Raw genomic sequence first — 144179 nt, 5'->3', positions numbered from 1 at the left:
TGAGGGTTGCCCAGGATAATCTTGTTTGAAATAGAGCCCTCCAGGGAGTGGGTCACAGGCTGGGGTTTACCCGAAATCCCCACCACCCCTCGGCTGGCCTGATTCTATTCCCAGGCTCTCCAACTGTGACTACATGGTGTTTCACATTACTTGGCTTTAGGAACAAAGCATGATCCCTTTGGGAGGATCACGGAGGGCAGCACGGTGAGGTGGCCTTTGGACTCAGACCAGCCTGAGTGCAAGTTCCGGTCACGTCCCTTTCTACGTGATCTCAGGCGAGCTGCTTAGCCGGTCTGGGCCGCCCTTTCCCCATCTCCAAAGTGAAGACGGTGACCACTCTTGGGTGGTTGGGAGGGTCAGTGGGTAGGAGGCCTGGGAACCACTCAGCACAGAGCGGGGCACACAGCAGTCGCAGCCATGGGGACCGTCCTATCGGGAGACGCGGAAGGAAGTGGCTGCACTTAGAGCAGGTTCATGGCTCTTTTTTTTCTTTTTTTTTTTAAGTACTAACAGATTATTTTTTATATTTATTTATGGCTGTGTTGGGTCTTCGTTTCTGTGCGAGGGCTTTCTCTGTTGCAGCAAGTGGGGGCCACTCTTCATCGCGGTGCGCGGGCCTCTTACTGTCGCGGCCTCTCTTGTTGTGGAGCACAGGCTCCAGACGCGCAGGCTCAGTAATCGTGGCTCACGGGCCCAGTTGCTCCGCGGCATGTGGGATCTTCCCAGACCAGGGCTCGAACCCGTGTACTCTGCATTGGCAGGCAGATTCTCAACCACTGCACCACCAGGGAAGCCCCCATGGTTCTTTTTTTTATGTTTTTTTTTAGTTGAAGTCGAGTTGATTTACAATGTTGTGCTAATTTCTGCTGTACAGCAAAGTGACTCAGTTATACACATATATACATTATTATTACTATTATTTTTTAGTTTGGGGTTTAGTAGATGCAAACTATTACATTTAGAACGGATAAACAACAATGTCTACTGTACAGCACAGGGAACTATATCCAATCTCCTGGGATAAACCATAATAGAAAAGAATATATATTTTAAAAAAAGTTCATGGTTCTTGTAGCCCTCAATTGCTCAGCCCACAGAGGACTCAGAACAATGCAGCTCAGATAAAACCATTCCCATCTCTCCATGAAAAAAGCAAACACTGCTTCTCTCCTTGATCATTCCCTGGAATACCTACAGTGTGCCCACCCCCCGTGTCCCGAGCTGGATGTGAGGAGACATCGAAAAGACAGCAAAGATGTATTTCCTGGCTTCAAGGAGCTTTCCATCTAAGTATTTCGTAAAAGGAAAATATTTGGATCGTGTGAATAAGGGGTTAATGGCGGATCTCTCTGCCTTTATGCTGTTGCTACTTCGCAGCAGTAAATTCTCATCTGAACTGCACTTGACCCTGTGCACACAATCATGTTATTCATATTCTTATAAACAGAGGGTACAGTATGTATAATTTCCTAGATTTCTGGGAGGAGATGTATCATAACTAAACTCCAACTTTTCCTTTGGAGAACCAGTCCCATTTGTTTCTGGTTAGCTTCAAAGCAGAAACTAAGTTTTTCCTTTTATGTGTCAGTAACTTGAGTGAAATTTGTCACTTGTTTTTATGAAAAATTCTTTGCCCTTGCCTTCGTTTCTTTAAAAAAACAAACAAACAAACAAAAAACCACCCACAACAACTCACACTTCCTCCACGATACAAGGCACTTGAAATGCAGTGACAGAAGGCTGATGTCATTTCTAGTCATGGAAACTAACAGGAGTCCCACGGAATGGCCTGACCCCGTCTGTCCGACGAGAGTCTATTTTCAAGTGTCTACTGTGGAAGCAAGACCACTGGTGACATCTTGTTCCAATTTAAGCAAGGTTGAGCTGTGGGCCAGCGCCTTCAAATCATAACCAGCCCAGAAATTACCTCCTACCAAAAAACCACAAGGGTTAGACTCTGTAAGAATCAGTCCTAGAAAAGTTGGAACTCTCCAATCCGAGCATATTTCTGAAGCCATCCAGTCAAGAACAGCGTTTTCCTTTTCTTTAGCTGGGAGATGTCTTGTTTGTCCTGGGATGAATTACCAGCGTGGCTGGGGGTGATGAAGAGTAGCTTTATTTTGCCTTAAAACAAACTGACTACTCTTTCACCACTTTGCTGTGAGCCAGAGCTATTTAGAAGATGCTCAACCTATTTTTACCTTTCTATAGACCTATTTAATAGAGATACCATGTCATTAGCAAATTCTCAAAAAACATGAGCTGACACACCGTCTCAGAAATGACTCAAAGTCAACAGGATGTCTCTCTAGGAGCACGGCTCTCCCAGGGGAAAACTTCCGCTGGCCTGCATTTTCCATCCCAGGCATGCCTCAGTTCACCCAGAGGACCACGAACACTGTGACATTTTAGGTAGGTTCCCTGTCTGCATCCCAAACCCCAAACATTATTATACACACCGTGGCTTTGAACTCTTGGTTTATTTAATGCCTTTAAGTTCAAGTGACCAACGAGAAAGGAAAGAAATAGGAGTGGCCCTGAGACGATTCAAATAGGCGGGTGCGCCCAGGATAAATGAGCAGTCAGTTCAAATCTAGGATCCAGGGGCATAACACATGTGTCACCATGGAGATGATGAAAGGGACTGAGGAGGGAGAGAGAGCGCTGAGGGCGGGGGTCAGCAGTGGCCACCTGGACCGCTCTTGCAACAGAGATGGGCGATATTGGTCATAGGCAACCATCTGGCTGTACAGACCAGCTGAGATGGTCACTGGTGTTACGACCTGAATTGTGTCCTGCTCCCACCCAAAGAAATTCATATGTTGAAGTTCTAACCCCCAGTACTTATGAATGAGACTGTGTTTGGAGGTAGGACCTTTAAAGACATATTTAAGTTAAAGTGAGGTCATTGACAGGTGTCCTTCTAAAAAGAGATTAGGACACAGACACATGCACAGAGGGGAGACCATGTGAGGACACACACAGAAGATGGCCATCTGTAAGCCAAGGAGGGAGGCCTGGAACCGATTTTTCCCTCACAGCCTCAGAAAGAACCAACCCTGCCCGCACCTTGATCTTAGACGTCCAGCCTCCAGAACTGGGAGACAATAAATTTCTGTTGTTTCAGACACCCAGCCTGGTATTTTGTTCCAGAAAGAACAGCAGCCCTAGCAAACAAATACAACTATCGACTAGGATCTGTAAAATCAAATTATTCTGGAATTTCTGCCAAACTTCATATATTTTCAAAATTTTCTCAAATTAAGCAAATTCAGAAAAGCCTTTCTTTGGGATTTTAAAATTAGGAAAAGTAATAGCCTTTGAGAAGCGTTCAAGACCACAGTCTCGAATCTATTCCTATTTTCCTCACTCTTTCCTTGTCAAACCCTGGGTGTCTCCCACCTCTCTCTCCCCAGGTCCTTTTACATCCCTGGTCACCTGGCTTCATCCCCCCACCACCAATAGCATGTCTAAGCCACTTATTTTTTTTAAGTGTTGACAGGATGCAGAACAATGGGAATTACATCCATTACTTTTTTTTATTGAAGTGAAGTTGACTTCTAATATGGTGTTAGCTTCAGGCGTACAGCACAGTGATTCAGTTATACATACATAGATATATTTTTTCAGATAGATAGATAGGGGAATCACTGTGCTGTACGCCTGAAACTAACACCATATTGGAAATCAACTATACTTAAATTTATTTAATTAATTTATTTATCTATTTATTTTTGGCTGCGTTGGGTCTTCGTTGCTGCATGCAGTCTTTCTCTAGTTGCGGCGAGCGGGGGCTACTCTTTGTTGCGGTGCGCAGGCTTCGCATTGCGGTGGCTTCTCTTGTTGCAGAGCACGGGTTCTAGGCACGAGGGCTCAGTAGTTGTGGCACATGTCCGCGGCATGTGGGATCTTCCCGGACCAGGGCTCGAACCCGTGTCCCTTCCAAGGGCAGGCGGGTTCTTAACACTGCGCCACCAGGGAAGTCCCAACTATACTTAAATTAAAAAAAAAAAAAGATGTCCAGTGCCATATAAAACTCCACACTTCACTGAAGGCAGAACTTCTCCCTGTCCAGCTCAGCCTGCTGCAGCCTGGCCACTCACCTTGGGAAGGGAGAGTGTCCTCAGTCTTTCTCCAGCTGGTCCTTCTACTTTGCCTCCCCTGCTCTTTCGATTCCTCGGGGGACAAAGCAGGATGAGAGAGAAGGGAAGGACGAGACTGGCCCCAGTTGCCCAGTCCTATCTTGAGCCGGTCCGGGATCAACCTGGGCTTGGCAGATGTTAAAGCTCCTTCTTCCTTTCATAGAACATTACGTTAGTTCTCCAGAAACCACCCCATCCCTCCCCATTTCTGGAACATTCCCACCTCTATCTTCTTTGAGATAAAAGTGTGTCCCCTCCTCCAGCTGGCCAGTTATGCCTCCTTCCCCATGGATGCATACCCCCAGCTTCCTTTGCTAGCCTCTTCAGGCCTCTGCGTAGCCCTCTTGGGCAGTGTATTAGTTTCCTAGGGCTGCTGTAACAGAGTGCCATAGACTGGGTGGCTTAAACAACAGACATTTATTGTCACATTTCTTTCTTTTGTTTAAAATAAATTTATTTATTTATTTTTGGCTGCGTTGGGTCTTCATTGCTGTGCAGGGGCTTTCTCTAGTCGCAGCGAGCAGGGGCTATTCTTTGTCATGCAGCATAGGCTCTAGGCGGGCGGGCTTCAGTAGCTGTGGCGCACGGGCCTAGTTGCTCCACGGCCTGTGGGATCATCCCGGACCAGGGCTCGAACCCATGTCCCCTCCAAGGGCAGGCGGATTCTTAACCACTGTGTCACCGGGGAAGTCCCTATTGTCACATTTCTAAAGGCTAGAAGTCCCAGATCAAGATGGCAGCAGAGCTGGTTTCTTTTGAGGTCTCTTTTCTTGTATTATAGACTAAATTGCATCCCCCTGCCCCGCAAAATTCATAGGTTGAAGCCCTAACCCCCAATGTGACTGTATTTGGAGATGGGACCTTTAGGAAGGTAATTAGGGTTTAGAGGAGGTTATAAGGGTGGGGCTCTAATCTGGTAGGATTAGTGTCTTTGTAAGAAAAGGAAGAGACATCAGAGTGTCCCTCCCATCCCCCATCTGCCCCCCCTCACGTGAAGGAAATGCCACGTGAGGACACAGAGAGAAGGCAGACGTCTGCAAACCAGGAAGAGAGCTCTCACCAGATACCAACACTGCTGGTACCCTAATCATGGATTTCTAGTCTCCAGAACTGTGAAAAAAATAAGTGTCTGTTGTTTAAGCCTCCTAGTCTGTGGTATTTTATTATGGCAGTCCAAGCAGACGAATACACTTTTGCTTGTAGATGGCCGTCCTCTCTGTGGATCTCCACATGGTCTGTCCTCTGTACAGACACAAGTCTGTGTGCTAGTCCCTCCTCTTATAAGGACACCAGTTAGATTAGATTAGGGCCCACCCTAATGACCTCATTTTAACTTAATTACCTCTTTAAAGACCTTATGTCCAAATACAGTCCCATTCTGAGGTCCTGGGGGTTAATACTTCATTATATGAATTTAGGGGGACGCAATTCAGCCCATCACAGACAACATCTAAGAACCCACGGGAACTATCATGAGACACGGTACACATCTGCTCCATGGAACTCTTTGCCCCTGAGGGTCCAGGCCATTCCCAACCATGGTCTCACATCCTTTAGATTTTTTTAGTCATGAATCACACGTCAGTCTACCAGGTCCCTTAAGCTCCAGGAGTTAAATATCTACCTCCTTGAGGGGTCCCATTAAAGCCTCCCTTCCTTGGGCTGGAAGTGAAGGAAAGTGGGAAAGGCACGCCCATCACTTCCTCATGGGATGAGAGTAGAAATCACAGGACACTAACCACTCTCTCCAAAACCCTGTGGCCTCAAACCTCCTGGATCCTTGCTTTTTATACTCTTGGGTATATGAGGGACCAAAGGTTGCAAAACTGATTTTCTGACAACTCTTTTTCAAGTCCTACATAAGTGATTTTTACTTTGGCTTGTGGGAGTAGTTGGCATTGATTACCATGGTGCATTAGGTGAATATGAAACAGACATAGCTCAACTTTAACATCCTTGTGTACCTGTTGCTGTAGATGATAAGGGACTGAGTTTTTCACGTATAAAGTGCCCAAGTAGGGCAGCTCTAGGCCCATCAGGATGTCAGCCCAGTTCTCTGCAATTCTCTTAGCTCTGCCCTCTTCCATGCGTTGGCTTCATCCTCAGACAGGTAGGTAGCAAGGTGACTATAGCAAGCACAGACATCGTCTACAGACAGGACAGAGGCTACGAATCTTTTTACACCAGTGGCCCCTGGGAACATCTTGTCAAGTCCACGGACCAGAATCGGGATACATGTCCTCACTGAGACCAGTCAGCGGAAAGCGGAGTGTGTTTGCTATGAACATCTTAGTCTGCTCAGGATTTGTACCTCCTGAGTGTGTCCAGAGTGGAAAAGGGAGCAGCTCTACCCGCCCCCATCACCACCGCCCGGATCCAAACCCAAGGAGAGTCCATGACAGCCCACAGCAGCGCTAACCGAGTGAGATGCTTCCTGCCCTTACATCTTCTCCCTCCGCCACTTCAAACCCTGAAGCAGCCAAAAGAGTGGGGGGGAACACCAGCCAGTATTATTTTTAAGATATACAAATGGGAGTCCGGTAACCACACAAATTGAGATGGGAATTTGAAGTTGGATCACCTGCTGTCCAGCTGCCAATGGGGACCTCATCAAGGACAGTGGCTGGAGCCCAGATCGCCCCAGGTAGGAGGGAGCAGCTGAATTACTGCAACTTGCATCTGAGGCGAACTTGGATGGTGTACCAGTGAAATCGAACACGTCAGTGGGTGTGATATATCAGGTGTGTACTCAGCCTGTATATATGAATGTACATTTTTAATAGATGCTTTTCCTAGGGAAGTATAAATTGCAAAACCAACCTCAGAAGAGGGGGGGAAAGGTAACAGTCTAATTACCATAGAAAGAATTAAGACATCTATCAAGAAGCTAACGACGCCCCCCGAACACACACACACACACACACACTCACTCTGAGAAAGCTCACATGGCCTCGCAGAGGCCTAAGCCTATAAGGGCTAAATAACCCCCAAATCTATTTAAACTTTTCTAGAGCACAGAAAAATAAGAAAACATCCCAATTCTTTTTTATGAAGCTGCCATACCTTCATACAAAAACCTGTCAAAGATAGTAACAGAAGAAAACTCCAGATCAGTCACCCTTAGGAATAGCAAAGAAAAGATCGACATTGGGAAATCTATTAATATAAGCTACACAGGATATCACTACAAAACATAAGCAAATCAACTGAAAAGTATTATACAAGAAAATGAAGTATAACGTGACTAGATACATATAAACAGTGGCCAGTCAGAAAAAGAAGAAAAAAATTATATTTATAAAAGTACCATGAAATACAGAAGAAACCCATTGCCTAACTCAAGTCCACAAAGATTTACTCTTTTCTTCTAAGAGATTTATAGTTTTAGGTCTGAATTATAGATGTAAAAGGTCTTTATAAAATTTTTTTTACAAAGTAAGAGTTGAATAAATGATAAAATATATGCTGTTTTTAGATGCGAATCCTCAATTTTATTAAATAGCAATTCTCCCCAAATTAATCTATACATTTACCATAATTTTGAGGAAAAAATCAATAAGATTTCTTCAAAAAACAAGAAAAATTGAATTCTACATGATCTCCAGTTGGTTGTAATGCATTCACTTTAATGTGCTGCTGGGTTCCTTTTGGTAATACTTTAGAATTTTTGCATTGATACTGATCAAGAAATATAGAGGAAATAGTGACTAGAGGACAATGAAGTTGGATTATTATTACCAAGTTTAATTGACATCGGGGAAAAAAATAAAAAGCTGAGAATAATTAAAACTGGCCAATAAAAGTTAAGGGTGACCAGGACAATTAAACGGGGGAATGAACAGCTTTTTCAGGAACACTCCTACACTGTTGGTGGGAATGTAAACTGGTGCAGCCAGTATGAAGAATAGTATGGAGGTTCCTTAAAAAACTAAAAACAGAGTCACCGTATGATCCAGCAATCCCACTCCTGGGTATATATTGGGAAAAGATGAAAACTCTAATTAGAAAAGATACATGCACCCCAATGTTCATAATACCACCATTTACAATAGCTAAGACATGGATGCAACCTAAGTGTCATCGACAGGTGAATGGATAAAGGAGATGTGGTATATATACACAATGGACTATTACTCAGCCATACAGAAGAATGAAATGATGCCATTTGGAGCAACATGGATGGACCCAGCGATGATCATACTATGTGAAGTCAGAGAAAGATAAATATCATATGATATCACTTATATGAGGAATCTAAAAAATAATACAGATGAACTTATTTACAAAACAGAAACAGACTCACAGACATAGAAAACAAACTTATGGTTACCAAAAGGAAAGGGAGGGCGGGATAAATTAGGGGTATGGGATTAACAGATACACACCACTGCATATAAAATAGATAAACAACAAGGACCTACTGTATAGCACAAGAAACTATATTCAGTATCTTGTAATAACCTATAATGGAAATGGATCCGAAAAAAATACATATATATATATAACTGAATCACTTTGCTGTACACCTGAAACTAACACAATATTGTAAATCAACTATACTTTCAATTAAAAAAAAATACATGCAGAAAAATAAAGTTGAACTCTGACTCCACACTATACACAAAAATTAACTCAGAATGGAACATAGACTTAAACATAAGACCTAAAACTAGGTGAACTTGACCTGTGATAAGACAGACCTGCCTCTTCATTTTCTCTTATATGTAACACTCATTATCCCTGCCTCCCACATGGCTTCTCTCAAGAAACTACAGGAAAGTGTGCTCCCCCTACACATGGGAGCCAACGCAGGAAGCAAGGGATCCAGCAAAGGAAAGAGCTGAAAGGAAGCTCCACATGACATTGCAAAATGGGCCTGCAGAGTGACCAGTTCATTCTGGAGCTGGAGGATAGAGGTATCCAAGAGAGACATCTCCAGGAAAGAAAAAAAATATGGAATCAAACACCTGACATGTTTGAGTATCTTTAGAACATACTGGACTTTCACAACTGCAATAGCGGGTCGGAGCCACAGGTCCCCAGGAAACTAAGCCAATGAATAGATGACCAGATGAGACAATTAATAACATCTAAGAAACCAAAACATTTCATAAGAAAGAAAATAGACCCTGAGTTCACTCTTTGGCTGGGCTGTGAACAGTATTTAACCTGGTTCTCATGGTGCAAACACGGGATACTGATTTAACAAAAAAACCGAAGGTGTTGGGAATATAGGGAAAGACACAAGTCTGGGTGTGGGGAGGGCGATGTAAGAGAGCTAACTCCTCACTTTCTTCAGTAGGAGGCCAAAGGGTGACATCTAAAATTGGAAAGTCAAAGAGAGAAATAGGATAAACGGATTATTTTGACATATGGAAATAAACACCATGCGAAAGAACTGAAAGAAGTCACATCCCTCTGGCAAGAGGAAAGCCAAGTAGGGAAAAGCAGAGCAAAGAGCCACTGGTTCTTTCTGGTTGCAAATTGTGTAGAACTGTTGGACTTCTTAAAACTATGTGCATGTGTTACTTTAAAATAATAAATATTATTTTTTTCAAAGTAAGGGAACCCCATAAATCCTTGATTGATTGATTGATTGATTGACAGATTGGTCCAACATAAGCCAATGGATTATTTGATTTTCAATAAAAAGTGCCAGGAATAAGGAGTGGATTCGAGCTATTAAATAAACTCAAAGCTTGTCTCATCCTGAGTTAACCACAATCTCCACTGGCCCTCACCCAGCTGAGATGCAGAAATAAGCCAAATTCAGTGCCACATGTCATTGCTGAGACCCCCAAAGCTGCTGCACCAGAGCGCTGGCACTTAGTTTATTTATTTAGAGAAGTCTTGAATTCACCCAAATTCAGAAAAATGGTTTTTTTTTTTCAACTTTTATTAGGCAAATGTTCAAACATGCACAGGAGTGGAAAGAACTCCTATCTACCCATCTGCCACCTTCAACAATTACCGACATTCTATCTATTTATTTTATTTGCCCCACTCCCGCCCTGCCCCATTTATTTTGTCTGGAATATTTTAAAGCAAACCCCAGACCTTATGGCATTTTACTCGTAAACAATCCCGTATGCATCTCCAGCTGACAGGACCTTTTTATTTCTTTTTCACATAGTCACCATGCCATTATCACACCTAATAAAATTAACAATAATGCCTTGATATCATCTAGTAGGCTGACTATAATTAAAGTTTGCTGATTGCCTAAAGGGTGTGATTTTGCAGTTGTTTTGTTTGAATCAGGGTTCAAATAAGGTCCACACATTGCATTTGATTGCTATGCCTCTTAATGCTGTTTTATTCTCTAACACCTCCTCTCTGTTTGTTTTTGTTTTTTGTTTTTTCTGTCTGTCTTGGTCACTGTTTTTTGTTTTTTTTTTAATTTGTATTAGAGTATAGTTGATTTACAATGTTGCATTAGTTTCTGCTGTACAGCAAAATGTATCAGTCATACATACACATATATGCACTCTTCTTTAGATTCTTTTCCCATATAGGTCATTACAGAGTACAGAGAAGAGTTCCCTGTGCTATACAGTAGGTCCTTATTAGTTATCCATTTTATACACAGTAGTGTGTATTTGTCAATCTCAGTCTCCTAATTTATGCCCCTCCTCTGCTTTCCCCCCTGGTAACGATAAGTTTGTTTTCTACATCTGTGACTCTATTTCTGTTTTGTAAATAAGTTCATTTGTACCATTTTTTTAGATTCCACATATAAGCAATATCATATGATATTTGTCTTTCTCTGTCTGACTTAACTTCACTCCGTATGACAATCTCTAGGCCCATCCATGCTGTTGCAAATGGCATTATTCCGTTCTTTTTTATGGCTGAGTGATATTCCATTGTATATATGTGCCACAACTACTTTATCCATTCCTCTGTCGGTGGACATTTAGGTTTCTTCCATCTCTGTTTATTTTTAATGTCTCTGATGAGGAAACAAGGTCATTTATCCTGTAGAATGTCGTGCATTCCAGATCCAGCTAATTGCTGCTTTGTGCTGTTTAACTTGTTCCTCTAGCTGTTGTGTTTCCTGTAAGTTAGTTGTCTGGTCTAAATGTTTGAAGAGATTCAGGATCAATTTTTGGACAGAAATATTTGCTGAGTGATGCTGTGTGCTTATCATACCACATCACAAGGTTCAGAATTCTGGTTGCCCCACTTTGAGAACGGCCCAGACTGGTTATTAGATTCACAGAGTGTCAGCCCGAACTCTCCAGCATGAAGTTCTTCACCAACTTTTCAGCTAAAGACTTTAGTATCTGTAATATATTGTCTCCAAAGATCACCACCAGTAATTCCTCCCACCTCTGGCCCCAGAATTGTGGGAACAGGTACGTGTGTCTGTCCGGGTTCAGAATTGCTGTGGAAGAGTGACTGCCACGTGGTTCCCCTTCTTCTCTCTTTCAACCAGGGGTGCCCACTGCCGACCTGCCGTTGCATGTTGGGCATATGGAGTGGAGATAACTTATCTTCTTAGTTCATAGTTCCCAGGTCAGTAGGAGTTGCACTTGAGGACCTGGTTTAGATCACAAAATCCTAGACTTTGAGATGATGACAAAATGGACACATTCGGGGGAGACTGAGTGTATTTTGCACGTGGAAGGGATGTAAACTATTGTGGCTAAGAGGCAGACAGTGTTAAACTGTTCCCAAGGCTGGCCATGCCTCTCATCAGTGCTGGAGTCTGTTTCCTATCCCTCTGCACCTGCACTTTGTTTTTTGCTTCAACCAATAGAAGGCAGCAGAGGTGACACTGTGTCCCTTGTGGGTTTAGTCCTTAAGAGACCCGCCAGCTTTGACAGCTTCTGTCCCCACCCTCGTGGAAACCAACCACCATGTGAAGAAGCTTGGGACAGTCTGTGAATAATGAGAATCACCTGGAGGATACTCAAGGCTCCCTGGTGACAGCCCCCAATGTCAGCGGGGACATCTTGGACATTCCAGCCCTGACTGAGTTCCCAGAAGAATGTAGCTACATTAGTGACCCCAGCTGCCCCACAGGATGGTGGTTTGTCATGCATCAGCAGATAGTTGAGATCAATGACGATAGAGAGATAGATAGATAGATAGGGACATCAATCCATTGATGACTATTGCCTGGACTCATTAAGGGTTGCAAAATGGGATTTCCTAATTTCTTCTTCATTGAGTAACTGGAAATCTGCTGAAAAAGGAGACGTTTTCCCCAACAAAAATTTACTTTCCCTGAGAGGATAAATATAAGAAAGGGAGGACAAACACTTGATGCTTCCCTTTACTTTTGAATTTTCATTGTGCCCCATAATTCCAATTGACCTTTGAAGTTTGTGGGCTTTTTGCTTTTACTGTTTTCATTTTTTTTAGTATCATTATTAGCCCTTGGATATTTATAAGTTTAACCTATTTCAATCCTTTGCAGTTATTAGCCTTACTGATACTCAAATTGTCCCTTCTTTGGCCCATGGCAGCCCCCTCCAGTTGGATCTGTGTCCTCGTGACCTGACCCCATTTGTCTTGATAGCTTCCTTTCCTTCTGGCATAACAAGATGCCCCAGGTTCACCATATACATTTCCTGCCCCAGACCTGGAGTCGGCCATTTCTCCAAGGAGTTCTAGTTCCTTTAGTGGGAAGTGGAACCTATTTATTCTTAATTTACATTCCATCCCAAGAAACCTAGAAATTAGATTTCCCAGCCCCAGATGCTTACAAATATTACATTAGAAATGGGCTGCTAAATCTTGTATTCAACATCTAAAATTTATGTGATCAGGAGAAACATACTTAACCCCCTATGGGTCAGTTTTTCTCATTTGTAAAGTTAGGGTAACGATAGTACCTAACTCATTTTTGATAAGTACTGGCTGCTATTATTATTGTTGTTGTTGTTACTAATTTATCCTATTTAAGGAGAGCTTATCACTCAGGATTTTCACAGGTATTTGAACATTCTGTGCATTTAACATGTTCTTTTAATTAACTGCCACAACTTTATTTGCATATGCCTTTATTTGCATATAGATATCTGTGGACCGTATGTACAGTTCCTCTGTGTATGGTTTTACATACATCTTGTTATACCTTCTGTTTTGCTTACGTTTTTAATTCATCATGTTTCTGAGATTTATTATACATATATAAGTGGACCTAGTTCATTTCTTTCTGAGTTCCAGAAATATTTATAGGCATGTAGCTTCTTTTTTATGTTCTCCCTTTGATGTCCATTTAGGTTGATTTAGCCTTTTGCCTTTCCCAACAAAGCTATGACGAACAACTTTATATTCCTTTGTGTACCTATGTGAAGGTTTCTCGGAGATGTGTACATAGAAATAGGATGACCTACTTGGAGGATATATGTGGTCTCGATTTCATTTAACCCTGCCACATTGAGTATCTCTTGGAATGCTCTTTTGCTAGTCTAGGTTAAACTGATAAACTTCTGGTCTTAACAATTTGCCTGTTTTTCCTTTTGGGATGTCTGCCTCTTGCAGATGGTAGGAATTCCTTATTTATTCTCAATATGAATCCTCTGTCAGTTATGTACATTAAGAAGCACTGACGTATGCCATTATTAGCACAGTGTTAAGGCAGACTGCCGTGGCTCAAACACTTGGCTCCCCCAAGGTCACTAGCTTTGTGACTTTGCTCAAATTCCTTAACCCTTCTGAGGTTCAGTTTCCTCATCTATAAATTGGGATGGTAACAGTGACCTCCCTCATGGAGAACTAGGAGGACTAAATGAGTCAAAGCATGCAAACCACTTAGAACGGAATCTGCACAAAGAAAGGACTCAGTTGTCTTTTGGAAATTTTAATATGCCGACAAACATTTCAGACATATACAGACATTTTCACTAATTTTTTTTAACTCTGTTCTAATCATTTGATCCTACCCTTACACTCATTCAACTCCCCTCACGCTCCCTGATGGAATTTTATGTTCTTTGGGTCAAGAACCATGTCTTGGTAGATTTTTGTTTCCAAGTGCTTAATAAACAGCCTATCCCAAAAAAAAAAAAAAAAAAAGAAAAGAAATGGGCTGCTAGAGACATACACTCATGGCTGTGAGAGGGAAAGCTAATAGCCTATTAATAGGAGAGAAAACTGGAAAAAAATTATGAAAGGCAGACATAAGAACTCAAAAATTTCAGCAATCTGGCCCAGCTCCAAACTTGCATTCTCCAAAAGGAGATCTTCGGTGTTCCCATTTGAAGCTAATCTCGTCTTCCAGCCTTTCCTTACATTTTATTTATATCTCTATTATAATATTTATCAAGTTGTTCTTGTTTAGGTCTGTTTGTCTAGATTAGTATCCCAGACGCCCATTCGAATCACCTAAGGAGCTGTTTATTTTTAAAAATAAAATGAAAAATAAAAATATTCTAATTGAGATATCATTGGCATATAACATTGTATTAGCTTTAGGTGCTCGCCATGGTGATTTGATGTATGTATATATCGCGAAAGGATTACCAGAATAAATCTAGTTAACATCCATCACCACACATAGTTATAATTTTTTTCTTGTAAGGAGAACTTTGAAGATCTATTCTCTTAGCAACTTTCAAATATACAGGACAGGATTATTAACTGTAGTCACCACGCTGTGCGTTACATCCCCAGGACTTATTTATCTGATATCTGGAAGTTTGTACCTTTTGACCCCTTCTCCCATTTCATGCAGCCCCACACCTTCTGCCTCTGGCAATTGCCAGTCTATTCTCTGTGACTATCAGTTGGGTTTTTTTTTGTTTTTTGTTTTTAGATTCCACATATAGGTGAGCTCATACAGTTAAAAAATAAAATAATAAATAATAATAAATAAATAATAAAATAAAATTTAAAAATGTTATATGGGTCCCACACCCAGTGAGTCATATTTAACTGGTCTGGGATGGGGTCATCTATATATTCTATTTTTTTTAAATATGTTTATTTATTTATTTTTGACTTTGTTGTCTTTGTTTGTCTTCATTGCCGCGCGCGGGCTTTCTCTAGTTGCGGTGAGCCGGGGCTACTCTTCGTTGCGGTGCGCATGCTTCTTATTGTGGTGGCCTCTCATTGCGGAGCACGGGCTCTAGGCACGCGGGCTTCAGTAGTTGTGGCACGAGGGCTCAGTAGTTGTGGTGCATGGGCTTAGTTGCTCCTCGGCATGTGGGATCTTCCTGGACCAGGGCTTGAGCCCGTGTCCCCTGCACTGACAGGCAGATTCTTAACCACTGCGCCACCAGGGAAGTCCCCTCTATATACTCTTAAAACTTGCCAAATGATTCTGATAGACAGCCAGGGCTGAGAGTCACTGGTCTAGCCTGTAACCCTGGAAGGGTGGAGACCTGCTAAGTCATCCTGTATCTCCCAGTACCACGTTACCCAGAACTGCCATTCAATAAATGCTTGTTGTGAGTAGGAATCTTGAATCAAAAATGGTTAATCAGGGGGCTTCCCTGGTGGCGCAGTGGTTGAGAGTCTGCCTGCCAATACAGGGGACATGGGTTCGAGCCCTGGTCTGGGAAGATCTCACATGCCGCGGAGCAACTAGGCCCGTGAGCCACAACTACTGAGCCTGCACTCTAGAGCCTGTGCTCTGCAACAAGAGAGGCCGCGACAGTGGGAAGGCCCACGCACTGCGATGAAGAGTGGCCTCCGCTCGCCACAACTAGAGAAAGCCCTCGCACAGAAACGAAGACCCAACACAGCCAAAAATAAATAAATAAATTAATTAATTAATTTTTAAAAAAAAAGAGGTTAATCAGGGAATTCCCTGGTGGTCCAGTGGTTAGGACTCTGTCTTCCACTGCCAGGGGCCTGGGTTCAGTCCCTGGTTGGGGAAGTAAGCATCCTGCAAGCTGCATGGCGCAGCCAAAACAAAACAAAAAGATGGTTAATCATTTTCAAGATAACAAATTGGAGAATGTGTCCCATCCCATCCCCTCAAAGGACTGGACCCAGAGCCGTCTGAGAAATTTGGCTATTCAGAGCAATGTGTTCAGATGTGTTCAGATAGCTCAGGTTTTCAGTTATTTGGGAAAAAATTACTGTACTGTATCGCTGAAGCCTTTATCCCAAAACATTAAATCTCCAGTTAGAAGGGTAGTTTAGAAAGACTCCCATAGGTGTGGTGTTGGGATCCACATGTAGACAGTATAAAGTGGGAGGTGTGATAATGTGGCTTGAGGATGAAGCTACCGTGATGTGACTAATGACCAACAGTAGGTTTTCTGAGCCATGGTGATCGTCATGGTGACATGTAATCCCAGCTGCCCCTGAATGTGGCTCATTGGAACTCCTGGTGGGAAGGGAATAAATGTAACTTGTGCAACACACATTTTTGTATTCCCTCAGCACTTAGCAGTGTGTTAGACATAGGACATAATAAATAAGTGTTAAATCTTTTAGAAAGGAACTGCGCATGTGCCTTCTTGTATGAGGACTGTATCTAACCTCAGTGAGGACCACATATTTTGACTGTTCTCATTAACATGATACAGCTACAAAGGCATTGAAAATATGATCCTTTCTATTTTAGGCATAACAAAGAACTACAATTTTCTCTAAAAATAACCTAGATTGGAATTTTCTTCCACCCATGAGAGCGCTATGTTTATGAACACACAGTCCCAAGACCTGTGTCAACAACATTCTAAAACAATGCTTCACTTTGATAATCACATATAATAAGCATTTGGTTCCTTAAGCTTTCATTAGTTTTGGAAATTTTTCTTATCCTAACAAAGCGAGGATCTTTTTTTTCCCCATAGAACACAACCCGTCTGATCAACAGCAGTCCAGTCCTGGGTGCCTACAGAGGGACAAAATGTAAATTATGGAGAATAGCACCCCATGCCCTGAAACTGGCCCAGGCCAAGAGGGTACAAGACTCCAGCATAAGTTCCATACATATCAGACCTGCTCCTGAAAACAGCCCTATTTTCAACACATATATATATATATTTCCAATCCCTAGATGCAGAATAGCTTATGATAAACTCTAGAGCTAAAGTAAAGCCTTGAAATGAAATTAAGCAGCTGTGGTCTTTTAGGAGAATTTTCTGGAGCTATTCTGTGTGTGGATCAAGAACATGACCAATCTGTGGAGATGTAACTTGGTGCAGCCACTATGGAGGTTCCTCAAAAAACTAAAAATAGAGTTGCCATGTGATCCAGCAATCCCACTCCTGGGCATATATCCAGACAAAACTATAATTCAAAAAGATACATGCACCCCTATGTTCATAGCAGCACTATTTACAATAGCCAAGACTGGAAACAACTTAAATGTCCATCAACAAATGAATGGATAAAGAGATGTGGTGCATATATACAAGGTAATACTACTCAGCCATGAAAAAGAATGAAATAATGCCATTTGCAGCAACATGGATGCAACTAGGATTATCATACTAAGTGAAGTCAGAAAAAGAAAGGCAAACATTATATGATATCACTTATATGTGGAATCTAAAATATGACACAAATGAACTTATCTGTGAAACAGAAACAGACTTACAGACATAGAGAACAGATGTGTGGTTGCCACGGGGGAGGGAGGGTGGGGGAAGGATGTATTAGGAGTTTGGGATTAGCAGATGCAAACTATTATATATAGAATGGTCCTACTGTATAGCACAGGGAGCTGTATTCAATATCCTATGATAAACCATAATGGAAAAGAATATGAAAAAGAATATATATATATATATATATATGTGTGTGTGTGTATATATATATATATATATATATAACTGAGTCACTTTGTTGTACAGCAGAAATTAACACATTGTAAGTCAACTATACGTCAATAAAATAAATTAAAAAAGAAAAGAACTTGACCAATCTAGAGTCCAAGTCACATGATGCAGAATGAGCTACTTCTAAGTGGAGAACGAGGGCTTTATTTATCAGTTATCTATCCTTCAGGAATCCTCAGGAAGGTGAGCATAGATTTGCCATGTGACTCCCAGACACTCTCTTAAAAGCACGTCCTTATTCCTAGTGCCCTTCAACCAGGTGAGGTGTTTGACAGGTATAGGAGCCGTCACATTACCTGGTAGGGTGGGGCTCAGGATGCCATACCTCCTGCAGTGTACAGGACAATCCCTCACACCAAAGAACTGTCTTACCTAGTTACTGGTAGCACCTCCTCTGAGCTTAATAATTAAGTTGCTTAATTACTGAGTTGGAAATTAAGACATTAAGACCCCCACTGCTTATTTGCCTCTTCTGCTGTAGGCAGGTTGTGATCATCTATTTACTACATTATTGAACAGACAGCCAAGCCCATCTGGAAAAAGGAGAGAACAATATATTTATCCCCCAAGGAGAGGATCACCCATTGGTGGGGCCTACTCATCAGTATCTGTCTTTAGCTGAGGCCACAGTTTAGCATTTAGAGACATTTAGGGGATATAACACTTAACGCCACCTTCTACTCAGCCCATAGTCTGAATTTGAGGATGGCGATAAGAAAATCTAGAAATCAGCTTCAGCAAAACTATGCCAACAAAAAGAAAATCAAACCAAAAGCAAGTCCAGCACTAGGCAAATGTAATGGAGACAGTCTGGAAAATTATCAGATGAATAAATGACTGAATACAACGACTATTTACATGAAAAATATTTTTGGTAATGAAGGAAATTGGTCTAAATTCTCTTCTATGGTTGATAGTTACTAAATTGTTCTGCTTATGAGGCAGAAGTTCTTGGTTTTTTGGTACTTTCAGTTTGTACCTAAAAATAAAAATGAGCGCCTATAAAATCAAATGGAATTGCTGTCAAGAAGATACAACCCGAAGTGAAAGTCTTGAGATGCAGTGCTTTTGAGAGACTTGCCTCTGGTGGAATCCTACACTGTTTTCACCTGGTTCAGGCACAAATGAGGAGGAATGCCCCCAGGACAGCCTTTAGGTGGGAAACACAATCCAGAATCCCAGCTAAATTCTGGGCTTTAAGGCAGTGCCCCAAATGTAAAGAGGTGAGGTGCATTTTGACTAAAGTACTAGAAGTCTAAGAATGTTATAAAAGTCTGCCCAAAATATGTAAACAAACACATCTTCGTGTATTAATCGCATATTTGTTGAGTCCTCCTGCATACCTATGCTAGGATGCCAATAGAACTAGAGGTTTTTTCCCAGCATGCATTCTGATTCCATCGAGCTGAACAAAAGGATAAGGAATGGAGGATGGGTAGCGACAGAGCAGACTGGCAGAAAACAGGAGTGAACGGACCAAGCAGGATGCAGGTGGATTGACTGCTTCCATAATACAAATCATCCTTGGAAACAGTCTTCCAGTTCTCAGTAAAGCAGGTGGTTTAGGTATGTCCATAGGAAAGCCAGCAACATCTCCTGTTTTCTAGCACCTATGCTTTGAACAGCTTCTTGGTGCCCTAAAGGGTGTCCTTCAGCTCTTCTTGGTTGGCCTAAGAGATTCTGTGTTACAGAGAATCTCTTTCTGATTCTGTGTCTATCATAAATACAGCTGTTGAAATACTCTTCCAGGATATGTTTGAGGACATGGTGGAATTTGGATAATACTTTTCAGGACCAGGATATAAACTGCAGGCCATAATAAGATGGCTGGGATGCTCTATGAGGCAGAATCTATTATCTGTGTACAAGAGGCTGTGCCTGAAATGAATGGAGACCCAGCACAGGGTACTTCCATCTTTGGAAGTGTCTGACGTTACTAAATACTCTGTGGGTCCAGGAAGCAGCATGGAGTCCACGTGCATGTTTCCCAACAGAGTTCAGGAATCAGGAATGAAGCTGGCTCTCTGGGTCTTCCATTGTCCTGGGTAAAAATGTCACAGTTATTGTAACAAAGGGCATCATCCTAGACACAGAGCTTCCAGAAATCTCTGCAGACCATGATCACTATTTTGCAGAGTAGGGTCATAGCGGAAATGCAACTCAGAAGTTTGGGCTCTCCTTTTTCTGGATATGTTAACTGGTTATTTTGGCAGAACAAGGCCTTCCTAAATGCTGAATCCTTTGGGGGAAATAGAAGAATATTCTCAGGACTTGAAATAGTTTGGTTAAATGCCTAAAATTGGTGATGGGGGTTAAGGCTGTCTTGGATTAAAGGGGCCTCTGCCCCTTCTTACTCCCTCTTTAGAAGGGACAGAGAAAGACAGAAAGGGAGTGATTTAATGCTACAGGAGATACCATATACTTCTACTTCATGACAAGGTTCGTTTTTTTTTTTTTTTTTTACTAAAGACAAAACATCTCTCATGGCAGGATGTAGTTGCTTTCACTCTTACTGAGGCCATTTAAAAGCAAAAATATTCAAACAATTAAGCAAAGATACAGCCAAGCGGCTGTGTCTACTACTTCAGCAGTGGCATCTGGGAAGGTTTGGCTAGCAGTGAGAGGTCATCTGAGTAGGAGGTGGCCCAGCAGGTCTGCACAAGGGAAGATCTCGCTTTAACACACACACACACACACACACACACACACACTCTCTCTCTCTCTCTCTCTCTCTCTCTCTCTCTCTCTCTCTCTCTCTCTCTCGGTCTATTTCCTGTCTGCTGTCCCACTGGCCATTTACCTAAGGCAGTCTCTACACCGCAAAGTTAAGTTATCACAGACTTGTAGTTCAGACGCCTCAAGACCCAAAACAATTGGAGGAATGATCCCATCAGTTAACAGATTTCACATCCACTCCCCTCCCACACTTATCTCAAGGAAAAGACAGCAACAGATATATCTGGTTGGCAAGCCAACTGTCAACCAAGTTAGCCTCCAAAATTTTTTTTTAATTTACTGATTAATGATTCTACACATAGGCATACACAATTATCTATAGACTCTGAGAAGAGATACCCATTACATGATTGTTTTCCTGGAGGAAGGAGCCTAAGGAAAAAGTCCTCAGGTTATGTCCCTACATTCTGATGTGGCCCCTCTTGACCTGGTTTCCAGCCTATATTAGCACAGATTCGATTTGGAATTCAGATAGGTCAAGGATTAGACCTAGCTTCCAGCCTATATTCACACAGATTCGATTTGGAATTCAGACAGGTCAAGGATTAGGCTGACCTCATCCACTGTAAGCGTTAGCTGTCCTGGCTTGTCTCAGGTTCTCGAGAAGAGGGTAGTCAGGTTCCATGTTCACTGAGTTCTGGATCCATCCAAGTTTGCGTCTTGGCTGCTTAAACTTCTTTGATATTTAGAAAGGTCTCACATCCCACTGGCAAGTTCACCTTGGTCAAACCAGCTTTGAGAAGTAGGTGTAGGAGCGGAGAGAAGTTGTTCCGGAGTCCTCTTATGAAGAGCTACTGCACCACTGTGGTATTGGAGACGTCAATTCGCTGATATGGAAGAGTTACATTGGAAGAAGCTAATCCCAAGGTAGGGGTGAGCAGCTTCTTCTCTTCCTCCTGCTGATTTAAAGAGGTCTGTTATTGGAGAAACTTGAAGGGAAGAAATGTGAAGTGGGTCATGTAGCTGACACTCGTGGTACACCACGCCACATCCTTTGTCCACCTAGCTTTGGCTCATCTGTGATGAACGGGTCTGTGCATACAGCCAACATCCCACATCCAGCGCAATTTCTCAGAGCCCCTCTACTTTGCTGGCTTTGAGTTTTCTCTAAAACTATGGAAATCTTCTCCAAAATAGTTTCAGCTATTCGCAATCTATATGTATGCTGGCTTTAAGACTCCTAGGGTCAGCCTTCAAATAACTGGGAACCGAGGCCAGCGTGTAAATGGCACAGACTCCCCAACTCCTGGTGGGACAATTTTGAGTTGCATTTCACACAATTCATCAGAGGTCCCCAGTGGGATCGACCCTTCCTGTCTCACTTTCCCCACTCCCTCATTTCTGCTTCCAGGAATCACCTCCCGAATCAACTACGTGCACCCGAGCAAGTCCTTGGCTCTGGCTCTCCTTCCGGGCATCACCTTCAGGGCATCTCCAGGAGTGTGGCATTTGTTCAGGGTATCAGTTGAGACTCCTCCAGTTGAAATCGGCAGGGAATCCAACAAAATGTATATATATATATATATATATATTTTTAAATAAATTTATTTACTTATTTTCGGCTGTGTTGGGTCTTTGTTGCTGCGCACGGGCTTTCTCTAATTGCAACGAGCGGGGGCTACTCTTCATTGCAGTGCGTGGGCTTCTCATTGCGGTGGCTTCTCTTGTTGCGGGGCATGGGCTCTAGGCACGCAGGCTTCAGTAGTTGTGGCACACGGGCTTAGTTGCTCCGCAGCATGTGAGATCTTCCCGGACCAGGGCTCGAACCCGTGTCCCCTGCATTGGCAGGCGGATTCTTAACCACTGCCCCACCAGGGAAGTCCCCAAAATGTATATTTTGATAGATTGGAATGTATTGGCTCATTTACCTGAAAAATCTAAGGCTAGAGTTGATTTCAGGTACCGTGATGTAGAGATTTAAAATATGACATCAAGATACAGAATCGCTATCTTTTTGCTGTGTTCTGCTGTCCTCCGTATGTTGGCTTTATCCTCAAATAAACTCTCCCTCTGTGGTCAGAAGGGGGCTATAGCAGTTCCAGACTTTCTCTTATTTAAGCTTCAATTCCAGCTAGAAACAGCAGGAATATCTTTCCCAGAGATTCCAGAAGTCTCACTGTGTTTCTTTGGCTTTGCCTGGGTCATGTGCAGATGGGGAATTGGATGCCCCAACTCTACATGTGGATATGTAATCAAGGGAATGGGGAAGGGATGACCTCCCAGAGGGAAATCACATATGGCTGTCAGAATAAAGGTAAATGGTTGCTGAGTGGCAAAAAAACAACTGAAATCCATTACAGTCCACTCCTCTGGGCTGACCAGAATGCGCGCGTGTGCACAGCCCCACACACGCATGCACACACACACACACACCCTTCCTCCCATACTTTGTAAAGTCGCCACGTCTACTTAAAATACATTCACCACTTCTCCAAAAGAAGATCATCTAAATCTAATCCATCACCAAGCCTAGAATCTCTGGAAGATATGCAGTCTTATCAGTCAAGGCAAATTGTCATGCCTCGTAATCTGATAGTCTACAGCTAAATGATCATTTTAGCAACCCCTGACACACTCAATACTATACAAAGGTGGGGAGAGAACAAGATAACTGCCGTGAAACCACCCTTTGAGAAAGGCAAGAATTGGAAATAACTCAGTGTTCACCAATCTAAAGCACATGTCATGTCCTGGTACTGGACTTGGATCCTCGGTTAGCCCGTCGGGATAGCCCTGGGAAACCCTTCTTCACCTATGTTCTTCCATGGCCCATGCTTTCTCCCTCCTTTTTTTTATGGAAGTATAGTTAATTTACAATGTTGTGTTCGTGTCAAGTGTATATCAAAGTGATTCAGTTATACATATACATATATATATATATATTCTTTTTCAGATTCTTTTCCATTATAGGTTATTACAAGATATTGAGTATAATTCCCTGTGCTCTACAGTAGGTCCTTGTTGTTTACCTATTTTATGTATAGTAGTGTGTGTATGTGAATCCTGAACTCCTAATTTGTCTCTCCCCCCACCCCCTACTATCCCCTTGATAACCATAAGTTTGTTTTCTATGTCTGTGAGTCTATTTCTGTTTTATAAATAAGTTCATTTGTATCATTTTTTTAGATTTCACAAATAAGGGATATCATATGGTATTTGTCTTTCTCTGTCTGACTTCACTTCCTATGATAACCTCTAGGTCTGTCCATGTTGCTGCAAATGGCATTATTTCATTGTTTTTTATGGCTGAGTAATATTCCATTGTGTATATGTACCACACCTTCTTTATCCATTCCTCTGTTGATGGACACTTAGATTGCTTCCATGTGTCTTGGCTATTGTGAATAGTGCTGCTGTGAACACTGGGGTGCATGTATCTTTTTTTTTTTTTTTTTAATAAATGGTCTTATATTCATTCCTTCTTTTCATTTATTTATTTATTTTTGGCCGTGTTGGGCCTTCATTTCTGTGCGAGGGCTTTCTCTAGTTGCGGCAAGCGGGGGCCACTCTTCATCGCGGTGCGTGGGCCTCTCACTATCGCGGCCTCTCTTGTTACGGAGCACAGGCTCCAGACGCACAGGCTCAGTAGTTGTGGCTCACGGGCCCAGTTGCTCCGCAGCATGTGGGATCGTCCCAGACCAGGGCGCAAACCCGCGTCACCTGCATTGGCAGGCAGACTCTCAACCACTGTGCCACCAGGGAAGCCCGTGCATGTGTCTTTTAGAGCTTTGTCTCTCTTGGAAGATCTCCTTGCCTGTTACTGTCCGTAGTCACATCTGAGAAGGTCTTAAGAGGTAAAGCCTGACTCAAAGGCTACACCCTATCAACTCACTTCTTAGTGACATGAATTTAGGTCTGGGGAGTATCTTCAAAATTAAGCAATCACAAACTGTACTTGGACTAAGCTTGTATTTTTATTGTAAGCCCTCACTGTAGACCACAAAAAAAGGAACCAGCACACTCCGACACCTGGAACTCTTCCTACCAAATCTCCTGGTGTTACCCTTAGTTGTCCGTGGTGTGAGGGTCAGCACACAGCAGGCAAAAATGTGATCAGCATTCACTACCACTTAACAAGTACTGACACCTTTACAACCTTGGATAGAGGATTCCTTATGACTTCCACTCAACATTAACTCAGCCAATTCCCTGTTCAAGAACCTGCTACTTGCTAATTCTTGCTCCTGGTACTAATTTATCTATCGCTCATTTATTCAACAAATATTTCTTGAGTACCTATTATGTGCCAACCATTTGTTCTCAGTTCCACGGATACAGTGGTAAATCAGGCAGACAAGATGCCTGCTTACACGGAATATATAGTTAGAATTCAATCAGTTCCAAAAGGCCAAAAATCCAACCCAAATAGCGTACGCCAAAAAAAAAAAAAAAAAAAATGTAATTTATTAGCTAAGATAACTGAAAAGTTCAGGGGTAGTAGTGGCCTCAAGCATAGCTTTATGTAAATGCCAGACAGTGTTGCCAGGACCCAGTTTCTCTTCATCACACAGTTACTGGCCATAGCCTATTCTGTGTTTTGGCCTTATTTTCAGACAGTCTCTCTCTTCCTGATCACAAGATGTCTACAGAAGATCTAGACTGTATATCTTCCAGGCTTTCAGCCCAATAGGATTTCATTTTATTTACTCTGATTGAGTCATATTGGGTCCCTGGCCAGGGAACTGAGACACCCTGATTGGCCAGACTTGAGTCATATGTTCTGTACCTCAAAGAAGCCAAAACCACCAAAAGTAGATGGAATGAAAGTGGATTACGGGTGGTTCCCCAGAGCAGTACTGGGGTGTGGTTATCAGAGAAGAGTGAATGGATGCTGAATGGCAGAACCCCTCCACCAGGTCCAGAGGAGTGTGGATGTCCTGACTCATGTACACATCCGACCCAGGGTCTCCGCGAGTTGACCAGGAGTTGGTGGTGCTCCATCCAGCTGAGAAATATCTGAATCAGTGATTCCTAAGAGGCCAGGAAGTACATGAAGTTCAAGTCCCAATTCTGGAAGTTGTTGAAAGAAGGTATGGGCATTGCATATGCCAAAGAGCCCGCCAACTATCCTGAGCTTGTCTGCAGAGTCCTCTCCACTCATCACTCCCTGAGACCTGGGTGAGGTTATGTGTCCCTAAGATTCAGTTTTACAAAGGCTTGGGCTCCTCCAAATTGCTCCAGAAGATTGGAGATTGGAGGGGAGGGGAGAAGGAAGGCTGTAATTCCATATTACCCGACTTCTCAAACTTACTGCCAAGAATTACTCAAAGCTAGAGAATACCAGGATAACAAGATATGGATATGACACATCTTTTCATAAAATATATTTTGCTCAATAAAAAATAATTTAAAACATGACTTATATAATAAACAGATGTATAATGGAATAGAATGCAAAACTTACATTCATTTTTAGATCAACCATAACACTTCAAAGACATTTTCAAGCTTGCTGTGAATACTCAAAGGAAAATAACTTGCATAATGGAGAGAGAGAAAAAAACAAAACAAAACAAAAAAAACCTCTTTTCCCCAGACAGAGATTAGGAAGCATGATCCTTATCTAAGAAGTTAATCCAGCCTCTCTAAGCAGAAAATTCAGCGTACTGGCAAGGTCTTTTTAGTAGCCAAGGGAGCAGCCCCTGAGTATGGCTGAGTAATGGCCCTGTTTATTATCCCCAGCAGACTCCCTGGGAAACAATTTGAAATCCAAAGTGAACTTATTCCTTTGTGAATAAGTAGGCCTTGCAATTACAGAACCATGAGGAAAGTATTAATCTCTTTCTGCTAGGCAATCAGGAAAATAAATATGCACTTTCACAACTCACACCGGTGGCAGGGCATAAAGAAGAACAGCCTTGGAGAGTCTGCCAGGACTGTCTCATAGAAGACTCTGACACAGGATATTGTGAAGCAATGGTATCAAAGTCTATCGCCTGGGCAAGTCTGGGGGCTTGGAGTAGCAAAGACCCAGAGTCCCTAGGATGCTATTTCCAGACTGACTTACTAAGACTTTGGGAGAGTACTGCTAGGAGGAGAAAGGTGTATTCTGGGGCATAACAATCCCTGTGATTGGGTTTCCCAAACAGCAGGCAGAGAGTCGAGGTGGAGCTTGGAGGAAGGAGGCACAGGGCACAGAGGGCTGGGGGCAGGGAGGGCAGAAACTGGGTGCCTCAGAACAGAGCCCCCTGCTGGACGCTGACTACCTTGCACGCTTGTCCTTAGACCACGGGCAACGTCAGCATACGGTTTGCAAGTGTCTTCACTATATGTTGCCATTCCCTTTCGTTTTCCCCAGTCCTGCAATAAAAGTTGATCTGCCCAGATAGCAACGTGTGAAAGGCTGTAAAGAGAAGCTCCACAGAGCTACAAAGAGGGGTGTGAGGCCTGTCTTACTAGAGTAGAAACAGATGGAGAAACGAGGTGGCCGCCCAGCTCCCAATTCCCACTGTGATCATGTTGGCCCTCCCTTCTTCTTTGGGAATGTTGCTTTGCTCTAACAGGTGGTCCACATGTGAGCTGCAGGGTGCCACCCCCATGTCACATGAGTCCAAGGGGAGCTCTGGCCCAGGGTGCAAGCCAGGTCAATCAGAAATCTCACCCAGTTTTGATCAGCAGAAGCTAGAAGAAGCCCTTTCCTCTCAGAGGGAAAAGAGGGGAAGATGTGTGTGAGAGCGGCAGCCATGATTCTAACCCTAAGGAGAAAAACAATTTAGGAGAATGAAGGGATGCAGGAAGAAGGAGGGGAAAGAGGGAGCCCTCGTTCGGGGCATCCCTGCTCTTTCTACCATTTGCTTATATGAGTCAATGTATTCCACCTTTTCCTAGGCTGGTTGGTATTGGGTAATTATCTCTTAAAAGCAAAGATCCTGTTCAATCAGTGTCCTTTACACAACATGCACACATGCATGCTTACATACACACACACTCATGCACACTGCAGATAATGGGTGTCTGAGACCAATGGTGAAGTAATTAGAGCCTAAAGTAGAAAAGATGGCAACATAGCTTTAAGAAGTCAGATGAACACCTTGGGAACAGATAGGAGACATCCATCCCTCTTTCCCAAATATTAGGAAGGGAAGAGACTTTTTAAAGATGGGAAAATTGACAGCTTAGGTCTGCAGGTTCCAGAGCCAGAACTAGAATGCAAGCTTTGGGACATCTAGACTAGAACTCTTTCTACAACATCAAGTGGACTCCACAAGTTAAAAGGAATTTTGAATGGTAATAAAAATGTGTGTTTATAGTAATAATTTCTCCAAAAAATGATAACAATCATTAAAATCTACCTCAGGCTAACTTTTACATCTAAGGCTTCAGAGTAGATTTGGAGTTTTACAACATGGAATTATCATCTAAGTAAACTCTGACATTCCTGAGAAGTTGCTTAGAAGAATCACCTCTCAAATATTAAAACCAAGATACCGATCTTTTCCTGAATGTTTCCCAGGAAATCAGAGCTCAGATTCTATTACAGAAGAAAGGTAACTAAGGGAGGCTACTATGGATTGAGTTATGCCCCTCCCCAAATTTGTATGTTGAAACCGTGACCCCCAACATGATGGTATCTGGAAATGGGGCCTTTGGGAGGTAATTATGGTTAGAGGAGGTTATGAGGGTGGAGCCCTCATGATGGGATTAGTGCCCTTGTAAGAAGAGGAAGAGATCTCTGTCTCCCTCTCTCTCTCTCTCTCTCTTTCTGCAGTCTAAGGACATCCCAACAAGGCAGCCGTCTGCAAGCCAAGAAGAGAGTTCTCGTCAGGAACTGAATTGGCTGGCACTTGGATTTTGGACTTCCAGCCTCCAGAACTGCAAGGTAGAAATGTCTGTTGTTTACGCCACCAGTCTGTGGGACTTTGTTCTGGTAGCCGAGCTGACAAACACAGAGGCCAAGATCACAGCTACTGCAACCCCATGTCCCAGGTTTCCTAATTTCCCGTCTGGATTTCCAGGAGGCTATCCCATTGTCAGGTAAGGCCCCAGTCTACATGCCCCCTCTTCTTTGTTTCAGAAAGGAAACAGAAATAGATTGTCCCTGAGGGTCTGGATGTGGTAACCTAGGAAGGTCCTTATAGAACCCTGAGACACATCTGGTATAGAACCTTGAGTCCTCAGTGGCCTTCTTACTAATAATTCTTTACCTAGTTAATAACTTGAGCAGTTAGATTTTTTTTAAAATATGAAACATTGCTATAGACAAGATCCATTTTCATGGGAAAGGAAAAATCTATAAAATTAGAGCCACAACCTCCCAGTTCAGAGAGCTCCTGGTCACCGGCCTTTTCAGAACCTGTCAAAATACTACCTTATATACCAAAAGGATGTTTTTTATTCTATTGTGGAGAAGTGGGAGGTTGATTTTTTTAAAAAAGGATTAAGTACTAAAACATGAACAAATCACTTTAGTCAAAAATCTTTTTTTTAAGACATGAAATACTTAGAACGGTATGGGTAGCCTGCTCTGCTAGCTTATAGCTTGAGTCACTCTCCTGACCTTGAGTGCTCGTTTTGAAGTGCAAAAATTATTTCTGAAAATTGATTGTAAACACAAGCAACAGAGAGGTAATGAACCATGAAAGTAATTCATTAAAAGAGTTCCCACTTAGTTGCACGTTTCCTACAGTAAAACACTTTTAGAAAATTGCTCACATTATAGACTCAGATGCACTATTAGTTAAATCTTAATTTAAAAAAATTACAAGCAAGTACAGTTACCCTAAGATGCTGGCCTCAGTGCAGTGTCCCATGCCCATCCATGAGAGCTAGTTTTCTGAAAGCCTAGGGTGTGGTTTAATTTGGAGAAATGCTAAGGCAAAAATAAGATGGGAAGGGAGAAACTGTAAGTAAATATATGAATGCCATTATAATAATATTTTATACTCACAAAATGTAAGCATAACAACAACATAGGAAGTAAATAAATTACCAGTGATATTTTTTATTGTGGCAAAAAAACACATAACATGAGATCTACCCTCTTAACCAATTTTTAAGTGTACAGTACAGTATTTTTTTTTTAAGTCTTTATAGAATTTGTTACAATATTGCTTCTGTTTTATGCTTTGGTTTTTTGGCTACGAGGCATGTGGGATCTTCACTCCCCAGCCAGGGATCAAACCTGCACCCCCCAACCCCCTGCCCACATTGGAAGGCGAAGTCTTAGCCACTGGACCGCCAGAGAAGTCCCAGTACAGTATTGTTTACTACAGGCATAATAGTAGTCCAGCAGATCTGCAGAACATTTTGTTTTGCAAATCTGAAACTCTGTACCCACTGAACAGCAACTTCCCATTTCCCTCTCCCCACAGCCCCTGGAAACCACCATTCTACTTTCTGTCTCTGAATTTTATTACTTTAGGAAATCATATAAGTGGAATCACACACTATTTATCCTTTTGTAACTGGCTTATTTAACTTAGCATAATGTTCTCAAGGTTCATGCATGTTGTAGCATGTGTCAGAATTTCCTTCCTTTTTAAGGCTGAATAATATTCCAATGTGGGTATACACCAGAATTTTTTTTTATCCATTCATCTGCAGATGGACATTTACGTTGTTTCCACCTCTTGGCTATTGTGAATAATACTGCAATAAACATGGGAATGAACTATGTTTCCCAGATCCTGATTTCAATTCTTTTGGAGAAATACCCAGAAGTGGGATCACTGGATCATATGGTAGTTCTGTCTGTAACTTACCAATGATATTGTATACATATGAAATCTTCATTTATGGTTTTCTGCTCTTAAGTTTCATTTATCATGCTCTTAATCTTTCACAATCTCCCTTCTTCTGGTTTTAGTAAAATACTTGTTTTTTTTATTATAGATAATGAGCATGCAAAGTTTTTTTCCTTTTTTGTAACTAATGTTACAACATGGAATTTTTCATTCTTGCTGTGATTCTACAGACACAGAGTAACTTGGATGTTTGAGAAGATTTGTATAGCCCTTATTCCCCCTCAGCATGGGTGAGTGGGTGTTTCTTCATATCCTTTCCCGCTGCCTGGAGTTACACAATTTGACCTGCCCAGCAACCTTTCAAGGCAAATCAGGAGCTGTCAGCAGCTCTGATTAATACCTCACTCAGCTCCCCACTACCAAAGACAGGAGAATTTGTTTCAAGTCCCAATTACATGTTCCTCACCTTCCTTTCTTTCTCCCAAGTTTTAGTGGAAACTTCCTGATCTTTCATTCACTTTATCTTCCTTTTCTACTCCCAACTTCCCAATTTTGTCCTTTTCTAACTCATAAACATGAGAAACAAAGTTCTTGCAGTTGAAAAAATGGTCCGCAGTAGTAAACCCCTGTGTGATGCAATAGTGGTGAGGAAGGAATTACTCCTCTCCTCTGAAACCATATTTTAAAGAGGTCGATTGAAATGTGGAAGCAGTGGCAGCTAGGGGGCTCCACAAGCATCCGTATAGCCTACTTATTAGGGGTTAACTCTATTGTAAAGATCTCGAGAACCCATTGATAACAGAGGTGCAGAAATTGTGCAGATTATATTCACCAAAGATGGCCACAACGGTATCTCGCATCCCACACCATTTACTTTCAATTGACTTTGACATTCCTCCCACAGAGAGGTGGCGGTCCATGTTTACAACCCATAACATGGGCAGGTTCATCACTCTAGTGAAAGGGGTGTTGTGTGTGACTTTAGAGACTAGGTCATAAGAGGTGGTAAAGATTCCCCCGGTTCCCTTGGGACACTTGCTTCCGGAGGTCTGAGTGACCATGTCAACCGTCTATCGGCTCTAAGGCCACCATGCTAGAAGGAAGCCCACACTAGCCCATGCAGAGCGACCAGAGGCAGCATCTCTGAGAGTGAATAAAGAGAGATGTCTGGCCAGTCCCAGCTGTTCCAGCTTCAGCCCCTGCCTGACCTCAGCCACCTGCGAGCCTGGAGTCAGAACCACCCGGCCATCCCTTCCTGAATTCCTGACCCACAGAACCCACAAAAGATAAGCCACTGAATTTGGGGATGATTTGTCACACAGCAATAGATAACTGATACAGAATTATTTATCTTTTCTCTTTCTCCTTTTAAAATATTCTCTTACGTAGTCTTTTTCAAAATTGAGTATGGAATGGACTTTATGTTCACTCAAGTAATTTTTATTAGAAAGATACTTAGGGCCTTCCCTGGTGGCACAGTGGGTAAGAATCCGCCTGCCAGTGCAGGGGACACGGGTTCGAGCCCTGGTCTGGGAAGATCCCACATGCTGCAGGGCAACTGGGCCTGCGTGCACCACAACTACTGAGCTTGCGCTCTAGAGCCCGCGAGCCACAACTACTGAGCCCGTGCGCCACAACTACTGAAGCTCGCACGCCTAGAGCCCGTGCTCCGCAACAAGAGAAGCCACTGCAGTGAGAAGCCCGCACACCGCAACGAAGAGTAGCCCCCGCTCGCCGCAACTAGAGAAAGCCCGCACGCAGCAACAAAGACCCAATGCAGCCAAAAATAAATAAATAAATAAATAAATAATTTTATTAAAAAAAAAAAAAGGTACTTAGATATGTATTGTAAGGGTTAAAACAGCTGACCCTGGAGACAGTTCTGCTGGACTGGAAATCTAGGTGCCACTAATTAACCACAGGACCTTGGGCAACTTACTAAATAGGGTGACAACTGTGATTACTTCTGCCCTCATCTCCATGTCAGCAGGCGTCCTTCGTGTATCGACCACAGAGTTTGTGCGGAACTACACCTCCCCCAGCTCCATGGGTAGATTTTGGTGGATCTATGGAGCCAATTGTGATAATTGCATCCCCTGGCACGTAACTACCTCAAGCCTAAACCAATCAGCGCAGGATTCTCCTGGCCACAGAGATTAGTTGGAAGCAACCCAATCACAGCAAAGCCAGCAGAAGTGGTGAAAGTGATTCTTTCTCCCCAAATGCAAATGAGGAAACATGTGGCCCTGGCAGAAGAAGGCAGCCCTCTTGTGATCCTGACAGAAGCCAACCAGCAAATGAAGCTGACACACAGAAAGGGCTGAGCCAAAGTAATTACAGAGACACTGAGCCAGAGCCCTAACCAAACCATACCTGAAGCTCACGCTACCTCTGGACTTTGCAATTACGTGAGTTGACAAATCTCTATTGTTATTTTAGAAATTTTGAGGTGAGTCTTCTGTTACTTAAGCTTTACCCTTCTGTGCCTCAGTTTCCTCATATACAATATGGAGATAATAGTAGTAACTTCTTCACTGATTTGTGGGGAGCAAAGGCAATAATTCATGCAGTTTTTTGATTAGTGCCTGGCACAAAGAAACGCGCTTAATAAAGTAATATATATGTAAACATAAAGCTAGGACTAAAGTGATGCAATTTTATAGTGATGCAAGTTTATAATTTATAGTTCTTATGTAACTATAAATTAAAAACAAGTTTATAAATTAAATTTGAACAAGCAGAGGCACTGAACTTATGTGGCAGTGCTCGATCTAGGATATGCTAATACTCTCTTATAATGTCATAGAAATTAAAATAGAAAATATAAAATCTTCATCGAGAACTCATGAGTCTCCTAGAATACACATGACTCTAACAGAAACCAAAATGTCAATTCAGTACACATCCAGGACATTCCTACTGAATGAAGAAGCATAACAAATGTGATTTGAAATCGTTTCTAGGGAAATTAAACCAGTTGAGTTTTTAAATTTCTATCCAGAAATCCCCTAAATCAAAATGTCACCATTCAGAACAGAAAAAGCCTCAAAAAATGAACTTCAAAACACCGATTGATAGAAAATCCAGTTTCATGCTACATCTACCAACGGAAAAAGAGTTGTTATAATCCTTAAATAGAGTTTGTTATATTAATCAATTTAACACCATTTTCCTTAGTGAGAGAGGAAATAATACTGGCCCTTTCGATTTTTTCACAGTTTCATAATAAGCCATTACATTCAGAGTACCACCTGGCAAACACAATCCAGTTAAAGGCAGCTGAAATTCAATGACATGCCCGTGGTTCCAGAGCCAGGAGTTATTCCTGCTGACTAAATCATGTTGATTTTGTTTATTTTATTGTCTGTGTGCTATATACTAAGGCTTGAGCAGCTGGTAAATTGTGTAACTTAAGATATTTTTTATCCTATTTACAAAGCTGCATTCTACTGTGTTCTTTTCTTTCCCCCAACTATAGCTGTACTTGTTATGAGAATTCTCATGGTGAAAACTCCCAGTTAAAGACAATTGTGATATGGATTAGGCTTACATTTGATGGGAGACCAACCTCACCCATCACTCTTCTGTCAACACTGTAATGGAGAAGGAGTTATTTGATCAACCGGGAGCACTGGACGGAAAGAGATGGGGCCTGGGGTACAAGTAAGATACTGTTTTGGCAGCAGGTCCTGGCTTGAGCCAAGGCTGCATGACCAGGAAGATTCAGACCTGCACAGTTCATAGACTGGTAGCGCCTGTCCCTTGAAACTTTATTTGCAGGGGGGCTGAGACTTAGCAAAAAGCACAGAGACTTAGGCAGACAGGTAACCTGGCACTAGTCAAATCTGGGCCTCTCGGAGGTGTCTGTGACTCCCTTCTGGAGAGAGGAGAAATGTTTACAGGAATCCTTCTTTCTGGGTTTTTCTTACAGTGCAATCCACAGGACTGGATTTCATCCAGATGCATCAGGAAAATGCCTGAATTCTCTGCCTGTTTCCTGGGTGTCAGCCATGCCTGTCCCAGCTATTTGTTGCCATATAAATAAACTACCCAAAATGTAGTGGCTCAAAACCTCAATTATCACTCACAATTTTGTGAGTCAGGAATTTGGGCAGGATTCAGTTGGGCAATTCTTTTGCTCCTTGTGCTGTTGCCTGGGGTCACTAGCGGCTGTTCAGCTGGTGGCTGGTCTGGAGAGTCTACGAAGGCTTCTCTCATATGCCTGGTGTCTTGATAGAAAAATCTGGAAGTTTGGGCTCAGCTGGATCCCTCTCCCTCCCCATGGAGTCCCAGGGCCTTTCCATGTGGTCCTTCCTACAGGCTGGTGGGACTTCTTACCTGGCAGCTCAGCCCTCTAAGAGACCAGAGTGGAAGCGGCAATACTCCCAAAGCCTAGACCTGGGAGTTGCCGTGGTTCCCTATCGTACTCGGTTGTGGGAGCAGCCGCAGGGCAGCCCAGATTCAAGGAGAGGGGAAGGAGATTGTGCCTCTCAATAGAGGTCCCGAAGAAATGGCAGCCATCACAATACTCTCCCTCCGCTGAACAAGACTTGGAGCTGTATGAAGACTGAGGCACCAAGCAAATCTTAGCTCAAGGTTACCCAGGATGGAATGAAAATTGAAGTAGAGCTCATTCCTGAGAAGCCAGGGTGGTTGGCCTCGGCCAGAGCCCATGTCTATGGATCTCACTGGGATGGTCTAAACAATCAAAACTACAGTGAGGTACCACCTCACACTGGTCAGAATGGCCATCATCGAAAAGTCTACAAATAGTAAATGGAGAGGATGTGGAGAAAAGGGAACCCTCCTACACTGCTGGTGGGAATGTAAGTTGGTGCAGCCACTGTGGAGAATAGTATGGAAGTTCCTTAAAAAACTAAAAATAGAACTACCATATGATGCAGCAATCCCACTCCTAAACATATATCTGGAAAAGATGAAAACTTTAATTCAAAAAGATACATGCACCCCAATGTTCACTGTGGCACTATTTACAATAGCCAAGACATGGAAGCAGCCTAAGTGTCCATCTACAGATAAATGGATAAAGAAGATGTGAGATATATATATATAGATATATATATATGGCATACACACACACACACACACACACACACTCACAATGGAATAATACTCAGCCATAAAAAAGAATGAAATATGCCATTTGCAGCAACATGGATGGATCTAGAGATTATCATACAAAGTGAAGTAAGTTAGACAGAGAAAGACAAATATCGTATGATATCACTTATATGTGGAATCTAAAAAAAATGATACAAATGAACTTATTTACAAAACAGAAATAGACTCACACAGAAAACAAAATTATGGTTACCAAAGGGAAAAGCGGGAGAGGGATAAATTAGGAATTTTGAATTAACACATACTACTATATATAAAATAAACAACAAAGACCTACTGTATAGCATAAGGAAGTATACTCAATATCTTGTAATAACCTATATAATGGAAAATAATCTATCTATCTGAATCACTTTGCTGTACACCTGAATCACTGCATATCAACTATACTTTAATTAAAAATTAAAAATAATAAAAAATAAATGGGGGCTTCCCTGGTGGCGCAGTGGTTGAGAATCTGCCTGCCAATGCAGGGGCCACGGGTTCGAGCCCTGGTCTGGGAAGATCCCACATGCCGCGGAGCAACTGGGCCCGTGAGCCACAACTACTGAGCCTGCGCGTCTGGAGCCTGTGCTCCACAACAAGAGAGGCCGCGACAGTGAGAGGCCCGCGCACCGCGATGAGGAGTGGCCCCCGCTCGCCGCAACTGGAGAGAGCCCTCGCACAGAAACGAAGACCCGACACAGCCATAAATAAATAAATAAATAAATAAATAATAAAAAATTTAAAAAAAAACCAATTCTTAGGAAATTTTTTTTTTTAATTTTATTTATTTATTTTATTTATGGCTGTGTTGGGTCTTCGTTTCTGTGCGAGGGCTTTCTCTAGTTGTGGCGAGCGGGGGCCCCTCTTCATCGCGGTGCGCGGGCCTCTCACTGTCGCGGCCTCTCTTGTTGCGGAGCACAGGCTCCAGACGCGCAGGCTCAGTAATTGTGGCTCACGGGCCCAGCTGTTCTGCGGCATGTGGGATCTTCCCAGACCAGGGCTCGAACCCGTGTCCCCTGCATCGGCAGGCAGACTCTCAACCACTGCGCCACCAGGGAAGCCCAATTCTTAGGAATTTTTTTAAAAAATAAATAAATAAAAATAAAAATAAATGATCAGCTAGGTCTTATCCTTGTGCTGCATCTGTCATTTTCCACTGCTCATTCAAATTTTCTCTGAGTTAAATCATGGCTCTCTCCTGGAGTCTTTCATCCTTTAGAGGCTTAACCAGTGGAACAGGTCTCTAGTGTCTTCTAAAAAGCTTCACAAATATTCAAAAAAGATTTAATGAGGCCTCATTAGAAAGGCAGATTTTTTTGACCACAAAAAAAAAAAAGAGAGAACTTCATGTTTGAAAAATATTTAAATACTGGGTCAGCTTCTGCAGAGCGCTTCAAAGAAAGAATGTTATGTCTAAGTCAGAATCTGAACATAAAAGTTCGAAAGATAACATGATAATGCTCACTTGGCAACTCCATCTTCCTGATGGAAATGCAAACAGGCAAAGGCAGAGCCTTTTTTTCAAAATGGATTGTAAACGCTAGGCCCTACCGCCATGCTAATTTGAAGATTATTTTATTACTGTGTACTTTTCAAGGCTAAATTGGAAACATCTGTCTTCCTGAGAACTAACAGGAAAAAGATTACAACTGAGGATGAGATGGCAAAGTCCATTTTAATTGCCTCATGCTGAAGATGGGAGCATCTCCGGGTGCAGGAAGCATCTCCTTTCATGCACCCCAGTATTTCATGAACTATAGCTAAGAACATACCACAAGTACATAATGCGTCCAGGCTCCTATTTATGAAACGTAAGTTAATTCTCTAAGTTGCTTTTTAAAAGAAAAAATTTTCCCGAAAGCATCTGGAACCAGATGACCACAGGCGTTCCTGACCTGCATGTTCAAGTTAATCATGTTCTATTCCCTCCATATCTAGATGCTCTGATTCTGATCTGCTTCCTCATTGTCTTGAATCACAGGAAGGTGTGTCTTTTCCCAGGATCACCTTCTCCAATAGTCCTCAAGGTCCTCGTGAGAATTACGCATGTAACCAGATTGTTCCCTAGGCTTTCTCTCTGGGTTCCAAGTAAGCTCACCTATAGTCAGGGCTGCTGCTTGCACTCTCTAGACCCTCCCATCCAGGATCTGCTGCCCTCTCCATCCTTCTGCCCCCTCCATCCTTCTGCCCCACCACTGGGGCGTCCCCCACTGCGATGTCTCTGCCTCCCCAGCCCCGAGTGACACTGATCTTGGAAGCCCTCACCTCCTACTGCCCAGAAGCCTTCCACACCTCCAGCCTCTGAGGATGTCCTTCTCAGATCTCGGGGAAATGCTTCCTAATCCTCACCACCCTCAGACAGACTTCCCACACCAGAACTGCTGAGCTCCTAAATTGGATACAGTTGTTTTCTTTATAGTGGAGCCCTTTTCTTCCCAGCAGGCACAGGCACCAGAAGTTGGGGTGAGGGCTGCTGGAGGGGGAGCCACTAGGTGGAGAACTGGTCAGGCACAGCCTCACCCTATAACTGGAACCACTGTAGCTTGGTCAGTCGAACTGTGCCACTCAACCTGTCAACTCTTCCAGCCTTCCTTCTCACCCATTGTTGATCTTTTTTTCTCAGTAGCCAAGATATCCTTCCTAGAAATATGGCTTCCTTTAGGGACTCCCCAGTCAAGAATGGCCATTAGACTCATGGAAGGAGACCCCTGCCTTGAGCCCCATGTTTTAGGGATTCTGCTTTAGCTTTCTAGGTGTGTTCCATCTCATAGGGCGAAGCGTCCACAGGCCCAAGGGAACATCCTCACCCGGAGACCATGGTCTTCCATGCTCCAGGCACCCAGGATCCTGGAATCCCTGCCTGAATGGCCCCAAGAGCACTTCTAGAGTCTGCACACCCTCTTATCTGGGGTCTGTTCTCCCAAGGGCAGGCTGCACCTCCAGGACATGAAGCCTAGACCTGGGAGGTGGCCCAGGGGCAATTGTTTGGGGGATTCTGAGGAAGAGCTTAGGAGAGAGGCCTAGAGTGTCCACACACGTAAACTTGAATCTTCTTGCTCCATCACAGCTGGAGCTGATGTGCACACAGAAGACAGGCAGATCCCAGGCCGGGGACTTTTCCCCTCACTGCATTTCCCTCACTGTAAGCCTAGGGAAAAGGGCTTTAGTGGGACCACTTAGAAAACATCATGTGTGTCCCCTGCTTGGGGTACCCAGAGGACCAATGTCCGACTCATGCCTGATAAGTCTAAACAGGGCAGGATGGGGTGGTTCCTGAACTGTGGGCAGAGGCAAGGACAGGCTGCTGCTGGGTTTGGTCTTAGCAACCTCGTAAGGAATGTGTAATGGGCAAAGGATGGGCCATGAGATCAAGCTGGGGAGGGACTGTCTTAGATCCTGCCCTAAAAGGGCTTCCCCAGAGCTGCAAGGGGACCCTAACAGAAAGAGACCAGAATATTACAATTAGAAACAGGCCTTGCATAAATGGTGATGTGTACGTGACAGGTGAGAAATAACCCTATTTTCTCTCTCATCCCCATGACCTGCGCTGGGAGAATCCAGTGAAGGGGGGAGCTGCCAGCCCACAGCTCTTACTCACCAGGCCTCTCCCCCAACCCCTGAGGCTTCCCTGCCTGTAGGCCGCCCTTCACCCCCTGCTAAAACTGGCCAACGATCACTGAGTCTCAGACTCAGCTACTCACAGACCGGGTCAGAAGTACCTGCAACCCCTCAGTGTCTGGTTTCTACATTTAAAAATTATCCAAGTCACAAATATATTCTCCTACAAAATCAACAATTCAAAGATTTATAGAGTAAGAAATGAAAAGTCTCCCTACACCTGCAGCCCAGTCACATGTCCCTTAGCAGATGCGACCTCTAAGAAGGGTCTGTGCATTTCTTCCAGTTTGTCCTCATCCATGCATTTACATACACACAACATAAACACACACACACACCACACATACACAAAACAACACACGCACAGTTTGTGTATTTCATAAATGGGATTCCACTGCCACCTATTCATTTCATCTTACAATATGTCTTGGCGTTCCTTGTAAGGATGTCCTATGATTTATTGATTTAATCAGTCCTATTCTGAATGCAGGTTGTAGAGCAAGTGGTATAGAGCACACTCTCGCCAGCCCACCAGGAGTCAGATCACATCACAATTCCGCCTCCTGGTAGCTGTGGGACCTCAAATAAACTGCTTCTTCACCCTGTGTGTCTCAGGCCCTTCATCTGTATAATGGGGATAATAAAAGCACGTACAAGGGTGTCACAGAAGATTAAGTGAGTTCGTTTATGTAAAGTGCCTAGAAAAGTACCAGCCCACAGAAGGCCTTGTACAAGTATTAGCCATTATTCACAGTATAGCTATATTTCCAATTTTGCAATGATAATATTTTAGCAAACAACTTGTAGACAGTTCCGTGTGAGTATTTCTATGGGACAGATTTCTCTTCCTAGAAGTGGAATTGCTCTATTAAAAAGCATACACATATTAATTTTGCTCAACCCTACTAAACTGTGTCTCCAAAAGGGAGAAAATATGTGTGAGAGTGTGTATTTATTTGCACCTGCACCAGTACTGGGTGTCATCTCTGAGACTCTGGCAACCCATGGGTTGAAGTGGTGTTGTGATGTTTTATTTGCACTCTGCTGGTTACCATTAAGGGTGAGAATCCTTTCACAGATTTGTTTCACAAATTTGTCCCACCCCGTCCCCTTTCTCTTCTTCTGTGAATCCACCAGCCATGGTTTTTGCCTGTTTTGTCACTGCATTACTTTTCTTTTTCTTATTGATTTGTAGTTGCTTTCTCTATATCATGGCTATTAGCCATTTGTGATTATATATGTTACAAAGATTTTTCACCCAGTAAGTCATCTGCCTATTATTAGTTTGTCATGCAAAAGTATCAAATTTTTGGCGGTCAATTCTGAAAATCTTTTCCTTTGGCATTTTGTGTCTTGCTTAGAAAGGCTTTTTCCCACCCTAACGTCATGGAAAACAGTCCGCATTGCTGGAGGATAATTCGTACCAAGGAAATAATGAAAAAAGGTTTGGGTTGAAATTTTATCTGGAAAAAAAAAGAAATTAAATAATTGTTTTTATATTATATCTAGCAACATTTCCATTACAATTTCAACTTCAGCTAGTTTTCAAAATGAACTAGAAATAAATCAAGCTTTTACAGAGGGTGATAATTTTTCAGATAAAATTCTATGATTATGTTAACATAGTCTCCATTTTTTACAGAACGGTCATTTTTACAAAAATATTTGCAGGTGTCATCAACTCTCCCAAAGGTTTCTCTGCATCCTTTCATGTCTAAATCATCCCATTTTGAAGAATCTATCCTGATTTTCTTGTAAACTTCCCCGTCTCCTTTCCTTAACTGGTTCCACGCTTCCAGAGTCTTGTTTGCTGACAGCTTTGCACGAGATCTGAGCACTGAGCCGCCAACATTTTCACCAACTTCATGAAAAATTCTACCCCTTTGGCCAGATTTGCATTGTCATTATGCAGTCTGTTTATTTTGGCACGGAAGTTTTGAGTGTTTATAACACCAGACTCTAATCAGAGATCTTTGGTATCTGGGACAGATGTTTGAGCAGAGGAAGACTTTACTGTGGCCAATTCATTACTTACTATTTTCAGCATGTGTATAGTTTTGCTTTCTGGGGAACTCTATAACTTCAGGAACTCAGATCAGGAGTCCTGGGACAACGACGACTCCTTAGCCTGCCATGCCATTTAATTCACCCAATACCAAGGGTGTGTGCTGAGCGCTATTTTAGACACAGTGAATAAGGTCCTGTGTTAGTCAGGGTTGTCCAAAGAAACTGAACCAATAAGATACATACAATATTTATATTAAATATAAATATATTTATTATGAGAAGTTGGTTCATGTGATTATGGAAGCTGAGAAGTCCCCTGATCTGCTCTATGTAAATTGGAGGCCCGGGAAAGCCAGAGGTGGATTTCCAGCCTGGGTCTGAAGGGTGCGAGCCCCAGTCGGAGGGAAGGAGAAGACACATGTCCCAGCCCTGCAGTCAGGCAGAAAGAGTGAATTCTCCCTTCTTCCACCTAAGTGTTCTACTCAGGCCCTCACAGGTTGGGTGATGCCCCCCACGTGGGGAGGACCATCGGCTTTACTCAGTCCTCTGATTCCAGTGCTAACCTCTCCTGGAAACACCCTCACAGACACACCCAGACATGTTTAACCAGCTATCTGGGCATCCCATGGCCCAGTCAGGTTGACATGTAAAGTTACCCATCGCAACACCTTTGGTAGTTGTATTTCCTATAGCTGCAGCATTTATCCCCTTTTCTACCGAAGAACTGGACACACTGAACAACCACCCTCTTAACCTCCCCCCTCCATCCCCTTCACACACACACATACACCAACACCACCTGGCCCACCTCCTCCTAATCGTTCCCATGAGAACCTCAAAAGGTTGTTTCCAGAAACACCAGGGACAAACCAAAATGAATACCTGTGAGAAAGTTAAACCCTGGTCTGGGCGAGAGGAAAGTTCAGAAGTGAATGACATAAGGAACACACGGCCTCATCCTCTCACCTGACAAATGGTGGATGGCGTCAAGCTGGGAAGAAGACGGACCCCGCTGTCTTCCAGATCTAGAACTCCATAACTCAGCATCGGGCTGTCTTGAGCCAGGACTGACTCGTGTTAGCCCAAGCTCCCCAATATATTATGTGAAACAACTGTGTCAGAGCCTCTGACAATGCCAGACACTATGGTGAGGGAAGAAGATGAAAAGACCGTGGTCCATGCTCTCAACGATATTCCAGTAGAGTTGGAGAACAGGTAACATTACAGCAAAGGCCGTGAGGGTCGCTCCTGAGTGTGTGAGGGTGGGGTGGTGTATTCACATTGGGCTCCGTGGGGTCCCAGAGGCTCCAGGAAGGTTTCCACGAGGCCACCACAAGAAGAGCCGGGCTCTGGGCTGCCCCCCACCTACCCGGACATTGATGGGAGCAACTGCTTTTATCAGGTTTACATTTGGGGTGTGATTAAAGATGTTATTTAAAGAAAAGATTGCTTTTAAAGATTAAAAACCTGTGATCTAGAGCAAGGGTCAGCCTGGGGGCCAAATCTGGCCCATCCTCTATTTTTATAAATAAAATTAAATCGGAACCCAGCCGTGTTCATGCATCCATCGCCCATGACTGCTTTGTGCTCCAAGAGCTGAGGGGAGTCGTTGAGACAGAAACCGTATGGCCCACAAAGCCTAAAATATTTACCCTCTGGCCTTTTACAGAAAAAGGTTGCCAATCCCTGATTTAGAGGAAAGACATCTGGAGTCGGACCAGCTCAGATAACTGTTCATCCATGGAGGCAGTGAGTCACGAGGCAGAGGCAGGACAGGCCCCAGTGGCCAGATCTCCCTCCCATGATCCCCCAACATCACCATTAAAGTTTCATTCCCTCAGCCACCAACTGCAGTGCAAATCCGTCTACCCTCCCCAGGGACGCTGGGCAAGTGGCCTCTGTGCCCTCCTGCCCCAGCCGCGCTGTCCTCGAGGCGATTCACGGTGTGGAAAGGAAGCATGGCTTCAGGGTCTCTTCTGCAGCCTGGCACCTAGTTTTGCATTTTTTTCTTAAAGAGGGCTCCAAAAACATGGAATCTGCTGCCAGCTCTCTTCAATACATTCCAGGTAGTACCTGCCCTGTCCGGCAGAGCCTTTGACTCTCACCCCTTTAGACCTGTTGAGTTCACGGACAGTGAGCTCTCCACCCGCCTCCCCCGTAGGGCAGGCCCCTCCCTGCCAACCAGACCCCTTATTGGGGAAGGGGGATCTTCCCCCACTGATGACTGAGGCTAGGTGGGTGTGATGATTCATCTTGTGTGTCCGCTTGGCTGGGCTGTGGTACCCAGACATTTGGTCAGACATTATTCTGGATGTTTCTGTGAGGGTGTTTTGTGGGTCAGTTTAACATTTAAATTCATAGAGTTTGAGGAAAGCAGATTGCCCTTCCTAGTGCGGACGGCCCTCATCTCATTAAAGGCCCACATAGAACAAATGCCTTCCTCCCCTGAGCAAGAAGGAATTCTGCCAGCAGACACCCTTGGACTTGAACTGCAGCCTCAGCTCCTCCCTGGGGGTCCTGCCTGCCAGCCCACCCTGCAGATTCTGGACTTGCCAGCCTCCATGATGGTGTGAGTCAATGCCTTAAAATACAATACGTCTCTCTACATAGATATCTCGATGCGTATCTCTCTACACACATCCTGTTGGCTCCGTTTCTCTGGAGAACGCTGACTGATCCCATGGGTAAACCAGGCCTGGTCTTCCTGTTCATCCACACAGGTTCAATTCGGGGCAGGAAGTGGGAGGTCCAGAACATTCTCTGACCTGGCATTTCAGGGCCAGGCACTTTGAGGGTCACTGGGTACTTGCATTGTTACCATTAATAAAATCAATGCTTAGACCCCATTTGGACCCCTTAAGTCTGTTCTCTGTCAAATAGAGAGGGGAAAGGGACCAGCAGTTGGCACCCTTAACCTTCAACATTTATCACAGTCAGTTTAAAAGGGATCTGAAATTCATTCAGTCAAAGGTGTAAATGATCTTCTGGAAAAACAAAATCTTTTTTTTTTTCCAGAGACATCTGAATTCCCAAAGGAACAACTTTTACTGGTTTTCCTAGTGGTTTTATTTTCTTCCTCATACTTCTGTGAATTTTCCATATATTCTTCAATTAGTAGGTGTCTTTTTTGTGTTGGAAAAATAAAATTTAAATATAAACTTAGGACTTCCCTGGTGGCGGGGTGGTTAAGAATCCGCCTGCCAATGCAGGGGACACGGGTTCGAGCCCTGGTCCGGGAAGATCTCACACGCCGCAGAGCAACTAAGCCCATGCACCACAAATACTGAGCCTGTGCTCTAGAGCCCGCAAACCACAACTACTGAGCCCACATGCCACAACTACCGAGTCCATGTGCCACAACTACTGAAGCCCACGTGCCTAGAGCCTGTGCTCCACAATGAGAAGCCACCACAATGAGAAGCCCGTGCACCACAACGAAGAGTAGCCCCTGCTCGCCGCAACTAGAGAAAGCCCACCTGTAGCAATGAAGACCCAATGCAGCCAAAAATAAGTACATAAAATAAATAGATTTATTAAAAATAAATAAATAAATATAAACTTACTGGGTTTCACTGCTTCCTGTCCCCCAAATCACTGTCATTTTCTACTTGCGTTTGATATTGAGGTGACCTGCATTGTAAACTCAAGCTGGAGTTCAACCCCCCTGTTTCTGCAGATTCAGTTATTCATGTGCTGATTCACTCAACACATTTTCACTCAGCACCTACGTGTCCAGGCACCGTAACAGGTGCTGGGCCTCTGGAGTCAACTGGCCTGAGTTCACATCCCAGGTCTGCCCCTAGTTAGCTGTGTGACCTCAGCCAAGTTACTTCATCGTAAAACAAGACAAACACTGGATGAAATGGGTCAGCAAGTGAAGGGGTTAAGGCAGCCTGAGTGGCTATGAGTTCTCAGTACCAATCAGCTGTTGCCATTTCAGATGCTGATAAGGGAACAACTTTGGTGGCAGGAGTTTCTGTCAGCTGGTTTCTGTTTTCAGAGTGAAAGGGGCAATGGTCAGGCTGTCATTTTGATGGAAGCAAAGAAGGTGTGAAGAAAGAGGGAAGTGAGCGGGATGGATGGTAGTGATTGGGGTCCATATACCCCTAGCAGCACTGGGCTGGGGTCTTGTGATGTCCTCCAGGGCACAGCGTAGGAGCAAAAGGAAGACCTGGATTAGTCCCAGCTGGGTTTCACCTGGGCGTCATGGAAGGCTGTAGGATCCAGGGACATGGGTGAGAACATGGCCACGTGACAGACAGAAGAAGCATACACAGGAGTGCGGTGCCCGGCCTGATGCTATAGAGGACGCCAGGCTGTTACGTAACTAGAAGGGGCCTCCCCATGGCTCAGGGCACCAGGAGGGCAGCATCACTTGTATTTTTCAAATTGAACCCGCCTCAGGCTCTAACACACCAGATTAGTAGAAAGTTAAATATGTCCGGCTTGCGGTTTCCCGCCAACCTCCTATCATTGTCCAAAAGCGCATGGGCTTATTAGTGTCTCCAAGGCCAGTCCCATCCAGTCATGGAGCAAAAGCCAGACAAATGCCCTTAGGGCTGAAGGAAACCACAGTCACCCCCAGAACGCAGCTGTTCCAGAATTAGCTGCCCGGCCAGGCAGCGGGGATCACAAGATCTACAAGCAAATAACTCATCTTGTCTGATTCAAAGAAATCATGGACGCTACTGTGGGTTTCAAAATGGAGCAATTCTTCAAGCGGAATCCCACTTTCCCAGGATAACGCTACCCCAAACCAGCCCAGACCCCCAAGGTCCCACTGCAAACACACACCCTGTAGCTGGCAGTGAGGCGCCCCCACCCAACACTACTTCAGGACCATCTTATCCCCATGACACCCTAGATCATCCCACTGAGTCCCGGTCCCCTTCTCCTCGCGGCTGGGGGCTGAGGAAGGCCTTGGAGGGATCTCTCTGTTGACCTGACTCAGGAACCTTCTCAATCGGTAAAGATCCAAATTACATTCAACCTCAAAAGGGAAAAGACTGGAGTTTCCGTTGCTTTCCGCAAGGGAAGTTCTTTATTTTCCTATAGTTTGGTGAAGAGAGGGATGGGTGGCCTCGATCAAGTCACCACAAAGGCCCGCCCCACCTCTACAGGGCAGAAAAATAACTGGCAACGGCAGCTTCTCTCCACGGGAAAAAAAAAAAAAAACACTAAACTAAAAATTGATTAAAACTCAACAATAATAAACACCACAACTAAAAGATGGGCCAAAGACCTGAACAGACACCTCAGCAAAGAAGATATACAGATGGCAAATAAGCACATGAAAAGATGCTCCACGTTACACTGTTTACTTTGCAGGGAAATGCAAATTAAAACAACAGTGAGATACCACTGCATACCTTTTAGAACAGCCAAAGTCCAGAACACTGACGACATCAAATGCAGGTGAGGATGTGGAGCAATGGGAACTCTCATTCGTCACTGGTGGGGATGCAAAAGAGTACAGCCGCTTTAGAAGTCAGTTTGGTAATTTCTTACAAACTCACATAGTCTTAATATACAATCCGGCAATCACGCGCCTTGGTAGTTACCTAAAGGACTTGAAAAACCTGCATACGATGTTTACAGCAGCTTTATTCATATTTGCCAAAACCTGGAAGCAACCAAGATGTCCTTACATAGGTGAATGGATTAAAAAACTATGGTACATCCAGATAATGGAATATCATTCAGCACTAAAAAGAATCGAGCTATCAAGCTCTGAAAAGATATGGAAGAACCTTAAATGCCTGTCCCTAAGTGAAAGAAGCCAATCTGAAATGGCCACATATTATATAATTCCAATTATATAACATACGGAAAAGGCAAAACTATGGAGACGGTAAAAGGATCAGTGGTTGCTAAAGGTTAGAGGGGAGGGATGAATAGGTAGAGTATAGAGGATTTTTAGGGATGTCAAAGTACCGTATATGATAGTGACGGATACATGTCATCATACAGACGGTCCCTGACCTACGATGGTTTGACACGGTTTTTCAACTTTACGATGGCGCAAAAGCAATACACATTCAGTAGAAACCATACTTCAGATTTTGAATTTTGACTTTTTCTGGGCTAGGGATATACAGTGCGATCCTCCCTCACGCTGCCAGGAAGCAGCAACTCCCCATCGGCCATGTGATCACGAGGGTAAACGACCAAACCGGTACATTTAGAGCGTTCTGAACCCAACCATTCTGTTTTTCACTTTCAGCACAGCACCCAATACATGACATGAGAAATTCAATGCTTTGTTATAGTATAGGCTTTGTGGTAGATTATTTTGCCCAACTGTAGGCTAATGTAAGTGTTCTGAGCGCATTTAAGGTAGGTGAGGCTAAGCTGTGATGTTCAGTAGGTTAGGGGTATTAAGTGCATTTTCAACTTACTATATTTTCAACTTACAATGGATTTATTGGGACATAACCCCACTGTAAGTCAAGGAACGTCTTCTGTCCATTTGTTCAAGGCCTTAGAATGTACAACACCAAAGAGGGAACCCCAATGTGAGCAATGGCCTTTGGGTGATGATGACGTATCAACATAGGCTCCTCAGTGTAGGGGAAATCTCTGCACCTTCTCAATTTTGCTGTGAACCTAAGATTGCTCTAAAAAAATAAAATCTTGAAATGTTTTAAATAAATAAATGATGGACTAGTAAAGATACCGTTGCCATTGCTTTATTCAAGCAGAAGTAGATGGGTTAGAGAGAGTATATTTCTTCTTTCAAAATTAGATTTACCGGGCTTCCCTGGTGGCGCAGTGGTTGAGAGTCTGCCTGCCAATGCAGGGGACGCGGGTTCGAGCCCTGGTCTGGGAAGATCCCACGTGATGCGGAACAACTGGGCCCGTGAGCCACAGTTGCTGAGCCTGCGCGTCTGGAGCCTGTGCTCCGCAACAAGAGAGGCCACGATAATGAGAGGCCCGCGCACCGCGATGAAGAGTGGCCCCCACTTGCCACAACTAGAGAAAGCCCTCGCACAGAAACGAAGACCCAACACAGCCATAAATAAATAAATAAATAAACTCAAAAGTTAAAAAAAAAAAAAAAAATTAGATTTACCTTGGACAACGGTCCTCATTCATTCAACCCACAAGTAGTTATTGCACATGGCAGGCACTGCTCTAAGCACTGGGGATGCAGCAGGGAGCAAATAAACCAAGAGCACTGCGCTCGTGAAACTCACATTCTCATTAGCTATGTGACGTCATGAAGCGCAACAGAGGAAAATATCAGAGTCCGGGGAGGGAGCGAAGAGCCCAGTGGTCCACAGGATGGTCTGGGAAGGGCTCTCTCATAAGATGACTTTTGAGTAGAGACCTGGAGGATGGAAGGAATGCTTTTCAGGTGGAAGGAGCAGGGAGGGCAGAGGGCAGGACCCCACAGAGTGTGCTTAAGGAGGCTGCAGCAGGGTGAGGGAGGGCCACAGTGATGGGAGTTGAGATCAGACGCTTGGGGTGGGCACAGAACGTGCAGGGCCTTGAGGTGAGAACTTCGTATTTTACTCTGTGTCATATGGGGAGACACTGGATGGTTTGAGCAGAGAGATGATATGGTCTTGTTTCCATTTTAAAAGGACCATGCTGGCCCCTGGCACCTACATGGAGAAAGAAGCCTTAAGGGGGCAAGTTAGAAATATGGAGACCTTAGTAGGAAGTATTTTCCAATAGTCTGAGGGTGATGTTGGCTTGGACGAGGTTGATGGTAGTGGTGGTAGTGAGAATTGGTAAAACGCTAGATAAAGTCATTAGGATTTGCCAGTGGGTTGGATGTGAGTACGAGAAAAAGAGTGAAGGATGAGCCTTTGGAAAGATGATGTGGCAATTTACCGGGATGAGGAAAACCAGAGAAGGGCTGGTTGGGATGGGGAGTTGGGAAGAAACCAAAAGTTTGATTTTTAACTGTGCTTGATTTGAGATCCCTATTAGACATGCAGGGGTGATGTCAAGTCTGGAATTCAGGGGCAAAGGCTGGAGTGGTTTGGAGTGGTCAGCATATGAATGGTACTGAACATGGAGGGACTGATGAGATGGCCTAGGGAGTGGATGTAGACGGGGAAGAGTGAGCCATGGGCATCCTAGTGCTTAGAGCTCAGAGATAAAAGGAAGAACAGGCAGTGCACACTGGGAAGGGGTGGCCTGTGACATAGAAGGGAGAACCAGGGGAGAGCAGGGTCTTGGAAGTGGGGAACATGTTTCAAGAAGGGACTCAGCAACGATGTCAACCACACTTGGTCAAGATGAGGACTGAGACTTGGCCATTGGATTTGGAGAGTGAAAGTCACTTGTGGCCCCGACCCAGCAGTTTAGATGGAGTGTTAGAGGCAAAAACCTGATTGGAAAGAGACCCAAGAGAGAACAAGAAAAGAGGAGTGAGGACAGCAAGTATAGAAAACTCTTTTGAAGAGGTTCACCACGAAGGAGGGCAAAGAAACGGGGTGGTAACTAGAGAGAGGTCTAGTGTTAATGTAAGGTATTTGGTTTTTCCTTGGTTTTGTTTTGTTTTAAGATGGATGATAAATGACTTAATAGAGAGAGAAGAATTGACAATGCCAGACAGAGGGAACTATTCCCAACACTGACTCTGGGTGAGTGAGAGAGGAGAGTTTCAGCACATAGCAAGAGGTAGTGTTCTTAGGTTGAGCACAGAATAATTCCTCTCCTGCAACAGCGGAGAAGCCTGGGAGTTTCTTTTCAACTTTTGGCCATAAGGTGGCAGTAGACAGCTTCGTATAAACCCAACGACCCTTAAAGAACACCTCTGGGGAAATGGCAAAAGCTGAAGTCAATTTAAAAAAAATTTTTTTTCTAAGACTCGCTCTGAAGGACCACACTGCCCTCCAGCCTTCCAGCTTCTTCTTAAATAGCATCTTCTCGGTCAGTCCTTCCCTGTCCAATCTCGCCCTAAGTAGGTCCACAAGGCTTTCTGGAGGAGGTGATACCCAATCAGACTCAAAGGACATGTGGCGCTCTCTGGGGAAGAGCATGGGGGACGGTAAGTGCCAGGCGGTTACTCAGGCAACGACAGCTGGGACTGATTTGAGAACCAGGCTGAGGGCAGGAAGAGTAGGATGGCGGCAGGAATGTAGCCAGGAGATGCTTGCCTACCCTGCACCCCACCCCTGGGAGTAGAGCAGGGTGGTAACTATGGAAAGGACAGGAGGGCGTAACACACACTTAGTAGGTAACAGGAAAGGGACACCTGGAGACCGGCTCTCAGCTCTCTATTGTGGGTGAACAGGAGGATGCTGGCGTGAACCCAATGCAGACGACCAGCACCGGGGAGGCAGAGCCAATTTCCAGGAAAGGTGACGACCACGGTTTTGGACAGTGGGGTCTGAAATATGTGGAGAGTATTCAGGGAAGATGCGCAGTTTTACACATAAACATGGTGCCTGGAAGAGAGGGCTAGGTGGAACTCAGTAATTATTGTGAACATAGTTAAAATACAAGAGAACTGGTTACTGTCAACATAGTTAAAACCTAAGAATAGGGGGCTTCCCTGGTGGCGCAGTGGTTGAGAGTCTGCCTGCTAATGCAGGGGACACGGGTTCGAGCCCTGGTCTGGGAAGATCCCACATGCCGCAGAGCAACTAGGCCCGTGAGGCACAACTACTGAGCCTGCGCGTCTGGAGCCTGTGCTCCGCAACAAGAGAGGCCGCGACAGTGAGAGGCCCGTGCACCGCGATGAAGAGTGGCTCCCGCTTGCCACAACTAGAGAAAGCCCTCGCACAGAAATAAAGACCCAACACAGCCAAAAATAAATAAATAAATTTAAAAAAAACAAATACCTAAGAATAAGTGACATCTGTTGGGCAGAGCCTATGTAATGAGAAAGAACATCAACACTGAGAATCATCAATATTTAAGGATAAGCAGAGGATGAAAAACTCTCCAGAAGGAGAATGTGGAGTGGGAATCCAGGCCGTAGTGAGTTTCAAAAAGGGAGGCTGTATTAGTCTGCTAGGGCTGCCATAACAAAGTACCACACACTGGGTGGCTAAAACAATAGAAATTTATTTTCTCATGTTTCTGGAAGCTAGAAGTCTAAAATCAAGGTGGGTTGGCAGAGTTGGTTTCATCTGAGGCCTCTCTCCTTGGTTTGTAGACGGCCGCCTTCTCCCTATGTCTTTACATGGTCTTCCCTCTGTGTCTGCATCCTAATTTCCTTTTCTTATAAAGACACTAGTCATCTTGAGTTAAGGCTCACCTTCATGACCTCATCTTAACTTAATTCCCCTTTTAATTTTTAAAAAATTTCTATTGGAGTATAGTTGATTTACAAGGTTGTGTTATTTTCTGGTGTACAGTAAAGTGAATCAGTAATACATACACATATATCCACTCTTTTTAAAATGCCTCTTAAAAGTTCTTGTCTCCAAATAAATAATAGTCACAATCTGAAGCACTAAGGGTTAGTACTTCAATATTTGAATTTGGGGGGACACAATTCAGACCATCACAGTGGGTATGATAGAGTCAAACACAGCACAGACACCCAGTAATTTAAAGATGCATAGTGTCCTTTGGGTTTGGTGATGCAGAAATCATGGCTGACCTCAGTGGTGCTTGCTAAAACCAGATGACAGTGGGTTATGGGAGGTTCTTCAATGGGAACAAACACTCTTTGGAGAAAAGTGGATAAAGGCATATCCCTAGAGAGTTTCGAAGAGGAACTATTAATATCTCTGCCCACTTCTTTCATTTGAGAAGCAAGGTATTGAGATAAGGATATTGGGTACCAAATAATTGAAATATTATGAATACTATGATCTCTAGAGTAGAATAATTTCATTTATTGAGCACTTTTTATGTGCTAGAAAAATTCATTTTAATCCTCACAACAAATCTACGAGGTAGTGTTTGTTATCTTCATTAACAAGTTGAGGAACTGAGGCTTTGGGAGTTGAAGCAATTTGCCCACGAAGACACCACTTCAGATGGCCTGGCTGGGTCTCAAAGCTGTTTGAAAGCTCCAAAACCCTCGTCCTTACCCACTTCATTACATTGACTGTATTTAAAATAGACAGCAAATTTGAGACAGGTTATTTGCTAAAAGTTTGTAAGTCATTTGCTTGGATCTTAGAATACATTTTTCCATGGAAATGTGATTGGTAGCGACTGGGTTCCCACCAGCCCACAAGTGTATGTTTAAAGTATAATGTATGAAAAGATGCTTTTTATAAACTACCAAAAAAGAAACATCTAAGGCTTTCTGCCATACTAATGATTAAATGAAACAGCAAAACAAGAATATCACTGAGCAAGAAGTTTTTAAAAATTATCTTAAATGGTAGGACTTGAAAGTGTCAATTAGGAAGTAAGTAGGAGAAGATTCTGGAGCATTTTGTTTTTGAACATCTGAATTTGAAACCCAATTTATCTTTATCTTGTCCAATTTACTTCAAACATATGGTTTCCCTCCACTTTCCTGAATTCAAGTCATTCATTGGCCATGATGGGGGAGTTTAACCAATAAATGTAATTTCAAGATGGTTAGAAATTTTTCTTGAAATTAGTTAATATTTGTAAAATTTAGAATAGTGCCTGGCATAAAGTAATTAGGTTATAAGTGCCGAGTACTCTTCTAGGTTCTTTGAATGTACTATATTAACTCATTTAATCCTTATTAACAATTCTACTGTTGCCCCTGGCTTATATTGGGGGAAATGGGGCCCCAGAGAGACAAGGAACTTTCCCAAGGTAACACAGGTAGCAAATGGCAGAGCTAGAGTCCAAACCCAGATTTTTAATGCCTTTAAATTGTAGGAAAGAGGCTAATGAAGATGTGTGTATCCATTTGTGAAGGTTAGTTTTACGTGTCAACTTGGCTAGGCTAAGGTATCCATTTGTTTGGTCAAACACCAGTTGAGGTGTTGCTGTAAAGGGTTTTTTTTTAGATGTGACTTACATTTAAATCAGTAGACTTTGGGGAATTCCCTGGCGGTCCAGTGGTTAGGACTCACGCTTTCACTGCAGTGGCCTGGGTTCAATCCCTGGTCAGGGAACTAAAATCCCACAAGCCATGTGGCACAGCCAAAAAAAAAAATTTACATCGGTAGACTTTGGATAAAGCAGATTACCCTCCATAATGTGGGTGGGCCTCTTCTAACCAGTTGAAGGCCTTAAGAGCAAAGACTGAGGTTCCCTAGAAGCTGCCTCTAGACTGCAACAGAGAAATTCTGCCTGAGTTTCCAGCCTTCAGACTCAAGACTGCATCCACTCTTGTGCATTTCCAGCCAGCCTGCCGAGCAGCTTTCAGACTTGCTAGCACCAAAAACCTGTAGAAGCCAATTCCTTGAAATAAATAAATCTCTCTCTCTCACACATTATACCTCTCTCCTAGTGGTCTGTTTCTCTGTTCTCTAGCCTGAGCACCCTGACAGCACACAGGTCATAAATATTGCCCACGGTCAGCAATAAAGCTGTGAGAGTGAGAGGCAGACACGAAAGGGAAAGCTCAGCACTTGCGGCTCCCCTGCCTCAGGGGAGGACTTGCGGGGAAGGGCTCCCGTCGGCTCATGTTGGACTTGGACCCAGACAGCCTAGCTTCTGCAGTGCTGGCTTCTCTTGTTGCAGAGCACAGGCTTCAGTAGTTGTGGCACGTGGGCTCAGTAGTTGCAGCACACGGGCTCTAGAGAGCAGACTCAGTAGTTGTGGCACGCAGGCTCAGTAGTTGTGGCTCACGGGCTCTAAAGCACAGGCTCAGTAGTCGTGGTGCACGGGCTTAGTTGCTCCGCAGCATGTGGGATCTTCCCAGACCAGGGCTCGAACCCGTGTCCTCTGAATTGGCAGGCGGATTCTTAACCACTGCGCCACCAGGGAAGTCCCTAATTTCATCTTTATTCCTTCCTCCCTCATGATTTTTGTCAGCTTCTTTGAGATATAATTTCTATACAATAAAATTCACCAATTTTAAGTATCCAGTGTGATGAGCTTTGACAAATGTACACAGTCATGGTACCAATCACCATGCTCATGCCACAGAACGTTTCCAGCTCTCCCAGAAGCTCCCTCGTGCCCCTTTGCAGTCAATCCCCACCCCACTCCTGGCAAGCACTCTGCTTTCTGTTACTGTAGTTTTGCTTTGTAGAGAATTTCATGTAGTGGAATCATATAGTACGTACTCTTTTCCACCTAAGCTGCTTTCACTTAGCATTATACGTTTGAGCTTCATTCATATGGTTGCTTGTATCAATACTTCATTCGGTTTGCTGAGTGGTGTTCCAGTGTATAGATATACTAAATTTGGGTGCCACTTACCAGTGGCACATTTGGATTGTTTCCAATTTTTGTCTATTGAGTAAAGTTACTATGAGCAGTCAAGTACAGGCCTTTGTTTGGACATACGTTTTCAGTCTTTTGGGTAAATACCCTAAAAGTGGGATTGCTGGATCATGTGGTAAGTGTATATTTAACTTTGTAAGAAACCGCCAGACTGTGATTCCAAAGTGGCTGTATATGATTTTTAGCTTACAACAAGAGGAAGGGGGAAAAGAGATATATCTTGCTATTGTTTAGTAAAGATCAAGCCCCCAAAAAGGCTTTAAAGGAGGAAAAGCAGTTTGGGATTAACAGTGGGGTCCATTTCTATGTGCTATTCCTTTCCAGGGATCACAAAATCCAGAGCTGATTGTACCTTGATTTCTGCAAATTAACATAATGCGAGATGGTATAACTATTCTCAAACCTCAAATTCAAGTACACCAGAGAAAATGGATTTTGAAGTCTTTCTTTAGATCAAATTAATTTGAACTTGGTGCCCACATTCCCTGGGCTGGAGGGGAACTTGATCTCTTTCCCTAGTAGGGCGCTCTTCCCATCTACAGGGAAGTGAAAAGGTGGCAGGTCTTCGCTGGACCAAGGCAAAGGGATGGGTCCTGCAGTCCTTGATCACCAGCACCTCTGGGACACCTCTAGGGATACTGCACCCTGTTTCCCTCTGAGACGTTGCCGCCCCTGAGAGCAGGACACAATTCCCAAAGAGGTTTGTAAATAAAAAGCAGAAAGAAAAATTCTGGGCGGTCAGGTCTCCTTTCCACCCAAGTAACCTCTAGCTACTTGGAGAGGAGAAAGAAAGCCACAAGGAAGGAAAACAAATACTACAAAACATCCTGCCAAACAGAGTATCGTTTGCTAACATCGTTCATAGTAATTCCCGTTTTTAAAAGATGACAAAATGAACACACGAAACTACTAGAAATACTGTTACCAAATGAAAAAGGATTAACCTTTTCTCACATTCTGCCTTCGAGATGAAGACACGTTTTAGGAGACCCCCCGCCCCGCCGAGTGGCCTTCAAATCGCTCCCCCAGAATCAGCCAGCTTCCTCAACCAGGCCTGGTGGAAGCCGAGGGGGGAGGTGAAGGCAGGCAGCCCCTCCTCAGAGCGGGTTGGGGTCATGTCCACGGCCACAGCAGACCGGGTGGGGCTACGGGGCTCCTCTCAATAGACACGTCCTTTTAATTTCAGATGTTCAGCTTTTTCATGCAACAGAGAGTAGAAGCCAGACTCAGGGGGAGACGATGAGGAAACTACAGGTACCCGGATGGTGAGGCTGCATCGTGCGGTGCCGGAGGCTAATCCAACTCCACGCTCACGGTGGTGACTGGGACTCATGCCGGTGAGACTATCTCAACGGAGAGTCACTACGTATCTCTGCCAACCACTGTGGATGGATGGCAGTGGGACCTCCCCTGTCCAAAGTGCTGGCTGTCATTCGCTGGAGCATCTGACGCCACTCAGACTGCCTGTGGTGAGGGAACCATCACCTCCATTTTGCCACATCCAGTGACAGTGCCCAAAGCTCACCCCCCAGAATCACCCAGGGACTCACCAGCTCACCCCAGCGGATGCGTCCTTCCTGCTGGCACACCCTCTTCTCCTGGCTTCCTGATATCACCTGGTTTTCTGCCTTGTCTCTGGCCACTCTTCTCCCTCGCTGGCTCCCACCCCCACCAGACCTCTCAGTGGTGGCGTCTGTCCAGCTCAGCCCTCCCCTCCACTGTCCTGACAGTCTCGTGTGTAGGTCACCCGCTGGAGGCCCCGTGTCCTCCTGAGCAGCCTCTCTTCTGCCGCTCTACAGTTTGGATATCACCTGTATGATCTGTCCGGGTCTCACGTGCTCATTCCTCCCAGATACTGTTTCTGGGAGGGCGGAGTTAGGCGTTGCTGGGCAATAGGACAGAGCTGCTCAGCTGTGTCTTGGATACTCATTTCTTATCTCGATTAACAATCAGCTCTTTCCTTTGTTTATTGCAGCTGGGGATTTTTGTGGACTCTTATTATCCTTTGGTTGTTCACACTACTAGGTTTTAGAGGAAGGTTTTAAGATTGATTGAAATCGACAGAGGGAAGTCCAAAGGTCAGAAATCCAATGAACGGTTTTTTTGTTTTAAAATCTCATCAGAAGAAGTATATGTTTCTGTTGTATTACAACAAGCCTATCTATCATTTTCCTTTCCAGCCCTTATCACAGCTTATATTTATTATATGTATTTGGGAAGTTATGTTTTAATTTCTCCTCCATCAGAAACTCCATCAAGGACCTACTGTATAGCACAGGGAACTATACTCAGTATTTTGTAATAGCCTATAAGGGAAAAGAATCTGAAAAAGAATATATATGTATATAACTGAATCGCTGTGCCTGTACACCTGGAATTAACACGACATTGTATATCAACTATACTTCAATTAAAAAAACAAAACAAAACTCCGTGAAGGCAAGTACTATATCTGCCTTGTGGCCTCAGTCATTATCAAACTGCCTGCCATGACAGGAGCGCATAAAGTATCTGCTGGGTGAATGAATTATTTAATCAGCCAATCAGACAAGCAATCAATCTATGAATCGGGCCAGGTTATCCCCTCTCACTCACTCACAGGAACAGTCAATCATGCCCCCTACACTGACTTTGGGGAGCGTGTGTAAAGTTAGCACTGACAGGCCTATTTGAATAAAAAGTACTGATGATAGGCTGGATACTCTGCCACAGGCCAAGGTGAATGGATTTAAAGTATGCATCCCCCATGTCTTTTTGTCCCCATGCAGCTTATAAACTAAGCGACAGCAGCTAATAAGTGCCAGATTAAAAACATAGGCCAAAATATATTGTAGTATCCACATATAATGGGGTATGATTTGGCCTTAGAAAGGAAAGGAATTCCAACAGATGCCACAACATAGACGAGCCTTGAGGACATTATGCTAAATGAGCCAGACCCAAGGGATAAACACCGTATGTTTCCACTTAAATTAGGGACCCAGAGTAGCCAAATTCAAAGACAGAAAGTAGAATGGTGGTTGTCAGGGGGTGAGGGGAGGGGGGCATGGGGAGTTATTTTTAATGGGTATAGAGTTTCAGTCTTGCAAGATGAAAACGGTTCTGGAGATGGATGGTGGTGACGGTTGCCCAGCAATGTGAATACACTTATGCCACCGCACGGTACACTTAAAACTGGTTAAAACGGTAACTTTTATATTTTACCACAATTAATAAAAAACTTTAAAAAAGCATAGCCCAAATGCTGTGGGAGCTCAGAGGAAAGGCTTCCGTGCCTCCCAAGAGGGTTCTGATGCCAGGTGCTAAGCCTAGCAGAGTCTTAACTAAGATCACATGGGGGGAGGGGCGCTTATGAGTTTAACGAAAGATGGCGTAAAACAAGAGAAGGAAAATGTCTTCAAGTGTTTTTCGTGTGGAAGGACGTTTGGAAGCTCTCCCTGAGCAGGCTTCCAGTTTCTGAACGGCAATCTCAAATCTGCTCTCGTGTCTGGGCCACCACCTCCATGTCAACGTGGATCCCAGGACACCCCACCTGTCAAGAGATTCACCAGGCAGAACAGAGCTGCTCAATTACATTAGCTGCTTCCAAATCATGGGGCGTGTTTTTTTTCTTCCCCATTTTTAAAAAGCAAATTTCTTACTACTGCCAATTCCAATCAGCACTTAACCACACAATGACCTCAAATATCCCAACTGTTCCAAAAAAGGATGGAAACTGACCCTGCACGCAGGTACGCGGCTCTGAGGCAAATGGGAAACACCAAATAAGGGGTGCGTCAAGGGGAGTGATGGAGGCCTTGTGGGTCCCTTTATGAGAGCCAGGCTGCGGTGGGAAGCGTTATTTGAAGTCGTTTCCGCGGAGCCTGATAAACGCCGCTCTTACCTATCATCTCTTTTTGGCCTCCTCTCTCTCCCACCCGGCATGGGCCTTGGTTAGTCCCACCAAGATGGTCCTGAGTTTCCACAGCCGCAGGAGTCGGAGTGCCCCGGATAAAGGGGTTGCCCCACTGGCGCGAACCACCAACGCAGCTCGGTCACTCTGGGTGCTTCCCACAGCGAGGGAGCCGAAAGCCATCAGCGCCGATGGTTCCATCTGATTCCATAGCGCTGCAGTGACGGGATTCCCTTTTAGCTCCTTTTAGCGTTCAATGCCTCAAAAATACAATAAAAATTTCCTTCTAAGGCACTCAGTCCTTTTAAGAAGCACAAAAGAAGCCACAGATTTATAACCTGATCAATTTCTTTAGATATAAAATCAACGTTATCATCTTTACTGAACTGGAAGTCTCTTTTTTCTCCGTTTTTGATACATCTAGGATAAAATCTGAGCACTTACCACTCTTTGTAACGGAGCAAAGGCTCCCTGTCTGCCTTGCATAAAAGCCAACACTATGGCACCGACTCTTGAGAAAACAGCCTTCTTGTAAGCTTGGCCGACAAAGCTTTCAAATCTATCTCCCTGACCCAGGGCTTGGGGCGAAATTTAAGGAGAGAGGGGAATTTCAAACTCGGAAGCTGATTGGTTAGTTTTCAATCATTCCATATAAGGTACTCGTGCTGTTGGAAGCCAGGTTTTCCTTATTGAAGGACCTCTTGCTTTGTAAAGGGCTCCAGTGGCAACGCTTCTTTGAGTTCCGGGGACTGAAGGTTCTTGGTTCCTGAGTTCCCGTCTTGCACATGTGCAGTGCTGTCTCTAAAATAACTCAAGGTTTGATTAATCAACCTATTTAAGGAGCCAAAAACAGTTTAAGCTGGGCAATGTTTTACATGTTGTTTCACTTTTACATGGGAAAAAGCTTTTTTTAAAAAAAATTTATTTTATTGAAGTATAGTTGATTTACAGTGTTGTGTTCATTTCTACTACGAAGCAAAGTGATTCAGTTATACATATACATATACATCTTTTATCAAATGAAAACAGCTGGAAGGTTTGTTTCCCTCCTGCCTTTCCTTTGCCATCTGTGGCGCAGGGATCTTGGAGGTGCTGGGATCAGGGAGATAAGAAGGCAGCAGCCAGAGACGAACCAAGCCTTCTAAGACTCTGCTGGTGACTGGCCTGTTTTTAAATAATTAGGAGACGGATTACCCTTCCCACAAACCGATCTCAGTATTGCCGAAAACAGCCAACCATTACCGTTCTTGGTTAATGACTGTTTCATCAGCCAAATATGGTACAGCACTCTTAAGTGGGAGAGCAGCCCGCCATGGTTGATTGAAAATATGTTTTTAAAATAGGTGATCCCTGTTTCATTTGATGCTGGATCAGTGGATGAGGAATTGAAGTACCACGAGTTAACCACACAGCCAATGGGTACCCCAGAAGTTCGCACAACCCGAGCTGCCCCGAAGACTGTTGTGTGCCACAGCTCTCCAGCCAGCCTGGCAAGATGTCTGGGCCTTGGAAGAAACGAGTGTACGTTAATTTGTCCAAATCCCATTGTTTTTAACAAATGCTTTTATCTGTGCAAATGGGAATTCCGCTGTTCTAATAACCCAGGAACTTCTTAAAGAATACCTGGGTCAGGTGACTGAGCAACTCCAACTCTTGTGAGTTTCAGCTGCTCCTTGGAGATCTTTTCCTTCAAGTATCAATGCCTCCACCACTAGTGTCTGCTGCTCGTAGACCACCCAGAACCTTGCTTACTCTTAGCATAGCTGAGACAGGCTGGTAAGAAATTTTTAAAAGATTATAATACAACATAGGGTCAAACAAAAGGGAACGTATAATTAGCAGAAAAACAGTTCAGCTTCAGGTAGAAAAACAGAGAGTGGAGTGGAGGTTACCAAGGGCGAGTGGGTAGGGGAAATGGGGAGATATTGGTCAAAGGGTACAAGCTTCCAGTTATAAGATTAACAGGTTCTGGGGATCTAATGTGCAGCCTCCTGATTATAGCTAATAACACTGAAATACACTTGAAATTCGCTACAAGAGTAAATCTTAAATGCTCTCACTACAGAAACGAAAGGGTAATTATGTGAGGGGATGGAGGTATGAGCCAGCGCTATGGTGGTATCCTTTTGCAACACATAAATGTATCAAATCAGCACACTGTACACCTTAAACCTACACAATGTTATATGTCAATTATACCTCAATAGAGCTGGTAAAATATTTTTTTAATTAAAAAAATTTTAAATATTGGGTTGACCAAAAAGTTCGTTCGGGTTTTTCCATAACGTCTTATAGAAATAAGGACATTTTATCTCACGTATTAAGAAGTCCAGGTGTGGGGCTCTCCCGGGGTTAGTTTATTCAGTCTCAACAACATCATCAGGAACCAAAATTCTCCCCACCTTGAAGTCTTCAGCCTGTGGGTTCCTCTTCTTCTGTTGATTCCACGCGTGATCAGAAATGGTTACCAGAGCCAAGCATCACACTTCACACAGCCATGTGCTGAGGTAAAAAGTGGATTTTTTTCCCCTAAGATATCTCTTTTTAGAAGCAAGGAAAGCCTTTCCCAGGAAGCCCCCAGGGGACTGACTCTCATGTACCATTGGCCAGAACCTGTGTCACATTTTCAGTCCTAAACCAATCACTGGAAAGAGGGATGACATCACATGACTAGCTTAGACCAATGAGGATTTACCTCTGAGCTCAGGGAGGCCCTATCCCCGAGCACACGGGCTCTGTAAGCAAGACAGAAAGGGTAAGGTATGGATTTAGATATGCAACCAATGGTGTCTGCTAAGTGATCTTAATGATCTCTAAGGGTCTTTGCAGCTCCAACACCCAGTCACTATGTGAAAAAGCAACATGAAATCCTGGCTAAGTAGTGTTCCTTATTTCTAATGTAAGATGTCAGAGGATTTCTCTCTTTACACACGGCTCAGATCTTCCACCAAGAATTTCAAAGTCACCAGATTCATTCAGGAGCCCAGCCCAGGACTGGTACTTAGCTCTATACTAAAAAAGGACACAGAGTCACTAAATAGGGTAACCTAGGATGGGCTGTGGTAACAAATTAATCCTGAACTATCAGTAGCTTAACATAATGAAGATTTAGTTCTTCCTCACGGTGCACATCCAATGTGGTTCAGTAGAAGGCTCTGAAGTCACTCAGGAACCCAGGCTGATGGAGGCTGTACCATCTTGTGATGCCACCATATTAACATAGCTTCAGCGTTTAATGGGACATGGAATATTCACACCTGCTCATAAGTGCCTCTGATTGGAAGTGACACTTGTTCCTTCTGCTTACAGCCCATTGGCCAGAACTGGTGATATGGCGCTAGCAAAACTGTGAGTCTTCCCACATGCCCAGGAAGTAGAGGAAAATCCTGTATGATGAGCACAGCCGTCATACACACTTTCTATCGTATACACTTTCCTTCTCTAATCATCAGAATCTGGACACTTTACCTGAGCATTTCTAGGTTCTAGTTCTACACTGACAACTGAACTGCCTTTTAGCTTTTTTTTGCCAATCAGCCTTTCAGCTAAGATCAGATGTCTACATTGAGATCTGTCATTTGAATTATCAATGATTTTGTATTTATACCTGATGATTTAATAATTTTTAAAGCAAAAACAAAAAAGAGAAACAAGAAAGAATGAATGAATGAAAGAACTCCCTCAGTTTCATTTGCATGTTGTTTTTTTCAAGTCACGAACATACCATGTGAGTAGATGACCAAAATAAATGAGCAGCAAACTGTGAAGTTGCGGTATCCGTGAACAGAGTCTAGGACTGTAGTCAAATAACTGTATATTAAATAAGTATAAGTTGACCTATTCAATCACAAATACAATTATTATTTGGCTCCATAGTAATAAGGCATAAAGGGTGGGAAGTCCATATAATTATAACTCATATTAATTCTAGGCAAACAGGGTTCTGACACCAGCTCTCTGACACCGTCTGGGCGCCCTGCAGCACAGTTCTGACGCTACCACCTGGCGTGAGCATGATACTCCACAGGCTTCAGGGCTGAGTCCACAATACAACCCTCAGACACCAGCCACAAGTGGGGTCCCCAGGCCACCTGCACATCTGATCAACCAGCTATATGCATTTGGGGGGGTTCCCACAACCCCCTCAGTTTCAATAATTTGCTAGAATGACTCACAGAGATCATTTAAAACTTGACTTGTGATTACAGTATATTATAATATAAAGGATAAAATTCAGAAAGAGCCAAATGAAGAGATGCACAGGGCAGGGTCTGTGGGGTCTGGGGGAAACCAGAGCTTCCACAGCGCCTCCTCGTGGAATCTGGTCACACCACCCTCCCAGCCACATCAGTGTGTTCACCAACAAGGAAGCTCCACCAAAACCGGTCTCCAGAGCTTTTATTGGAGTCTCATTACTATGCATGATTGATTAAGTCAATGGCCACATGACTGAACTCAATCTCTACCCTGTCCCCACTCCCTGGAGGTCAGGCTGGCCCAAAGTTCCAACCTTCTAACCATGTGGTCTTTCTGGTGACCAGTCCCCATCCTGAAGCTTTCTAGGGGCTCACCTGGAGTCGCCTCATTAGCATAACAAAGACACTCTTGTCTCTCAGGAAATTCCAAGCTTTTTTGAGGCTTTGCCAGAAACTGAGGACAAAACCCAGGCATATGCTTTATTACAGCACACAAACAAAACTATATCTTCAGTTTTTCTCTTCATGCTCTGTTAATTTTACAGTATTTCTAATCAGTGATGACAGTGACTGTTTTCCTAATAGGATCAGAGACCCAAGACTTATTATTGGGAAGGATCTTAGAAAGTCCCTTTTTTTTAACAGATAAGGAAACTAAGACTCAGAGAAGTTACATTACTTGCCTAAAGCCACAGCTGGTTGGTGAAAGAGTTGTGATTAAATCCTGAGTCTTCTTTTTTGAAATGTGTACTTCACAGTCAACCATAACATCTCTCTCTTTTTTTTTTTTTTGGCTGAGCCACGCAGCTTGTGGGACCTTAGTTCCCCGACCTGGGATCAAACCAGGGCCCATGGCAGTGAAAGCGCCAAGTCCTAACCACTGGACCACCAGGGAAGTCCCAACCATAATATCTCTTAATGCCATGTAGCGAACACACATTTTTAGAGGGGGGTTCAACTCCTCCAATCCAGAGTTCCCTAGAAACCTACCTCCAGAGCCCAAAGTTAAGCTTCTCTTGGTTACATTTGGTACCAGCCCTCCATCCTCCAGCCCCAACTGGTCTGCAAGCCAAGTAAGGCACTCTCCCCACCCTCAGGCACAGGGTGGGGAAAAGATCCAGGCTCAGCTTCAGGGAGGATAGAAGGTTGGATTCACAGTGGTTTCCTAAAGCTGCGGATTCATGGGGGAGGGAGGGGACCTCGGTGCTCAGGTAGGGCAAGTACCAGGTCCCAGCTGGCTCTGAGAAGAGCTCTTTACTTCCTGATGTTCCAGCCCCCAACTTCCATCCCTGTCTTTTCATGGAGGCAGAGAGATGACTGAGAGAAGAAACCTCAGTCCCTGCTCCAACCCTAGAATGACAAAGCAGGCTCAGAGCCAGCCTAAACAAGGGTAGTATGATTACTGGGATATCAGAAAATCCTCCTCCTCAAAAAAAAATCCCTTCCCCATCATCTGCATTCTGAGACTTTCAATTCCTTTAAGGTAAACAAATCCTTTCATTCTATGAGAGATACGTTTCAAAATTTCAAAAGCCAGCAGAGGGAATATACTTATGCAAACTCTCATTAGAGTGATTGACTGCTATCTGATTTTGGGTTTTGCTTGCATTTCATTTTAAAGTCAGAGAGCATTAACAACCACAAGGGCACTGAGTACATTCAGTGCATCCCCAAATTATACATTGTGCAGATCACAGCAACACTGCATGTGCTTGTATTTCATTTCTAATCCCTTGCTCCTGCTTACGGAGGAGATGTTTAGGAGAGTGAAATGGGCTCTGGGAGGAGAGGCAGGAAATGTATATCAACTGTAAATTGACTAATAAGGTCTTGAATTGCCTAATAATCAAGAATGATTGCCCAACTGCCTAATAATCAAGAATAACCAAGAATCCTCATATATCATTGCCTTCTTCCCTGCAAGACCAATGAATAAAGGAAGATATGAACTTCTAACATAAGAGTAAAACTCAATATCAAAATAATTCAGAAATGAACTCATCTAAACATGTTTTTAAAAGCAGAAACCTACCGTTTTATTCACGTAGGTCTTTCATCAAAAGAAATCCTTTCTACTCATTATATACCCCTTCCCCTCTAAGAAATAAATGAAGTAAAATTTTTTCTAGACAATTCCATCCTCAAGTTCCCCAAACCACTAACCAAACAATTGCCTCAAAGATCAGAATTTCTTAAGACCCTTGAAGGAGGATGAAATGTATTAAAACCTGACTGCTTTAAGCCAATGGATCGGGCGGGAGTTCTCCAAGGCTATGAACTAGGACCAGGCCGGCTTCATCAGAATCACCTGGGGGGCTCCGTGACAATGAGACTGGGGGGCCTGTTATCTACATGTATAAATGTGCTGTGCTCCGGTTTGGGGCACTCCATTTGGTCTGTAATATATCAAAATTGCTATTAAAAAACAATTGCCCTTCAAGGGATGCATAGTTTGTCTCTGCAAAACTGACTTTTTTAAAACTTTATGCATTTTTTTCCTCAAAATAGTACATTCACATAACACTTGGCCATCCTTAAATGGAAAGACCATAAAAAGAAACATTTACTAAGTATCTGTAATATGGCTAAACTCTGCACCAAATGGAAAATTCATAACTTTTTTTTTTTTTTAAATTCATAACTTTTGATCATGTTAGCCTTTAATTCCGGAACGAATGCCTTGTTTCCTTGCCAAATAGATATTAAAGAATGTTAGTACATCAAAAGAGTGATTATCTTAAAATGCTAATACTGGGAGTGAAAATAAAAGAGCAAAGACAAGTGCCATCTATCTCCCTTTTTATGTGCTAACAACACTCTCTAATGCAGACAAATAGGTCCGTATAGTTATTCAATAAAACCACCAGGCTATGAGTCAGAAGAGCAGAGCAGCTACATAATTCACAGGGCCCTGCACAAAATAAAAATGCAGGGCCCCTTATTCAAAAAGCAGGAAAACAAAAAAGGCTTTTCCTTTCTTCCATGATCTCTCCTGACCTGTCATGGTGGGTTTTATTTGTTTTTAATGTCACGCTCTGACAGGCAGGAGGATGGTCACAGATGGAGTGCTGGACACCCACCGGACACCCCCTCCCCTGGGGTAAATGTGCCCAAGCTCCCCCCGCCGAGCAGGGACGAGGAGTGGGGACTAACGACCATCCCTGGGAGGTGGGAGGTGGGAGGAGGAGACGCTTCGCCCCATCATGTGCTCCATTATCCCATCTGACTGCTCTCCCAAGACACAAATTCAAAGATAAATCATTAAGAATTCCAAGATGGCAAAAGCAGAGCATTGGATCCCAAGCCCAGGCTCCCTTCTGAGCACAGACCTGAGTGTGACATGTGAGAAGCGCCCCATAAGAGCCCCCAGGTTATAGGACTATGCTGCATGGTACTAGGACATCCAAAAATTTGTCAGAATAAAAGCTGCAGGATGCTGTTACTCATCATAAAATACACACACGATTTATCATTCTTTTAGAAAAGAGAACAAAACCGAGGCTTTTTGATAAGCGGTGGCCAAATTCTTTTACGTAAAGTGGCAGATAGTACACATTTTAGGCTTTGGAGACCATAGCATCTCAGCCGCAACTACTCAGCTCTGCCCTTGTAGCTCCAACCCGGTCACAGACAATATGTAAACAAATAGGCATGACTGTGCTCTACGAAACATTTTTTGTAAGTGCTGAAACTTGGATTTGATATGATTTTCATGTGTCATGAAATATTCTTCTTTTGATTTTTTTTTTTTTTTTTTTTTTTGCCCAACCATTTAAAAATGTAAAAACCATTCTTAACTCACCAGCTGAGCAAAAACAGGCGGCCAGCTGGACTTGACCTGTGGACTGTAGCTTTCCAACCCCTGCTTTAGAGTATAGTAGATTCAGTATGGAAAACTAAAGAAGCCTCTAATAATCCCTCAAATCTGTAAGCGTGTCATTTCAATAGCAGGGTCAAGAGAAGCAATATTTATGAGTATTCAGAAAAGGGATTGGGAATAAGAGTCAGGAAGCTTGGATTCTAGACTAGGTTCTGCTATGCACCAGCTAGTGCAATGGATTGAATTGTGTCCTCTCCAAAATGCATATGTTGAAACCCTAGCCCCCAGTGTGACTGTATTTGGAGATAAGGCCTATAAGGAGGTAATTAAGGATAAATGAGGTCATAAGGGTGGGGCTCTGATCTGATAGGATTAGTGTCCTTATAAGAAGAGGCATATATAGAGGTGGTGTTTTAAGGTTTCCATAAAAAGTGAGAGCTGGAGGAAACAAGGAAGATTTCCAGGTGAGACTGAAAGGATGAACATGATTTCCTTCAAAGCAAAGAAGAAATTTAAGTCAGGAGGAAATGAATCGAATGTATTGGTGAAAAAGTCAAGAGGCCAGACTGCTTATAGCAGAAAACTATAAGAAGAAATGACATTTAAAAGATACTTTTCAAATGAAAGCATAAAATAAATTTGGAAGATGGATGTACTGTGTTTTCCCCTCACAAGTATGTTGTACCAGAAACACACAGGATGAGCAAAAATCCAGGTGACCATGTAACCTATGCCGGGTTTCCAGATAAGGGGACAGAGTGGGGAGGGAATGTACCTGGGTTTGCAACCTGCATCCTCACTGAGAAGCTGGTGACCTTGGGCAAGTCACTTGAGTCCCCCAAGTTCCATTTCTTCAGCTGTGAACTGGGACCAGCGATGCTTGCATCTTAGGGTGGCAAGATGATCAAATGTACCAGGGCATCAACTACTGTGCAGGTGCTGACAGAGGAAACCACTCTCGCTCTTTTCAGTAGTCTATTTCCCAGGAAACCTAATCTAAGACATCCATGCAAAGTACTCAATAAAGAGAAGCTCTCATATTTCGAGTCTAAGAGGTATCAATCATATGATGCATGCTATAGACTGAATGTTTGTGTTCCCCCAGAACTCATATGTTGAGACCCAATCCCCAGGGTGATGGTATTTGGAGGTGGGGCCTTTGGGAGGTCATAAGGGTGGAGGCCCCATGAACGGGATTACAGAGAGAGATCTCAGAGAGCTCCTGCACCCCTTCCACCATGTGAGGGCACAGTGAGAAGACAGCCATCTGCCTATGAACCCTCACCAGACACTGAATCTGCCTGTGCTTGATCTTGGACTTGCCAGCCTCCAGAACTGTGAGAGATAAATGTTTGTTGTTTAAGCCCCCCACTCTATGATATTCTGTTCTAGCAGCCTGAATGGGCTAAGACAACGCATGTTTTTGGGGTTTTTTAATAAATTTATTTATTTTATTTATTTTTGGCTGCGTTGGGTCTTCGTTGCTGCGCACGGGCTTTCTCTAGTTGCGGCGAGGGGGGGCTACTCTTCGTTGCGGTGCGTGGGCTTCTCATTGCGGTGGCTTCTCTTGTTGTGGAGCACGGGCTCGAGGCGTGCGGGCTTCAGTAGTTGTGGCATGCGGGCTCAGTAGTTGTGGCTCGCAGGCTGTAGAGCGCAGGCTCAGTAGTTGTGGCTCACGGGCTTGGCTGCTCCACGGCATGTGGGATCTAGTTCCCTGACCAGGGCTCGAACCCGTGTCCCCTGCATTGGCAGGTGGGTTCTTAACCACTGCGCCACCAGAGAAGCCCCGACACATGTTATTAACTGAGAGGTCGGGTGCCTACAGAATCACTGAAAGGGCTGCAGGACTGAGCGGGCGCTAAGCTGGGCTTTCAGAAATAACTCCCAGGGCTTCCCTGGTGGCGCAGTGGTTGGAAGTCCGCCTGCCGGTGCAGGGGATGAGGGTTTGAGCCCTGGTCCAGGAGGATGCTGCGTGCCATGGAGCATAGAATGAGTGCCAATCCACCACGACCACCCTGGGCAATTACGTAAAAAACCAGCACCATGCCTGTCCCCTGTGACACGCCTGGTGCATTTCCAGCTAAAGCAAACAACATGAAAAATGTTTCACCTTCTCCTGCTCAGCTTAGGAAAAACACAAAAGGGAAAAGCTAGCCTGTTTCTTTTCTCCGGGGTGACTTTTGTCCCCAAGCAGAAATGTCTCCCACTGTTATCTACTCAGCAATAACACAGATGGTTTTTTTGAAGTAGCCATTTGCAAAGTAGCTGAGAAAGTGAAATTCCTCAATAAAGCAATAAAAGAATGCTCTCTTCACCTAAGACAGCTGCCTCTCTTGCCCCCATAGCATATTCATTGCAAAACTGTTTTTTCCTGCAAGTTCCTTCCTAATGATTAAGCCAGTAAAGCCCTAGACGTTTCTGAAATGTTCTGAAATATTTTACTTCTTGCTTCCCATGAAAAATCCTAAAACTCATGAAATTTGTTTCTTCAGAAGAGCGAGAACTCAAGGGACTCGTGTAACCAACATCTCCAAGTTAAAGGGGGATGGTGGCCTGTCCTTCTGGTACGTGTCCTATGGGAAACGTGTCGGGAGCACGGGGTGACATCAGGTCCATGCCCTGGTCCTTAAGTCACCCCTTTCCAGGGGTGACAGGGATGCCAGGCTGAGAAGGGCAAGGTGAGTGTCCCTGGGGAGCAATGATTTCCTTTAGCAGAAAATCCAACTCACCAACTTTTCCCAGTTCTGAAGGCCTAAGGCTCTGAGATTTAGACTTGTTCCTCCATTTTGACTTCTAATGTGATTTCATCCAAAGAAGCCAGAAAAACATGACAAATTGTTTCATTTGTGTTTACATATTATCCTGAAACCTCTGACCTTCTAGAATTTTTTGAAAATTCCAAATCTTAATTCTTCTCCTGTCAAACAAAGCCACTTTTGTTAGTATTTTAAAAATAGGCTTTATTTGGGGACGAACAGTTTTAGGTTCACAGCAAAATTGAGAGGAAGGTGCAGAGAGTTCCCAGACAGCCCCTCCACACACCAATCTACAGCCTGCCTAGTAATCTTTTTAATGATCACCTCTAATAAAATGAAGAGGCAGATTCTTTTTTCATAAACCCCATGGAATAACTGCCTTGGGTAAATAGTCACATTCTAACCTGGCAAAAAAGTTATGGGAAATGTATCTATTCTTGATAAAAATCATAATTCAACAAAGCTATCATTTTGCTTCCTTGGCTCCAAATTTTACCTTTTCTCCAAAGAAATCAAATAAACTCTATACCCACAGCAATGCTTTATGGGAGGGGCGTTGGCGTTGTGGTTGTTTGCTTTTCAAATTGGACGTCCCCATCCAATTTGAGTCCCCATGACTCAACCTCCATCTCTAGTGCTACCCCGTTCCTGTTGCCCTCAGAGTTCTGCTCTTTCTGCTTCTTTGGGATTATTATCAGAACTACTAGGTTTGGTACTTCACCTCCAGCAGACTCAAAACCCATGACCTGCAGGAACATGCCCACAAACAACTCTTCACATGGAATAACCAAATTTTCCATATTTAGTCTATTTATCCCCAATTACTATCAACTTTCCAGTTTCTCAAGTGTAGGTTTTTATTCCCTCAGTGATTGCCCTAAACTGTGTTTCTTTTCAATCCCCAAAACCAGGCTGGGCACACTGTGTATTCCAGTTAAAACACAGGTGCTTTAGGGGCTTTCCTGGTGGCGCAGTGGTTAGGAATCCGCCTGCTACAATGCAGGGGACATGGGTTCGAGCCCTGGTCCGGGAAGATCCCACATGCCGCGGAGCAACTAAGCCCGTGCGCCACAACTACTGAGCCTGCGAGCCACAACTACTGAGCCTGAGCTCTAGAGCCTGCGAGCCACAACTACTGAGCCCGTGTGCCACAACTACTGAAGCCCACACACCTAGAGCGCGTGCTCCACAACAAGAGAAGCCACCGCAATGAGAAGCCCATGCACCGCAAGGAAGAGTAGCCCCCGCTCGCCGCAACTAGAGAAAGCCCACGTGCAGCAACCAAGACCCAACACAGCCAGAAATAAAAATAAAAAATAAATTTAAAAAGCCACAACAAAAAACACACAGGTGCTTTAAACTGCCTTACAGAGTCAAAGAAGAACCCAGAGTCCTTCCAGATGGAAAAAAGTGAAACAGGAAAGCCTGCCATGACTTGTTAATAGAAAGCCTCAGTGTTAAGTTCCTTCCCTGAAGGAAACTGTAATTGCTGTTAATTTTCTTAACAGTGCCTTTTGAGGAGCAAAAGTTTAATTTGATAAAATCCAACCGAGGGATTTTCTCTTTTATGGTTTATGCTTTCTGTGTCCTATTTAAGAAATCTTTGCCTAACCCAAGGTCACAGAGAATTTCTACTATGTTCTCTTTTAGAAATTTTATATTTTAGCTCCTACAGGTAAGTTTATGATTCACTTCCGGCTGTTTGTGTGTCGCTGAAGGTAGAATTCAAGGCTCACTGCGCTCCACAGGGATGTCCTGTTGTCCCAGCACCGTTTGCTGGTAGAACTGCCCTTTCCTCGTTGAATTACTTCAGTGGCTTGTCGAAAACCAACTGATCACATATCTGTGTATCTATTTCTAGATTTTTTTTTTTTCTGTTCTATTCATCGACATGGCTAACCTGGTGCCAGTACCACTCGGTCTTAGTTACTGTAACTTTGTAAGAAATCTTGAAATCAAGTAGTTTAAGTGTTCCAACTTTGTTCTTTTTCCTCCCTAAACTGTTCTCTTTCAGATCCACTGCATGTCCATATAAATTTTTAACTCAATTTCTATCAAAAAAAAATCCTGCTGGCATACTGCAACATTGGGTGAACTTTGAGGTGAAGCATGCCAGCTAAAAATTGGCACTTGCCATCTACCTCTACAAGGATTAGGTCACAAGCAACTGCAGCCACTGACCTTCAACACACCCTGAAAGGAGTTCAGGGTGGAGATCAGGAATGAGGCCCTCTGTGCTCTAGAAAAACTGGCAGAACAGGCCTTCAGATAGTTAGATATTTTCAGGAGAAGAATTTATGAGCCCAATTCTTGCATTTCCTCATATTTGGAAAAGCACTGAAGTCATTAATGGTGACATCTGCTCCTTGTGACCAGCAGCCAGCATCTGCCAACATGTGTGACTGCACATAGACCCCTTCACTGAAATCACATATACCGCTTTGGAGCAGTTTCTCAGAGCTATCTCAGATGCTCTCAGGCTATAGTCTTCATTTTGCCCCAAATAAAACTTAACGCACAAGTCTCACGAGTTTTTGTCAACAAGTGAAATAAGCCAAACACAAAAGGACAAACATTGTATGATTCCACTTATGTGAGGTCCCTGGAATAGTCAGATTCATAGCGAGGGAAAGGAGAATGACAGTTGCCAGGGGCTGGGGCGGGGAGGGATGGGGAGGGATGGGGAGGGAGTGTCTAATGGAGACAGAGTCTCAGTCTGGGAAGCTGGAAAAGTTCTAGTGATGGATGGATGGTTGCACAACAATGTGAATATACTTAATGTGACTGAACTGTGCACTTAACACTGTTTAAAATGATATATTTTATGTTATGTATATTTTATCAGTTTTAAAAATGCATTATGCTTTTAAAAGAAAAATAGCCTGCTGGGAAAGTACCGCAATTGCATTGAAACTTGTTCAATCTAGAGAGAACGGGTACCTTAAACATGTCTTCTGATCTGTGAGCATGGTGCTGTTCCCAAGCCAGGTTTGTTTGCCCGACACGCAGCCAGCCAAACGCTGAGATGCTGAGGTCTGCAGTGGAGAAAAGGTTTATTCACGAGGGGCCGGGAGAACAATTCAATTCCACCTCCCCGAAGGCCAGGGCTTGGGATACTTACAGGATAAAGCTGAGGCATGGGGGGCACGTGGGAAAGGTGACTGGCAAGAAGAAAAAGGTGAGGTCATCGTGGTTATGCACAGGCGCCACTAAGCTACAGGCTTCTCCATGAGACTCACGCTCAGAAAACTGCAGCATCTACACGCTCTGAGGGTGGAGTTTCCAGCTCTCTGACGTCAAAAGGTCACCGATTGGACATTCACTCAAGTTCAGCTGGAGGGTCTCAAGGGTCCCAACCCATCTTAACCAGCTGGAACTTGAACTGGATGCAGCTGACACCAAGTTCCTGAAAACCAACTCGGGCAAACATCTTACTGTTCAGGCTACTTGATGCTTGGAAGGCAGGGAGTTTTTCTTAAAAAGTTAAAGCCAGCTTGATCAGTGAAGGCAGTTGCAGTTCATTATTTACTAAGCAAGCTACAGTTTAATGGATCTGACTGATGACTACCCTCAGTTTCAGCACCTCTTCATTTATGTCTTTAATTTCTCTCAGGAAGATTTGTGATTTTTCAGCACGCAGGTCTCACACATACTTTATTAAATTTCTTCCTATGTCTTTTACGCTTATTGATGCTATTTCCAATTTTCATTACTAGTATATAAAAGTTATAATAGATTTTTATGAATTGACCTTGCTAAATTTATGAGTTCTAGTATGGTTTTTTTGGTAAATCTCTACATAGGTGATTATGTCATCTGTGAATTAAGACAATTATTACTTCATCCTTTCCAATCTATACACATTTCCTTTCTTTCTATTGCATTATTGTACCAGTTAGGACCTCAGTACAGTGTTGAATAGAAGTGGCAAGAGCAGACATCTTTGCCTTGCTCCCAGTCATAGGAAAAATTATGCAATCCTTCACTATAAAACATCTACAATGTTTTGTAGATGTCCCTTTGCAAGGTGAGGAGGCTCCCTTCCATTTCTAGTTTGCCGCGAGTTTTTTTTTTAAGCCCTAAATAGGTATTGAACTTTATCATGTTTTCTCTGCATCTACGGAGGATCATATGGTTTTTCTTTAGCACATCAATATGGTAAATTACATTGATTGAGGTATGTTTCTTCTTGAGTAAACTTAGGTAATTTGTGTATTTCAAGGAATTTACCCATTTCATCTAAATTGTTGAATTTACTGGCATAATATTCCCTTTCTATCATCTTAAAGTCTGTAGAATCTTTAGCAACATCTCCACATTCATTCTTGATACCAATTACTTTCTTTTTTTCCTCCTGGCTAGAGTCATCTGCCTAGAGGCTTATCAAGTGTATTCACCTTTCTCAAAAACCAGCTTTTGGTTTCTTTTACTCTATTGCTTTCCAGTCTTCTATTTCACTGATTTATGTTCTTTATTGTTTTCTTCCTTCTGCTTAATGTGGGCTTAATTCAATCTCTTTTTCTATCTAAGTTTACTCAAGAAGAAACAGATACCTTGAAATAGATTCAGTATATTAAATTCATAGATAAAAACCTTCCCACAGGGCTTCCCTGGTGGCGCAGTGGTTGAGAATCTGCCTGCCAATGCAGGGAACACGGGTTTGAGCCCTGGTCTGGGAAGATCCCACATGCCGCGGAGCAACTAGGCCCGTGAGCCACAACTACTGAGCCTGCGCGTCTGGAGCCTGTGCTCCGCAACAAGAGAGGCCGCGATATAGTGAGAGGCCCGCGCACCGTGATGAAGAGTGGCCCCCACTTGCCGCAACTAGAGAAAGCCCTCACACAGAAACGAAGACCCAACACAGCCATAAATAAATAAATAAATAAATAAAATTTAAAACGAAAAACAAAAAAAAACAAACCTTCCCACAAAGAACACTCCAGTCCCAGATGGCTTCACTGGTAAATTCTACCAAACACCTAAAAAGGAATAGTATCAATTTTTCACAATTCCAAATAATAAAAGAGGAAGGAAACTTTCCCAGCCCTCATTATCTTGATACCAAAAACCAGACAGACGTTACAAGTAAACTACAGACCGATATACCTCATGAACGGAGACACCTTAACAAAAATTTGGCAAATTTTCGCAAACAAGTGCATCTATCAAGACATTAAAAAAACACTATCCTATTTTTCCCCAATCCCACCACCCTACTCCTTTCCCCTTCTCTCTCATACTAAAAGCCCAAGTACATCTTCTAGTTGGTGAAGTCATTGAAATCATAATGAAAAACAATATTATAAATTAAGTTATACTATATGAAACTGATCATTCAAATGGATTTGACCTACAAAAGCAGCAATTTCATATGGCTCAACATTATGGTAACTCCAAAGTCCTTCAATCTGAATTTTATATACTTAGAAATTAAGTACAAGGGCACTAATAGGGCTTCATACTGGCAAGCGACCCATTGATTCTCACCTTATAAATTGGAGAGCTTCTTCCACACCTGAACCTAGCAGCCAATCTGATCTAAATCTAGTCAACCTTTCTGGCGTTGTCAGTTACTTACTCACATAATCAAGGTTTCCTTTCTATTTGGAACCCACCTTGGAATCTTTAACCTGGGTTTCCCAGATACTGCTCTTCAGACGTGAGATGTTTAACATTTAATGCCAAAGTTTCAACTGAACAATCTGGCATACAAGAGAATATACTATACTACTAGCAACGAGAAGGAACAGACTACAGACACACACAACATGGATCAGTCTGTGAAGAGGCAAGTACTGTGCTGTAGCATTCCACTTACATGAATTCTAGAAAAGATGTATCTAATCAATAGTATCAAAAAGCAGATTTGTGGTTGCTTAGGGCTGGTGGTAGAGAAACTGATTGGGAAAAGGGGTATAAGGGAACTTCTGAGGGAGACGGAAATGTTCTCTATCTTGATTGAGATGAAGGATACATGGTGGGGGTATAAGTTTGTCAAAACTCAATGAAGGGCTTCCCTGGTGGCGCAGTGGTTGAGAATCTGCATGCCAGTGCAGGGGACACGGGTTCGAGCCCTGGTCTGGGAAGATCCCACATGCCGCGGAGCGACTAGGCCTGTGAGCCACAATTACTGAGCCTGTGCGTCTGGAGCCTGTGCTCCGCAACAAGAGAGGCCGCCATAGTGAGAGGCCCGCGCACCGCGATGAAGAGTGGCCCCCACTTGCCGCAATTGGAGAAAGCCCTCGCACAGAAACGAAGACCCAACACAGCCATAAATAAATAAATAAATAAATAAATAAATAAATAAATAATTTAAAAAAACAAAAAAAACTCAATGAAATGTACACTTAAAATGAATGTATTTTACTGTATGTAAACAGTACCTCAATCAACTTTATTTACAAAAAACAAAATGACAGTATATTTTTAATTAACAAGTGAAACACAAATACTACCTTATTTTTAAACAATTAATGCATAATGGATGAAGCTGAAGTTCCCTTTGACCACCCTCCCAATGCTGGTTTCCATCCTTTCTCTCTCCCATTTATACCTCCTCCCTCAAATAATCACTGGTGGGAGTTTGGGATGAGCTCTTTTGAACCTTTACAACTGTATTTACATTCATATACAGCCAGAGAAGATGTACAGTATTGTTTTGTACATAGATATAACTTGTACCTATGTTTCTGAAACTTGTTTATTTTCATTTAGCATGTCTCTGAGATCTATTCATGATAATATAGTTTATTTCTTTAAATCCAATATAGTAATCTATCATGTGACTATACCACATTTTATTTAGCCAGGCCATTCCCCTTCTGATGAATATTTAGGTTTTTCCCTTTTACAGTTCACCCGTGGTTACCCCCTGGGGTGGCCACAGGGATCACAGATGGTGCTCCAACCATTCTTTAGCCTTATCTGTAAGGTTTAATTTTTTACAGTAAGAATGCATTTATGTATTAGTTATATAGTTTAAATATTCACTTTAATTCAATAATTTTGATACATAATTATCAAAAAAGAATGAAACAAAATCAGTAATAGGAGGCAATCATCCATTAAAATATAAGGAAAACAAAGTTCTAGGGCATAATCAATGTACTCATGGTTTGAGATGTAAGTATTGATTGAAAAATAATGATCTGAGCACTAAACAGTTCATATAAGCGCATTCTCCCACTCAAAGCAATTATGATAAAAATATCAGCATATTGGTTACCATGGCATAAACATAATTAATACACGCACAAATACTTCATTTACATTTTTTGCTTTCTTCTTTTATGACTATGATGTCTTTCCCCATCCCTGAAATGAAAGGGGTGAAAAAAAAATTATAAATGACAGGCACTTTAATATCAAAGTTTTAAAATAATAATTCACAGTCATATACTGACATCAGATATAAACCAGAACAAGTTAAAACATGCCCTTAAAACTGAACAGTGACTTTTTTTAGGAGTAGACATAAAAAATGCATCATTAAAACTACAGGACAAAATTGAGATGGGGATAAGGAAAACGGATTTTTTACCTGCGCTTTGGAGTTACACTTTAACATTAACTCTGACTATATGTACCCGGTTGATGACCTGAGAGTTCATGGCAAACAGGATACTGGAGTCATAGGAGGGGTTCAGATGTCTGATCTCCTCACCCTGGCCCCCATCTCAGTTCCCACAATTCATTCCCTCTCAGGGGTGGCCCTCAAAGACTATCCTACTGAGAAGTGTTTCCTGCTAATACTCAGTTTATCCTCTCTAACGGAAGATGACTCATGTTTAGATTTTGAGGCTCTCTAACATATGTGAGTCCATAGGGACTGACTGGACATGTCAAAAATTACTTAAGTGGAAGAAGCACTGACAACCAGAAGAAGTGAGACAGCACAATTTCTGATAGCTAATCAAGAGTTAACGTGTGCAGGGGCTTTCCGGGTGGCGCAGTGGTCAAGAATCCACCTGCCAATGTAGGGCGCACGGGTTCGAGCCCTGGTCCGGGAAGATCCCACATGCCGCAGAGCAGCTACACCTGTGCGCCACAACTACTGAGCCTGCGCTCTAGAGCCTGCGAGCCACAACTACTGAGCCCGCACGCCACAACTATTGAAGCCCGTGTGCCTGGAGTCCGTGCTCTGCAACAAGAGAAGCCACGGCAATGAGAAGCTCGCACGCCGCAACGAAGAGTAGCCCCCACTCGCCGCAACTAGAGAAAGCCTGCTCACAGCAACAAAGACCCACGCAACCAAAAATAAATAAATAAAATAAATTTACTTAAAAAAAAGAGAGTTAACGTGTGCATAATTATCACAGATTATCATGCATTAAATGAATCAAAAGGGTTTACTAAGCAAATATTTCATTTTTATAAGAGAAGGACTAAATCATAGCTAGCTTTAACTCTATGAACTGAATGATAATAAGATGAGCAAAATTATTAAACCAATAAGTCTTACTAATTCCTGATCGCCACCGGCCCTGGAGAGGTATCATTTAAAAGCCTATTACTAGACAAGCACTGTGCAAGTAATACTAAATAAGGCATGGACCTGCTTTCAACGAGCTCAGTCTAGTAGAGAGAGAGAAATAACTTACGTTCAATAAAAAGTAGGTGCTGGGTAGAGTGGTAACAAAATGGGAAAGGTCAGCTCTGTTTGAATGAGTGAAAAAGGCTTCATGGAAATGACTAAGCTGGGTCTTAAAGGATGAGGAGGAGTTTACCGAGCAGGCTTTAAGGACTCCCCTGGTGGCACAGTGGTTAAGACTCCGTGCTCCCAATGCAGGCGGCCCGGGTTCAGTCCCTGGTCAGGGAACTAGATCCCACATGCATGTCACCACTAAGAGTTCGAATGGCAGTGAGCTGCAAGTAAGGAGCCCACGTGCCGAAACTAAGACTCAGTGCTACCAAACAAATAAATAAATAAATATTAAAAAAAATAAAAAATCAGAACATGAGGTGGAAAGGCATGGATGAGGCACAGTGTGGACGACGAACTGTGAGTAAGCTGGGCTGGCTAGAGCTGAAGTTATGTATTTCACGGGGTAGGAGCAAAATACAAGGTAGGCAGGCAGGTGCCCTGCTCCTGGAGGTCTCGAGAGCTGTTCTAAAGAACGTGAACTCTACCGCTGAGGAGTTTTAAGAGGTGAAAGTTCAGTCTGGCAGCAGGGCAGGGATGGATCCACGTGGGACAAGCTTACAGACCGAACAATTAGGAAGATGGCAGCCTTAGGGACAGAGAGGAGGAGGAGCACATGAGGGATCTTCACACAAAACTGACAATCAGGACCAGACGGGAAGGAGTAAAAGGGAGCTTCGAGCATGAGTCCCCGACTTCTGGCTCAGGTGAACAGATGATAGTCATCCATTAACCAGGACAGGAGTACTGGCCGAAGAGGAGCAGACCAAGAAAAAGACAAGCTCAGGTGTAGACCTGATAAATCTGAGATCCACGGAGATGCCCAGTAAGCAGCTGGATACAGGAACAGACCTCAGTCAATTTGAATTCATTATTTCAGTATTACTTTGTATCTCCCCAGCTTTCACAATTTTATCAGGAATACCAACAAGGGCAAAACTGACTGCCATTAAAGCTTAGACCTTCTCTCTGACTTTATAACATCCTTTATCTGATGAATTAGCAAGAGAAAGAAAGGATGAGAAAGAGAAACAAGAAAGGGAGAGAGGGACACAGAAAGGACTGAAGAAAGAGCTAGGCAAACACCTTTTTAACACGATTAACTTTCTACCTAGACATTACTTTCCCATCTCCTGGTGAGGAAACAAGTAATAAAAAAGGGAAACTACCAATCAGGCAGATAGAGCTGTGGATATTTGAACTGAAACCGGAAGAATGTTAAGAATCTTCATCAATTGTTTACTCTCTTCACCTTACTTTACTTACAAGCCATTTTCTCAGCATGGCCTATGACAGGAGGACCTTTTGCTTCTCAAACATCAACAATTCGACAGCGAATGACGCGGTGTTGGGCTTACCTCTCTTTCCTTCTTCTTGAGTCCCAGTGTTTATCCTTATCTTTGTTTCTTTTGCGTTTATGTGGGCTCCTACTCCGATCCCTTCTATGTCGTGAACACTCCGCATCCAGATAGCTTCCCCCAGACTGCCGTGAGTCTACTGAAGCCGACCGCCTTTCTTTGTTCCTGAAACAGAAAGAACATTAAACAGTTAGTTTTAACCACGGTCTCCAGTACAGACCAGCCTAAAGCTCAATATCCTGTACCAGACCAGGGACGGATAGAGACTAAATACGTATAACCTTGCACTCCAGATAAGAGGGCAGGCAAAGAAACTTAGCTCTTAATGGTATGTTTTACAACTGTGGTAAAATAAAGAACAATTAGCGTTCTGATGAATTACAGTGTGCTACTAATGGTCTTGGAGGCGCTAAAATTCAGTTGAACAATTACAGGTGACAGAATAAAAAGAGAACTATTTTCACCAATTGACGCATTGACATACTTTTCCGCATCATCCTCTGCTTTCTCCTGCTCCTCCTCCTGCCAGTGGCTGCTGAGTTCCTCCATGTGCACGTTGATCACATCCCGAATCACCTACGGAGAGTTAAGTACCGAATTTCAGATAAGAGAGCTGCTCAGGGACTTCCCTGGTGGCGCGGTGGTTAAGAATCCGCCTGCCAATGCAGGGGACACGGGTTCGATCCCTGGTCCGGGAAGATCCCACATGCCGCGGAGCAACTCAGCCCGTGCACCACAACTACTGAGCCTGCGCTCTAGAGCCCACAAGCCACAACTACTGAGCCCACGTGCCACAACTACTGAAGCCCGTGCACCTAGAGCCCGTGCTCTGCAACAAGAGAAGCCACCGCAATGAGAAGCCCACGCACCGCAACGAAGAGTAGCCCCCGCTCGCCACAACCAGAGAAAGCCCGTGAGCAGCTACGAAGACCCAACGCAGCCAAAAACTAAATAAATAAATAAATAAATTTATTAAAAAAAAAAAAAGTTAACCATAAAATTGTAAAGAACACTTAGCGACGACACTTACATTTGAGTTCAAGGTTATGAGACCAGAGAAAAAAACAAGTGTTGAACCACCAAGGATTTGAGGGACTCTAAGAATCACTAGGGCGACGCCCAGTAAGGTGAGTCTAAAACACGTGCTTTCATTGTAAAAAGCACAGCATAAAACTAAGTGCTAAGCCGTCGGTACAGAGCATGAGTGCAGTAAGCCGGCAGACGGCTCAGAGCCATCAACACCCATGGAAACAGTGAGTGGGCATCAAGTTTCTAAACAGCAAAACAAAAGGCACCGCAGATGAGACACCATGTATTAGGATACTGAGGTAAGAATAAATACGTGTGATCAGATACAGTTTAACAGACAGGCTTGACTAAAGCAAAAGAAAACGCTCGGTAAAATGAGGCCAGATTACGGAAGGTCTCTGAAATCATAGAAGGAAGGAAAAAATAACATGGGAACAATGAGAGATTCAATAAGGAAATTATTTAGAGTCTAGGCAAGGTGATTCGTGTACCAAAAATTCATCAACTCTACCCACTAAATGACATCTGAAAATAAGTCTAGATGTACATCAAGAGGTTAATGTACTTAAATTTTATAATATACATAGAATTATTTTATAATATAAATCACAAATAATTTATACCAAGACATTTCTTAAGCCCAAATGTTTAGTAAAGTACATAAAAGCACACTAAAATTTCTGCCAAAAAAGATAACTATTTACTGAACAATTTCTTTGTCCATAAGCATTATTTCAATTACGTCTCACAATAATCCTGCAGTCTGTATTACTATAAAATGAAAAAATCTGAACCTCAAAAAGCTCAAATAATTTGCCCAAGTCAAACCGCCAATGATAAACCGCAGAATCAAAACTCAAGCCCAGGTGTGTCTAAAGCCAAAATCTATGTTCTCATCGTGATGTAATACCACTTTCTCAAAAGCAGTGTTTTCGTAAGATCGCACAACCTCTTCATAGCAGGGCTCTGTGCCCTGAAAAGCCTCTGTCCGGTACAGGGTGGGTCTGAGAGTGACGGAGCAACTACAGAGCAGGTGTGGCCACCGTGGAACCACTTCCTCGCAGAAAACCTCTAAGGAACTGTGGAAATCCACGGGACAGAGGACAACTACCTAAGGGAAATCTCTGTGTTCAACAAAGCTCTACACACTTATGTAAAACTTACCTCAGTATATGATTTCTTGGTTATGTGAACATTCTTAGCTCTATAGGACTGGCGTCTTCTTTTATAATCTCTCACTTCTGCCAGGATTTCAAGGTAAGATTTTGGACTTTTTCGACTATTATCTAATAAAAGAACAAAATAAAATTAATACATCCTCAGAAGCTATAAATTCTTATGACTTAGTGGGAAGGAACACCATAATCATCCGGTATTTCAACATGCTTTAATGTATTGTAATAATATAGGACTCAAAAATATTCTAAAAATTCTGTTATATAAATGAACTAAGTTTTATAGCTTTCCTTTTCTCTAACTGTTAACTGAACGTAAGAGTGCTTAGGTACAGAAATGAAAGTAACAGCCCAGCTCAAGGAACATTCTTACAGAAGTAAGGTATGCTTAATGTAACAATCAGAGAGCAAAATTTCAAGTACTAAGTAAACATCTTAATATGTATGTGAATATCAGATGATACAAAACCATCCTATTCCAACTCAAAGTGGCCGGACAAGTCATCCTAATAACACTCAAAGGATGGAATGACAATTAAGAAATAGAAAACTATGATATTCGTCTCAAACCTTGATTGACTTTGGCAGCCAAGTCTACAAAGAGATCGCTGTCATTTTCAATAATTTGAGAATCTGAGCGCTTTTTCTTTGTCTCCTCGATTACAAAATCATAGAGGGCAAGACGATCGGCTTGGGTTAGATCACAAACAAACCGTTTGTGATTCAGAGGAACTTCAACAGGCAATGAAGAATACATCCCTAGAGTAAAAATAAAATCACAAGAATAAACAATACATGAAGCTTTGTGGATTTATGATCTACTATACTTATCTTTAAACATGTGCTGTAATAATGCAACATTAAACTAACACAAGCAATCTGTTTTCATGGTAATCCCTAAACATACAAAACATCAACCTGTGTGATAACGGCCAACACTGACTCTATCCCGAATGCTACACCCACAGAACGTTTGCTGTTGTGGACGCTTGCTATTCTTCCAACAATGTTAAGACAGATCCCATGAAGGCAGGCAGTAATAACTATGAGACAATTTGCTAAGAAAAAAAACTTTTAAAAGGCTACCCATACTGTAAAAGTAGATATTAACTTTCTTTCTGTCTATATGCTTTTCCCCATAAAAGCTGGGAAAAAATGTTTTTAATAGGTAATACACATTACAGTCCCTTTGAAGATAAATTATAGAAATATGAAAAATGTGTAAAAAATATCATTTTTTATGAGACATCAAGCTAGATGTTCCATAGTCAAAATACATCCCATTTGTGCAATGACTTAGAGCTAGGGACCAAGAAACAGTTAAGTAGCAGAAATCCCAAGAAAGACCAGAGAAAGACAGACTGAGACTAACCCTGATTTAATTTTCGGAAGAAGCGGCATATTGGCTTCACCAAATTAACTGAAAAACGTTAACAATACCCGCCCCCCCAAAGTCATAGAACTTTCTAAAATCTGCTCATTAATGAAAAAAAGTAAATACAATACCTTGATATGATGTATTAAACATTGAAGAAAATTTGTTTTGAGATTCAAATTTTCTCAAAGAAACAAAAAAATTACTGTAACTGTAAATAAAGCAATTTAAAACGATTCTTTCTAGACTTCATTATTCACGAATGCAAACAAAGAACATGAGCTACTAAAGGAATCCTTTTAATGTTTGCTAGTTACCCTCAAGTAATAACTTAGGTTCACAGAACAATGTAAAATCTGTAGCTCTTCTCAAATACTGATATTTGATAAAGTTTAACCCCACTGACTTTCTAAGTAAAGAGGCAAAACAAAAATTCAAATGAGAGCACCCTAGGAACTAAGCGTTACAACACAAGAAAAGAGGTGACTTTACATTTGTCGACAAATTAAGAGGAGAGCTACACCGAATCTGAGTCCGTGGTGTAACAGCTATAGATAACCATCTGTACTAGCAGAAGGCTTCTGAATTAGTGCGGAAGGAGGGTTCCCTCCCTTTCAATCAATCTTACTCTAATTCTGGTAGACACTAGGGAAAGTCAGATGTTAAAACATTTAATTTTATAATATAAAACTGAGATGGCTTTGATAAACCTAATTTATCTGAATATAGGTTATATATTCTGGGAGAAAAATACAAAAGATTAGAAAACACTGATGTATTATAAACAAGCTCCATATAAACCTCTCTCTGTTCTTTCTAAACAAAGAAGTATAATTTCCTCCTTAAAATATTTTGGAGTTTTCTTTATTCATCTTAAATTTCTGTATGGTCAAGACTCATAGTTAAATTCTTTGAAATTCAACTAAAATTCCAAATCAAGACTATAATATTGTGACAGTGATTAAGATAAAGTTTAGAAATTTGAGTGATACTTTTAAAAGGATATCATTTGCAAAAAGGATACTGCATATCTTTAAATAAGGAGTACATTCAGGTTCCTAATTCCTCTTTATACTCACCCCAATTACTGAAAAAGAAAAAGTACAGGAAAAGTTAAACAACAAAACTGCATTCAAATCATTCAGAGCATAGATATTTCTGACAAAAAAAGAAATAAACATACTTCAATAAGCTTACATTTCCACAAAATGTAAAAGTTCAAATGCAAGTTTCTATACAATTTAGAGGTATATCTGAATGAGCTGTAATCATACTAATTCTGTGACCCTCTATCTACTTTTTTTTATAGTAGTTTTTAAAAACTGTGGTAAAATATACACATGAAATTTACCATTTTAACCATTTTCAGGTGTACAGTTCAGTGGCATTTAGTACATTCATACTGTTGTGCAACCATCACTTCTATCCATCTCCAGAACTTTTTCATCATCCCAAACTGAAACTCTAATCTACTTTTTCAAAAACTTGAACTCTCATTCTTCTGTGTTAGTCCTTTCTGCCATCACAGGGCATCTCAAACGTGTGAGATACAATATTAAATATTAATAATAAATATTAATATTAAATAATAATATATTTAACAATATTAAACATTAACTCGTGTTAAAGGTACAAATTCAGAATTTTGTAAAGAATTCATACAGAGTCAATTTCCTAACACTGGAGATGAAGAAATGAGGCCCTTGGAAGTAAAACGATTTGCCAACATCTCACAAGTGGTAGGAACAGATCAGGTCTAGAACCATAATCTCCTGTCTCTTTGGGGTTCTTTAGCGTAGTACACTGATGTTCAAATCATGGCCACCACCCAAACAGATGCCATGAAATTGAAGTACAGCAACTTGAATTTTTAATATTGAAGGAAAAAGATAAACCACCAACTATAAAATGATTGTTTATGACTGAAATCAGTATCTTGGTTATAAAATTAACCGAAGTAACTATATCTGAAAATAAATAAGTAGACCTAATGGCTGTTCAAGCTTTGACAAAGATTAACGAATTGAGAATTCTATACCTTGAGTTTAGACCTGATGTGACTGATGAAATGAAGACATAAAAAACTTACAATTTAGTACATAACAAACAAAATATTAATGAAATGGAAAATATAAAACTATTCATGTTAGTCATTCTTCCTTCAAAGTAAACATCAATAAGAAAGTATTAAAGAGATTTTTGTCCTGGGGTAAAAAATTTTAGATGTGTAAGACATAAGGGTGCCACAAAAAATAATCTCTATTGAGAAATTGCAGAACTCTACACAGATGAAAAAAAGTTTTAAAAAGAGGGTTACAGATCATATAACATGTTATTCTTAACAATTAAGTGTTAATTTAAGGTAATACAAAAATTCAAAATCAAACAGACGTTCCTCTTAACTATCTATTGAAAGAACAATTCATTCAAAGTAATTCTTTGCTTTTGTAAAGAATTAAACTCAATGTGCAAATCTGCAAAATTCAGAACTTGGCTCTCAATCCAGCTTTCCTATATTATGGCAAAGGGGTGTTAATTCACTTCTGTGTGCCTCTATTTCTTCATCTAATATGAAAGGGCAAATACTTGTTCAACCTATCACAAGTTTGTTGTCAAAGGGAAATGAAATACATAAGAGAGCTTTGAAAAAAAAAAAAAATCTCTTCTAAAACATAAAAGCACTGAGGACCTTTAGAACAAGCACCCCAGAACTTTATCATCTCTATCAGACAGGATTTGTTTCCTGATCTGTAAAAAGCAGAAGCTGGATTAGATGATCTCCAAGTTCTCTTTCAACTCTAAAATAAATTCAGTAAATCTATCTAACTAGCTAAGGTCAAAAAAAGTCCTTTAACTAGTAACCCCTCCAAAAAAAAACCAAAACCAAAATCCTTTACTTTTTTAATTGGTTCACTAACTGAACAGGGGTCAAAAAAAGCTTGACTGACTATAGCTCAGTAATCTCTTCAAATAAGATGAGAGTCAAATGTCTCCCTCAAAGAATAAAACCTGCAATTTAGCACAAAAAGTACTAAATGGGATCTTCAAAACAGGAAATACAAGAAATATGCTTCTGGCTGTTACAAGGAACCAATGTAATGCAGACTAAAAAGACTTCTTCCTTCTGCAGCCACAGGGCAACTGAGGGAGAAATGAAGCCCAGATACTGGCTTAGAACAATGGGATTAAGACCCTGAACATCGACACAGGAGAAAAGAAATCGTAACTATGGGCTGGTGAGTATCATTCAGCTAAAAAGAAGAGTGAGGGAGAAAAAGGTAAGATGTCCAGAGAAAGAGCTACCTTCAGGAGGCTTAAAGAAGTCAACTGAGAATTCTTATCAGAGCCAGTCAGCTTTGGCTGGATGATCTACCTAGAGTCAGAAATCTGTTAACTCCATTTACTTGTTTTCTTCTATCATTTTGAAGGATTAAGGTTTCTTTCAATTTCCTAGAAGCCGCAAACTTAAAAATTCTAACCTAGTCTCTGCTGAAGTTAAGTCCTAGGCAGAAACTCTTAAGCCAGCCTTCCAAAGCTGGGCATGCAGGGATCCACAAACCCTCTGAAATTGTATATAAAACTGTTGTTTGTGCTTCACTGAGGAGTAGCTGTGGAGACAGATTAGCCCGAGCCTTTCTTCTTACACTCCATTTCGACATTCCTACATTTAACACTGGGCTAATTCTCAAGAGAGAGGGGAAATGTCAGGGTGGAACAGTCTACTCAATGGGATTTATTTACTATATAATCATAATTTTAAAAAAATTATCTACGAGGCAATCTCACCTATTAGGTAATCCCAAAGCATGAATCCTTAGCTAAAACAGTGTCCTGGTGAGACGGGTGTATCTCAGTGGAATATATCTAACAAATGAAGCTGACACCAAGCACTGAGTCTAATGTCAAATGTAAAACTTAGCCTTTCTCATAACTGTTCTCATAAGATTTCTCTTGAAAATTAGTAACGTGCTATGGAAGAAAAACAGTTTTATTAATTAGCTCAAACTTTGATGCCACTTACTTTGATTATAATAATCACCATCGTTTCCAACTGCATCTCTAGCTTGTTTAATTATCTGGAATTGTGAGTCCTTATCTGTCAAAAAAATCCATAAACACAATATGAATCATCAGTGTCCACAATGAAATTAACTGGGTTCTAATCCGAGCTCCTTGGGCACATTGAGAAACCTTCCAGAACCTTAACACCCACAGTGCTGCCAATGTACTCTGAATGCAGAATTCTTTCAGATCTACCTAGAATCCAGTAAGTAACCAGACTTCAAGCAATTCAGAAAACACTATAATCAAGCATGCAGCAGTAGCTGCTACAAATTTTAGCAACCAGTATAATATCTAACATTTCTTGAATCCCAGCTAAGTGTCAGGCAGTATTGTAACCATATTACATATATCATTACATCATTTAATCCTCACAAGGGTGCTATTATCATCATCCGCATTTTATAAAGAAATTTAGGCAACAAACAGGTTAATTACCTTACTGAAAGTCACACAACTATGAGTGACAAAACTAGTTGACTCAGGGCATTCTGATTCCAAAGTCCAAGATTTTAACCTCTATGTATGCTGTGAACACTTGGAACACATTTCCATCCTCAGTTCTATCGTCAAATTATGTGTGTGGCCGGATTTTTGTTATAATCAAGAAGGAAGGCATCTGTCCTATTGTACAAAGCTTTGGAGGATTTTCATTGCCTATTATAAGCCTGGTCTCTAAATTTCAGATTGAGCAAACTAGTGTCACTATAGGAAGTATCTTTCTTGGGACTTCCCTGGCGGTCCAGTGGTTAAGACTTTGCCTTCCAATACAGGGGGTGCGGGTTCGATTCCTGGTTGGGGAGCTAAGATCCCACATGCCTCGCAGCCAAAAAACCAAAAAAACATAAAACAGAAGCAATATTGTAACAAATTCAATAAAGACTTTAAAAAACGTTCCACATCAAAAATAAAAAAAATCTTTAAAAAAAAAAGAAATATCCTTCTTAATCAACCATAAGCATACTTATAAAGTCCATTCTTTTGATAATTCAAAAATGAAACATCAAGACTTCCCTGGTGGCGCAGTGTTTAAGAATCCGCCTGCCAATGCAGGGCACACGGGTTCAGTCCCTAGTCTGGGAAGATCCCACATGACAAGGAGCAACTAAGCCCGTGAGCCACAACTACTGAGCGCTCCAGAGCCCGCAAGCCGCAACTACTGAAGCCTGTGTGCCTAGAGCCCGTGCTCCACAACTAGATAAGCCACTGCGACGAGAAGCCCGTGCACTGCAATGCAGAGTAGCCCCCGCTCGCCGCAACTAGAGAAAGCCCGCGCGCAGCAACGAAGACCCAACGTAGCCAAAAATAAATAAAAAGAAATAAATTAAAAAAAAAAAAAAAAGAAATATCAATACCTATACAGGTACAGCTACACTAAGATATTTTTAAATTATATTAATACTTACTCAAGGTAACTGAAGGTATCTTCGCATTCTCATAGAAAAAGTCAGAATTATACATTTTATCCTAAATAATAAAAAAAACAAAATCTTAGTGTTCTTCAGTATCATATGACTATTTTAAGATTTGAGATAAACCAACAACAGATTAATATCATTTAAACATTTCTTGCAATAATTTGCAAAATGAGGCAAGTACCATTGCACCCCTCAAATGACAATTATTTTGTCAGAAAACATCACACTGTACCTTCCAAATACTGTGAACTTATTAAGGCATGAATTACACAACATACACATAATAGATATATGGTACCTCTTCTTCTTTGGTATAGCCCAGTTTCCTCAATCTACAAGATACCATGTGCTTTGCTAAAGACGACTTAGGCATGTGATGATTGGAATCATAAGGGCATATGGCAACTTCATCCTATTAAAGATCAAACAGAAGCAAAGAAAAAAGGTACAGAATTTTTAAGGAAATAATTATACCATTAAATGTTTTTATATCCTCTTCTGTAGGCCTCTCCCAACGCCCCTGTGTGAGTGTATGTATACAGAAAAAAGAAAAAAAACCTCCCTCATTCTCTCTCCCCCTTACAGTCTCTGCCCCCTTCAACCCATCAAAGCCCAACTCTTTTTTTTTTAATTATTTATTTTATTTATTTATTTTTGGCTGCATTGGGTCTTCGTTTCTGTGTGAGGGCTTTCTCTAGTTGCGGCAAGCGGGGGCCACTCTTCATCGCGGTGCGCGGGCCTCTCACTATCGCGGCCTCTCTTGTTGCGGAGCACAGGCTCCAGACGCGCAGGCTCAGTAGTTGTGGCTCACGGGCCCAGTTGCTCCGCGGCATGTGGGATCTTCCCAGACCAGGGCTCGAACCCGTGTCCCCTGCATTGGCAGGCAGATTCTCAACCACTGCGCCACCAGGGAAGCCCAAAGCCCAACTCTTGAAAGATGTGTTTACACTCACTGCCTGGACAACCTCACCTACCAATCAGCTAGTCTTTTTTCCTCCTAATGAACTCTGAAATCCTTCCACATAATCCATGCCCGCTGTCATGTCCCCATGCAGGAGATCATCACCTCCCTCCTGGGTTACAAGGGCCACTGCCTAACTGCTCTCTCTACTTCCGGTCTGGCTGTTCTCCATTCTCCACACTGCAGCTAGCTTGAATCCCAGGCCTGCCACTTACTGACTGTATGAACTTAGTCAAGGTATTGAACCTTTCTTTGCCTCAGTTTCCTCATCTATAAAAGGGGTGTAACAGCAGGACCTCTCTCACAGAGCTATGAGTTTATACACATAAAGCAACTTGGACAGGGCCTGATAAATAGTAAGCATTCAATAAATATAAGCAATTATTATTTTATTAAAAGGCAAGTATAATCATGATATGTCTTGGCTTAAAATACTTCCATGCGGGGCTTCCCTGGTGGCGCAGTGATTAAGAATCCTCCTGCCAATGTAGGGGACGCGGGTTCGACCCCTGGTCCGGGAAGATCCCACGTGCCGCGGAGCAACTAAGCCCGTGCGCAACAACTACTGAGCCTGTGGTCTGGAGCCCACGTGCCGCCGCAACTACTGAGCCCGCAAGCCACAACTACTGAAGCCCATGCGCCTAGAGCCCATGCTCCGCAACAAGAGAAGCCACCGCAGTGAGAAGCCTGCACACCCCAATGAAGAGTAGCCCCCGCTCGCCACAGCTAGAGAAAGCCCATGTGGAGCAACAGAGACCCGACGCAGCCAAAAATATATAAATTAAATAAATTAATTAAAGAAAAAAACAAAAACTCCCATGCCTCCCCCACTGTTCTCATTAAGAAAAAAAAAAAAAAATCTAGATTCTTTAACACGGCTGACACAAGGACCTTCAAGCTCTGGCCCCTACTGACCATCATTCCCCTCCTTCCCCGTAGCCTATGCTCTTGGCTATCCTTAACTACCGGAGGTTTCCTATCTGCTCACGCTCTTGTCTCTGGATTTCTACACATGCTGTTGATGCTTTCTCTGAGCTTCACTAGCTAATTCAGTTCACTTTCGTTTATCAGCTTAGAATTCACTTTACCCAGGAAGTCCTGGCCATCCCCTCACAGCCTACAATAACTGGCACTACAGTAATTCCAACCCAGCCTTCACAGACTTTATCACATTACAACGTAGTGGCTGGTCTCTCTGTATTCCCCCTCATCACCACCACCAGCCGCTGAGCTCTGTGAGGGTGGGAACTGTGACACCAGTCGCTCAACTTCAGCATGAAAACACTCCAGCAGAAAAGAGAAGATTCACTGCCTATCTGGACTGCACCTGGTCTAGGAAGTATGAATGTCACTTACCAGGATGTTTACGCCAGTCCCTCTCCTGGATATCAGACACTGGTTTTGCAAAGGTCAGATGCACACCCACAGCCGATTGCCAGAATTTTGGAATTTTAAAGAGGAGTTTGAGAGCGGCCGCATGCCAATTAGGCACACGGACTCTCAGAGCAGAATGCCTGGGGGTTCAAATCCTAACTGCCACCTATCAGCAACGTGTCCTGGGACAAAGTATCACCTCTTCTGGTTTGTTTCCTCATCTGTAAAAAGTGGCTAACGGTACCTACCTCATAGGGTAACTAAGAATATTAAAGGAGGTATAGTAAGTGGCATATACAAAGCTCTATTTAACTGTTAACAAAAGAAATCTAAATTTACTAAATCGCTGGGTAAACAGCGGTGTGGAAAGGCTTGGCAGGCCCCACTCAATGGAATTCGCAGCTTCAAATATACCTCTAAACAAATAATAAAAGTGTTGCTGCTGTTTTCTCCTCTGGCCGAGCAGCACGCGGGATCTTAGTTCCCAGGCCTGGGATTGAACTGAACCCGGGCCCCCTGCAGCGGAAGCGCGGAATCCTAACCACTGGACCGCCAGGGAATTCCCAAAAGTGTTTTTTTTAAATGGTAAACCCAGAAAGAATAGTCGACCGCATGAATAATGATGCCACACTGGAGCACTTCCCTTCCTCCCATCCCATTAAAAAAAAAAAAAAAAAATCAGGATTATTCACCCCAATACTCTTGCCTACATCTCTTCCTAACGTCCAGGAGAGCTGCTAGTACCGACTCTAGGTTGATATCCTTTAATAATCCTGGAATCGGTGCACAGTCTGGAGGCAGAGAAAGGTGACCTGCACTCCCAAGCCCTCCCGACACCGAGTCTGGTGCAACTGCGGAATCCACGCGACAGATGACAGGGCAAACCGCCGCCGCCTCCGCGAGCAGCACCCCGAGACCCGCCCGCTTATCTCCCAATCACACCCCAGCCCGGCCATCCGCTCCGCTCTGCACCCGCCGCGATCCCTTGGCTCCTTAGGGCAAGGTTCCGCGGGGGTGCGCAGCCCGGGGGTGGGTGCGAGCATCCCGGGGGCGTCGGGCGCTGCAGGCCGGATCCCGCGCCTCCCACGGCCCTGCAGACGCGGGGCCGCGCCCGCCGCCCGGGGCTCCGCAGGCTGAGGGCCCCCGGGAGGACCCCGCGCCTCTCACCTCGGCCGCCTCCTCCTCCCCGGGCTCCAGCCGGTCCAGGCTCCAGCCCAGCGACGCCGTCACCTCCTCCAGCGTCCGGCAGCAGCTCTCCACGAACTCGCTCAGCTCCTCCCGCAGCCGCCGCCGCTCCTCCACCGGGGGAGGTTCGCCCTCCATGGCCGCCACACGGCCGCTCACACCCCTGCCGGGCCGGAAGGAGCGGCCTAATTGCCGGCGGCGCGCGCGGGCCTCTGGGAGCGGTGGGCGGGGCCACACCGCCACGTGACTGGATCCGCCAACAGGGAAGGGCCCCGGGATGGGCGGGAGACGTTCTGTTGAGAAGTCTCTTTCGTCCTTTCCCGACGTCGCTGCCTTTGTAAGGCTCGTGGATGCCTTTGCGCTTGGCCTTCTCTGAACGGCGTTCCCCGCCCCACCCCAATTAAAAAAAAAAAGGCTTATATCTACAGAAAAGTTTAAAGAGTAAGTACGATGAGCATTCGCATAGCCGTTCTCCAGTTCATTAACTGCTAACATTTGGCCTCTCTCCCACCGTCTCCATGCACACAGCCCCGCACACTGATTTTTGACGAATAATTTGAGAGTTGCGGATACTTCACCCCCACAGACGTCCGTATGCATCTCCTAAGAATAAGGACATAGCCCGACATAAGCACAATACATGATCAAACCTAAGAAAATTAATAATTTCATAGTATCATCTAACATAATTCATATTCAAGTTTCCCGAGCTGCCCCCCAAATTCCTTTGATAGCCGTTTTATTATTTTTCTCAACCCATGAGCTATAATCGGCTCTTCTAATGCAGAACAGTCTTCTCCACTCTCCTCTGTAACTTGTCATTGAATTTTGTCCCGACTCCCCACCAGTTGTCTGGTAGAATGTTCCTCCTTCTGGACTTGTTAGATCTTCCCCTTACGACTAGATTCAGTGTAAGCATTTTTTGCAAGACGTGTGTACCTCTTTATATCACACCTCATAGAGGACACATATCTTAGATTCTCCTGCTGTCAGTAATGCTAAATTTGATCACTCGGCAAAGGCGGTGACTGCATGGTTCCATTGTAACTGTACATTTTCCTCTTGGTATTTGGTAAGTAATCTGAGGGATGCTACTTTGAGGCCACGTGAACGTCCTGTTCCCAGCAAACTCACACAATCCTTCACTGAATCTGTGATTACTGATTATGTACCCGATGATTCTGTAACTGTCATGCTCCCACGTTTATTAGCTGCCATTCTTACCACACCTTCATTTTTTTCTATCGTTTGTTTCACTATGGAATCACGGTTTGGTTTTTAAAAAGTCATTATTAAAAGTTTTAAAATTCGTTATTACATACTCCATTACCATCATAATTCTTTTTTTTTGTAAGCAGAAAATGTGTGTGCAGAAATTATAAAGTGAATACGAAATACTGATATTTTTGAGAAAATTGAATTGGATCAAATCAATAATAAAAATTTTCCCATGGTTCCATGGACTTCTGAATAGTAAGATCATTGGTATTTGACATAGCCATAATGATGCTGTCCACACAAAGTGAACAATGCAAGAGGCATTTACTAAAGACTATGAGTATTTGTTATATGGATTCAGCCCATTAATAATCAATGTCCATTTCCATCCTGTATCCTGGACTTAATTTTTTTTTTTTAACCATCATAATTCTTGTTGATGCTCAAATGGTCCCAAGTTTGACCAGTGGAAACCACTATAACCATCTGTGTCTCTTTGACACATCCCTGTTAGTCCTCAAGTACTTCCCTGCTTTGATTAACCCAAGTCTACTCTGTACATTTCCTACCCAAGACCTGGAACCAGCCCTTCTGGTTTCCCCAAATAGTTTTAACTACCAGAATCTAATCCCTCTCATGTTTTGTTTTTTTTTTTTCAAGCCTGATACCAAATCTTTGCTTTCCTTTGCACTTGCTTCCATCAGGCAGTATACAGTGGAGTATACTTTTGTGAACAACTATTCTCAAAGGCAAACAGCACAGTTCTCACACACACACACAAATAAAGGTGATAATATGGAAAAAGGCCAGTAGCTACAAGTGGATGTGTGGCGAGAAGCAGTCTATTCATACTCTGCCCACAGCATCCTTACTTTTTGTTTGCAATTACGTAGTTTGCCAAGCCTCCTGGAAAATGTGAGTCTATTTTTGGGTGTGAAGTGATGACTGTTGTTGAAATTTTACATATACAGTTCCCTTTTCTGTGGATGTACAGTATACGTGAACCAGATCAAAACTCAGCCCAGGTCAAGTATGCCCTCTCTCCAGGATCCAGCCCTCTCATTTCACAGCTTAATGACAACTCTGGCAGCAGCTTGGAGGGAGTGTACCATTTCAACCTGAAGAACTCCTTTCCATTGATTCATGTTAATCTGTCCAATCACCATTTTCCTAAAGAGGTCTCCTGACCCCTGTTCTAGGTTAGGCCTCTATTCTGGGCTGAATTCTGTCCCCTCCAAAATTCAAAGTCCAAACCCCCAATGTGACGGTATTTGGAGAGGTAATTAAGGTTAAATGAGGTCATAAGGGTGGGGCCCTCATGTGACAAAACTAGTGTCCTTCTAAGTTGAGGAAGAGATGCCAGAGCTCCTTCACTGCCTGTTAGCCCGGATGAGAGCTCTCACCATAAACCAACCCCGGTGGCATCTACCTTGACCTTGGACTTCTGACCTCCAGAACTATAAGAAAATCAATGTTTGTTTAAGCCACCAGGTCTGTGGTATCTCATCACAGCAGCCCGAGCTAATGCAGCCCCCCAGCTCTGGCGTAAGGATCCTCCTTCATTTCCTTCAACATAGCATTTCCCACGCACTTTCCTTCCTTTTAAACTACAAGGGCTATTTCTGTACCAGGTACTTCTCCCATTAGATCCACAGCTTCTGGACCATGTGTGGCACACAGAACTCAATATTCAGTGAATGAAATTAATAACAAATCCTCCAAATTGGGAGGGGGCCAAGAGGAAGAAAAAGAGAGGCGAGGTAAGGAAGAAACGAGTGCTGTTTTCACCCTAAGTACCAAAAGCCCCCCCAATAAGTTAAGGATTATCTAGAGTATGATCGTTTTTATTCTACACAATTAGCATTTCATTTGTCTTCCTAGTGTCTATTGTACCATCAAATGTGTCTGGTTGTATTAATATATGCTTCTGATATATGAAAGTTGTCCCACTCATTGTTTTACATGTGTCTTCTGTACCCATCCAGACTGTACGTGCCTTGAAGTCAGGGTCTTATAAACTCTACTGAATCCTCATTGTACCCAGCCCAATACTAGACATAGCAGGCAATCAGTAAAGTATTATTAATTTAATAACAAATGTCTGAATTTCAAAAGTTTTCTTTGATCCAAAAAATAGGCTTATATTTTGTTGTCCTTCAACAGAGAAGCAAAAACTCTTCAGGAATGTTTCATAGATTCAAGGTCAAGTCCTTCCTCTTTGGGGACAAAAATGCAACCATGTAGTTTAAGGCTACCCAAAATGGAATCTTAGCCACTTCATGTTTTTTGAAGGGTATGACAGTGACTTCTCCCCATGCTATGCACTGTCCAGAATAAGCCAGAAGTGGGTATTGACCTCTTGCCTGGCCTCCTTACACAGGCTTCTTTAAAGGACTCTACCTGGTACATAAATGTTGAAAAAACTACCTTCAGAAGACCAACTTCTAACAGGAATTCAGAACTAAAACAGTTTTTTAATGGTCTTTCTTAATAGGTATTTAGTAAACAGTTTCAGACACATTTTACAATAAACAAAAAGCTTCTGCTAAATGCCCTTGTGTGTATGAACATATTATTAAATCAAAACGCAAAAACTTCAGACGTCTAAAACTTTATTGCCAGAATAGCAAACTTCATAAAGACACCTTTTGGAAGTACATAGAAAATGAAAAGCAAAATAAACAGAAAACTTTGACCAAAGAACAGCAAAGATTGCTACTATCATGCACATACAGTCAAATTAATACCAAACCAAACAGGTACAATTAAGAGTATATGGGTCATGCAATCCAAGGAGACTCATTGCAAAATGCTTGGGTTTGAGGGGGATTCTTTGCTTGGGGGGGGAGGGGGGGAATAGGGTAATTTTCTCCTCATACAGAAAATGGAAATATTTAGATGAGATGCAGACTGATGACTACAAGGTCAATTTAATTTTTATCTCCAAGAACAGAAATCTGGATTATAGGCCATGAGAAGTTCAAGAAGCATCACTCAAAAATCTAAAGACAGAAGAGAAGAAACAAACTTTAGATTCAATTTGTGTTATCCTTACAACTGATTACTACTTCCTATGCACTACATCCAGTGTATGACATTAGTTCAGGTAAGCTAAGAAGATAAAAAGCCAGAACAGCCTTTACCATTTGATTCCCCCCATGGCTACATTTTCTTAAGCCTAGAAAGTTCTATCACTATCCTACAAGCACAAGGTTTTCTTTTTCTATTATTTAGTAAAGTGAAAATTCATATAAATGAAAGCCAAGGTCTAGCAACCATTTCCAGCCAACTACTAGTGCCCAACAGAGCTGTTGCTAACAGAGTAGGAGTGGGAGTAGGAAGAATTCCCCGTTGCATCGAAGCTTCCTCTCCGGGACCCACTGCGGGAACCAGATCGGGAGCCAGAGCGGGAGCCGGAGCGGGAGCCTGGGGCAGAAGACATGTTATAAGGGCTGGGCAGGCCCTTGGAGGAGACCGAGGCGGCCTCCAGAAGGTGCAGGCCGGTGATGTCTTCCACCATGGAGCGATTCATGGCATTCTTATAGGATATTTTCAACTTGGTTTTGGGGCAGGTCAGGATCTTGCCGTAGCTGCTGGGGTCTTGCAGCCTCTGCGCTGCCCGGCCATCGATGTACCCCTTTCTGATGGCTTCTTCCATGCTTATCCTCCCTTGCACTTCGGGGTCAATCAGGCCCCCCGTGAGGTACTGGAACTCCAGGAAGCGCTGGCCGGCCTCATAGGGGAGCCACTTTTCTTTCACTGCCTCTGCTGCCGACATCTTCTTCTTTCCCTTCACGCCTTCAAAGCCGAGGAAGGCTTTCTGAGCAGGCTTCAGCCTGGTGGCCATATCCTGGTCAATCAGGCCCTGGGAGACGGCATCCTGGAGGGACAGCTTCTGCCCAGTGGTTGGGTGGATGATGCCGCCCGTGCAGGCCTGAGCCTCCAGAAGCCTCTGCCCAGTGATGCTGTCAACAATGCCCCGCTCTATCCCTTCCGTAATGGAGATCTTCTCCAGGTTTTCCGTGTCGAAGATGGCTGCGATGGGGCTTGATTCTTCCAGGGGTTCAGACAGAGACCTGCTCCTGATGGTTAAATTCCTGACGCTGGATACGGTGGAAATCTTGCTTAAGGACTCATGTCGCGAGCTGCTGAAGACATCTTCGCTGACGCCACTCCCGGTGCTGACACCATTCTTCAAGGAGATCATATCAGCAAACTGAGTGAGGCTGAGGCTGCCGGACTGGTACTGGTCAAAGAACTTCCGGTCAATGAGGCCCTTGTCAATCGCATCTTGAATATCATACTGACTGCCCGTCTTCCTGTCTACCAGGACCACCCGTGTGGAGCCGTCTGATCCAGTGATGGTTATTTCTTCCCACTCGCACTCCTGCTCACACAGTTCTTTGAAGGTTTCATAATCTATGAGGCCCTTCTTGTAGGCCTCCTGGACAGACATCTCCTTGTTGGTTTCCGGGTCAACTATGACCACTCTGCGCTTCCTGAGGGTATTCTTTTGTGATGTCTGCACCTGTTTCTTCTTTTCTTTCAGGGGCAGAAGACACAGCCCCGTTTCCTCATCCTTAATGCACCTTTCTTTCAGTTGCAGATATGTAAGGTTTTCCTCAGTGTTTGGGTCAAAGAATCCTTTTGTATCATCACTTGGATCCGAGAGAATCTCATTGAGCTCCTGATTGAAGTAGCCCCTCTTGTACGCTATGTCAACGGGCAGGCGGTGGCTTTCCTTCGGGTCGATGATCCCACCGGTTGCAATCTGCGCTTCCAACAAGCGAATGCCATGGCCCTTTTCGATGAGTTCCTTGTTCATGGCTTGGAACAAGGAGATGGTGTTTCCCGTTTCAGGGTCGTTGTAGCCGGTGACAGCTCGTTCTGCAGACAGGAGCTTCTCCTTGAACTCGATGCCCACCAGACCTCTTTTGTAGGCTTCCTCCACCGGTAACCTCAAGTTGCTAACAGGATCCACCATGAAGCCAGTAGCTGCTTGCGCTTCCAGGAGCTCCAGGGCAGTACCAGGTCGAACCAAGCCAATTTTCATGGCCTCGTAAATGCCAAGCTTCTGTTTTGTGGTCTCATTGTAGATGCCTGCGATGCAGCTTGAACCCTGAAGGAATTCCTTAATTCTCTCACCAACCTCAGCATAAGAAATCTGACCTGATTCCAGTTCATTGACAGTGGATGGTCTCAATATACCGGAATCAACCAGCTCGGAGACGGTCACGGGTTGTCTGATTCCTTGGAAGGACATACTTCTCTTCTGTACCAACAGCAGAAGCAGACCGGTGTGCGGTTCGATTCTGCACCTTTCCCTCAGCTGTATGTAACTGACCTTCTTTTTGGTGACCGGATCCACGAAATTCTTCTGACTGTCTCGGGGATCGTTCAGGGACCGATACAGATCTCTGTCAATCAGCCCACGAGCCAAGGCTACATCTTTCGGCAAAAAGACGCTGTTCACAGGGTCCACCACACCCCCTGAAGCAATCTGGGCTTCCAGCAGACGCATTCCGATTTCCCGATCAATCAAATTTTTCTTGATTGCTTCGGACACAGATACCGTCTTGCCCGAAAATGGGTCATCAAACCCAGTGATGGCTTTCTCTGCTGTGTATATCTGCTGGCGGTCATCGAAGTCGATGAGATCCCGAGCTATGGCACTGTCAACAGTCAGCTTCTCGTTCCTGTGGGGATCAATTATACCACCAGTGGCCGCCTGGGCCTCCAGAAGCATGACCGTAGATTCTGGGGTGATCAAATTCTTTCTCTTGGCCTCTACCAAAGAGTACTTTTCCTTAGGGGAAGCGGAAGCTCCAGCGATAGCTCCTGCTCCCCGAAGGAAAGGCTGGATCTCAGAAGAAACTTCTTCCACTGACTTTTTCCCCTTCAGCAGTTTGTCCAGGGTTGTTTTGTCAATCAGCTGGCACTCGTACAGCTGCAACGCCGTCACCTTCTTCCTCAGTCCGTCAAACACCAGCTTCGAGGAGTCAACGGACCACTCGTACTCAGTCTGGGTCTCGCGGTGGGAGCCGTACGGGCGCTGCTTGAGTTTGTCGATTTCCCTCTGAAGCCGGGAGCGCTCTGTCTCCAGCTGGGACTGGGTCTCCCTGCTGGAATCTTCCAGCTTCCTCTGGCACCTCTCCTCGATCCTCTTGATCTCCGCCTGGAGCCTTTCAATCTCACTCCTAAGGCTGTTCTTCTCTCTCTCGCTCTTTTCTCTTTCGGACTCTATCTTCCTCACAACCTCCTCTTTGCGGGAACACTGCGTTTTCCACTGGTTCAGGTCATTCTGGATCTGCTGTTTCTCACACTCCAGGTGCTGTTTCACCCTGCTTTCTGCCTCGAGGGTCACTTTGGCGCGATTCAGCTCATCCTCTAGCCTCTGCAGCCTGGCCTTGTCTTGCTCCAGAACTTTGATTTTCACCAGGAGGCTCTCTCTCTCCTGCACCACCTGAGAGCACTGATTCTTGGATTCCTGAATCCTATTAGATGCCTAGAATGCAAAAAAGAAAGAAATGGGAAAAAATAATGATGTGATCATATCACAGGACCATTATCATTTAACTTCTTTTCCCATATTTTTAAAAAAAGTATATTTACATATTGGCCCTTTTCTTTTCCTTGAGTATACTGTTATTTTGTTATCTTACAAGTTCCTGAAAAAAATTCTGTAGATACATGTTGCCACTTTGATAAATGGCTTCTATACTTTCCATATTTTTCCACAGAAGGAAATAGGAGCAGCTGTAGACCTGGCTTACTCTTAATAGTAATTATGGTTTGAACACATATGGGGAGTTTTATTCCAGGTTATCCCACCTGCTGTACCTACATTTCACCTGTTATAGCTATACTCACATGTTGAATAAAGCAATACAAATCTACGGACATACACACACCCCTCACCCAGCCCCACACAAATATTGTCTACAGAAGTCAAACGTATTAGAAGTTAAAGAGGTTAAGTGTTTTAATTAGGGGTTAAAAGAAGAAAACTCAAACAAAAAGAAACATATTAGGGCCACGATGAAAAGAGCACAGAATAACGCATGCAGAAAAATCACATAAGCAAGCAAGAAAGTGATTTTAAAACTGCACAGAAAACCCATTTAATGTGGCTTCTGTTTAGGAAAACTTTAATTACAAACGTATGTCACAGCTCACAAAGAGCCACCTTCTAGAAAACAGAGTGGAACATTGAGAGGAAGTGATCTCAGATGTCACACCCCAGCCAAAGTTCGAAAAGCAGAGCCAAGTGCGGGTTACACAGGGATGGGCACCCGATGTGGCAGTAGAAGAGACGGGCAAACAGCACTGAAATTACCCTGAAGCAGCGTCTGGATCAGGACAGACAGCAGCACAGCATCAAAAAGAAAAGCGAGACGTGTGCAAGCATCCAGCCCAGCAGCAAGAGCACAGCCCAGCTGGGAAGACTGTGGAGGGAATTAGTTGAGAGGGAGTGAAGCAGCGATCAAATATTTGTGAATACCTCTAATGCCTGCTTTTGGAATTTCTCAATTTCCTGTCTCAAATTTTCCCTCTCTCTCTGTAAATCATTAATCAGGCCCTGCAGCTCCAGGGTCCGGGCGTTGCTGATCTGCAGCTGGCTCCGGAGCTCCGAGATGGTGGCGTTTTGGTGGTGATCAGCCGTGCTGCGGCTCTGCTGGAGGTCGTCGTACTCCAGCCGGAGGTTCCGCAGCTCCCCCTCAAGCAGCAGGTGCTCTTTGGTGAGGTTCTCAGTCAGCGACTGCAGCCTCTCGATTTCGATCTTGCTCTCGTTCAGGCTCCTGCTCTTGTCCTCGACGGCCTTCTGGAAGTGCTCGTTCCGCACCTGCGCCTGCCTGACGTTCTCCTGCTCCTGCAGCAGCTGCCGCTGCAGGGCCTCCACGTCGGAGGCCAGCCTACGCAGCTCGTCCTGGGTCCTCTGCTTCTCCCGCACGTGGCCATCCAGCACGTCCCGCTGCTGCTGCAGCTCGTCCTCGCTCCTCTTCTTGACGACGGCCGCCTGCTCCAGCTGCTGGGTCAGGCTGGTGACCTTGATGGCCTGCTCCTTCAGGGACCTCTGCAGGGTCTCCAGCTCCTCCTCCAGCGTCTTCCTCCTGAAGGAGTCCTCAGAGGCTGCCCTCTTCAGCCACGTCAGCTCCTCCTCCACCTTCTGCTTCTGCAGCTGTAGCTCCTTCAGGGAGCTCTGGAAGCGGGCGGCGTCCTGCTCCTTGACGGTCCTCTCCTGGGACATCCGCTCGTAGTCAACCCTCAGGCACATCAGCTCCTGCTCCTGTGCCTTCAGTTTGCCGATCGTCTCTGTGGCGCTGCTGTAGGCCTTCTGCAGCTCACACTGTGCCCTCTGCCACTTGGCGTTTTCATCCTCCAGACACTTGCGCTGCTTTGCTTCTGTCTCGGACAGCTGCTTTAGCCTCTCTATCTCCTTGTTTTTATCCTGGATCGTCTTGGCGGCATCATCCAGAGACTGCTTGTACCGCGTGCTCTCTTCCACCCGCACCTGCGTGACCTGCTTCAGCTCCACCTCCAGCTGCTGCTTCCGCTGCGACATCTCCAAGCCCGTGGCCTTTTGCTGTTGGACGTTCTCTTCGACCCTCCTGAGGTTCTCTGTGGTCTGGGCTAGAGCGTTCTTCAGCTTTGTTACTTCTTCCGAGAGGCTCCGGTTTTCCCTGGTGAGAGTGTCTATCTGGGCTCGGTAGCCGCTGGTGTCCTCCTCCTTCTTCAGGGTGAGCTGGTGGATGGTCGTCTTGGTGATGTTGATCTCCGTCTCGAACTGGTTCTTCAAGCTAATGATTTCCTCATCGTAGTTGTTCCTTACCTTAGCCAGTTCATTCTCAAATTCCCAGCGGCGCTTGGCCTCCTCCTGAAACTCAGCTTTGAGTCTTTCGATCTCCTTGTTTTTGTCCTGGATGGTCTTGGCAGCCTCCTCCAGGGACTGCTTGTGCCTGGCGCTCTCCTCGGAGCGCTGCTGGATGACCTGCTTCAGCTCCATCTCCAGATGCTGCTTCTTCTGCAGCATCTCGGAGCCACAGGCCTTCTGCTGCAGGGCATCCTCTTCTGCCCGCCTCCGCTGCTCCGTGGTCTGCAGGATGCTATTGGTGAGCCGGACAATCTCATCCTTCAGATCTCGATTCTCCTTTGAGAATCTATCGAGCTGGTTTCGGAGATTTTTGGAATCATCCTCTTTTTGCATGGATATCTCCTTGATGGTAGTCTTTGTGATGTTAATCTCCGTTTCGTACTTGTTCCTTAAATTACTCATCTCCTCATTATAGTGGTTTCTTACCTTTGCCAGCTCACTTTCATATTCTCTCTTCCGGGTACCCTCCTCCTGCAGAAGAACCCTCAACCTCTCTATCTCGAACTCCTTCTCCTTGGTGGCTTTCTCATACTCCATTTTCTGCCAGTCAAGGCTCTCCTTCTCGCTCTGCCTCGCCTTCTGCAGCTGGTCGTAGTCGTTCTTCTGTTGATCAAACCTGTCTTCCATGGCTTTTCTGCTTCGCTTTTCATCCTCAATCTCGTAAGTCAGCCGGGTGATCTTCTCATTGAGCTCTTTGATTTGGCCGTAGCACTTGTCTAGATTTTGCTTGGCTGACTTGCCATCCAGCTCGGCCTGTCTCTTCAGCTCCTCCAGGCTCACAAGCTTTGCTTTGAACTGGGAACACTCCGCCTGGTATTTCTGCAGGTTCTGATCCAGGAATTTGTTCTTACTGCAGTTTTCAGAGTTGGCGTCTCGGCACAGCCTGAGCTCCTCTTCCAAAACTTCGATCTTGGTATTTTTCAGCTGTGGAAGGGAAATCAGAGAGCGTGTTGAAAGAAAGACGCCTCACATCATAAGAAAGAAGTGGTACTTCCTCCTCCCCAGACCAACGTGCTTTCTCATTTCCTGTTACACACCTGCACACACACAGACAAGCACGCACACACAAGCACACATGTAGACACTGATACAAGGCGAAAGCTACTGGACAAAAAATTCAAGAAATCTGTATTCTTGTCATAATCCTTCCGTCAACTGCTTGTGTGATCTTAGTAAGGGATCTACCCTCTCTGAGTTTCAGCTTCCTCATCTGTGAATGAGGGAATTTCTTCCAAGACCCAAAGCTTATGATTTCCTAAATTATGTTTCCTTTATTTCCAGGTATCAAGTAAGTTTCCATATAAACTCAATTCGAATATTAGAAATGAGTAAATTAAACAATAACTCGACATGGAAAATTCAAATCCAGCTAGTCCTGGATGTTCTTCTTAATTTAACACAAAGAAAGAAAGAAAGCAAATTCCTTGACCAAACATTAAGTGAAATTACTGGGGGTTATGGCAAGGTAAAATAGCTATAATTTTGAAAATATTACCTGAGTGCATTCCGAGCAGTGTACTGGAGAAGAGGACTGACACATGATTTATGAATAAACTATATTATACTAACTGTTTAGAGGAAATACAGTTTTACCAATGAGTATGTCCAAATTCATGTTATAACGAGGCAGTAATAATTAAGTTCCATTCTATTTTCTTTTTTGATCCTCCAAGGAAATAAAGTAAATTACCTTCAGATCTTCCAAACTCTTCAGCATCTCATTTAAGAATCTGTAATAGTCTCCAGACCTTGTAAGAAGTTCTATGTACCGAGCATGGATATCTGCAGCCTTGGAGAAAAGAAGTGCAAGGAAAAATCAAAGGTACTGCATTCAAAAGAAGTCCTATGCAAGCTGACCAATTCTGTTTTCTGAAACAATCCAATAGTGAAATTATATTTTAAAGAGTGAATTCCCTTCTTTCACCTGTGCTAATTCCAAAACCCAATAAAAGAATAAAGTGCAATGAAACAAAGGGCCAAAAACCTCACATTTCATCCTCATCACTCCAGGGTGTTCCCCCTAAACCATCTGATGGGTGATGTTCTCTGACACCTTTGAGAAGAAGTTGTCTTTTAGAAATCGACTGGATATTTTCCACTCTTTAAATGCCCCCCTCACTAAACCCAGAATTTAAGCCCAGTTTCTGCAAAGATTCTACTGTATGAGCAATAGTCCCAGACTTCTCACTGATCATTCCCTAAAATGCATTATGCTGATGACTTACACTAGAGAGAGGATAATCTATTAAACCTTTTTGAATGGATACCCTATAGCAAGAGATGAATTCAGGGAGGGTAGGGAAGACAGGAAGGGGACAGGGAAAAGAGAAGATGCAGAGGGAGGGCCGAGCTCTAAGAGATGGGTAATGACATATCTACCTCTTGCATAATCACCCCAGAAGGAGACTGAACGATGGTTCTCTTGACAGGTATGTTCAGTAGAGTTTCCAGTCCTGAGGTGTATGACGCCAGCTGCAGTTCATAATCCTGCAGAATAATAACGTTTCAGAAAAACATACTTAATTGGCTTAAAAGGAGTCACTGATGGCTACAGTTCCCCAGCTTTAAATCACCAAGCTGTACTTCTAATGTCCAACCCCAAAGGCCATCACGTGCTGCTAGTGTCCAAGCATCATATGACACTATTAAACCAAGTAGCACCAGTTTATATGCAAAATGGAGATCTCTGCACACACCCCCAGTCTAAAGGATGAAGACCAGCCCATTCCCGTAGATATTGCCAATGTATAATCAATTCAAGCTAATGGATAACAGCATTTACAGTTTGTTCACGAGAGAACATATAAAAACCATAATCGCTGTCCTCAAGAAGTCTGTAATCTTTAAAGTGAATCAGAAAATAATGTAGTTAATAATATTCTTTTATAAAAAAAGTATGGAGGGCTTCCCTGGTGGCGCAGTGGTTGAGAGTCTGCCTGCTAATGCAGGGGACGCGGGTTCGAGCCCTGGTCTGGGAGGATCCCGCATGCCGCGGAGCGGCTGGGCCCGTGAGCCACAATTGCTGAGCCTGCGCGTCTGGAGCCTGTGCTCGGCAGTGAGAGGCCACGATAGTGAGAGGCCCGCGCACCGCGATGAAGAGTGGCCCCCGCTCGCTGCAACTGGAGAAAGCCCTCGCGCAGAAACGAAGACCCAACACAGCCAAAAACTAAATAAATAAATAATTAATTAATTAAAGGTGCTAATAATTAAAAAAAATATATATATATATAAAAAAAAAAGAAAACTGACGGAAACAAATCATTTGCACCACATTAAAAAAAAAAAAAAAAAAAGTATGGAACACTTCATGGATTTGCATGTCATCCTTGCACAAGGGCAGGCTAATAATCTCTGTATCATTCGTTTTAATATACGTGCTGCCGAAGCAAACACGGTTAATAATATTCTTGATGAAACATCAACATTCTTTGTGAAACCAACATACCTTAATTGAATTTGCACAAAGTTCGGCAATTTTTTGTACTTCTTCTGATTTGTCTCGTTTGCCACTTATATCACTGTGCAAGTTCTATATAGAAAAGGAAATATTTACAAATGTTAAAATGTACACATATTTTAAAATAAATGTTTTTTTCACTCTTTAACCACTGTAACTTGTTTTTTTTCCCTCAGTTTATGACTACATATGTTCAGACCCCATCGTCTCACAGTTAAACCTTGGGAGATGAGCAAGTTTTCTAGTCAGAAACTAGAAGAAAGATCTTCAACTTCTTATGATCTAAGAGGTTACTATCTGGCCGGCACTCTCTTCTGGTCCTATCACCTCAGTTTATAAAGATACTTTACTATGACGGTCGTTACATTATTTCCATGTTCACAACTGCATTTCTTTGTAAATATCTCAATTGCTTTTCCTCTGGACACTATTTAAGCATTCACAAAATGGACTAGTAATAGTAAATATTTATCATTTCATGAAAAGATACATGCATCCCCATGTTCACAGCAGCAGTATTTACAACAGCCAAGACATGGAAACAACCTAAATGTCCACTGACAGATGAATGGATAAAGAAGATGTGGTATATAGACACAGCTGGAATACTACTCAGCCATAAAAAAGAATGAAATAATGCCATTCGCAGCAACATGGATGGACCTAGAGAGTATCATACTAAGGGCAGTAAGTCAGAAAGACAAAGACAAATACCATATAATATCACTTATCTGTGGAATCTAAAATATGACACAAATGAACTTATCTATGAGGCAGAAACAGACTCACAGACAGCAAGAACAGACTTGTGGTTGCCCAGGGTGGCAGGGGGAAAGGATGCACTGGGAGTTTGGGGTTAGCAGACATAAACTATTACATACAGAATGGACAAACAACAAGGTCCTAGTGTGTACAGCACAGGGAACTATATTCAAGATCCTGTGATAAACCATAATGGAAAAGAATATGAGAAAGAATGTATATATATGTATAACTGAATCACTTTGCTGTATACCTGAAACTAACACAACACTGTACACATCAACTATACTTCAATAAAGTTTCTTAAAAATGTATCACTTTAAACCTAAGTACTGCTATGAAAACCAGAGGAAAGTACAGCTTACACCCAGTGACATCTACGCAATGACAAATTGCCTTATACCTTCTGCTCGTTCAAAAATCGCATGACCGTGTTGGAATCGCCAAACTTCATGGATTCTAAGTTATCCTGGCAGCGTTTGGCATCAAAGAGCCATTTGCAGAAAGTCTGATAGTTATCACGGTAATTCCTCAGTTGCTTGATTTGTTTCTCCAGGTCCCATAATCTGGGGCAAACAGAGATAATAAAATTATTTAATATTGCTCTTGCTCCGCAGAAGTATTTAACACAGTTACCCGATGACCCGGCAATTCCACCTGGCACATACTCAAGAGAACTGAAAACATACATCCACACAAAAAATTATACATGAATGTTTGTAGCAACACTTTTCACGATAGCCAAAAACTGGGAACAACCCAAATATCCATCAGTTGATGAAAGAATAAACAAAATGTGGTATAGCCATACAATGGAATATTATACAGTCATAAAAAGAAATGAAGTACTGACACGTGCTACACCATGGATAAACCTGGAAAACATTATGTTAAGTGAAAAAAAACAGTCACAAAGGACCACATATTGTATCTTTCGATTTATAGGAAATGTCCAGAATAATTGGCAAATCTATAGAGACAGCAAGTAGAATGGTGGCTGTTTGGGGCTGGAGGGTTGGGAGGAAATGGGGAGGGACTGCCAGTGGATATGGGGTTTCTTTTTAAGGGTGATGAAAATGTTCTAAACTTAGATTGTGGTGACGGTTACACATTCTGAATATACTAAAAACCAGTGACTTGGACACTTTTGGTGGGTGAGTTATACGGCATGTGGATTATGTATCAATAGAGATGTTTTTAAGAAGCACTGCTAGTAAAATAAACTACAAGCAAGATTCAGGAGATGTTTTTAAACCCTCATTTGCAGTAAGGCATTTCTTTTGTATAAGATTTAATTTTCACAAACTTTTGGAAAACGCTCCCTCAAAGGAGCTACTCCTTCCAACAGTTGTAATAGGAGTTTACAGGTCACGAAAGAGCTGGATCAATGGCTTCCATTATTTCCCTAAAACCTGAAGTGCCTCTGGCACAGGTTGGTTCAAGCTTGGCTACTGGATATACTCTCTTCCTGTCGTCAACAAAGCTGCCCACAGCCAGTGCGTGAAGAGAGCTCCCAGGATGCTGAACTCACACACAAAACAAAACCACTGTTTTTTATAGTGATGACTTCAAGCGACATTATCTTGGGAACAACCAAATGGGAAGAAAGTGTGGAAGGAGGTTGGCACACCTGTAGTCTATCTGTTTATCGATTCTTTGCCAGCGATCTGTCAGCTGTGTGACTTTTTCGCTGAACTTGCCCAGGTCCAGGTCGTACAGTGGATACTGCTGTGAAGTCTGGGAGTAGATCTGCTGGGCTTTCTGCAGTTCTGTCTTCATGGTGGCCAACAAGGACTTCTTCAAGTTCAAGTCGTTTTTAATTTTCTGTCACAGGAGGAAAAAAAAAAAAAAGTACAAATTAACCTCATTCCCACTTGATGCTACACCGCAAGGAAAATATATCTACTGATTGCATCTCCCTATATTTATGCCAGTGACCTAGTTCCTTGTGCCGACTCGTTAAAAAAAAAAAAAAAAAAAAAAGGATTCGATGTGTAAATTAGTTTGAGAAATGCTACATCATCACACTCCACTCCGTTCCTGAAAAATTATAAAATCTATTAACCTATTAAAGGTTCTGAGAAGTACTACAGTACCAGCTTAACTGTGTTTAACTCGCGTTCCCCAGACTAATCTCACCACGAACGACTTTCTCACATAGGTCCTGCCAACACGCCCTGGAAAACAGTGTTCTAGAGATAACGGCTGATGTCAACCACATGTGGCCAACGAAATCCAGTAATCCTCCAAACTCATGAAGACTTAGTGAAACTCTACCACCGGGGACTGAGTAGTCCTGTATTCTTTCCCACAAACCGGGCCGCTCGCTGTTCAACCCTTCTCCTTACCTTCAGTCCACAGCGGTGAGCATCCATTTTATCCAGATCCAGGCAAACTGTCTCCTCTTCAATAAGCCTGGCTTCGTAAACCTTCAGCATGTCTTCTGTCTGGAGAATGGCCTGCAGGAGTGCTCTCACCATACACAAGCTGTCAGGAGCCAAAGAGGAAAATAAAATTGCCGGCGACATAATTAGACTTGGAAACTCTCTTGGGCTCTTGCCACTCTTCATAAAAGGGAACAATATTAAAGCAGATAAAAATTTACTCTGCTTATTTTATAAGTTGCGGAGCAATACATTTTTTCCCTCTTTCATGACTCAGAACACCATCTTGCATCAATGGAAGAAGTCTAAGTTCTGGCCTTTAGAGGATGCCTTGGCTGGAAGAGACAGTTCAGAACAATGGGATTGGCACCCGAGGCTGGAGGACCCTCTCTCAAAAGCACAGAAGAATGTGAGTGAGGCTCCAATGAAAAGAGAAACCATAAGGCAACAGCTCCAGCAACCAGCACATAAAGCAAATGAAGTCTCAGAAAACGAAGCTTGAGAAAAGCCAAATATCCGAGGTCAGTGTCAGTCGCGTTTACCTATTTAAGTAGCCGTCTGTAACGCCATTGATATTTTCCAGTTTCTGAAACAATCCAAATACCTCATTCTGCAAATAGCAATATTTTTCCGAACCTCTGAAGTTAGCTAGCATGTCCTTCAGCTGGTTGAGAACTTGAGCAATTGCTTGAGAATCATTCTGTAAGCCCTGTCCAAAAAGAAGGGAAGCGCTTTTGATTTAGCTGTATGCTTCTCACCGTCATTCATGTCCTCAAAAGGCCCACAAAATGTGAACAACTCAGGTGAGAGTTGACCTTTCATGTCCTTCATCAGAGAGGCCTTACCAGCACTGGGTAAATGTGACCCTCTTCCTTAGAATATATACCTCGGAGATCCCAGTGCAGTGCCCAGGCCTGGCTGAGCAGAAGAGATCGCTGAGCTTGACACTGAAACACCTGGGCTGCAGTCCCAGCTCGGCCGATGGCTTGCAGCTCTTACCCCACCCCTTACTGTCTACAAGTAAGATCATTCTACCTGTCTAGCCCACATCATAGACTGTTTCAGGCAGAAGCCAAATTAATGTCTGTGAAAACTTTCAAAATCTACAAAGCACTACGTTGCAGAAAAGGAAAAACACTGCAGCCAGACTGAGCGGCCCACAAACTAACAGCAAAGGTGGTTTAATCCCCAGCCTGGTATCTTTCCACAGATTCGGCAGCATGGGAAAGAAAAAAGGAAATTGTGCCAGAAGCCTCTTTTCTTGAAAATGAAGGTTTCTTGCCTATAAATATTTAAACCAGGAGGTCTTTACCAGTTCACAGTTAAATATAAATATACCTAGAATCAAGCAAAACATTAACGGATACCTACCTTTAGCTCGTTTATTTTCACTGTGATGTGGTGCGAACACCCTTGATCTGCCAGAAGGACGTTTTTAAGGGTCATTCTGCTCTCACAGAGCTCCATCTGCCTGCGAATCTTCTGGAGCTCTATCAGCAACCACGTTTCCCGCTTGTCATTTTCTCTGTTGGTTTCAATTACTTTATTATGGTTGACAGCTTGGCAGGAACCAAGATGAGTGATTTCAGTTGTGGTTACTGTAAAAATGTTAGGACCACAAAAATCAGAGACTTCTTGGCTAGAAGGGCGCAAGGCCTCAAAAAACCATCCATGCTGCATGAAACTGTCGCTACTTCCTTTGATTTGGTTCTGAAAACCTAGCATCTCAATGACTTTTGATATACGATCTTTCAAAGAAGTGATTCTGCAACTAGTTTTTGGCCAACTACGTACTTTCTTTTGAAAACGGCATGTACGGTGGCTGCAAAGGACTGGCTCTAAACCCACCTGTCTGGTGCTGGGGGTGGCCGGGGAGCTGGATGACCAGGGCCTGGTAATGCTTCTGGGCGTCCGTGAACTGGGTCCGTATTTTCCTCTTGTCATCGTCTCCAAACACCTCTGAGCCTTGGCTGTCTCTGATGAACTCTTGGTAATGTAACTCAAGGTCAGATATTGTCTTCATGTAATCTTCCTGCCGCATCGTTTTCAGCTGGAAATAAACCAGGCGGGGCGTGTTTCTTGGCCCCAGGGCGTGGCCAAGAAAGCTTCCCGGGAAATGCACTACTCTGGTGGCGCTTGAGGCAAAGCCCCTCAAAGACCCATTAAGACAGAAAAGGTCTTTGATGATTTAGAGCTTGCGCCTAAGAACCACAGCAGTGGGTTGTCAATTTTCTTCTGCCTATGGAATTTTCTTCTTCAAAGGAAATAGGACTCAGAAGCCCCAAATGTCAAGCAGATCACAGCAAAGCTGCTCTGACTGAAAAGAGTTAAAGGGGTAAAGGGAAGCCCCAAACTTACCCATTCCCTGCCCCTCTCCGCCCTGCTGTCCCTGTCATCCCAAAGGACTCCCTCACCTGGATTCTTGGGCCACTACCTGGAAACCACTGATCTAGGGTAACTAATGCTTCCAAGAATTCAATCCCACCTTTTACTTCTGTGCTAGCCAATCAATAACTATGCCCTCACTTTCCATTACATCTAAGGAGAGTGGGACCCTGAGTATCACAGGACCTCATGCCTTTCCCACAGGGACTTCTGGCTTGTCCGGTAACTTTAATTAGTACTTCTGTTTGTCTCTTAACCGGCCGGGTGCGAATCCCTCCCATCCTGTGTTGGACGGACTAGAACCTCTAAGGAAGGCTGAGCCGACTCTCTTGTTGACGCACAAAAGCATCAGCTGCACAGCTAGGTTTGCCTGGTAGAAACTGCACTTCAGGGAGCAGCTGGGGGGCCCCTCCAGGCAGCGTGTGGTCCTGAGGACGTACCTTGGCGATGGTCATGACCTTGATCTTCTCGATGTCGATCATGCAGTAGTGCCAGGACACCAGGCTCTTCATGTTGATGTAGAGCTGGTTCCACAGGGCCAGGATGGCTTCATAGTACTGCTCGATCCTAGGAGGCGCAGAGGGAAAGCACGCTAGCCCGGCTCTCCAAGTTCATCCCAAACGGGAAACCCGGCCACACTCCCCCGATGGCACAGAAAACTCAAAGAACCAACAGAGCAATGGGTGAAAGGGGCATTTGCAAAACATTCACCATTTCAATGGATTTAGACTAATACCCAAAAGTACATTCTCAATGACCGACATGGGTTTCGATACACTGGAATCGTTTTGGTCAAAACAGGCTGTACAATTTGTGGTTGTTGGGTTGTTTGTCAACCACTTTTTAATTGACGGAGGTCTGGCGCCGTGCAGGCAACAGTGAGAAATGGGTCTCGGGTCACAGAACGCCTGCTGGAGCTTGGAAACGGGCTCATTGGGCTACTCTCACCCCACCCTGAGCGGGCTGAAGACTTCCATCATAAAAGGTTTGGAAGAATCTCCCCTGGACGGTCTGTCAAATGAATGCGCCACCTACTGATGGCCAAATATTGATGCTGAGTGCATTTTCTATTTGCGGCTACAGGCCAAACTACTGACTGTCTAAAAGGCAGAAGAATTTCGAAACAATGTCTTTAAAGTGCATGGCCAGAACGAGCTCCTCTATTGTCAGACATTCTTTTTCATCTTCCCATGATAACCACAGTATCTGCAACATAAAACCTCCAGACAATGCCAAGGGACCTTCTTCACCGGGTCCCCCTCTGGGGAGAGGTGACAGCAGTAAGGAGCGGTGTGTCTAAGTGTCTTGGATCAGCGTCTGCCCTATCTCTCCCCACCCGCGTTCATGTCACAGCCAGAAGGAAGTTCAAGACGTACTTGCTTGAGATGTCCACGGCCAGAGGGTTGGGCGGAGGAATGATGAGGCCCACGGAGGGCACGAGCATGTCCACGCCCCCTGGGCCAGTCACGTGCCACTTGCTCCGTTCATTATTGTCCTTCAGGATACACTCGTCCCCTTTGTGGACGATTTTCTGCAAGGCAAGCAGCACCGTGTTTTGGCTTTATCCACGAGCCCACATTTTTATCTTTTTGCTCAAGAACAGAAGCAGCAGAAGCGACCATGTGCTGTTTCAGCTTTGCTCTTAGTATTTTTTGCCTCAATTGAAGCTGATCTTGACACAACCCAACACGACTGATGCTTTAAATAAGACAGGTGAGCCTACAAGGTGTGTCTGAAGGGAATGAGGTAGAGTGACTTTCCAGGGGACAGCCAGGGGAGTCCCCCGGTGAAGTGAGCAATCCTTTTGTAAAGCAGAAACTCACTCCCTGGCTTTTCTATTTTTGTTGAGTATGTGTTTTATATTGTAGATTTCAATGTGTGGCAGTCACTTGTCTCATTCATTTGCTCTTAAAATTGTTAAATAAAAACAAAAAAATTTTGGTATCAGGTCCCCCAAAAAATAACTTCCTAAATTAACTCCAGCATCTAAATAGCTTCTTAAAATGGGTATTTAAAATATGCCAACTATCTTAACTACTAAAATGTAACAAGTTCGACATGGAGGTATTTCAATCTCCTTTTAGATTTCTTACTTCTCTCCACCCAAGTTCTAAAACCATTTCTGCGTGGTAGAATAAACTCCATTGTTTTAGAACGTCCATCTCACCAACTCATCACATTTTTTATTCCTTAAGTCCTCCATAATTTTTATAAGAAAATAGAGCTGTGGGAATTACATAAATAATGACTAAAAACAAGTCATCTTTCTATATAAATGTTTGTATTTACCACTGAGCCTACAGAACTGATGTGCTCGTTTAATGCATAAAATCCACAATGACATTCCCGTTACATGCAGCATAATGGCCACGTTTCTCTTTTTTTTTTTTAATTTCAGAAATTTAAAGAGGGATCACAGACGCTAATTGCATATTGGAAGAAAAGAAGGCTTAAGCCTTAAAATAGAATTAGAATAGTTTAAAAATAACTATTGTCCTACTTATTTGCAACTATCATACAACTCAGAACAAAAATCACTGCATTTTTTCAACAGCTTGCCACTTTGTGTACAAAAGAAAGACATTTACTAGGGTACTCACTGAAACCTAAATTAAATTCTGCCCTGGACAAAAATCCATCCGTAAAGAAAGGGACAACTTTGGCAGCATTCGGACTAGCCGAGTACACACCTGGTCCTGTTTGTAGTCACAGAGAGCCCTGACAATAATGGGTTTATTGCTTCTGTAGTCCGGGTTCCGAGGTTTCAGCTGCACAATCCTCTTGGACTTGTTTACCAAGTTCTGCACCTGGCGCCTGTTTTCAAGGATTTTCTCCCATTCTTTCTGCAATTGCAAATAAAATCATACTCGAACATAGATACTCTCTGAAAGTGAGATAAAGACCTTCAAATGGCATTACTATAGCTATCATGACATTACAAATTAGATACCGCTGTAGCTGCATCAGCTGTAAAAAGCCACCAATTCATCTGTCGGCAGGGACCACAGGTACCTTTCATAAGAAGCCACTACAGAGGCAACACAGCCATGAATTAGGTGGGCGGGAAAGAATATCGCTTTGCAAAAAGGCTATGCTGACAATATGTGAAGTACGTTTTTCCGAAGGGATTTTCACGTTACGTCATCGGTGTTCTCTCCGGTTTTGTTCTGAGCGCCCGTAACTACTGAAGCAGAAGTAACGTGCCACAGCAGCTGATCGCGCAAAGAAATGTATTTTGAGAAAAGCCACTGAAAATGAAGACAATGCTTGCTTGAGCTTTGGGTACTCGTTGCTCTATAGAGCAGTACAAATCCAGATAATCTGAATTGAGTCGGTGGGCGCATTTGTTTTATTCCCGGGTGAGGGCCTGGGGTCTGAGACAGTACCTCCAACACCTTGATCTGCTCCAGCAGATGCTGCAGGGGCATGTTCTTGTCACACAGGTACTTCTTCCTGGCGCAGTCTTGGAGGCTCTTCAGGTAGGCTTCCGTCGACTGGGCCTCTTCAAAAAACTGTTAAGGATGCGGGTGACCCCGTGTCAATTAAAAGCAACTCAATACGCGGCATCACCTAGTATTTCAACTTCAAGGATTATCTTCCCTACGAGTCTATCTGATAGGTGGTTAAAGGAAAGAATTACAGCAGAAAGTATATTAACTTATGTGACAGCAAGAGGCTACTTGAATGATTGGTAACCAATCTGTGCTCCTCTAAACTAAAAACCAATAAATAGTATCCACGCCCTAGCGTGAAGACTGTTTTCAGCGCTTTTTCAGACACATTCGGAAGAGAAGCTGTGAAGACCCAAAAGACAATTAAATGATTACTAGGTATAAAAACCTGAAAGTAGGCGGCATTTTCTTTGAGATGAACATCAATGCATTTGGTGATCTGAAGAATCCAGCTCCACTGTGTCTGGAGAGTATCCATATATGCCTGAAACAAGAAAACAACAGCTGTCTCTGCACCATTCAGCCATAGAGAGGCATCCATTATTTCATAGATAGGTGAGCCTGAATGAAAACCATGAAGCATTTTTTATCTAATTCCAAATCAAGCAAACTTTTTTCTAAAAATTGAAACCAGAATTTCCCAACAGGGAACTCTTGGTATGGTAGAAATTAAATTTTAAAACCAATTTTGGGAATTCCCTGGTGGTCCAGTGGTTAGGACTCAGCGCTTTCACTGCCGTGGCCCCGGGTTCAATGGTTGGGGAACTAAAATCCTGCAAGCTGGGTGGCCAAAAAAACAGAAAAAACCCAAAAAAACAACTTTAACAAATGGATATAATTAGGAGTATTAGTCAAAATATTCATCCAAATGGCATGGCTACTGACCAATCAAAACAGAACAATCAGAACAGGGATAGCACTGGGGCCCCAAGCCCTGTTCCTGTACAGCTGCTAGATCATGCGGAGGTCCAAGGTGAAACACAGCAGGACACTATGGTCCTTGCCCCCCATGTCCTCAACCTGCCTTTTGTCTGTGGAAAAACTTTAGCCAAAGAATAAGTTTAATCAGAGAAGTGAGAAAATGCAGAAACAAAGGAACAGTCCAGCAAGACTAAATAACAATAGTTTATTCATTAAGCTTAGTCAAGGACCTTTAGTTCCTCCTCAAGGGCTATAGATAATATTCTGAACAATATCCTGTGAGCTGTCTAATAGACACTGAAACCCACACCAGGTGGAAGAAGTGAACTACATGATGACCAGACTGTAGCCATGACATAAGCTGCCACAGTTCTAAGAACTGGCCTCAAAGAAATGGGAACAAACCGACCCTGGAACTAAAGACTAACTGCATTTAAAACAATCAAGATGACACTGATCAGACCGTGGCATGACTAATTTCAAGACGACTGTCAGAGCTGACTGTGCTGTTTCTACAGGCAGCCCCCTACCCCCATCGATAAAAGCTCTTGCCCCGGGATTGTTAAGTGGGGGGGAGGTGGCCTTTGGACAGGTTGCCGGCATCCAAAATAAAGCGAACTTTCCTTTCCACCAACCTTGCCTCTTTGTTAGCTTTTGAGCAGCAAACAGCTGGACCTCCCCCCCCTACTTTCGGTTACAAAGGTACCTGCCATGAAGAGGGCCTGTGGGGGATGAAGGCAGTGATGCTTACCAACTGATACGGAAATATCTGGATTTTTTTAAACAATCAAAATGGTCATACCAGTGCTACCAGCTAATGTCAGCCTTGAGCACAGCCCACAGATGGCAGTCTAGGGCAGAGGTCAGCAAACTACAGCCCAAGGGCCACATCCGGGCCACCATCTGCATTTATAAATAAAGCTGGCACACGGCCACAACCGTTCATCTACACGTTGCTATGGTTGCTTTCACACGACAACGGCAGAGTTAATATCAACAGAGACCAAATGGCCTGCCAGTCTAAGATATTTATTATTTGGTCCTTTCCAGAAAAAGCTTGCCAACCCCTGGTCTAGGGTATTGATAAAATAAACTTGTCATGGCTTTATGGTGGATAAGAACCACTCATCTGCATAGTCTTATTTTCGGAAAAGTGTCCCCTTTTTTCCCCCGGTAAGAATATAAATCTCACGAAGCCCACCTCAATTTTGTCTGAAGCTGGATGCTGACTGAGGACAAGTTGGTCACTTTCTTGTTTAAGCTTATTGAGCTCTTTTTCCTTCACTTCCAGCTGACTCATGCGTACCTGCGAATAAAAGAAAATCAAGTCCTGTAGAACAAGTCACCGGCAGCCTTCCATCCCTCCCACCATTGTTAAAGGAAGTCAAACACAAAACTGCATTTTGGAAATGAACAATGTCAAAGAATTGCATTATGTGTTCCTCAAGAATCTTAGCATTTTTAAGACCAGAAAGGATGTCTGAGATCATCTAGTAAGCAGCTGAGGCCGGACTGGTGACACGGCTTGTCTGAATTCACCCAGGTGAAGGGACAGAGCTACAACACACCGTGAGATTTTCTAATTCTCGGTTCTAAGCCACCACACTCTGCGGTACACACACTCGAGGATGTCTGACCGAACCAATCTCACCCTGTCTGCTGTCTTCTGAGATGCTAACCCTGCACTGCCTCTCTTAAGTCACGGAAAAGCCTTCAGAAAGGAATGGTTTTTCATGACCACTCCACTGAGGCTGAATCCCAGATGGCTGAGTAAATGATCACAAATGGGGCTTCCCTGGTGGCGCAGTGGTTGAGAATCTGCCTGCCAATGCAGGGGACACGGGTTCGAGCCCTGGTCTGGGAAGATCCCACATGCCGCGGAGCAACTAGGCCCGTGAGCCACAACTACTGAGCCTGCCGCGTCTGGAGCCCGTGCTCCGCAACAAGAGAGGCCGCGATAGTGAGAGGCCCGTGCACCGCGATGAAGAGTGGCCCCCGCTCGCCGCAACTAGAGAAAGCCCTCGCACAGAAACGAAGACCCAACACAGCCAAAAATAAATAAATAAATAAATAAAATAAAGAAAAAAAAAAAAAAGATCACAAATGCGTTCATGAGCGCCGCACGGCGCCCGGGGGCTTACAGAGAAGGCCTCCTGCTTCTGGGCAATGTTGGTGTTCCTATCGCTCCAGTCGTACAGCAGCTCCTCCTCCTCGCAGTCATTGATCCACATGATCTCTTGGGACGTGGCCTGAATGATGTTCTGCAGCTGTCGCAGGTGGTCCATCCTCTCAAAGGATGTTTTCTGCACAGGAAGGTCAGGGCAGCGTTAGGACAACAATATGCACATGAATGGCACTCCCTGCAGATTTCACAGATAAACCCTCGGGGATCCCTTTTACCAACAAAAATCCCACGCATCAGTCAAATGTTAATCTTTTGCATTCACTGATCAGCTGGTGGGTGAAAAGGACCCACCCAAACTTATGATGAATAAGGGGTCAATTTTAGATTCAAAGTAACAGCCTAATCCAGAAGGGTCTTGATTCAGACACTGGTGTTTGGCTTCAATAATTAGTTTTAGACTACAGAGAGAAAATAGATTATTAAAAAAGATAAATCAAGCTTTTTCTGCCCTCTCCCACATCCCTAAAATTCAAGGTGCCATCACCTTGGAAAATAGTTGTGTCACCACTAGCCATGTTATTTAAATAGTATCACTGCCAACAAGGAAATACTGAAAAAGTGAGGACAGGGTGACACAAATAGGCAGAAGAATGGAAATATCTCTTCTTATGAGTCAAGTAATTGATTCAGTTTGTCATAAAATGGTGATGATGGTCTGATGAACCTCTCTCTAAGGAAAACAAGTCTTATTTTTGCTTATACTTCCTAAAAAGGCTACAATTCACAAGTGGAAAAGCTTTATGGCTTTAACTGCAAGTATTTAACAAATGCTAATTATGTGACACTTAAACTTGCAAAAACTAAGTACTGCCTTCAGAAAAAATTCTTTTCAAATGTCCTTCTAAAGGGGACACAGCAGTAGAAATAAAATTAGCATCTATAAGCCCCTTGGTATACTTCCAGGCACTTCCTGGGTCCTTAGGGATAAGGCCAAGCAGGTGCTTTATCCCCAGGTCCACATTTATACAACCGAATTGCACTGAACACAGAGCCTTCAGAAATAAGTCGTCTTACCAGCAGGTTTTCATACTCCTCCTCCAACTGGTAGATTGCAGATTTCTCACGCTAGAAGAAGACCAACAGTGAGTAATTATTTAATTCCCCTTGAAGGTTTATATAGAAAAAACAGCCCTTCTAAATCTCCTTCTGTCAAATACGTACTAACTTCAGATTCCCCGGTGGAAAGAAGAATTTGCTCTATGAAATCTTTCACCCACAGGGACCTTTCTCAGTTGATCTGGAGGCAAACCTCACTGGCCTGGTGGTGGCATCTCTAAAAGGAAAGGGCTCATCACTATCACTTAAAGAATCACTGTTAAACAAACTTTTAAAAGTTTGAAAATATCATTTAGGACTCCTCAGATCTTAGAGAAAAGAGGGAGAGATCTGATCAGATACTCAGGTAGACAAAAGTAGGCAAAAAAAAAAAAGGTGGAAAAAGCGAGGATGAGCATCTCCGGGCCAAGTACAAAAGTCAGTGATTTAAATGGCACAAATGAACTTATCAACGAAACTGAAACAGACTCACAGACATAGAGAACAGATTTGTGGTTGCCAAGAGGGAGAGGGGTGGGGGAGGGCTGGAGGGGGAGTTTGGGATTAGCAGATGCAAACTAGTATATACAGCATGGATAAACAACAAGGTCCTACTATAGAGCACAGGGAACTATATTCAACATCTTGTGATAAACCGTAATGGAAAAGAATATGAAAAAGAATGCATATATATGTGTAACTGAGTCACTTTGCTGTACAGCAGAAATTAACCCAACATTGTAAATCAACTATACTTCAATTTTTAAAAAGTCAGTGATTTAAAGTGTAGAGATCGGGTGGAAACCAGCTACTTAAAATCAGATGAATATTTTAGGCTGTAATCTTGGACCCAGCTTCAAGTCAGTCCTTTCAGCAAAGGAAAAATGTCAGGATGAGACACGATTTCCTTATTAGAAATACAGTTTAATTACCACATAGGAAAGGCTTCACCAAGGACTTCACCAAGGATTCACCAAAATAAAACTATAGGATTGTCGCATTTTCTCTATTTGAAGAGATGGTCTGCTTTCTGCAGAAAAGAACTACCACCCCTGAAAACATGCATTTACCAGTGGCATAAACGAGTGTGTGTGTGTGCCCTTAGTCCTGGAGGGTTAACACAATCCCTAGTAGGTCTTTCTGATTCCACATCCCCATTTACGAAATGGGATTTTAAAAAATTTCCAGGGAAGGATAAATTAGTAGTTTGGGATTAACAGATACACACTACTAGATATAAAACAGATAACCAACAAGGACCTACTGTATAGCACAGGGAACTATGCTGAATATTTTGTAACCTATAAGGGAGAAGAATCTGAAAAAGAACAGATATATATGTATGTATAACTGAATCATTTTGCTGTACACCTGAAACTAAGACGACACTGTAAATCAACTATACTTCAATTAAAAAAAAAAAAAAAATGCCAAGATTAAAAAACAATTTTCCAGTCTGTTGGGGAAGAAATCACAGACTCATGTTTCAGCCCAAACTGCCTGGGATCAACTAACTACAGCATCCTTGAGTACACTCGTGGAAGACTCTCCAGTGAAATGTTCCAAAGTACCAGGTCGGCTTTAATCTTGTCCAGCTGCCAGCGGTAGTCGCCGATGGCATTGTGAATGCTCCTGTGACTGCCGATGTGCTGCTCCACCGAGGCCAGGTCCACGCCCCAGGTTATCATGTCCATCTCCGCCTGCCGAGGGAGAGAGAGTGGGCCCTTCATTTCTGACCCCCCTCACCTACAGCGTCATCAGGGGTCAGGTACCAAGGGACATACACAGCTTCCACTCAGACACAACTGAAGCTGTAAACAGTCAATATTTTTGAAACGAAAAAAAATTTGTAAAGGCTTGGAATTCCCAAAAAGGCTAGTGAGGGTTGCTCAACACAGTAAGTTGGGGGTCCCCTGAACGTATCTGTCCCTAGCTCAAGATGGGCCAAGGAGAGGTGATTCCAAAATGAGATCCTTAAAACCTAGATCATGCCCTCTAAAGAAAAAAAAATCTACCTGTGCACATTCAAGTGGCCTGTGTGTATATACAGCTGTGGGTGCACACCTATGTATGATACAATGTTATAAGATACTGATAGAAGTTTCAATATTCAGTTATTTTTAAATGTGCGTTAATAATAGTTCATTAAGCTCAATCAGGTACTACTTCCCAAGCTTATCAGCTGACCCAAGAGAATTTTTCATTGTTTATTTCTTTAAATTGTTTTGAGCAATGTAATTTTTGACTCTTTAAATCCAGAATTTAGCATTGCCTTTCGGGATGCAAAACTCCCTATGACCCATTTCAAAGAGAAGTTACAATGTATACCCAATGCCTTAATTTCAATGAAGGTTGGCAATATGAAGATCGTGGATTTATGTTAGCTTTTTAAAAATTAAATCTACCTTTCTAATTTGAGTCTCCACTACTTCAATTTAAGAAGGCCACATAGTAAGAATCAAACATATTATTTCACAAGCTTCGTACTGTGGCGAGTCTATTGTCTTTCTTTTGCATGAGCTCATGTAAATTTCCAAATCACCTGTGTCATCTCTCGGACATGCTGAGGGCAAACATTCCAGACTGGTATTGCAGCAAGAACATAACACACATTGTTCTAAGCCGCATCCAAGTTCTCATGTACTTGGCGAGCCTTCAGAAAGGGCAGCCATCAGAAAACCGTAAGTTACCCAGGACTCTGACCTTTCTCTCCCGTGGCTCATTTCGACTTTAAAGCAGAAACAAGCGAGTGCACTGGGAAATTAATGAGATGACCAGGCTCCCGATCCCACCTCTCATTACCAGCCAGGTGTACAGTATCTGCCCCATCCATCAGCAGAAACACAAATCAGGGAAACACAACCCTGGCCCAGGAGCTGTGTGACTGCGTACGGATTGTGCCTCTGGGGACACTTCTCCCTTATCAGCTGGCCCTACAGTTCAGTCCCCCGGGAGTGGGAGGAAGAATGCAGGCTATGCTTAGGGGAAGAAGGGATAAGAGGAAAGGGCCCGAGAACCCCAGAGCAAACCAGCAGCAAGTGATAAAACTGCTTTTAATCCCTTTGAAACCCTGGGGGCTGCCTGATCTGAAAAGCAGTTGCATCTATAAAAGGGGTGTACCCCACCCCCTCTCCCCGACCACCTGCCATGACAGAAAACTGAGTCCACGTGATAATGCCGTTTTCCAAAATTTTAAAATGCTGAGCTACAAAAGATTCTTACAAAGCTACACCCAATATGAATACAGAAAATGACAAATTATGAGCTGTCATGTTATAGAACTCTCAGAGGAGTGACTTAAGAAGACATGAGGGAATTTGCCATTTCATAAGTAATCTGGTTCCAAGGTTGTTTCACCTAACGTCTGTCACTGGTCACTGACCCTCCCCATGCAGTTCAAGCCCCATGAGCCTGGCCCAGCCTTCTCTGCTGGCTCCATTCCACAGGGACGGGGGCGCCAGCCCTCCCCCACTCCCATCTGAGCAGGGTTTTAGTACAGTTCATGCAGAAAAATTTGGCATTTGGCTGTATGTATCTTGTTTTCTTCAATAATATTCCTTTTCAGGGCTATGGGACATAAGCTTTGTACCTCATTTTCTGGCATGGTGCCAAAACATAGTAAATGCTCCAGATATGTGTGTCCAAAGATCAGAAGGGAATTGGGAAACATGCAAATAGGTTTGTATTTAGGTTTCTGGGATTACAACTGACTCTCCTCCTCTATAAGCCCCACCTTCTTGTAAGTGTTCTAAAGTCTTCATAATACGTGGGAGAAAAGGTCAACTGAATGAATGAATGCACGCATGCATGTTTAGTTGCATAAGCCCTCACACTTGCGAAAGAACACCCACAAAAGTCTTTAAGTGGCTGAGAAACTTCAGAACCACTGCTAAATTGGTCCAACAACAAGTAATAAAACCACTATTTCCAACAACGACAACTGCATCTCTGCACAACTGATCATTCTAACATGCCCACCTCCTCACGAGAAGGACAGTTCATCAGGATCAAGTTTTCATTACACAATTCCCATCTACATTCATTGCAGCACATAATTACTACGTAAAACAACACAACAATAATTAGCACTGAAACATCCTTTGTAGAAACTCCAGTTCTAGGGAAAGGCTCAGCACCTCTGGTGCCAGTATTTCACTTCACTCCCACATCAGTGATGTCATGATTGCCCAAGACAACTGACACTTCAAAAATATAAGGTTAGGCAACCAACGAGCCCAAACCGGAAGATCCAGTTTTACTGCGCGTCCAGCTCCTCCTATTTGTTAACATTTTAAATGAACCTCCACAATGTTCTCTTTTTTCCTCTTAAGTACCTCCCAGTAACACCCCGGGAGCTCAGCGATGAAGTTTTTCAGCGCATAAACTCCCATAACAGATCTTCCAGCTGTGAACGGTAAGAACTAGATTTTCACAATCTACCAATTCAGTGATACGTGTTAAATATTACCTATGTGATAAAGTACAACTATAAAGCAATGAGGCTGGTTCCCTAAGCCACGTGGGGAAGAAAATAATCCCTGAATTTTCACTTATTTCAAAGTAAAAGAATATGAGGAAATGCCGAAAACAGCAAGTGGTTGCTGCCAGCTGAGGTCCCGACCACCATCCCGCCAGGTCTGCACACCTGGCCAGGATCTCTGAGAACCAACCTCCTCCCACCGGAAGCTGCTTACCCTCTGCTGTCGCATCCACCCGAGACATTCGCTGGTGAGGTGCTTGGTGAATTCATCCCACCCGGAGCCACTCTGGCAGGTGTACCCTCCACCTCCCTTGGAGCTGGCCCTTCGGGCTCGAGGGACACTGATGGCTTTGTAAAGGGCTCGCATTTGCTCCTGGAGCTGCAGCAGTCTGAAAGGAAAGGAAAACAATCACACCACTGCAGGAAAACAGCCCATGAAACACGTCCTGGGCAAACAGCCCCCTCTGTGTCAGTACAGAGATCACAAATGTTTTACTCATAGACTTTTTTTCTTGATCACATGCAAAGCCTTAAATATTCTGACGCTCCAAGCCTGAAGCATCACAGCAAGTGTAATTGCCTTTGCCCAACCTGGCAGCATCCTGTACTTTCTCACAAGTTCCACCCTGGGAATTTCCTAGGACCATGCGCCCTGGGTAGTGTGATCTCAAAATCAGACTACACACCTCTGCCTTAAACGGCATTTTCAACTCTGTGAGTCTCATTTCTGTATGCATTAAACTGAGCTGGACTTAATTTTAGACTCTTCAAAGTCAATTGCTGTGCCAAAGGTCTTTGCTGCCCCCTAAGTGGAAGCACAGTGAACATCTCACAGCAAAGTCAACTCTTCAAAAGAAGCACGCCCTCTTGGGCAGGTCTGTTTCGTTCTTCGCATGGCAGCTTTGTGACTCCACAAAAGATGAAGGTAGTGGGCTTAGTCAATTCGTATTAGAGACACATAAAGCTGCAAAATACCAAGCAAGGGAGCCCTTCCTGGGGAATATCTGTGCTTCCTTCAGGGAAGACCTGGGTCAGGGGATTGAGTGCAACTCCACGAGGCGTGCGGGCACCACGCTCGCTCTGTGGGCAATACCTTTTCTGATAAACATCACAGGGCTGGCCCATCTGTTGCATCTCTCTAATCAAGCTATCGGTAATTTCCATCTGATCATTGGCCTGGGCAAAACACTCATCCAGTTCTCTGCTCTGAGCCAGCTGTATCCCATCTCCATACTTCAGTTCCTACAAGAAAGAAGTCACATGAAGGAAACACATAATACTGGAAAGAAAAGCTTCATGTGTATTACTAGAAGCAAAAGCTTCTGCTATAAACTTAAATATTATAAGTCCCCTGCCCCGTTCCACGTAAGTGCAAAAAATCTCTAACTGAAAATTGTCTTAGTAATTTGAAATAGGGAGGTAAATTAGGGAGATTCATGAAGCAAAATTTGTAGACTATATTTTAAATTTTCAGACGCCTTTAAAAGCATATTCACAGAGTGCTGACCTTTCCCTTGCTTCAGTGTTAAATGCCTATCTTTCTTATTTTCACAGGACACTCATCTAACTGTAATTTCACTGTGATAAGAACACTGTACCAGATGAGGTCTTTTTTACACATAAACTGAGCTTTTCCTGCAACTTGTGGGAAATAACTTTTTGGTTCTTAAAAAGAAAGCTGCCTAGTTAATTGTATTGAGCCAATCAATTTCCTGATTTTGATGATGGGTGATACTAAGTGAGATGGCCACCTTTGGGGGGAGCTGGGTGATGGGTACTCGGAAAATATCATGGATCTCGTGCCTTCTAAGCCTGTTTCAATAAGATCCTAAGCTATCTCTGTAACATCAAGAAATACTGTGAGGTTCTCACGAACGTTACCATTTTCCCTCAATTTTCTATTGCTTATTTATCCATATTTTGTAATGTTTCTCATGTAGAATTATTCTCACAAGATGGTAAATTTTCCTGAAAAAAGACATTAAATTGATGGTGTACATCACAACCCATGACAATCCAGTGACATAAACATGTCAGGTTGCACCTCTAGGAAGAGAAAGCGTTACAAAATCAGAGAAATGACAACAGGTTGTTGCAATTCCAAAAGGGTGGCAATCCGTAGTGTAAATATTTTTTGGGAAAAAAACTATGTGAAAACTGGTTCCCATTGTTAAGCCAACATTGCAAGTAGGTTAGGAAGATAGACATCCTGCTCTAGTCTGTTTTGAGAAAAAGCATCTCTAAACACTAGGAGAGCAGGGGATGAGAATGCACAGGTCAGGGCTATGAGTCTAAGTTAACCAGGAGCAAAACCAAGTACAAAACCAGGTGTGGACAGTACTTTAGGAGAAAAAGAAAGCTTACTGGCTGCACGATCAGCTCGGCCCGCATCAAAAAATCAGAGCAGTTCTGCAGAAGCTCCTGGATGGTGTTCTGGTTCTGCCTGGACATTGTTCCGGTTTGACTGATGAGCAAACACAAAGAAAGAGAATATGAACATTTTTTTTCAATTTTGAACTAATTTTAAACTTTCAAAAAAGCTGCAAAAACGAGACAAAAACACTTCTGTAGGCCCTTCACCCAGACTGCCCAACGGTTCACATTGGTCATGTCTCTTTGTTCCCCTCCCCCCGTATGTGTGTATATCTATTTATAGTATATGTACATTTTTCTGAGCCATTTGAGAACAGTCATGCTTCTTTATCCCAAAATATTCCAGCATGTATTTCCTAAGAGCAAAGCCATTCCATTATATAACCACAGTACAATTACCAAAATCAAGACATTTAAAAATGATGGCATACTATTTTCTAATCTACAGAACTTTTTCAAATTGTACTAACCTTCACACCAAGTTTTTTTTTTTTTTTTTTTTCTGGTGTAAAATCTAATCCAGAAATATTCTTTTGAGTTGTGAAAACACATTTCCAGCATCTTCCTTCCCTGTCACCCCTCCCCCTTCATCCCACATCAATGCCATCACGAGTCCTTCTGGGAAAGGTGGCATCAGACCCAGAGCTGCAGGGTTTCATTGACCAGTCTGGCTGAGGACAATTGTAGGAGACAAAAGAAAAGCGTATTCTGCAAAAATATTTTCTGCAACCAGAAAAAGCTGATAACGGTAAAGGAAGAATGGGGTGAAGAAAGTGATGGGAAATTTAAATATCTTTAATGCAAAAAGCCACTTTTCCTTTCAGGATGACCCCAGAATATTATCCTGTACAATGATACTCATCCACATGTGTACTTCAAACGCAGCACTATTCTGGAAGACAGGTAGCAGAGACCTTAAAACGACGGTGGTATTTAAGAAGAATGTTGTAGATATTCTACGTTTTTTTTTTTTTAATAGAGGATATCATGGCCAGCTGATTCTTTTTTTTTTTTTTTTTTTTTTTTTATGGCTGTGTTGGGTCTTCGTTTCTGTGCGAGGGCTTTCTCTAGTTGCGGCAAGTGGGGGCTACTCTTCATCGCGGTGCGCGGGCCTCTCACTATCGCGGCCTCTCTTGTTGCGGAGCACAGGCTCCAGACGCGCAGGCTCAGTAGTTGTGGCTCACGGGCCCATTTGCTCCGCGGCATGTGGGATCTTCCCAGACCAGGGCTCGAACCCGTGTCCCCTGCATTGGCAGGCAGATTCTCAACCACTGCGCCACCAGGGAAGCCCCCAATATTCTACATTTTAAAGAAAGAGATTATAGAAATTCAGTTTGCTCCAGATACAAGTAAAAAGAGTAATCTATCATAAAACAAGTCTTACTTTTTAATTTGCCAGGATACATTATGCTACAGCACAGCCCACTACGGCTTAGTTTAATAGAGATTTAAAGCACATTAAATTATTAACGTTCAGGAAAGGCCTTATGAATGTCCTACAAGAAACCTGAGTTCCTCCAGGACTTCTGAGCTACAGCCAGGCCGGCTTGAGCTTTCAGATAAAACAGACGCCTGTTCAATGTACTGAACTTTCTTTTATGTATGTCTGTGTCGGGAAGGGTATCTGTGTGTGTTTTAAAGAAAGAATTTCTGGACTTCCCTGGTGGAGCAGTGGTTAAGAATCCGCCTGCCAATGCAGGGGACACGGGTCCTGGGGGTCTTCGAGCCCTGGACCAGGAAGATCCCACATGCTGCGGAGCAACTAAGCCCGTGAGCCACAACTACCGAGCCCATGTGCCACAACTACTGAAGCCTGCGTGCCTAGAGCCCGTGCTCCGCAACTAGAGAAAGCCCGCGCGCAGCAATGAAGACCCAAAGCAGCCAAAAATAAATAAATTAATAAATAAATTTTTAAAATAAATAAATAATGAAGAAAGAATTTCACTGTTTAAAAAAAACGTTTGAAAGGCACAGGCTGTACTAGGCAGAGACAGGGTAAAATCACATGAATGTGGGAAACTTCTCCCACCGCCCCTTGATTCTGCCTCATTTCACATGGGAGAGGCGCTTTCTCTCTCTGCCGGCCAGGCTTCCCTACAAGCCAGCCCTGGCTGAAAGTATGTAGGTGAGAAACCAGCTCTCCTGGGAACCAGTGCCAGATGAGGCCGCAGCTCCTCCAGGCAGGCCCTGGCACTGCCCACCCATCAACACCAGGGCACCCCACCCTCACCCCGCATGAATGCTGCCCTTCTCTGCCTGCCACTCAGAATCAGACAGGAAACCTGGCACACTTCTCGGATTGCTGAGATGTTAACAGGACTCCATCCGTTGTCAAAACTTGTGTAAAATTCCACTTGACTTAGAACACTTTCCAAAATGCACCCATTATAACAGGGAGGAAAGAAATTCAAGAGACAAAGGGAAAAAAAGAAAAAAGAGAGACAAAGGGAGAAATTAAGAAATACAGAAACATCATTGAGAAGTCTAGGATGGGTAAGTAATTAGGGAGGTCCTGTGTAATTAGATTTGTTTTCTTTAATGAAGGGGCATGAGAGGCCCTTTCTTCTGAAACATTTAGTAATTCTGGTCAGCAGTTGGGCTCAGAGGGTGATTCCAACAGAGAATGCCAGTTCCTTGCATACAAAGGAAAGGGCTCTCTCTTAGCACAGTGGAAAGTCAAGAGTTTCTGAAATGATTTAATAACTGTGTGCTACTGTAAAAACACAGTGAGTGCTAAGACCGAGGGAGATGGGGAAACTGGGTGAGGGTGTATGAGAACTCCCTCTACCTCTGCAGCTTTTCTGTAATCCTAAAATTATTCCAGGATAAAAATGTATAAAAAAGAAAAAAAAAGCAGAGAGGCCAAACTCACTTGTGAACAAAAGTTCCAAAGTGTATATACAAGTCTTTTTAAAATGAATTTATGACACTAAATTCATTTGCCAACAAAATATGAAACTCTTCAGCTCTTTTTACCCAACTACTAGAGTAGTTAGTTACATGACACTTAGAAATGAACTAAGGAAAAAGAGGTGAGGCAATTAAATGCTGGCTTAAAATATGGTGGACTTGCACTTAAAAAACAAAAAGGTAAAAAAAACAAAAAACTAAAACTGTAACTTCATATGCTGTTAATGATACTAAAAAGAATTATTCATGCTTCACTAAAAGGCCTGCCTGTGTTCACCATACACGCCCTTGATAGCCACTAAAACCCTATGTGTTTGCCTTGGCATTTTAGGAATAGATTAACAACTGTCTGCACAAAAATCTAATCTTTTTAAAAGTCAAAAGGAAGAAAAAAGAAAGAAAAGCTAAAGTGTTAGAACAATGTAATGAAGAATCTTTGGTATTGTGATTTGTCGGTAGGAAAGTATGATCTAATTAACCAAATTTCCTTAGGCACAACTTTTCAAGACTGTGTCTGGTCCTTAAAGCAAGATCTACAGATCCCGTTTGTCATCTGTAAGAATCTCACTTCAGTCTGAACATCCTTGGGAAACAGACCATCAAATCGAGCAGGTGGAAGGATAACTCAGGCCCCTGAGGTTTATTGACGAGAAAAGAGAATCCGCCTTCACATTTCAGCTTGCTTGTCCCCGCCCAGTGAAGGATCCACACAGAACTGACTGTACTTAAGTCAAGGAGGAAGTGTCCGTGGAGAGGATTTTGACTCACTAGACACTGACTCAGATGCTGTGCAGTGCTGGATGAGTCCTGAACTTTCTCACAAGTTCCACCCTGGGAATTGCCCATGAGGGCAATTCTCTTCAGCAGGAGAGCCAGGAGAGCTTGCTTCAGGGAACACGGGCATTTTGTGTGTCATTCAGAACTTTTTAAGTCAAAAATCATATTTTTTCACGTAATTTTAGGTCTTTTGTCTTTTATCTCAGAAATATTCTAGATCTCAGTTTTCTCATCTTTTGGGCTAGGTGCTATATAAGATTTCCTTAGCTCCTTTGTTCTGTAACTTTATTTTATGAAACCACCAAGCTCACTCCTCCTATTGAAAATAATCCCAAAGTCTATGTTCTGTGTAAAGGTAATGAAGTTTCCTCTTCATACAGTGCAATTTGGGAAAATGCAAAATTCCATCATATAGGAAGAAATCATTTTAAAATAAACACTAATTTAACAAGCATATAAGGACTTTAAAAATCCCTAGCCTCAAAGAAATTTTCAACACTGGTACATATTGGTATTAGGGGTGCAGAGATTTTAAACCATGTTAGGAATTGAACTAACGAGGTCAGAGTTCAATTTTTAAGTCCCATTTCAGTGTCACGGAAGATGAAAGAAGTCATGCAAAAAAAAAAAAAAAGAAGAAGAAAGAAAGAAAAGAAAACTCATTTGGGTCAAATCAATCAAAAAATATTGACTTCTAAACTAAAATTAATAGCTGGCCTTGAAAAAATAACATTTGTCCTTAAAAGTCTTTAACTTTTCTGAAATCCTCTTTTATTTTCAAACTTACAAAGACAAATTATTCGTATAACAAAGAACCTGCCTACACTTTTTTTTGAAAATTCATTCTAAAACTTGTTTAAACAAGTAAGGGTTCCAACAGTTTACATAAAGATCCCTTCATCAGAGGCTAAAAGGAAAACATGGTCTGGCCACATGAACGTGTGAACGGTATTAAAGAGCTTTCGATGTTTTATTTTACTACCTCCAAATAACAGTCTTTTCTTAAAAAATAAGACCCCAAAATTAACTGTGAAGCCACTAGTTTCACACTTTTCCCAAGAATATTATAGACAAAAATACAAGACAAATACTTTGAAGAGAGTCTTGAAGCATTACAAGATATTTTTTAATAGTTACTCTCTTTGTTTTATAAGTCATTTTACAATCATCTATGCTGTTCATTAGACACTTGGCCGGTGCCACGTAACTCTGGATTTCTTTTTGTATATACACTGGGTTGGCCAAAAAGTTCGTAAGAGCCTACGGAAAAACCCGAATGAACTTTTTGTCCAACCCAATACTTTCTCTCCCATTGGGTTCCTTCTTTCCTTCCTTCCTCTTTCCTTTGCCCCTTCTCTCTCTCTCCCACTCTCTCTCTCTTCTTTTTGTTCATTCCACCAACATAAGGTCCTGGATGTGTGCCGGAAATTATGTCTCACGTGTATCTGGATTCATGGAATAATGACCTTGGAAAAACTCAATGAAGATTTGATGGAAATGATAATTATGTAATGCATTAATATTGATCTTAAAACTTATTTGCATTCATATTGATCTAAAACCTATCTGCTGAGCTCCTTACAATGTTTAAAACATGTTCCATACGTTATTTTGAGTTTCTTTAAAAGATCTTAAGTAAAAAGGAAAACATCCATGGAGTTTGTAAAAAAAAAAAAAAATTTACTTCTTCATTTAAGGACAATACCCTACCTCCAAGACTCACTAAACACATCAGTGGAAATGTCACGTATCAGAAGTTACACACCAAGTGCTTCCACCTCCATAGAGTTTTCCCGGCACATCTGTGCCCTCCTTCTGCACGAATTATTTACACACCTGTCTGCCCACCCCTGGAGAGCAAAGTCCCACATCTTAGTCACTTTCGACTCCTACATGCACCTAACAACACAGAGTTCCGCAGCCATAAGGTCCTTAACATATGTTTGTTTGGTTTAGGAAAGTAGAAGAAAAACAAAGGCAGATCAAAGACTGATATGAAGATATTACTACTCATTACCCTGATTTCCAAAGCTCAATCAGGTAGCGCATCTACTGCACCCCAATTCCCCACCAAGAGTGGGCAAAAAAAAAAAAAAAAAAAAAAAGGTTTTTTTCTATCAATTTTAGGAAGAAGGCCTCCTCTGGGCCTTCATCTTGTCCTCACCCAGGAGCTCTGGAAGCGGTACTCTAATAAAGTTCCACTGCCTTTCTGTGTTTGCTATTTTCACAGTTTTTGGTGGCTTGCGGGGGGGCCAGGGAGGGTAACCTGATCACAGATCATTAACTTCATAAAGGGTTTGGGGTCCACCCCATTCTCAGCCACTTCCGGCTGGACAGCCTGTGACTTGGAGCAAGTTAGTAGACTCGTGGGGCCTAGGGTTTCTGCAGGAACACAGTCACCTCTTGGGGTTGGCCTGATGTTGAGAGGAGAAGCCAGTGAGGTCTGCAGAGCCCGGCAGAAACTAAATCCTCACTGCGAGATCAGTCGTACAGGGGAAGCTGCTGTTGTGACATGATTCTCAGATTTTGCTTTTATTTTTCATTTTGTGTTTTTTGCCCCAGTTCATCATTTTAAGGATATCCTGCAGCAAATTGGAGGTGGAGTGAGAAGCGGAAAAAAAAAGAAAGAAGAAGAAATGATGATTGGGTATTAAGTGTGAGGCATCTGAGACTAAGAAATGATGATTGGGTATTAAGTGTGAGGCATCTGAGACCTTCTCAGGTAATTTTTAATTCCTAAAATTATCTACGAGACCTAAAATAAGGTTTGAGACCATTCAAAGACAGAGATACATTTTAACTGCACGAAAGACATCTTTTGAAGGGATAAGAAAATTCAGAAAAAGATGCTTTCCTTTCCTTTATTAAATGGGGATGAATATTTGACCCTTACAAAGTCAAGGCCAAAATAGGGATTTCTGTTTTGAATTCCTTCCCTAGGTGAAAACTTACATTCATTCTGACGCCTAAAAAAAACCGTTTACAAGTTATCTGGTTATCCACCAAAAGGCCAACTCCTTTTTAATTTTTTTCAGGTACCTTATGAAGCAAGGGATATTACGTTTGCATGTCACACATTTGAATTCCAGGCAAAAACTCAAGACCTATGGCCTGCAGCCTCTCACTCTGGTGTCCTCATTTTCCTGAAATGTAGATTTCACATTCCTGAGGTCTCCGAAGGTCCTGGACCCTCCCAGCCCAAGGTGTCGGCGGTAAGGTGCACGTGAGGCGGTAAGGTGCACGTGATGGGGCTGCGCTGGCATTTTACGGGATGCTGAGGCTTGGGGTCCGTGGGGCAGTGGCTTCAACATCAGAACTACCCCTGCCCATTATCCCAGGAGGGCCAGAGGGAGACTGGAGAAAAGCAAAGGGCGGAGCGGCAGGGCCCCAGGCACCAAGGCCTCGGGAAGGAGGCACTTCTTCCAGAACCTTTGAAAAGTCTGGAAAGACTGGTTAGCTGAGGGCTGAGCTAAGACTCCCCAAGACACACCCAAGCCCTCCTCAGCTCCACCCGAAGAAGTCAGTGTGGAGGCATCAGCACTTTTTTTGTCTTTCCCAAGACATTTCAGGCACCCGGACAACAATGAAATTACGCCCATGTTTACAGAAAAGATTAACTACTTGTTGAAAGCTGCTCTGTAGATGTGCCTGACATTTAGTGGGCTTAACACAGCATCACACTGTGCTTCATTCCTCAGCAGATGGAAACTCTACAGGAGTGTGAATGCAAGAACACAATGGTTATGAAATAAATATTTCCCAGGAATGCAACAATTTAGAAAGAAGTAAGAACTCCTGCTGGGTAGAAGAGTTTACAAGAAGAGATGAATTCTAATAACTAAAGTTAGATCTCGTCTTGCACCATCGTGGTATACTGGATTCAAATGCAGCTTAATTTACTAACTTAGCTGCTTGACCTAAGCCGAGTCATCTAACTCCTTTAACCTCAGTTTCCCACCTGTGAAATGGGAAGTCTGTCGTGAAGCTTGAAATAACAATATACCTGGCACATGGTGGGTGTTTGCCAGGCAATGGTAACTATTATTAACCACTGATCTGATGTTTGTATAAAATATATAACCTACTCAAACTTAATCACTATGTAAGTGTTACTATCTGCCATATATTAAGCTACACTGAAGCTTACTTTGCCATCGTTTCCCAGAAAAATATTTAGAATAACCATTCTGAGTCAGCCAACTCTAAGCCTGTTTTCTCAGACTCTCCCTTGCCTCTCTGATCCAGTTCTGAGCTGAAGCTCTCACTCTATCACATCTACCTCCTGTCCCACTGCCACCAACCTCGACCAGACTTTCATCACCTCCCTCCTTCACTGGTACAACTGCTTCCTTAAGGCAACCCCTCCCACGCACTGCTGGCCACAGCAATAATCCTACAGCTCCCTGTGATGGTCTTATCTCCCTGCTCCTTCAAAGGAGACCTTCACTGGCTCGGATGAGACCGGCAAGGGCTCCCCTGTGCCTAACCCTAACCCACCACCGTGGATTCGAGGTCTCCCAGGTTCTGGCCCCAGCCCGTCCTTCCTCCTTCCGTCTTACTGTTTCCCCACTTAAGCGAATGCTCCAAGAGGAGACCACTCTCTAGGCCTTGAAGTTGCGCCTGCTTTTCCACTTCTCACACTTTTCTCATGCTTTTCTCTCCTCCAGGGGCACTCTCTGCCCACTCTCTTTACCAACTGAAATTCTCCAAAGTCCAATTCAACACCACTTCCTTGACAATAAAGTCTTACTAGTGCCGCCACTGCAGATGTTATCTTGTCCCTTTACGAAGCCTCTGAGTCATGGGCACCGCTCCTGTGCATTATCCGTTTGCATTATAGTACTCATGTACTTATCTTCCTCTAAAGAGCATCTGCTCCCTTCCAGAAGTCTTTGTATTTTCACCTCTGAATCTCCCCGACATCTAACACACAGCAGATGCTCAGGAAATATTGGCTGAATGAATGAATGAATACATGGACTTGAGGTACTTTCATCCTGTTAAGTACAGGGCTGTCCAGTCTCATACACAAGTACATGGTCTAAACGCACAGGATGCTAGAGGGTAGAGGGAGGAGGCCCTGATTCTCATGCCACCTCGGCCACGGTGGACTCCGGGATTTGGGGCAAGTCTTAATTTGTCTCTAAAGTGGAAAAGTGAGGTTTCTGTCCTCCTAAGGACCCCCTTCCACTCTAAAATTAAATGTAAATATGCCTGTTTAACCTCACACTGAGAAACAGGCTTCTTTTAAAAGGTAGTTTAAAGCAAACTTTAAAGTAGGTATCAAATAGTGATCACACACATTTCGCTTTGGAAATCATGAGTTTTGGAGAAATGTAAGCATTACCATTTTATGCACATATTTCTGAGGCTTAGTGACTGTATTTGGCTTGTAATCCTCCTACAAATTCCACACTTCGATCGGCGGAAGATCTAACTGGGGGACTTTGTCACTTGGCCACCAAATTTCACTACAGATTTGTAATTTCTTTTAACTACAGGAATAAGACTAGTGTAATTCTGCCATCGTTGAAAACAATATAGTATCTTATACAAGAAAAATCCAAAGTTTAAATTTTCAAAAGTAAACATCTTAAATTATCAAAGTATGTAACATGTACCAAACTTTAAAATATTAAGAAAAGCAGCGGAAGGTAAATAAAGTCGTTGCAGATTCCATGCAGGGTAAAACAAAGACACAAAAGACAGGTGGGGGAAGGAGGGATAATCAGAGTGAGAAGTATCAGGTTCTAAACAGTGACAAGTGTTACTAAATAAAGGACAGACAAAGGCAAGAGGCTGTAAAGTCACTTTCAAAGGAAAAATAAGATTTGGGCTCTGTACACACTCCAATTAGCTTATTTAGGGAAGGGCTAAATACACACATTGATCATTTAAAAAAATCACCAGTCTGATTCAGCCAATAACGTGGGAGTTTTAGAAATAAAGGAGTTTAGATTCAACCAGTCGCTTTCATACTGGTTTTTTAGGGTTTTTTTTTTTTTTTTTTGGTTTTGTTGCTTTAAAAACAAAACACCTCTATGTAGAAAAACTTTCGGTCAGAAAAGTGCTTTTAAAATCCTCATCATCATTCACTTAGCAGAGGGCAGTCGAGTCAGAGATGCCATGTGCGTGCCAGGGCCAAACAAATCCTCCCGCACAAGACGCTAAAAACCCCAGGAAAACAGGTGCGGTGCTGGCCCCGACCCTCTCCAGTCAGTCGCCCTTATTTTAAAGTGCAGACCTCAGCGTTTGCGGGCTACTGTGTATTGTGCTAACGCTTCGCTTCTAAGGGCTAGCAGCACCAGCGCAGGCCCGGACAGGCCTGGGGAAACTCCAGTACCTGGATGCGGAAAGAACGCCGGCCACATGCTGACTCAAGCCCCCAGCCCGCCGCCCCGCGGCCCTGGCAGCTCGACAGCAACGCGCAGAAAAACAACCTCCCTCCAAGTTAGGTAACTTTCACTTGAGTCTCATTTCCCCTTCCCGGGGAGATGTTAAAACTTGACAGGTTTATCAACAGCCTTTAGGTTGGAAAAACCGAACACAAGAAATGATGCTATACTAGGAGAAAACATCGAGCCTCGCCCAAATTTAACGTTCGGTGAAGAATCCTTATAAACCGGGTATCTTTATGCAGTTCATTAACCAAGATATTAATTACAAATTTACTTCTACAAGAAGCCAAGGGAGTGAAATACTCCATTAACAGCCATGTTTATTGTCAACTTAAAACACAGGGACGCTAAGATAACAGAAGCATATTCAAAAAAAAAAAGGAACCAAAGAAACAAAAAACCACTTGGTTCATAAATGCAAGAAAGAAGCAACCTTGCAAATTCTGACTTGGATTTAAATGTGTGGATTCAAAAGCATGTGCTTTCCAAATACTGCAAGATTGGGAGGGAAACGTAAAGTTTCGGATTTAAATGGTTGGCCAACTTTTCAAACAAACTTAAAAACCAAAGTGTAAACGAGCAAAAATTTCTCCCCAGTCTCCCTAATGGTTTGGCATATTTTTTCCTGGAAACCCCCAGGTGCATTCTGTTCATTAAAGAAAGAGCTCCAAGTGTGAGACAATTCTTTGCTAGCTCAAAAAGAGAAAATAAATTTTCAAGGTGCTCCAGGAAGATAAAGAAATGAATAAATCGAAGCAGAAAGCAGGTTGCAACTCGAGTAGTCCGTCCCGGCCTCCAAAACTGCTGGCAAAACAAAAACCCCCTGGAGTGTATTCAATTTGCTCCTCCCCAGCCCAAGGCCACAAGGCTAGGTCGACAAAGTTCTGGAACTCAGGTCTCTTCCTCCGAAGCCCTACAAGGGAAGGACTTGCAGGGGGCGGGAAAGGGGGGGTGAGAGCCGCAAAATTCTCACGGCTCACGTGGGAGAGTCCGGCTCCGGGGACCGGGTAAATGTACGTACATTATCTTCCTCCACCCGCACCCGACTGACCTCCCCCTCCCCCAGCTGGGTTTCCCGGATGACTCGGAGAGGCAGACCCGGGCCTCTTCCCAGGGCGCCTCCCTGGGGCAGCCGGATCAGGGCGGCCCCAGCATCGCGGGCCGGCTGGGGTGGTACGCGGAGCCTCCCCTCCACGGGCCCCTGCCCGCGCTATCCCGCTCAGAGCGCAAGACCCTGCGCCCGCGCTCCGCCACCGAGACACTGAGGCCGTTCCCCAGGGGCTTTTTTAAAACCGGGAAACAAAGGGCGCAGGCGCGGGGCCACAGGTGTGCTCGCTGGCGGGGGCTGCCGCGCGGCTGATCCGGGCTGGGGGGACAGGCGGCCGGCCCCGCCGGGAAACTTGGTTTGGGTAGCAGGCGAGGCCGAGGCGGGGCCTTCCCGACCCGCGACCCCGAGCTGCCGGGACGCGCAGCCTCTACACAAAAGCCCCCGGGTGGCCGAGCAGCCCAGGCGCCGCTGCGGACGTGGTCTCGGGGTGACCACGAGCTTGCGATGAGCCACTAGCCACAGCCGAGAGCCGAGTCCGCCGTGGCCACCCGACAGGCCGGAGCCCCCGCTCCTCTAGCTGTTTTACTTTTGGTTACAGTTCGAGAGGTTGAGTTTAGTGGTCGCAGCCACGCCCGCCTGACCTCCCACCTGCGGCCCGGGACAAAGGCGATGCTTCGCTGGGGACAGTCCCGGGTACAGCCGGGACCCCCGCCGTCCGCCGCGCCCTGCCTGCACCCTCGCTGGCTGGCCTCGGGCCCCGGCACGCGGGAAGGGAGAAGGGGGGCCCGAGTCCCCGCCGGCGGGGAAGGAGCCACTCCTCTGCGGGTTGGCGCACATGCCCACCCGGTCTGCGCGGCGCGCCGGGACACTCGGTCTTGCTCCAGCGCGAATAGGAAATGCGTGCATGACCTCGGACAAAGAGACTGTCCCCTTTCTGGACATGAGCTTCCTCGTCGGTCAGAGGTCGACGGTCCCTCCCGGTCCCACGGCGCTAGGGGAATGTAGAGACCCCGCCGCACCGGCCCACCGGCCCACGCACACCGCGCGCTCCGGGTCGGCCCGGTACCCACCAGTAGCCGTCCGAGTTCTGGTCGGTGACCGTGCCGCGCCGAGAGTAGTACCTCCTGATGGTGCCCCCGCCACCGCTGCTGCCGCCGCCGCCCCCGCCGCCGGTCATCTCGCAGCGCAAGTCGGGGCCGGAGTCGGCGCGGGTCATACGGCCCAGCGTGTTGCTCCGCGGGATGGAGCCTCCGTTGCAGCTCATGTTGGCGGGCACTCGGAGCGCCGCTCAGCGCCGAGGCGGACGCGAGGGCTGGCCGGCTCGGAAAGGGCGAGGGGCTCCCAGGAGAGGCCCAAACCGGGGACTGGGCTGGGGGCGCAGAAGGATTGCGAGGACGCGCCTCTCCACCGGGGCCGTTCCGGACACTGCGAGCGCGGCACGGCGGGCGGGCGTCGGGCGCCGGGGACAGCGACGGGCCGGGAGTGGAAGCGGGAGCGAGGGCTGCGGCTCTCAGGGCGGCGAGGGCGCAGAGGAGCAGGGCCGTGGCTGGGTGGTGGTGTTGGTCGGCGGGAGCTCGAGTCTCCTCCCCGCTGGCACCCGACGCTGCCGAAGCCACACCTGGCCGGTTTCTTCCCAGGGAGGGGTGCGGCCGCCGCGCCTCCCCGCCCCATCGGGTGTCACCGACGCGCACCGGCCGCCCCTCCCCACCTGCACCACCGGCCCGCGGCTCCGCCCTCCGCGCCGGGGCCTGAGTAACACGCGAGGGGCGGAGGCCCGGGACCCGCGCGCCCGTAGCGCGCGGCCGGCCGAAGGGTGGACCGCAGGGGCGTGCGCTCCGCGCGTCGCTGCAGGAGCGGGGAAAGCAGGGCCCCCTTTTTTGAGGATTTCTACGGCCCCCGGGCGGAAATAGGCTAAAAAATGAGTCATTCGATTGGACAGTTACTTACTAAACTTTTACTTCTGCGTATCCCTGAAAACGGTGCCAGCCAAGCTCTGGCTAGAAACAGTTGAGGAGAGAATGCTTAGGTGAGGAGGGTTTGTTCGGAGACTTTTTTTTCGAATTTTCTTTTATTCCGGTAATTCAGAAAATTGCCTCAGAAGTCTGTTTTCCGACGTGTAAAACGATTTTTACCCAGAACCACCGCTTTCTGGAGAAGTCTTCACTGGAAATAACTAATCTCTTTAGCATGAAGACAAAGAGGAATCCACTGCAGTCAGTTTCCACAGGGTAACAGGAAACTGTAAATTGCAGTGTCTTTTATTTTGCCTGGTGATGGTCAGTCATTTTAAACGAGAAATGGCAAAAACTTCGACCCCAGACCGCTTCCAAATTTTATTAAAAAACCTTGGGACCACTCCTCTCTTGCGTGCCCCTGAGCACCTTCTCCCCTTCTCCCCGGACCCATCCCTTTTGAAGCAGCTTTTCCCACAAGTCAGTGGTGGTGGCCTTCCTGTGACTTCAGTCTACCTGAGAGCAGCAGAGAACCCTGAGCAGAGATCATCTACTGGGTACAGCTGAGTAACTCAGAGCCAGAACACTCCAGCCACCTGATCTAGGGCCCCTCCCAATTAAAGGCTGCGTGCGAACAACACCGCAGCCTCTGTGACTCGGGTTTAGATCCAGAACCAGTCACAACATCCATAAAAAGCTGTTTTTATGATTTGGAGAAACTGTTCAATTACTCTTTAATAAACACCATTTAAAGATCTTTATAATAAACATTTGTCATCTCCCTAAACAATGACAGTTAACTCACCTTCTTATACAGTATACTTCTGAAATGTTTATAAACTGAAAAGAACAAAAATCAAACTATAATTGCATGTTGTAAAGGGAGTGGAGGGAGTTCTCTAAAAGGTCCCAGATCATAGCACCCCAAGTTACACCTCAAATTTTAGGCAGAAATCTTTGACAAAATGTCCTTTTTCTCCACAATGGTCCACAGAGTTGACCAGCCTAAATCCAAGGAGTCAAAGATACCATGAGATGAAAGTTTACCACTGTTAGCACTCAATAATTCCCATCATTTTCTCAGTTTTCTCTTCTAGTAAAGGCAAATGTGATAAAGTGTTCAAATGATTTCACAAACACTGATGTATAGACAAGAATGGTGTTTCTTCTGAAATTGAATCAATGGCTGGAAGTCAGCATCAGCACAAATGGCCCAGATATTCACGGGTCGGCGGAGGGGAAGCCTTTTGGGGTGTCAGTCCAAAATATGCAAAATACTTCTATGCACCTCATTTATTCAGCAAGTAGTTATAACCTCCTATACAGAAGGACCAATGCTAGACTTTGGAATATACACAGAATGTCCTTGAAAACATTATAGTAAAACTTCAATTTTAAAAATTCAGGGATTCCTTCAGTCCAATAATGTGTAAATAGAAGGTCATACAATTGCACAGTAGAATTCTCCTTAAACACGGCACACACCTATGAGCCACCTCCCAGTGGTGGCGAAAGCTGTACTCAGCCAAGGGGTCCCTCTGAGAGCCCCCACTAGGTAGTCAGGACTCCAGCTACACACAGACCTAAACATCACCCAGACTCGCAGAGCTGTTTACAAAACAGGGGTAGAGGTGAGGAGCACAGCCCACCGATTACACATTTCTGGCTGCCCGTTGCTTCCCCGCCTACCTTACTGCTTCCTGTTCTTAAGATGTTCCCAAGAAGGCGACCGACTTCCAGCTAGCCAAACATGCCAGGTCTGGGAAGACCATGACTTTCATTTACCTTTCTCTAAGGAAGATAGGAGGATGAAATAAAAGATCGACATGACAGATGGAATCCAGACATACATGCATTCGTTGTCTAAATTGTCTCCCAAGAGGCCCCCCAGTGAAGGCTGGGGATCAGAAGACCATCCTCTGATATGCTGCAATTTACTTGGGAAGAGCTCCATCTCCTCAGGTGCTAGATGGAAATAATACTTGTCCTGCCAACTTTCCAGACCTACAGTGAGGATCAAGTGAGATAAAATATGTGAACATTCTTGGAAACGTATAAAGCAATGGCACCGCTCATTAAACCAAAAGCTCTCTGCTGGGTGTGAAATTTTTAGCTCTAGTGCTTCTGTCTTTACCCCACATATGACTCAGTATAACTCCCCCTTGGAGACATTTAACATTCACTCAAGCAGTTATTAAGCATCTACTGTGTCACACAGCAGGCTCACTGCTGGTCACTCTCTGTAGGATATCTGTAGGAAAACAAATAATTGCAATATAATGTTAGGTCTGCTGTTATAAAGGTAGGTCTTCAGAGTTGTGGGGCACAGCAGAGGGGTTGAAAAGTAGCTTTTTTCTTACAACCAGGTTTCTACAGTTTAGAGTCCAACGTCTGGCAAAGTCCTTGCTAGCTGACCTAAGGTCAGCTATTTTTTCCCTGCCACTTGTAGATGCCTGCCCTTGTACTTTTAGAGACACATCACTGACAAGTCACTTTCTCTCTGGCTGAACTTAAAAATGACCTTGCAGTGAGGAAAGAGGCATCAGTTGTATCCTGAACATATTTTTTAAATGAAACAGAGCACCTTGATTTCAGTGAGATTAAGAAGAACCATTTACTTGCTCAAAATCCTATGGGAACTCTCTCCTATCTCTTTGTTGGTAAATGATAATGCTTTACCATAGAAAAGATTTACAGCCTGTGAGCTAAAATACCTGTTCTGCCTGCCAGGGAAGCAGTATTTTTTTTTCTTTTATCTTTTTTTTTTTTTTTGGCCTCACCATGCAGCTTGCGGGATCTTAGTTCCCCGACCAGGGATCGAACCCAGGCCCCAGCAGTGAAAGCGCCGAGTTCTAACCACTGGACTGCCAGGGAATTCCCAGGGAAGTAGTATTTTAACAAATCAGAACTACAGACACTAGGACTGGAACTGTAAAAATAAATAAATATATATATTTTTTACTTTCTTATTTTTCCATTTGTATGAATAAATTAGAATCTTCCAGAAATCATAAAATCTGTGTTCTCAATATTATAAAAATAAGATTGATCTCTCCTAAAGTTGTTGAAACTATTCAAAGCTTTGAATGAAGAAAGCAGTTTCATAAACCACAGAAATTCCATTTCAGAAATGGGAAAGTGTTTGTGAAATATATACATTAGCCCAGAACTCTCTTTATTTTCCTTGGTTCAAGTGTCCTTCAGGGACAGAAGAATTTCTTTGTTTGTAGTAGTTTTTCGTTTTTGCCAGAGAAGGGTGATTAACTTTTCAGAAATTGAATAGCTGATAGAAACATCTCAAATACATTTTCTGTTTCTGTACTGATGAGTTGTCCCATTGTTTTGGCACAGATAATATCCAATAAATCATGCTATCCTTTGTGGGATTTTTTTTTCTTTTTTTTAATAAATTTATTTATTTTATTTATTTATTTTTGGCTGTGTTGGGTCTTCGCTGCTGCGCACGGGCTTTCTCTAGTTGCGGCGAGCATGGGCTACTCTTCGTTGCAGTGCGCAGTTTTATTGCGGTGGCTTCTCATTGCGGAGCACGCGCAGGCTCTAGGAGCGCGGGCTTCAGTAGTTGCGGCACGCGGGCTCAGTTGTTGTGGCTCGCGGGCTCTAGAGCACAGGCTCAGTAGTTGTGGCGCACGAGCTTAGTTGCTCCGCGGCATGTGGGATCTTCCCGGACCAGGGCTCGAACATGTGCATTGGCAGGTGGATTCTTAAGCCCTGCACCACCAGGGAAGTCCATCTTTTGTGTTTTGAGTATGTTTTTTGACTACATTTAATTGGATAGCATAGATACTGGAGATTCATCTATACTTTCCTGCCAGATCTTCTTTTTCATTAAGAGCCCAAGTTTGCAAGATAGGGAGGCTGGAAGTTAAGGGCGTGGATGATGGCATGCACAGGTATGGGATACACAGAAGACACCCACACCCTTAGCCAAGTGACTTCTAACCCACCAGGCTAAACAATAACTCACCTTAATTTTGTTGGGCAAGCACACAGTCACTGAATAGAATACAGGAGCCAAATAAGCTAGCCTTTAAAATATACTCTCAAAGGAATTTTTTAAGCTTATGCTTGTGAGGGACTCTCATTGTGAGTAGACTGTCCTTCTACCATGTTGGGATTGGAACACGTACTCAAATTTCTACAAAGTCAGATACACATTACTGCTGGTAAACCCTGTTATTAGCCAATACCACATGGATGTATATTGTGCTAATAGCTCCATGAAGAAAATTATGAATCGCTATTCAGCCTTTACCGAAAGAATTCAAAATTTATATTCCATAAAGAATTTCAGAAACGAAAGCTGCCTTCAAGAACTTTTATACAAATTGTTTTGAAAACATTGAGAGTCTTGGAACTCCTTCTACCAATGAAACCCAGTAGCTAAAACAGATCATGGGGGGCAGACTGGTTGTGCCCTGCTGGGAGCCCCGTCCCCACCCACTGCACCTGGGCTCTGGAGCATTTCCCCGACGGAAGAGCCGTATAAACCAAAAGCCACATTTTAATAAAAGAAAACAGCGAGTCCCAGAAAGGTTAAGAAACTTCCCTGAGCTACTTAATATCTAAAATGTCAGAATTCTGCTTCCAGCCTCATGCCCTTTCCACTATGTCAGAATTCCTGTCCAATCAGGCATGAAAGAATATCCTTCTGACCAATGATTGGTATTAATTTGAAACCAAGAAACTATCTGATCAATTGTTATTTTCCTACACTAGACACATAGGATGTCTGGAAACACAGTGACTATAAAGTAATCAGCATGCTTTGTAGAAGGTACATCAAAAAAAAACTACTCTTATTGTTTTTAACCATATTTCTATAGGTGAGGTGATTGTCTCTCTTGGCATCCTCAAATCACAGGGCATGTTTTTGTTTTGGTTTGGTTGTTTGTTTTGTTCTGTTTTTAATATAGCCTCCATCATTTAGAAAAAAGTGAAACTAGAGATTCATATACAAACAACCTAAAGTCAGAATAGAAATGAAGCCATAAATGATCTGACATCTAACTTCGGGTAGAGTGTAGTGCAAACCAAATGTCACCTAGTGTCTGAAGTGACCATCCTTCAAAACTGTAGACATTCACAGGCAATAACAAGTTCCATACAAATACTCTTCTATACAAATGGAAGAGTAAGGTAGAAGTAAGATTGCCATTTTATCATCATGAAAGATTTATTAGATTTATTGCACATACATTGTTTCCCTGATGCAGAGAGAACTGTCCACATAAGGGAGTTTAAAGAATAAGTTCCTGTTTTCAGTTATGTTGACATCTAAAGCAGGAGACAAAATATGAAACATAAATCAACTTGCAGTATTACAAAAACACAAAAAGTGAGCATCTAAATAGAGCAGGAGCTAGGAGAGAAAAAATGACAAAACCATCCTCAGCTTCAACTGACTCTCCTCATCTAAGGTTGCAATAGTTTAATTTTGTCAGAGACTTGGTAAGATTACAGATCAACAGGAAGAAACTCTATTCAAACTCCTCACTGTACACAGAGAAAACAGGCCATGAGAATTTGCATTTCTTGTCCAGGTCTCAGCCTGTGAGGGCAAACCTAGATTAGAGCTGAAAGTTTGCTAGCAAATCAAGTAGGAGACTTGCTTAGAAGGATGAGTCTAAAGTTGGGGTTCCCCCCCACCGATTATAAAAGTATGTATGTTTGCTGTAGGATACTCAGAAAAGGTAGAAGGGAATGTAAGAAACAGGTAAGAAAGTTTCATCTATAAGGTACCATCCAAACAAGAGCACTAACACTAAGCATTTTTTGTACATTTCCTTCCAGTTTTTTTTTTTTTCAATGAATTTTTCACCTAACTGATGTCAGATTCTCTATAAAGATCCGTATCCAGCGTCTTAATTTAGCATTATGTCATGAGTATTTTCCAACCCCGTTTAAAATGTCTTGTTAGCTTTGCTTTAAAAAATGCATACTATTTTGT

General features: G+C 43.5%; 2 protein-coding genes and 1 non-coding gene across 6 annotated transcripts; all 3 read right to left on the bottom strand.

Moving 5' to 3' along the window:
- Positions 1–75366: 75366 nt before the first annotated feature.
- Positions 75367–91782, bottom strand: SNRNP48 (small nuclear ribonucleoprotein U11/U12 subunit 48). Of its 2 annotated transcripts, XM_059937875.1 has the most exons (9): positions 91585–91782; positions 88381–88494; positions 88071–88131; positions 86624–86698; positions 81798–81986; positions 81217–81338; positions 79508–79599; positions 79024–79188; positions 75367–76338 (listed from the first exon to the last, which is right to left on the bottom strand). In XM_059937875.1, exons 1-9 carry the CDS (start codon positions 91738–91740, stop codon positions 76290–76292), a joined length of 1023 nt encoding a protein of 340 aa, XP_059793858.1. In that variant the 5' UTR covers positions 91741–91782; the 3' UTR covers positions 75367–76289. The 2 variants fall into 2 exon arrangements, with proteins under 2 accessions (XP_059793858.1, XP_059793859.1); XM_059937876.1 differs by lacking the exon at positions 88381–88494.
- Positions 91783–95468: 3686 nt separating this feature from the next.
- Positions 95469–137846, bottom strand: DSP (desmoplakin). 3 transcript variants are annotated; one of them, XM_059937869.1, is made up of 24 exons: positions 137330–137846; positions 125118–125217; positions 123847–123995; positions 122968–123142; positions 119845–119973; positions 118253–118303; positions 117195–117356; positions 116255–116359; positions 114521–114616; positions 114067–114192; positions 113371–113523; positions 112057–112211; positions 111121–111247; positions 110144–110345; positions 109667–109893; positions 108838–109004; positions 108260–108398; positions 107542–107735; positions 106315–106477; positions 105138–105221; positions 104072–104179; positions 103383–103481; positions 100322–102616; positions 95469–99325 (listed from the first exon to the last, which is right to left on the bottom strand). In XM_059937869.1, exons 1-24 carry the CDS (start codon positions 137521–137523, stop codon positions 96113–96115), a joined length of 8613 nt encoding a protein of 2870 aa, XP_059793852.1. In that variant the 5' UTR covers positions 137524–137846; the 3' UTR covers positions 95469–96112. The 3 variants fall into 3 exon arrangements, with proteins under 3 accessions (XP_059793852.1, XP_059793853.1, XP_059793854.1); XM_059937870.1 differs by having other exon boundaries at positions 101651–102616; XM_059937871.1 differs by having other exon boundaries at positions 102119–102616.
- On the bottom strand, positions 104982–105085 carry LOC132375471 (U6 spliceosomal RNA). The gene has a single exon (XR_009506021.1). It is a non-coding gene; the product is annotated as a U6 spliceosomal RNA (small nuclear RNA).
- Positions 137847–144179: the final 6333 nt, after the last annotated feature.

Source organism: Balaenoptera ricei, chromosome 11 (genome assembly GCF_028023285.1).
Source record: "Balaenoptera ricei isolate mBalRic1 chromosome 11, mBalRic1.hap2, whole genome shotgun sequence".
Classification (NCBI taxonomy): Eukaryota; Metazoa; Chordata; class Mammalia; order Artiodactyla; family Balaenopteridae; genus Balaenoptera; species Balaenoptera ricei.
Note: the sequence above shows the minus strand (reverse complement) of the source record. Positions and strands in the feature narration are given on the sequence as shown.

Coding starts and splice junctions, on each gene's coding strand:
- SNRNP48 (XM_059937875.1), bottom strand. CDS start 91,740: ATGGAGGGCGAACCTCCCCCGGTGGAGGAGCGGCGGCGGCTGCGGGAG. Junction 86,699..88,070: donor GATACCTTCAGTTACCTTGA/GTAAGTATTAAT, acceptor TTTTTTTGACAG/ATAAGGACTCACAATTCCAG. Junction 79,600..81,216: donor CCAAGAAATCATATACTGAG/GTAAGTTTTACA, acceptor AACTCTCCGTAG/GTGATTCGGGATGTGATCAA.
- DSP (XM_059937869.1), bottom strand. CDS start 137,523: ATGAGCTGCAACGGAGGCTCCATCCCGCGGAGCAACACGCTGGGCCGT. Junction 119,974..122,967: donor GGTGGATGCGACAGCAGAGG/GTAAGCAGCTTC, acceptor CTCCCTCGGCAG/GCGGAGATGGACATGATAAC. Junction 103,482..104,071: donor CTGGGGTGATTATGCAAGAG/GTAGATATGTCA, acceptor CTTTTCTCCAAG/GCTGCAGATATCCATGCTCG.